This window comes from Lytechinus pictus, chromosome 17 (assembly GCF_037042905.1).
Source record: "Lytechinus pictus isolate F3 Inbred chromosome 17, Lp3.0, whole genome shotgun sequence".
NCBI lineage: Eukaryota > Metazoa > Echinodermata > Echinoidea > Temnopleuroida > Toxopneustidae > Lytechinus > Lytechinus pictus.
In genome coordinates, this window is record NC_087261.1 from 941,383 (window position 1) to 1,060,505 (window position 119,123).

At 35.9% G+C, this 119,123-nt stretch overlaps 2 protein-coding genes across 8 annotated transcripts; one reads left to right on the forward strand and one right to left on the reverse strand.

Moving 5' to 3' along the window:
• Positions 1–24,122: 24,122 nt before the first annotated feature.
• LOC129280610 (putative Polycomb group protein ASXL2) lies at positions 24,123–58,167 on the forward strand. Of its 3 annotated transcripts, XM_064111851.1 has the most exons (13): positions 24,123–24,263; positions 33,342–33,424; positions 34,935–34,937; positions 36,269–36,377; positions 36,964–37,099; positions 38,718–39,005; positions 40,244–40,282; positions 43,810–43,922; positions 45,967–46,006; positions 46,641–46,720; positions 48,779–48,888; positions 49,345–49,495; positions 51,716–57,877. In XM_064111851.1, exons 1-13 carry the CDS (start codon positions 24,207–24,209, stop codon positions 53,498–53,500), a joined length of 2,994 nt encoding a protein of 997 aa, XP_063967921.1. In that variant the 5' UTR covers positions 24,123–24,206; the 3' UTR covers positions 53,501–57,877. The 3 variants fall into 3 exon arrangements, with proteins under 3 accessions (XP_063967921.1, XP_054772589.2, XP_063967920.1); XM_054916614.2 differs by lacking the exons at positions 24,123–24,263; positions 33,342–33,424; positions 34,935–34,937 and having other exon boundaries at positions 36,272–36,377; positions 43,807–43,922; positions 51,716–58,167; XM_064111850.1 differs by lacking the exons at positions 24,123–24,263; positions 33,342–33,424; positions 34,935–34,937; positions 40,244–40,282 and having other exon boundaries at positions 36,272–36,377; positions 51,716–58,167.
• Positions 58,168–64,164: 5,997 nt separating this feature from the next.
• Positions 64,165–78,789, reverse strand: LOC129280525 (poly(U)-specific endoribonuclease-A-like). Of its 5 annotated transcripts, none has more exons than XM_064111769.1 (7): positions 78,468–78,789; positions 72,038–72,089; positions 70,885–71,084; positions 69,462–69,574; positions 67,826–67,947; positions 66,220–66,367; positions 64,165–65,315 (listed from the first exon to the last, which is right to left on the reverse strand). In XM_064111769.1, exons 1-7 carry the CDS (start codon positions 78,484–78,486, stop codon positions 65,058–65,060), a joined length of 912 nt encoding a protein of 303 aa, XP_063967839.1. In that variant the 5' UTR covers positions 78,487–78,789; the 3' UTR covers positions 64,165–65,057. The 5 variants fall into 5 exon arrangements, with proteins under 5 accessions (XP_063967839.1, XP_063967842.1, XP_063967838.1 ...); XM_064111772.1 differs by having other exon boundaries at positions 78,382–78,777; XM_064111768.1 differs by lacking the exon at positions 78,468–78,789 and adding an exon at positions 78,206–78,340.
• Between the last annotated feature and the right edge of the window lie 40,334 nt (positions 78,790–119,123).

Consider the following 119,123-nt stretch of genomic DNA (forward strand, 5'->3'; position numbering starts at 1 on the left):
GTTTGTTGTTGTGGTTGTTATTAGATTGAAAGTTGTTTTTTCCTTTCCTTTCTTCATTCACTGTATCACTTATCGTGTTCATTTTAAATGGAGGGCTCATGTTAGTGGCTCTTCAAACCTCAATTCATATCGGCTTGCAGAAGAATAGCAAATATGCTGGTATACAGGTTGAACATCTCTTTGTGATGTGGAAAAAAGGGTAGGCCTATACATTGCAAATATATATAATTAATTTGTTTGTTATTGTATTAATTATCTATTCAGTTCTGAAATTTAAAAGGAAGGAGATATTACTCATGATTGTATACGTTCTTATATAATCATTTATTGTACATCCCAAGAATGTTGTAATGATAGTAGTCACTGGAATGACTCTTTCAACAATTAAAGGAGAATGAAACCCTTGAAACCAGCTGAATCCATATCAAAGAGAAAAATAACAGAAACATATTGTTGAAAGTTTGAGGAATATTGAATGAATAATACGAAAGTTATGAGCATTTGAATATTGAGATCACTAATGCCATGTAGATCCTCCCATTGGCAATGCGACCAAGATCTGTGATGTCACACACGTACAACTCCCTCATTACTGTAGCACTTATTTCACTTGTATTCTCACTTTTATAGAGTCTATCACAAGGTGAGGTGTTCTCTTTATGAGAGGACAAGTACAGAGGTTTCACAACATTATATCATTGATGAATCGTTTGTCATATGATTAGAATGAGCAAAAAGAGATGTTTTGGGGTATATTTTCAGTGTCCAAAAGGGGAGAGTTGTTCATCTGTGACATCATAGATCTTGGTCGCATTGCCAATGGGAGGATCCCCATAGCATTAGTGATCTCGACATTCAAATGCTCATAACTCTTTTATTGCTAGTCCTATTTTACTCAAACTTTTGTTGATCTTATTCTTTGATTTTTCTGCTTTCACAAAAGCTAACTTGCTCCAAGAGTTTCATTCTCCTTTAACAAGTTCTGAATTGTCCTCTACATGTATAGCTAGTTTTACATGTTTTAGCATATGAGATAGCTTCTCCGGTCAGGTAGTTTTTCCAAATCATTTGCGGTTACAACTGCTCTGAATAAAAGAATGGGGCACGTGATTCTCTCTCTCCCCCTCCCCCCCTCTCTCTCTCTCAGTTCTCTTCCATCAAAAACTTTGAAGGAGAATGAAACTCTTGGAGCAAGTTAGCTTTGGTGAAATCAGAAAAATCAAAGAATGAGATCAACAAAAGTTTGAGTAAAATAGGACTAGCAATAGAAGAGTTATGAGCATTTGAATGTCGAGATCACTAATGCTATGGAGATCCTCTCATTGGCAATGCGACCAAGATCTATGATGTCACAGATGAACAACTCTCCCCTTTTGGACACTGAAAATATACCCCAAAACATCTCTTTTTTCTCATTCTAATCATATGACAAACGATTCATCAATGATATAATGTTGTGAAACCTCTGTACTTGTCCTCTCATAAAGAGAACACCTCACCTTGTGATAGACTCTATAAAAGTGAGAATATAAGTGAAATAAGTAGTAAAGTAATGAGGGAGTTGTACGTGTGTGACATCACAGATCTTGGTCGCATTGCCAATGGGAGGATCTACATGGCATTAGTGATCTCGACATTCAAATGCTCATAACTTTCTTATTATTCATTCAATCTTCCTCAAACTTTCAACAATATGTTTCTTTGATTTTTCTCTTTGATATGGATTCAGCTGGTTTCAAGTGTTTCATTCTCCTTTAAAGGAGAATGAAACCCTTGGAAAAAGATAGCTTGTGTGAAAACAGAAGAATCAAAGAAACAGATCAACGAAAGTGTGAGAAAAATCAGACAAATAATGAGAAAGTTATGAGCATTTGAATATTGCGATCACTAATGCTATGGAGATAGCAAATTGGCAATGCGACAAAGATGGTGATGTCACTTGTGAACAACTCTCCCCATTACTTTAGCACATATTTCACTTAAATTGCCTCTTTTGTCACATCTGTCAGTAGATCATGTGTTATTTTTATAGGAGGGCATGTAATACAGATTTTTAAAGAATATATCATGGATAGAGAGTTTGCATCACCATAAGAAAAAGCAAAAAGAGACATTCGGAGGGTATTTTATTGTCCATCAAAGGGAAAGTTGTTCACATGTGACATCACACATCCTTGTCGCATTCCCAATGGGAGGATCTCCATAGCATTAGTGATTGCAATATTCAAATGCTCATAACTTTCTCGTTATTTGTCCGATTTTTCTCAAACTTTCTTTGTTCCTATAATCTTTGATTTTTATGTTTCGACACAAGCCTAAAGGTTTCATTCCCCTTTAAATAGCTCAATCGACTCGGTTGGGTAATTGTTTGTTACATAATAATGTACAGTCGCCCGAGTGCCATTTCCCCCCCCCCTGAATTATTGTTCTTGTTCTGCTTTATATGTTTATTGGAACAGTTCTGCTTTATATGTTTATTGGAACAGTGTTATGTTATTGAAAATTGTGTGTATCCTAAAGAGTGTTTGTCATTTGCTTTTTTTATTATGATGTAGAAGTCAGAATAGAAATATTCTGAACGAGGTTGGAACATAATAATTATGGTCAATGGACTGTGCATATGTGCAGTCATGTGTATTTCATGCATGTATAATGAGTCTTTAAAGGTCAAGTCCACTCCAGAAAAATGTTGATTTGAATAAAATAGAGAAAAATCAAACAAGCATTATGCTGAAAATTTCATCAAAATCGGATGTAAAATAAAGTTATGACAATTTAAAGTTTCGCTTATTTTTCACAAAACAGTGATGACATGCAAATGAGACAGTCAATGATGTCACTCACTCACTATTTCTTTTGTTTGTTATTGTTTGAATTAAACAATATTTCATTTTTTTACAGATTTGACAATAAGGAACAACTTGATTGAACATATAGTATTAAACAATGCTAATTGCACATGTTCAGGGAGGAATTAATTGTCACACGAAGGGAGAAAATTAGAATATTTCATATAAAATACAAAAGAAATAGTGAGTGAGTGACGTCACCAGTCTCCTAATTTGCATACCGACAAGGATGTGAATATAACTGTTTTGTGAAATTAAGCAAAACTTTATTATGTCATAACTTTCTTATTTTACATCCGATTTTGATGAAATTTTCAATGTTAAGATTGTTGGATTTTTGTCTTTTTATTAAAATCAACTTTTTGTTTGGGTGGACTTGTCCTTTAAGTTCTTGCATATGTTTTACACAACGGTTGTTCTTGACATTCTAAGAGAGGCTCCCTGACATACAGGGGGGGGGGGTGAAACATTAAGAACATCGAAATAAAGCACTATTCATTTAATCAGCTCACATGCAGCTTGGATACCGAAATGCGCATGCAATGCATATTCTTTGGATCCGTGTTTTCCATTTTTGGACAATCCTCTCCCGTTAAAATAGATCTACAGTGTATAATGCTTTAAGAGGAAAAATAGCATCTCATTTATCCAGTTTAGCCATATCACCTGTAATAAACATGGAAATTAGACAACAGAAGCACTGATCGGTTTCGACGAATTTGAATGCTGGTACGAAGATAACTAAATTGAAAAATCTTAAGTGTTTATTTTGGACATTAATTATGGTTAATCGCATGCTAAAAAAAATCAAAATTATACAAAACACTGACATTAAAGAAGAACTGGAATGCCAAAATTTCAATAAACCACCAGGCCATGCTTGCTGAATATATCAAAAGCAATATCATTCATATTCCCCCATGCACAATAAAAACAAGTGACTATATCCTAACAGAAGCTAGAAGAGTGTTTGAAAGTTTAGACGTTTCCCCGCTGAATTTCCAATTTGGAGGATAAAGCGTGTGTTCTTAAAGCATATTTATATAATAAAATCATTTTAATAATACAGTACAATCAATATACAATCAAGACCTATTAAAAAAAAATCCATTTTCAATATAATATTTAAGAAAATATCATTCCTTTGAATGCAGTTTTACAATCACACTTACCTATATTTCTTGAAAAGCCCAAAATAGATCGGTGTAGCATCAATCCACCGTCTAACAAATGCAATAATACGTCCTTTCTTCGTCAAGTACAAAAATAACAATCAACGCAACAGCTGGGCAAGATTATATCAGCAAAAAAGCACTGATGACTTTGCGTTGGGTTTGCAAATAAGTAATACACGCCCAACACACCTTACCGCCTGTTACGATACGCCGATGATTAAAAGTAGGGTTATTAAAATTTTATCTTACGTCTTTTCAGCAGTAATAGTAATAGCTGTAATGAGAAAAAATATAACATAATATTTTTAAATAAGATAAGATTGATTTTATTTATACACGGTTAAAAAGCCCAAACAGTTCACAGACTGATTTCCATTGGGGCCGTGTGGAACATAATATACAATTGACATAGTAAACATTAAAAAACCAGTGTTTAACGAACAATATGTATGAAAAAAAAATGTTAGCATAAACAGAAGCATCAATGAAATATTACAAAGGAATCATAGAAAGGTGAAGAGGAGGGGAGGAGAAGAAGAAAAGGAAGAATAAAAAGGGGAAAAGATAAGGAGAAGGAGAAGAAAAAGACAACGGAAAAAAAAACAACAGAAGAAAAAGAATAATAATGATAAGAAGAAGAATACGAAGAAATAATATCATATACCGTTCTCAAAACATCAATAATATACATTCAAAATGAAATATCTATCGCGCAATTCGAACAAAGCGGTGCACACAAGGTAATAGTAAATGTGAACATGAAAAAGTAAAATTTGAAAGTAAATTCTTGTTTCTATAATGGACAATCGAGCACATGAAAATTAATACATGATTTATCAATGTTAAAAGCTAAACACATGAAAATGACTTGAAAATTTATGATAACTAAACATGCACTGAACATAATCATAATAAGCATTAAAAACTTGATTAATACTGAAGCTTGCCATATATAAAGCAAAACCTATGAAATGATTACAAACTAATAAAGAGAGAGGGCGCACTGAGCATGTAGCACGAAATTTTAGGAGCTTAGAAAATACACAACAAAATCCGTCTGCATCTTCTTCAAATAACGCTTTTTCACAACAGAATCATGAGCAAAGTATCTAATAACACCAAATCTACTAATGCTAAGGCATATTCCTTGCGGAATAAGCCTTCTTCCGACGATGAAATCAACGAACAAAGTGGCCGTCGTGAGTATGCAACAGAGGAGTCCATTGATAAGCTACGTAACGACTTTGACGGGTCAATGAATAAAATCATGAAAAAATTGAATATTATGAATGACGGAATTTCTAACTTGAGAGCAGAAATAGGAGCTGTGCGAAAAACTACCACGGATCTACAAAAATTTGCAGAGGATACGACGGCGCGAATTGCGCATTTGGAGAATGTGGTGCTACCTAAAATGGATGAGAACGCCCATGAGTCGGAGACCAAGCTAACAGATGCAATTACTAGTCTTGAAATACATGAGCGGAAACTCAACTTGTTGTTCTACGGAATCAAATCAACACCCGGAGCGCCCAAGACATCAAAGAATGCTTTACAGGATATTCGCGTCGCCATTTCTACGCTAGGATTCTCTCCAGAGAAGGTGAATTCAATGTATTTTGTGAACGCGCATCAGCTCCCACGCAGGCCCTACCCAGGAAGCAGCCAAGAACGCCAAACGCCGGACCCGATAATTGCTAGGTTTGGATCAATGTTTGACCGCGACGAAGTCCTACAAGCTTTCGAGAGCAAGGTTCGCGACAAAAATTCTCGTCCTGGATTCACTATCCGCACGGATCTCCCCCCACATCTCAAGGCCAAGCGATTTCAACTTGAGAAATTGGCTTATTCACTACGTAAAGACAAGGGTAAATCTACCAGAGTTCGCCTCATCGGTACAAAGCTTCAACTAGAAACACGGGACAAGGGTAAAGCCGGAGCTCCGTGGGACATATACACAGAGTAAACCCCGTGAAACTGGTGAGAAATCTATGCTTTCAATCACTATATTGTATTTTACTCACCACTATGCCGTGTGTGTCCATCTGCAAATGTATAAACTATAAGTTAAAGTATGGCAGTGTGTCCAAACTTCGCGCGTGTCCATACTTCGCGGACGGTCCTTATCTCAAAAACTAGCCAATATCCTTAAATTCTGACATCATCAACGTGAAAAGCGACCTAAAATTACCGTATAATGAAAATTTCTTTAGGATGCGTTCAGTATTCATGAAAATATTGGCAAAAGATCGGCAAATTTGTCACCGCTAGCGCCCGTTTTGAAGAAATCACAAGCATCACGATATCACCATTTTGCAAGCAGAAATCATCAAAAATGTGAGTTAAATGTGGTACTAACCGATTCTATAGCATTTTGCCATCAATCTGATATAAATATTTCACCTTTTGAGCTTGAGTTTTGTTTAAATCTCCACAAAAGCTTTGGTGCGCGAAGTTAGGTCACACTTTTCTGAACGGTTTTCCAGGACAGCCCGCATTCGCCGATCGGAATAGAATTTTGAGATCGCGATACCGGCGAAACCCCTTGACCTCCTTTACATTTTCGTCCATGATTTTATAGTTTATGATCTTGCCGTCAATGTGGTAACTATTTCTTGAATTGGTTTTGTATAAATTATGAATATTTTGTGAACAAAATTATGCCTGATGAATATTTTTGAAAAGTGCGCGAAGTTTGGACACCCCATCATACAAAAATATTTCATGATCATGATGGCACTTGTCTTTGCTTTATAATAACAACTGGTGAGAAGTCAACGCTTTCTCTCCGATTAACGTATCTACTTTCATATTCCGTATGACACTTTATGTATAAAACATTACTTACAGAACATAAACTATACCATGATTAGCCAGGCGGCTTCAAAGAGAGTGAAAATCATTTACTAACGTAAGGTCACTCTCAGTCATATGAAGCCAGGGCTGGCTAGGTATACTTTTGTGTGTACCACCAAAAAACCTGAAACTTTCGCCCCCGAGATTTCTACTTTCTTTCTAATAGATCTAGCCTTAAATCATGTACATGGGATAAAACTTCATTTCCGACATTTCTACGCTCTCGTTGTTATTTTTGAACAAGAATTCATCAAAAAAATGAGAGAAATATTGTGTAAAGACGGAAGAGACTTGCCCGATGTTTACGCCGCCATCTTGTTTCCTATTGTTCTTCGCCAACGTTACAGACGCGTGCGTCGGGTAACGTTGGGGAAGAACAATAGAAAACAAGATGGCGGCGTAAACATCGGGCAAGTCTCTTCCGTCTTTACACAATATTTCTCTCATTTTTTTGATGAATTCTTGTTCAAAAATAACAACGAGAGCGTAGAAATGTCGGAAATGAAGTTTTATCCCATGTACATGATTTAGGGCTAGATCTATTAGAAAGAAAGTAGAAATCTCGGGGGCAAAAGTTTCAGGTTTTTTGGTGGTACACACGAAAGTATACCTAGCCAGCCCTGGCTTCATATGAGAGTGACCTTACGTTAGTAAATGATTTTCACTCTCTTTGAAGCCGCCTGGCTAACCATGATGGCATTTTATTTGCTCTGTAATATGACTCTTTGCCAAATTAGTGAATATGAATCCCTACTTCACATATCTCTGATTCATAAGTTGGCCTAAGTCAGTGCTTTTGCGTTATTTTCAATATCAGTGCATTTGGTGCTCTTGAATACCTTTTGTCATCAATCTTAGTCTCTCATAAGCTAATCAAGTGATATTTTTCAAACACTAAGCCTATATTTTGATGAGTCTTTTCATAACATAGGATGTTATGTAAACTGAATATCTGAACTCAAAAGATGTATACTGGCCATTTAGCATAACGCATTGATTCAACAAAAATGTTTGAACCATGGTATGCATGATATGTGTGGTAATTACAAACCTCCTTAGCATTGCATTTATTCGGTGGATTCTTGACCTGTCACCTATATGGGATCGTCAAAGGTTATGGCCTTCTAATTGCAGGAGTTGAATCTGTCTTTTCCAATTAATACACTTTTGCTTTCTTTTTCAATAACCCAATGCATAATATATTTAATAGGGTAACACCATGGACCTAGGTCCATGAGAAAACTCTTCCTTCATTTTAGAGAAAACCCTTTAATAAGCAAAGATATAAATCAAACTAAGCGAAACAAGCTCCTAGTTGACATACTTAATATAGGCATCTTTAAACAATTATATTAAATATACCTTAGACTCAGGAGTAGTAATGGTCTCGTTCATGTTTACAGCTTGTTATTACATGAAATTTGCTAATAAGGTAGATTTACGCACTAATCAATGTAACGGCGTATGAAAATGTACATTTTCTACTTCTTAGCCCACCACATACCGTACGTGACAACCCCGCCAGTGACCATGCCTTTTTTGGATGTTGGTCACTAACTTATGATAATTATGTATCACTCTTGTATTTTAGAACTTTTGATACTTCAACATGTTGCTGGGTAAACCTACATCCTTTATACACTAGACCTTTGCTTTTTAAAATTATTATGCATCACCAACTAGACTTTCATTTGAGCATGTGAAATGGTATATCAAATTGAGATTCTTTCATTCAAAAAGCTAAAAGCTACACCACATCTCACTGGCTTTGCTTATATGACTATCATAATTATTCAACATTCTATGAAGCTTGCCTTAAACCAATCTATTTTATACAAATGAGTGAGAACTCAATTTTTTCCAATTGATTCACTTCAGTAGGTGTACCTTTTTAGCATAGGCCTAAAACTTGATCCCAATATTGATCCCCCCCCCCCCCCCTTTGGCCATGTTACTGACGTTGGCGTCCAAATATTCCTTTCATTGAACATGTTGAATACTTGTCCTAATGCAATTTACTATACTTTATCATCTCTATAGTATGTTGCTAGTAAATGCATTCTAGTAATTCATCACATCAATATCAGTCAGGCTGTCACTTGCCTATTTGCAATTTTGATATATTTTTATTCTAACCTTTACTCAGTAAGATCCGATAATGCACAGTATTATATTAAAAATAATAAAAAATAAGATAAGTGCACAGAGAGCGTGGGCTCTGCCCTATATTATGATACCTTTATAATAATACGCATATTTACTTAGTCTTGTATTAATGACTCTATATGATAATCAAGGAAAGATAGAACAAGTACCATATAAGGTCATTGCCTATATGCTCTCTTTACTGTCTTTCAATAAGTATTTTTTTTTTAACTAAGATCTTTGTTTATTGATTGATACGTCAGCTCCATCCTGTCCGTGGGCATTTACATTGAAAAATACCTGGTATTGAGATCAATCCTTGACATGACTCTTCTGTATCTTGATAATTACCTCTGATTTTTTTTTAAAGAGGAAAAGAGATCACCACCATTACAGTATTTATCACATCTATATGAAATAAGGATGAACAATTTTCTTTAGTGCTAAGACTGTACATCTCAGGTAGAACTCCATGTTATACACATATCTGAACAGAATCTTACTACTTGTACAGCTATGGCCGTTGCTCTATGGTGATTATTTCTCATGATTGTTGACCTGTAAGATTTATATTGTATTAAATATAGTAAAATGACCTTTTGATTAACAATTCTGAGGAATATGTATCTAAAAAAAAAAGTATAACTTAAGCCATTGTTTGATTAAGTCAATTAAGTAATCACGGTGATTAGTAATTGTACCCATGGTTCTGCCTCTTTGTACAATGTTTATTTATTTCTTGCTGATAATAATTATAACAACATCATCTAAGTAAACCTTGGACACTTGGAGTATCCTTTCCATTCTGGCGAGTGATGAACATTGGCCTCTATTTGTTATTATGTCAGGATTGAGATTGAGGGTGTCTCGAATCATGATGTTGGCTTTGATCTCAGATAGTGAGATATTGTATGTACAATGTGTGCCCTGTCTTTTAGATGTAAGAAATCTTGTTACATCACTCTGAATGAAAATGTTTACATTATTATTAAAAGGCCTATATGCATTCCCATGATCAAGATTCTATTATGGTTTAGGTTCATTTTTTGTAAATACATATCAATCCACTTTAATAATGATATTTAATTGACTGTACTGACTGATATTTAATGCCCATGTATTATAATATTGTTTTTGAGCAATATTCAGGCCTAATGAGTTTTTGAATGATTTACACAATTATGTATATATATATATATAAAGGCTTATGTAAACACACCTGACTAAACGGAGTTTGATGATTTTTTTTTTCTGCTCAGATGTGCAACTTTGATCTATGAAACAAAACTATTGTAAACAAATTGATGTACCTATAGCTTGTAAACAAAAAGAATAAGATAAAACAAGAATCTGCTGAAGGGTCATTTTACTGTTAGACGAAGTTTCTTTATCACGATTTTGAAGAATATGTAGTATTTAATTCTATACAGCAACATTGCACTGTCAAGATTTTTGGAAATTTACTTGATTACAGAATATAGATGCACATATCAGTGATGTAAAAAAGATATGGATGGAAAGGTATACTGCATGCATTTGCGTTTTATACTTGTCTCATTGTCTTTATATATAAAAAAAATCATCAAACTATGGTGTATGCAGGTAGTCTCGTCTTTTGATTCAATCTATTTTTTATAGTTTTGATTGTCTGAAGTTTATCTTGTCCAACTATTCTTAATTTCTCAAGAAGAACTCATTTCTTTATTTATGACAAGACCACGAAAAATGTATAAAAAAAAAAAAAATCAGATTTATGGTATTTATCTTTACTCACAAAATGTGTATAAGGAAAGAGATATGATAGCATTCATAGCAATTTATTTTGAATAATTCATGTCGTAATGCATATTACTTTTTGATGCAGACGCATCCACTTAATCATTCTTTTGCCTTATAATTGGCTCCTTATAGTGGTTATTAGTGGTTATACGATGAATTTTTCTACTGATTTTATATCCACGATGTTTATAATTTTGTACCAAATTAGCTTAATTATAAGGGCAAATTCTTCTTCTTCACATATTTCCTTTTCTACTAACTTTATTCTCTTCCTCCAACCTTCTTGTGGGCATGACTTTACCGTGTATACCAAACGATGTGCAATTAACGTTCAATATGTATTTATTTGGTTCGCACTCATTCAATTTGCAACAACAATTTGCATAGGTTTTGTTATCTTTCCCAAAGCCAAAGCTACAATACACATAGTATGTAACCTAATATATTTTAATGACATTTGTCAAATTAGGTATCAGTCTGGATTGAAATTCCTACATGATAAAGCGATAAATTTTTACTTTGATGACGAGTGAACCTATACAAGAATTCAGTGACCTAAATCGCATATATTGTTACATGTGTAAGCAAATGTGTCGGAACCATGACTGGAACGAATATTTTTCTTGTTGTAAACACTGTCTTGAACACTTATTTCCTTTCAACCAGTTGAATGATAACGAGCTCGATGATGTAATATCGGCTGATGAACCCTTAGAAGACAATTTTGATAGAATTTCTCATTTACATTTTGATCCTTTTTTAGCACATGAAAGCATTGTCCCAAATGACGATGTTGACCCAGACTTCCAATTCTATACTGAGAGTTCAAATGACTCTCGGTACTATTGTTATGAAGAATTTAATACAAACTTTGAAAATATTGGTGTCCCGAGCAGCGGTAAATTTTCAAGCATTCACTTTAATGCTAGAAGTCTTTTAAATTCTTTTGATGACATTTCAAGCTGTCTTAACTCTTTGAAATTTACATTTGATATAATTGCCATATCCGAAACCTGGCTAAGATTCGAAAGTCCCCTTGTTTATATGCCTAACTACTCGTTTGTTTGCAATAATAGGAAATATTCTAGAGGTGGTGGAGTTGGAATGTATATCCATGACTCTTTTAATTTCGTAGTACGCAGTGACCTTAATTTAAGCGAAGCAACATGCGATTCTTTATTCATCGAACTGGAACAGTGCTCAGGGAAAAATATCATTGTAGGAACCCTGTATAGAGCCCCATCGTTGGACATTAATTCATTTATTGAAGAGTTTGATAGCCTTTTGATCCGTCTTTCCAGGGAAAATAAAAGGGTATTTTTGACGGGCGACTTAAATATAGATATTTTAAAACACAACTCAAATTCTCAAAGTAAGAACTTTGTGAACTGTCTTTTCAGTAATTTTTTTCTCCCTTTAATTCACAGGCCCACAAGAATTACTAAGACAAGTGCCACCCTTTTAGATAATTTTTTGACAAATCAATTTGACTTAGATAGTAAAGGTGGAGTGATATACTCTGACGTGTCAGATCACTTACCAATATTTCATATAACTTACATGAATGTTAGTAAAATTAAATCGACAAATCATAACGTACTCCGTAGGTCTTTTACATCACAAAATATTGCGAAATTTAAAAGCGAAATCGAAAATTCAAATTGGGATGAAATTTTTAATATGCAGGATGCTAATGAATCATATGATATATTCATAACCAAATTTACTACATTGTATAATAACAATTTTCCATTAAAAAAAACACCTAGTAAGAAAATTAAACTGAAATGCTGGATGACCGATGGTTTGCTTCAATCTATTCGACATAAAAACAATCTATATAAAAAATATATCCATAAACCAACAGTTAGAAACGAACTTAAATACAAAGATTCTCTTAAACTAGTTAACTGTTTGAAACGGCAGGCTAAAAAAAATTATTATAAATCTAAATTTGAAGAATATAAAAATAATATAAATCGTACATGGCAAATGATCAAATCAATATTAAATAAAAGAAAAAAAATCAACCTCCAACACCATAGTTTGTGACGAAGGTCGGTCGTCAGACCCGTTCCAAATATCAAATGCTTTTAATAATTTTTTCGTTGAAATCGGTCCAAAGCTAGCTAATATCACTCCTCAAAATAATACAGATTTCAGAACTTATCTATCTGAACCAAATTCAAAATCTTTGTTTTTAAATCCGGTAAGCCAACGTGAAATATGTAACATTGTCATGCGTTTCGATAACAATAAAGCCCCAGGTCTTGATGAATGCTCACCTAAGATTGTTAAACTTGTAATCGAACTAATTAGCGAACCTTTATGTCATATATTCAATCTATCGTTAACCTCTGGGGTGTTTCCTGAAAAAATGAAAATTGCGCGAGTTTCTCCAATTTTTAAAGCTGGTGACAAAGAGCAGATCGGTAATTATAGACCCATATCAGTGCTCTCTATATTTTCTAAAATATTGGAAAAGATTATTTATAAAAGGGCCTATAATTTTCTTGAAAATAACAAGTGTCTTTTTGAATCTCAATACGGATTTCGTAGTGACCACTCAACAGAACTAGCTCTTCTCGAATTAACAAATACCATAATTGACTCCTTTGAGCACGACTCATTCGCAATAGGGATATTTATTGACTTGTCAAAGGCGTTTGACACAATTAATCATAATATACTTTTATCAAAACTAACTAACTATGGTATTCGTGGAACTGCCCTCGACCTTTTTTCTAGTTACCTCTCAAATCGGAAACAATGCACCGTTTATAACTCCGTTCAGTCTGAATTTAAGACAATTAAATGTGGAGTACCACAAGGGTCATTGCTTGGCCCACTTTTGTTTATTCTATTTATTAATGACATTTATCGTTCGTCTAATCTCCTTTCCTTTATCATGTACGCCGACGATACCAATATTGTTTATTCTGATAGAAATCTTCATCACTTGTGTGAAACTGTAAATACTGAACTAACAAATGTTTGTAAATGGTTTTGTGCAAACAAGCTTACCATTAACTATAAAAAATGCAATTACATTATATTCCGTAACTCCACAAGGCGTATTGATTTTAATCATGTAGTGGTGAAACTTAACAACCAAATTATTCCCAGAGTTGAGAATACAAGGTTTCTTGGCGTAATTATTGATAGTAATTTAACATGGATACATCACATAAATGAAATTGAGAACAAAGTTGCAAAAAATATTGGAATAATACATCGCCTAAGTTTTTACTTGCCTAAAACTGTATTGCGTACATTATATTGCTCTTTAATCTTGCCATATTTTTATTACTGTAATTTGGTCTGGGCGAACACATACCAAACACATCTTAAGAAATTATGTTCCCTTCAAAATAAAATTGTGCGTATTATTTCTCCAGATTACAATATACCACTAGCAGATACTAAAAATTTGTTTCATTCCCTAAAATTGTTGAAATTAGACGACATCAATAAACTTCGACAATGTCAGTTTCTCTACAGGTGTTTAAATTCTCAAATTCCACACAAATTTCGTGATTTGTTTACGCATGTTTCCAACATACATAATTTGGATACCCGCTCAAATAATCAAATATTCATTCCCAAACATAGAAAAATAATCTTTCAACACAACATTCGTTATACTGGCCCCAAAATATGGAACGAAATACCGGATTACATAAAACAATCTCTATCGTCAAGTAGCTTTAAGTATAAAATGAAAAAACTTCTTCTGTCATTTTATATATGAATATTTTTCAACTTACGTTTCCTTTTGACTTTAAGTTAACATGAACCATGGACAATTGTTGTTGCGGCATTTATATTTTTGCCCCCACTGATACATTTGTTGAGCATTCTATTTTATACAGTAATTCATGCCCGCCTCCCGCTCACGTCTCCCTCTCTCGTTCCATTTCCTTCTCTTCTTTTCTCTGCCCTTTCTTTTGTATTGTATTTTGTATTGTATTTCTGTCTATAGGCGTATCCCGTCACAAGCCTCGGCTTTTAGGGTATACGCCTTCTTCTTTATACCAAACATGTACATATTTATATTCCTCATAACAATTTGATTTGTGTATGAACTAATGTTTATGAAAAGTGTTTTGAAATGGAAGAAAATAAATGTTTATTTGAATTGAATTGAATTGAATTGAATGTACTGGGAATGAATAAACAGCTAGTAATAATATGATAATGACATAATAATAATAATGATGATAATGATGATGATGATGATACTAATAATAATGAGAAAAATGATATTAATACTATAAATAATAATAACAATAATAATAATAATAATTATAATAATAATAATAATACCAAATATTTATACGCACTTTTCTCAAATGGCCTAAAGCGCTTACAATTTCAAATTCATACAAAAAACAAACAAAACAAATACAGAATAGCATCCATATAAAATGAAGGCAGTTGCCTAGAACAATAAAAGTTTTTAGGGACTTATATGGTCGCACGGGCGTTTTAACATTGGGAAGGCAACAGAATCATTCGAGCCAATTCTCAATTTTTTTAATTTTGATATGGCTGATTGACAAAGTGTATGAATATGATTGTAAATCCAACTCTGATTCTATTTTTAGCAATTGATAAACTTCCTATTCCCTAATTGGGAAGAAATATCACCAACTTTGGAACTATATTTTGACTGGCGGAAGGATAAGGATTATTTTACTGTTTCAGGTGATGAACTTCGAAATTCCTTTATAAATGCCGATTTATTTCTAAATGAGCCGGTCGAGGGACCCTTTTCTGGTCAGATATGGATTGTCAGATATATATCCTATCCACTGGGAATGAACATTTGACCCCCGAATTTCATCCTTATTTTTTTAATTTTTTTAAAAGTGCCGTTTTAACACACGAGTCTATGGGAAATGTTTTAGGCCTGTGATTGAGCGGAGTGGACCTTCCTATGAAAGCAACACTGTCGTGTGTTGCTGCACTCTACTTTTCGTGCTTAAGTTGGACTACCCATTCAAAGAAACAAACACAAATCAACTTTGAGCTGCCGATCGGGAAAAATATGGGGGAAAATTTCTCAAGCCCCCCTATTGGCAAAAGCTGGATCCGCCCCTGTTGTCCTATATACCAGATATACGCATGACCGATGATCATAACGCTTTCCCCTTCAATTTTACCCCTTGATTCCCTCCCTTTCAATTTGACAAGCAAGCAAGCAACAACAATACAAAAAAAAGGGGGGGGGGGGGTTCACTCCAAAATGAAGGGAATTCAGGGTTGGCTCCAAAATGTAGGTAATTACAGCTTTTTACTTGGCAGGCCAAGGGGGGGGGGGGGGTTAAATCCACTTAAAACCCCGTAGATCGGCCACTGCAGCTATGGATTAAAATTCAAATCCACAAGGTTCAGATCGGGTATAATTGGTTGGTCACATTACATAACTCATGCTGAATATACTTTAATTCCTTCCAACTCAAATTGTTACTTCATATTATCATTTAAGTAAAAATATTCATTTATTTATGTTACCAATCATTGTTATCTTTGACTCAGATTTTGACTTTATTTTCATGTAGGCCTATATGATATGATGATTTATGTTGTTCTTTATGTTTTCATCAGGTCATTGATGAAAAACAGTTTTATGCTGATCTTTTGTACCTGAATAAATATGTTCTCATAAAATAAAATAAATAAAATGATATACTGACTAAGCGTTTTCATAAAACATTAAAAAATAGTCTTGTGCATCAGAATCTTCAATAAACAAAGTTCTGAAAACAGTGAAGGATATGTAGTAAAATTGTGTTTCACTGGATAAATTTTTCAATTTCACCATTTCCTTTGATAAGGTGACCAATATTTGCATATTTTTCCTCTTTGTGCATGAAACCACTTTTTCAAGTATCGAGTGTGCTAGAAATTCTAAGAAATAATCTTTGCCTGAAGCTTTCTAATAACAATTTTCTAATAAGAATGGTAAATTCTCGAAGGGCCACATTACCGACAGATGGGAATAGATATGAAGTAATTTCAAATTTGAATTATAATGGTTTCGAAAATGTAGGGCGTCGTGGTCTAGTGGTTACGACTCTCGTCTTTCAATCAGAGGGTTCGATTCCTAGCCATGGCGTGTTTTTCTTCAGCAAGAAATTTACCCACATTGTGCTGCATTCAATCCAGGTGAGGTGAATGTGTGCCCGGTAGGATTTATTACTTGAATGCTTTAGCGCCTATATGGCGGCTCAGCTACTGTAACAGCCGGGGTAATAATCATGATACCAAGTATCAAGCGCAGTAGAGTATATGCAATTATAGTAGCTGAGCTATATAAATTGACCATATTATTACTGTTATTATTATTGTTGTTGTCGTTGTTGTCATTATTTTCATTATCATTATTATTATTATTATTATCTTATTATTATTATTATTATAAGTGGAATATTAGATAATACTCCAGTATAATTCATTTCATTGGCGTTTACCAAAAGCTTTGGGCAGATTTTAACCTAGCACTAACCAGGTATGTTTTTACCTAATTTCATATTAACGACGTCATATTGATAATGAAAATGAAACGAATGGTAACTTATTTGTTTTTATGATATTTTTTCATAGGTAGTTCCTCTTTGGTCTCCCGTGACCTTTAACATGATTAAAGAGACTAGTTTGTACTGTATAATCAAGGAAGTTTGCAAAGAAATTTTGATTTCGCTGCATTAAACTCACAATAAACCATAATGCTTGTAGATTGGAAACCACGTCTGGGCAATTTCGTTTGCACATGAAAAGTGAAATATAAATCCGGTCTGTTCTGATTGGTTGTTGTATTTCTATGGGTGTAAACAAGTTCAATAGACGAAGGCGAACGCAATGCACGATGAAACAGAAGTACGTATTTGATATCTGTTTTATACATCAAGCTCTGCTAGGTTTAAGTGAATCTTGCCACTTCTGATTGGTTCTTGGTCCGTATTTTGAACTAAAATTAATGTCCGAGTAATATCGATCTTGAGTGGTCAGTCCCTTTAGCGATTGATCGCTAATCTTTGTGTTACCATGGTTACGGAGCCCAGTTCTCAAAACCGCGGCTTAAGCATGTTAAGAGTATATTTTTGATTGCTCTATCGCCGGTGACAGAGGCGTCGATCCTAATGGGCAGGGGGGGGGGGGCGATCGCCCCACCAATGAAATTATTGGGGGCAAACATATCGTTTTGCCCCCCCCCCAATAATTCCGGATGTGCAAGAATAAAATAAGATTGTAATGTTACACAGAAATCAGCAAGCGAGATTGAGATTCACAACTCGTTCTTTATTTAAAATCGTGCTCAAAATGCCCGCTTTTCAGATTGGTATATAATAATGTTCAGCTCGCGCTTCGCGCTCGCATCATTTCTGTAGCAAAAAACCCATACTTTTCATGATAAAATAGGTGAAAAGAATGTCCCGTTTTCAGTTCTAAACCTCAAAAGAACTCCCGCTTCGATTTGCAATAATATTTTGTTTGATATATATATTGTTCTTTATCAAAAACGTCCATTAAACTAGCTGTCAATTTTTTTTTCACATAAAAAAATCAAAATTTTAAGCTCACTCATCGCGCTCGCAGCCAATGTTCTTTTAGATATACCCATCTTAATCATTGGTACCAGAAATGCTTAGAATATCAAGCTTTCAGGTCAGAATATAAAGAAATTTCAGCTCGCTCTCGGCACTCGCATTATCTGTGTAGTGAGATCCTCCGATCGATCAGTCATGAGTTACTACAAACAGTCCTAAACAGATACCTTTTTCCTATTTTCAGGTCAGTATACTAAAAAAATTCAGCTCGCGCTTCGCGCTCGCATTAATTTGTTGGTGAGATATGTGTCTCTATCTCAAGTCATATATACATAGGCCTATATGTGTGTGTGTGGGTGAGTTTGTTTTGTGTGATCGAGCGGCTTTGGAACGTTGGTTCATGATTTTGCCCCCCCCCCCAATCTGAAAAATGGTTCGACGCCCCTGGCCGGTGATAATGATGGACGCTAATCATATCTAAAGTGATACGCCAACGATAGATTAACATGGACATGATGGAGAAATGGCTTGTACTTTTCGTTGTCGTACTGGTGCCATGTGGCATAAAATCTCAATATCAAAGTAAATCTACTATTAATTACAGGATATCTTTATTTTCCAATCATTCTATTAACTTTAGCCACTGAGTTGTGTTGGTTTATAATTGCAATTGAAACATGGCCCTGGGAAGCGGGGTTGCTGGGGATGCTGAAGCACCCCTAAAAATTGTAAACTGCCTATTCGTCCACTGCCAACTCGTCCACTCACCACATGGTCTACCTTCATTTAGTCTAATGCAATTTCGTCCATCAACATTTCGTCTAACAACCATTTGATCCAATAACCATTTGGTCCAATCATCACTTCGTCTAATCACCATTTCGTCTATAACCATGTCGTCTAATAACCAGTTGGTCTAATACCCCTTTTCTTTTCATTCCTTTTGCACAATAAACACTTTAGTTTAATTAGACCACATATGATATATGGACTAAATGGCTATTGGACCAACTGGTTATTAGACAGAATTGCATTAGACCAAGTGAAAGTAAAACATGTGGTGAGTGGACGAACTGATGGCAGACCAAATGATAGTAGACGAGTTGGCAATTGGACGAATTGGAAATGAACCCTAAAAAGTCCTTAAGGTGCTGCGTTTTCTCTATTGGCTGCACCCCAAGTATTCAATACTTTAAAATTCAATAACTTTGTTATTTCCTATCCGATTTTGATGAAATTTTCAGTATTTGCTTTATGAATTTTATTCTATTTATTTAGATATAAATATTTTCAGCCCGGACCATCCCTTTAATGGAACATAATGATTTTGTTGTAAGTGGAAATTTATTGACGATTTTAATGCGGATGATACATCCCCCGGCCCCGCACAAAATAAAGTCAATCTTTTTGAGAAAATTACACTTTTAGGAAGTCATATCACAAAGAAGCTGCTCGTCTGTGATATATCAAAATAAAGACTTCAAAAATTGACCATTTATTCCGGTTAGTTATTCTCTGTTTAGTTATTCTCTGTTATTTTCTGTCATGTAATTGCCATGCACCAATATTTTCTCTACCTGTCTACGGTTTGTGTGGTTTTATCGAAACAGCGCCATCATCAGCCAACGAGTGTACGAAAAGCTTTCAGGACAAGTCCACCCCAACAAAAAGTTGATTTGAATAAAAAGCGAAAAATCCAACAAGCATAACACTGAAAATTCCATCAAAATCGGATGTAAAATAAGAAAGTTATGACATTTTAAATTTTCTCTTAATTTCACAAAACAGTTATATGCAAATCCTGGCTGGTATGTAAACGAGGAGACTATGATGTCATCCACTCACTATTTCTTTAGTATTTCATTATATGAAATCTGAAATATTTTAATTTTCTCCTCATTGTCAAGTGATACAACGATTAATTCCTCCCTGAACACAGTGGCGTGCTACGGGGGGGGGGGGGGGGCATGGGGACACGTGCACCCCCAATCGGCTGGCCAACAAAAAAAACGTGGAAAAGGAGCAAAAGAGGGAGAAAGGAAGAAAAATGTATAGGGGAAAGAAGAAATTATTGTTCATTATGATGTTATATTATAATTATGTTATGTTATATTAAATAAAACACATTTTTCATATTTTTATGAAACATAATTTAATGAGGGCATATGTCTTCATTGCTCCTGGTGCTCGTATTTTCTGTTTAACGAGATATATAATCCTGTTGTACTAAAACCTCCCGTTTTCAAGTCAATATACACCAATTTAGATATTTCCTCGCACTTCTAGTTATTATTGTTTTATGTAGTGACATATGCTTTTTTCACGACTACTTAAAGTGATTACCCCATTGTAAGGTCTTAATATAAAACATTCATAAAACATATAAACACATCCTGTCCGCGTGCTTACGTTCGCATTAAGTGGATTGGTGAGATATGTATACTTTTGATGGATTTCTTTAAAATAGTCCTTAAAATTATCTCTGTTTAAGGTCTTATGATTATATACAAAAATTTCACCTCGCACTTCGCGCTCGCATAATTTGGTGAGTGAAATACGTAAGATATTCGTGATTTACAAACAAGCCTTAAATTTCCCCCCTTTTCAGGACTGAATTTCCTAAATTTTCAGCTCGGGCTTCGAGCTCGCAATATTTGAATAGTAAGATGCGTATGTTAATCATGATAACAATGACTATACTAGTGCTTCATGTGTTTAGATGTAATTCTAACAAAATCAGCAAGTGCTTGGCACTTGCATTAGATGACTATGGTGAGATAAGTATACTCTTAATGGATTCCTAAAATATATTAATGTAGTCCTTAAAATTCCCCTGTTTGAGGTCAAAATATACAAAAAAATTCAGCTCGCGCTTCGCGCTCGTATTGTTGTTTGGCGAAACATGTACGTACGTATCATGATTACAAAAGTTTTCTTATATAGTGTCCCTTTTTAGGTCCGAATATCAAAACTTTTCAGCTCGTGCTTCGCGCTCGCATTATTTGATCAGTGAAATACATATCCGTTTAATGGCACTGTCCTTAAAATGTCTTTATTAATTCAGTATACCTGGCAACTGAGCGCGCTTTGCGCGCTCACTAAATGACTAATTTTTTGCTGGTGCCGCCCCAATGCCATGACCCACGGTACGCCACTGCCTGAACATGTGGAATTAGCATTGTTTATTACTGTATGGTTCAGTCAAGTTTGTCTTTATTGTCAATTCCCCTATAAAAATGAAATATTGTATAATTCAAACAATAAAAAACAAAAGAAATAGTGAGTGATGGACATCATCGACTGACTCGACAAGTTGTGCATATCACTGTTTTGTGAAAAATAAGCGAAACTTTAAAATGTCATAACTTTCTTATTTTACATCCGATTTTGATGAAATTTTCAGCACTATGTTAGTTTGACTTTTCTCTATTTATTCAAGTCAGCATTTTCCTGGAATGGAGTTGACCTTTAAAGAAGGCCTACTCCAGGCTGAAGATAGCATGATTTTGAACAGAAGATAAAGAAAAAAATCAGACAAACACTGAGCCCTGAAAATTTGATCAAAATCGGACAAGGAATTGAACAAAGTTTTGACATTTTAAAAATTTGCATTATTTCTGTAAAACAGTTCTATGCATCTGCAATGAGCAATTTCCCACTCGTTCCTTGTTATAATGAAAATAATAATGATGTTTATTCAATTTGTTCACCAAGAATAAAAAAAGTATAATGGATTGACAACTGATTCACGCGTTAGATAGTCATTGCTGCAACTCATTTCATTATATTGGAGACTTATCATACACACAAATATGAAAATATGAAATAATTATGATTTCAGGTAATCACACGAGTGGGGCTCCATTATCAGCCCATCTACTGAATATTCATGAAGATGTGCATAATTATAACTGTTTTGACAATTTTTGCGAAACTTTAAAATAACTTTATTGGTATTTTTTTTGGTATTGGTGGTGATGTTTTACCTGATTGCTAAGAAAGCATGAATGCTTGTAAGTAAGCAACCAGAGAACCGACGGCTTAAGGTCCTCTCCGAAAGACCTGGTACTGAGGATTAATGCCTTACCAAACTGCCAAAGGGCACCAGCGCACGAAGTGGGAATCGAACCCGGGTCACCGGAATACGAATTCCCCGCTCTACCGAATGAGCTATCGCGCATCCTCATTTATCATTCACCATTTTGCTCGGTGAATTTTCGTCTATTTTTATAAATGTGATTATAATATTTTCAGCCAGGGGTACCCTCGGAAACACCCACAATAGGGAGCGTTTTCATCAACATTTTTGTCCGACAAATTGTCAGATCTGACTTAATTTTGATTGACTGATAGAGGGCTAGCCTATACTCAGTCCATGGAACAATGAGCTATTTATAGCTCCATGATTGAGTCGGATCGATGAACTTTTATCGTGCAAAAATGGGCGCGTATGGGGGGGTCATCGGGGAATCCCCATGTTATTGCATTACGTATGAGCTAAATCGCTTTGACCATGGACCAATGAAGGATTGATTGATTCATTTTTATTTGCCAAAAACACATAACAATCGATAACAGTAAATTCAAAATACGCCCGGCGCTAACTCATTGACTTTTTAATTCATGATCATTATTCTAATTCTTTTATCTATATAGCTATAATTTTTTTGCAAATATCTATTTAAAAAAGATATTTCTAATTTTGATCTGGACCCCGATTGATTGTATGTTTGATTTCACGATTGATAATGCTTTGTAGACAATATGCAATATAGTAGAAAAATACGATCATTGCTATATAAGCTTTGTTTTATGGGCCCCTAAGTTGGCGGCTCGATTCTATGATGGATTCTGATTTCATTTAGCAATTAATCCTCCAAAATACAAAATATACGGCCTTCTATAGCCGCTTGACGATGATCGAGTAGGCCCTATATATATGCAGACATGATTTATTTTCTATTGTGCCTCAAACTGAAACTGATCCCCGGGAGTCGCATCACCATGCATCAGAATGATGATGATGACAATATTATGATGATCGGTGGTATGGACTGGTGATGATGGTTTTACGACTGAGGACGATGGTGATGTGATGATGATGATGACATGATGATGATATGATGATGATATGATGATGATGATGATGTCTCGGACTGGATCTCCTCGAGATTGTCACACTATAATGGTTATCTGATCATCGTTATATTGATACATGTAGCTGTTATCGCGTACACCTGTCCTCATTATAGGTCAACCGTTTTTATATCGAGGAGGCAATTTTATTGTCCCGGCAATTGTCGACCATAATTATGGGCGACCGTTTATTTATTTTTGTTTCATTCATTAATTCATTCATTTTCATTTGTTTATTATTCTTTTTTTTTTTTTTTTTTTTTTTTTGGGGGGGGGGGGGGTCGACGATCGAGACTGGCAAACTGCAAATTCTCTGCACGAGTGGTGCATGTTGACCTAGATGTTTTTAAACAATAACGTGTTCCAAATCCAAGCCTAACTGAGGAAAGCAAATCCCGATCCCGTTCGGTTTGTTAATGTGGTAAAACAGAGAAATCGAAGTTATTTTTGTGAACATTACGGTAACAAGAGCTATTTCTAGCTCTGTGCTGGACAACACTGCTCCGCGCATGCTGCAAAAGCAAGTTTACATCGTATGCAAATTAGCTGTCGGCTGCAGAGGTCAACTTGCTCATCGAAAGGTCAGCGGTTGTCGCAAAATGGCGGATAAGGAATGAGAATTTTTGTACAGACAATCGAAAATGTTTTGAAGTTTATTCCACTACTCATCCATCACTGTGCGCAGTTTAAGCACTGGAAGAAATCCTGACACCATGAAGGATAGAAAAAGGAGAAGCAAAGGAAGAACTTGGGTCGAGGCAGCGCGCATGGTAAGTTTTATGTGAAATGTTTTGAGGCATCGCCTTGCATTGTTTGTGTCTGCGGGCGGCTTATGTACAATTTCTATGGCATTTTGTAATGCCTGACGATGGGCCTGGGCCTTCCGCCTGGCTGGCTGGATTCAGACTTCAGGGGCGGTATTCTGAAAATCGTGTTAACTTTGGTGTTAAATATCGTGTTATCTCTCTGATTTAACACGCCCCTAACATACCCCCAAATCGGTATTCTGAAAACCGTGTTATCTGCGTGTTATCTCATTTCGTGTTATCTTCGGCTCCTCCCACTCTGCATCTATTTAATCCAATCAAATGCGCTGTTAAAGAAATAAATCGCGCACAATTTTCAGGGAAAAGCATAGAAAAGGGGAGTGCGCGCTCGGTTACACGAAGCTTGCATATCATTTTTGAAAGCGCATACAGCTAAATAAAAGTTAGAGCAAGAAAGAGACGTCGGGAGGGGTGATTGTGACAATTAAGAATCATGGATTATTTCAGACAGCATGGACAGGAGACAGAGGCCTCGATCGATTGTGGACCAGGCAGGGGACGATCGCCCCTAAAATATGGGGGCAAGCATAATTCATACATGCCCCCAATTATTTTAAGAACTTGAAAAAATAAATATGCAATGTAAATTTTGAAAAGCATGAAAAGCACTTTAGGAAAAATTAAACCTGACATAGAAATATCAACCATACAAAATTGTATTTTTTTTTCTTTATAAAAATTTGATGCGTATAGCGATCAGCCCTCCCCCCCCAAAAAAAAAAAAAAACTTCCCCTCCCCTATCCGAAGCATATAGATTGACTGGCGGGATAGATGAAATAAGGATAATCTAGAACATTGAGAGTCAAAAAAAGTGTAATCATTGGAACTACAATTGAAAAGGGGGGGGGGGGGGTTGTGGATATTATAGAAGATTTCCCCAATCGCCAATTCGATTCCTTTTAATTTCTGTCTGCAAAAAGACGTTTTAAATGTTCTTCCTCTCCTGTCTTTTTTATAATTTGGCAAAAAGTAACTGAATAAATAACTCATGAGCATTAATGATAGTGATTTTAATTAATACAAATTAAAGATGCATTTGAATTGTATTTTCACAGGAAATTCCAAAGAAATTGTTGTTTAATCATTGTTTGTAGAGAGAAAGGTAGATAAAGCTGGAATATGAAAGAAAATTACAGTAAATTCTGCCAGACGATACTTAATAATAATATGTCCGTTTATGTTCTTTTTGACGTTTGCGTCTGCTAAAAAAGTGCAGCCATCGTCATCCCCAACTTAACCTCTCCTTAACGCAGTGTTAAATGTTCGTGTTATCTTTGAACAAAATTTTAGCTAACACCATTTTCAGAATACCAAATTTCGTGTTATCTTCCTCCCTAACACCGCGTATGGGGGTTGCGCGTTGCGCTCTGCGTATTTCATGACCATGCGCGGTGTTATCTCTTGGGCCACGTGTTTTTCATGCTAACACGATTTTCAGAATACCAATCGTGTTAGCTAACACCGTTTTTGTGCTAACACGGTTTTCAGAATACCGCCCCAGCTGTGTTGGCAACGAAGATTCTTCAAATTCAGGTAGGCCCCACCGGTACCCTGGGGGGGGGGGGGGGCGCTTGTGTAGTTTCGCACCTCCCCGTTTAATGATTTTCAAACATGTATGATGGGGGGACCTAGTAGTAGTAGTAAGCTACGCACTTTGTTTACAAACGATAAAAACTATGCCGATTTTTATATTCTAACAAAGTAACAAACCATCTTTCACAAATTTGTGTTAAATATTGTAAAGATTCATAACCAAAAAGAAAATATCACAAAACTCACTAATACGAAAATCCTGCCGTGTTTTCCGAACACCTCTTGATTTCGACGCCCAATGTACTAGAAGGGGTCCTAAGCTAAAGCTACGCACTCAATTTATAATGCAAAGAAAAAGTATTTCCTGTGCCTAAACTTCTAAATAATGTTCACATTCTTATAGGAAAATATGAAATCAAACTGAATATAACTCCAAAATTCCAAACAGTTGCTGGTTTTCTCTGTATTTAGCGATTTATTGCAGCCTCTGTAGAAAAAAATGAATAGGAATTGTTCGTCACACTGCAGTCACTAGCTCCACACAGAGTGCGCATTTTGCAATTGAAATTGCATGCGCATTGGAGTGGTGCGTAGCTTTAGGGCCCCCTACCATACAATCTCACCCTAAATAATTCACAACCTAAAATACTTGCATCTGAGCCTCCAAAGTCCAGTAGAAGTTGAATATTTGCCGTTTTGACACTTTTTTTTACAAAGTTTTACACCTATTTCGGAATCACTCGGTCGCTTGAAGCTCAGCGCTGCACATAAGGGCATTTTCACCACAGATGGACACAGAGGCAAAAAAATCAAGTTGATATTCATGTCAAATGCTTAATGTTTTTTAATAAAACAAGACCTGAAGTTTCTGAGACAAAATTTTTTTCCGACTCTGGCAGCCATTTTTTATTTCAAAATGGCTGCCAAAGTATGGATACAAATTAGTGCTGAAAATAGTATATTGATACATATTTGGTTTGACAGATTTTTAAAGAACAGGTTTGATCATGATGTTTTCGCCTGTGATTTAGCTTGCTATTATAACACTTTTTAAAATCCCACAGAAAGAAACACCAGTAATTCATTCATCTGATAAAAAAACATTGATGAAGTATGTGATATGGTATGTAATGTCAGTTACCGAAAACATGAACTTTTTTTTCTCATTTCCTGGAAAAGATGATATATTTTATGAAACTTGGTAGATTTCCTCTCTAGGTAACACCCCTCCCTTCTACACCAAAATTAAAGATTACCAATTAACAATGAAGCCATAGGGTACCATTAAATATATGTAATGTCAGTTACCAAGTGGAAAATGTAATGTCAGTTACCGAGATGTAATGTCAGTTACCATGATAAAACGTTGGTTACCAATATTGAAATGCAAATATGTGGTCAATTTTATGGTGAAGAAATATTGTATACTTGCTATTTAAGTCTTTCACTTTAAAAGTCACACCAGAAGGAGCTTGCTATTGACTTTTAAAAGGTAAAGTTCACAAGGAATACTATATGAAATTATGAAGGAAGTTGCATTCCCATCGTGCAAAAAAAAATTACTATGAAATTGTATTGTACATGCACTTACCAAGTACCTAATTGTTTGTATCAGACAATTTTTTGTTTGGTTTTCGGGGGGGGGGGGGGGGGTAGGGGGTACTTTTCCCAACCTATTGCCTAAATCTGCAACATTTTTTAAGCTTAACATTGTGATGAAGGGGATTTCCAGGGTCCATTTTTTAGTTTCTAGGATTCTTTTGAGCATTGCCTCGCTAAAAGTAAATTCCTGGTTTTTATACCTGTTAGTAGTATGGATGTATGATATAATTTTGTTTTTGGTTTACAAGTATAGATGAAAAGTGAAATTTGACAGTTCTGATCAATGTTGCATGAATCTACTAAAACCTTTTTTTTTTCTAATTTACAAATAGTTTAGTTTCAGTTTAGAAGCTGTAGTTTATTTTTGTTGACAGCTTATAAAAGAAATTAGCAAAGAAAATGATTAAACAAATTATGAAGAGAATTGAAATCCGACAGATATGAACAAGCATTGCTTGCACTGACCAGAATAGAAATCAATAAAACTACATGGCTGCGTGAGATTTGGGGGAGGGGTACATGTAGCCTAGGGGAGGAGACCCTTATTCATTTTGCCTTTTTTGAGGGTAGGGGGAGGTTGGAGAAGGAAAAGGTTTAAAAAGTCAATATAAAACTGATGAATATATTATGGGTGTATAGTCAGAAAAATCCATGTGTACAGTCAATGCAATATTAAATTACTATAGGCAAACATGTAGCTGCTATTACCCCACCCCCCCCCCCCCCCCCGAGTAAGTAAAACATACATTTCTTATCTTTGGATAATTAAAAATGTGAAGTATTATGAAACTTTTATGATTTTAAAAAGCCTTACATTTAAGTACCAAGAAAATTATGCCTTTGAAAATCATATAGCACTGGTAAATGTTAATGTGTATTGTCAGTTACCGACAAGTAATGATAAAAATGTTCAAATCAAAGAAAGGAATTAAGAAAAATAAAAAGTTTTTTCATTGCAATGTTCCTAAAAACTTGGGTATACTTCCACATCAAGCTCACTTTTATGTGAAGCCCTGCACAGAAGATACAATGCAATGATTCCACACATTTGACTTCCATGTGTTATCTCTATGGCAAATTAAGTGTAATGTCAGTTACCGTAATGTCAGTTACCAGCATGGTTGTGGAAAAATGATCATAGTCCCCAAAAGACAAAAACGAATTGTTTAATATTTTGACACATCTTAACCTAGTAACGGAGGTATATTTACATATTCAAATTATTACTCTATCTACTCAGGGACATGAGATATTTCAATTTTAATGAACACCCTGAAATTGCATGTCCTTTTGCGTAATGTCAGTTACCGACACATTTTTGCTTGCTGATGCGTAAAAGAATGTGGTTACATAAGAAAACTTAGTATCAGAGTATACAGCAAGGTTCACTTTATTAACTCTATCAAAAGCAAACTCCCATCATTTGTTGTTTTAGAGATACACACAATGGTGTGAAAACATTGTGCCGTGTAATGTCAGTTACCGTGAAAATGCCCATAAGCAGTCGGTACGCGTACAGTACGTACCACCTAGTGAAGTGCAAGAAGAGCGAGTTTTTCTATGGTATCTTCAAAAAGATTTTTTTCCCCTCTTTCAGCTTGCACCAAGTATCACGGTAGTGGTTGTGCAGAGTGGTTGATGTTTGTTGTGTGAAGGTGTGTGTGGGGTGTGCGTGTGTGTGCTTGTTTGAATGAAATAAGAAATGTGAAAAATGTGAATACACATAGATTTAGCGATGAAATAAGAAATAATAATGTAGAGCCTTCTTTTGAACTCTAGGTCAGAGAACTTTCCTTCAGTTTACAATTGTATGCTATGTTGATTGTATGCTATGTTGATTTCATGCTAGTAGATTACATTTTTCAATTTTTCACACGCCGTACCATCTCCATCCATACCACCTGGGACATGCAATGTACATTTCATCCTTTTGTTTGCATGCGCATACATTCACTACATGCAGGGAGGTGATCATATTACGTGTATGTCATTACTCTCAGTCTCACGCACACCCCACACACATACCTTCACACAACAAACATCAACCACTCTGCACAACCACTACCGTAATACTTGGTGCAAGCTGAAAGAGGGGAAAAAATCTTTTTGAAGATACCATAGAAAAACTCGCTCTTCTTGCACTTCACTAGGTGGTACGTACTGTACGCGTACCGACTGCTTATGTGCAGCGCTGAGCTTGATCAAGCGACCGAGTGATTCCGAAATAGGTGTAAAACTTTGTAGAAAAGTGTCAAAACGGCAAATATTCAACTTCTACTGGACTTTGGAGGCTCAGATGCAAGTATTTTAGGTTGTGAATTATTTAGGGTGAGATTGTACATGTTTGAAAACCATTAAACGGGGAGGTGCGAAACTACACTAGCGCCGGGTGGGGGGCTCACATATTGGTGGTTCGGGGACGTGCCGCTCTAATGACCCCCTTCTTTTTCAGACCTATTTATTTCAGTAAAGTAAGCCTGCCCTGAGGGCTGAGTGAGAGTGAGACTGAGTCATATCGATTATTTTTAAAACCGGTGTTCGACAGCTTTAATTCGATCGAACATCGATGCATCGAATGTTGAACTTGAAGGCGGGGAAAATCGAGTCAATTTTATTTTGCTCCAGCTGTCGCGTCGATGCGCTATGCACGCACTGCACTAGCAGTTTAGCACGACAGAGCTGAGCAAAGTTCGTTTGTATTTTCCAATTCCGTGATCACAAAACACAAAAAAAAGGCCGGGGACCAAAGCAGAATTCTTCCCAAAATATCTTCAACAATGATATTTGCAGATGACAACATATAAGTTTAAAATGAAACAATATTAAAGACATGAATCACGCAGATTCAATCCGAATGATTTTCGGTAAAACTAGCATTCGCAGTCCAGACTCGCACACACTTATCCGCCCCGTCCGCTCTCCCGAAACGACAGGCGTGCTTGCCAGCCAGCAAACAAGCGCATCCAGCGGAGAGCACTGTAACTTGCCTGAGATCGTGTAGTTGGATCCAAAATGAGCTCCAAATTGATGAGAATAAATATAATACGTAATTTTCTCTGGATGGTCATGTGAATTGGTATTATGGTATTCAGTGCTGATATAACGATTGTGAGGAAAGATTGTGGAATATGATTATGAGTTATGACGATGTTCGAGAATTAATCCTGATATGATAATCCATTTTTTTAAATTGTAGACACAAGAGCATGAGATCGAAATAAATACGAATGTCTCGGATCGAGCTCTGAATTCATGTTATACAAATATTCAATGTTGATGAGTGCAATCGTTCCGAATATTACATGAGTGTACAAGTTGAAAGTCTATTCAACGACGCGAAGCGGAGTTGAATAGACTGTTTCAACTTGTAACGAATGTCATACTTTGCTTGCCATACTTTGCTGACATCGTCAATATTATTAGGGTTGATCTTGTACCTCCAACTTTTGGAGTATCTGTTGGTAACATTCAACATCTCCTGTAATTCACTCGGAGAAGAGCTGATCAGTGCCACATCATCTGCTAGGACGAGGAGGCCGGAATACCTATCCAGAAGTTTGCACCCCAAGTTCTTTTCCTGGAGGACTTTCATCAGGTCATCAATGAATACTGAGTAGAGGAGTGGAGAGAGCACTCCCCGTTGTCTATCTGAAAGGGCTCACTAATGATCCCGTCCCAAAGGACCTGGCTGTGAAGATCGTTGTATAAAGACCTGATCATGTGAACATACTGTGGATGGATGTATGAGTATGATGCATCTAGTTTCTGGAACAATCCCTCATGCAAACTCTCTCAAAAGCTTTTTCTGCATCTAATAATGCCACAAAGGTAGGCTGGTTGTTTATGCTGTTATTAAGCTCGATGTTCAGTTCCAGGCAGAGTAATGTACATGTAAGGATGCAAACCAAACTGGAATTCATCCGGGATGTCACTCAAGTGAAGTGAAAGTTCAAGATGAAGCTTCAACACCAATTCCAGTAACCTGCAGAGTGAAGAGGTTATGGTTATTCCTCTTTAGTTCTTGGGGTCCTGGATGCTCTTGACTTGCCTTTGCCCTTATGGATTGGTATCACAATTCCACTCTTAAGACTATAAAGTGGAGTGTGTGCATTAGCCAAGAACACATTAAAGATTATTAAAGAGTAGCAGTCTCCTAGCAGTTTCTCTAAGGTTCTGTATATGCTCTGGGGTTATTTCATCTAGTCCACTTGCTTTCCCCTTTTTAGACTACTTATAGCCTCATCCAGCTCATCTGAAGTGATGACAAGGGCTGGCAAAGTGGACCAACACTCATTGTTTTCATGATGGCCAGTTTCATGGGAATGCAGATCTACACTGTTTTCCTGGGGTGCTTGAGCCAGATCCATGAAGTACTGTTTCCATCCAAGCATCGCTTCCCCTTGGAATGCCTTCCCATCATACTGAAGCTTGTCAGTTTGAAGTTGTTTGCTCTTCTCAGGCGCTACTTCTTTATCAGGTGAAGGAAGAGCTTCGTATTGGCTTTAGATGCATGCTCAGTACTAGTAAGAAGCCTTCTATGCTGCTGTGCTCTTGACTGGCGGAATTTACTCCTGAATTCTTTCTTGTATCTTAGGTACGCCTCATGGACCAAATAGCAGGTATAGCATGTATCTTGTGCATCCAAGTCCCCTGTCAGTGAGGGTCCCTGTAGTTGTGGGAGGGAGTTGAAGTCATTTTCGTCCGATTTTTGGAACCGTCCAATATTTGGGGGTTTACTTCGAGTCCGAATGACAAAAGTCCATTCAGAAGCTGCCCCGCTCGCAAGACCCCCATTACAAAACATCTCATTTCCCTAGCCTTGCCAAAATTACATGTATAGAGGGCGGAAGATTCTATATGCGTCTCATAGCTTAGCTACTAACAAAGAGACCAAGTTGGCCATGTAAACGTCAGCAAGTTTTTTTCCCGTCTTATAGTATTTTTCTCGTTTTTTTTTAATGAATGTGTATAAGAATTTTTATTTAAAAAATGAAATTAATATTGTATAATCTGTGACGACTTTGTACTTCCCGTTCGTTAATTCATTTATCTGGATACCGAATTCTGACTGATGCAACACAGCGGATTCGGAACAAAAAAATTCTGACATGACTCCAGCTAGGTACATGTAGGACCCCCCCCCCCCAAAAAAAAAACGAAACAGCATTTCTGCTAAAAGCATTACCTCAATTATTAGCATTATCACAGACATTGCTAAAAATTTACCTCAAAATCCTAAATAGTGAAAAATACATGTACATGTATAGGCTTAAACTCCATAAAATGTGCCTGGAAATGCATGTAGCATATTGGTCCATCCCTATAGGCTACATGTATACTGTGTGGACTAGTGGCTAAAAATAGGCATTTTAAAGTCTTTATGCTGACCTAGGACTGTTTGAGCCTCTGAGAGGAGCTGTGGAAACATATCAATAGATAATCAACTTGGCTGCCAGAAAATGTGAAGATGTCGCTATCAAGTTTATCTACATTGTTCACTCAAATTTTAGAAAGAAATTTGAGGCCAACTCACCTACAATGTATTGACCTTTTGGGCACATGTCTACAGCACAAATCTAGTGCCATTGCCTTGCCTATTCCAGCCTATGTATTATGATGATATTTGGTCCATGTTTTTCAAAATTTTAATGAAAAATAAGATTTTAGGCTTGAAAAGAGCATAAAAAGAAATATAGAAATGTACAATATAATTTTTTTTTTACAATATAGTTTGGCCGCTCTTTTTGATTGTTTACAATGGCGAACAATCAAATGGCACAAAGGGTATTCGTCCCAGGTCTATTGCTGCTGCTGATGCTGCTCATGACAGTGAATATAAATGTGATCTAATGATACAATTGTTTTTCATCAATGATCTTTTTCAGGTTCTTGAGAAGCATCCAAAGACTCCTATGAGTTACAAGGAGATTCTTCGTGATATCCAGGAGTGCGCCCTTAAAGATATCAAGTAAGTTGTACAATCTATGTCTGCATGGTCTTGCAGCTCTTGCATTGGTCTTGATATGCTCACTGTTTTCCTGCTACTGATTGTTATCAACCCTGTTGCATAAAAGTAATTACATGTACTGGGGCCCGTTGCAGAAAGAGTTGCAATCAATCGCAACTCTAAAAATATTGCGTAACTTGATTTTCAACCAATCAACAGCGCGCATTTGGGACTTGCGATTGATTTTTTTACTTTCGTTTAAACGCAACTCTTTCTGCAACGGGCCCTAGAACATGTACATTTGTCCTTGAATGGTATACATGTACGTAGCTTCCACAGAATCCTTGAATTTGATTGGATGTTGAGCATTGTTACCATGGTAGTTACCATCGGATGGTGTAGATAACAAGGACCCAGTCGGATAAGACACAATAGTTTTTTTTTGTTGGGGGGGTCGGATATTGGGCACAAGCAATGCTGGCCCCGAGTCCAACACGGCTAGATCCCCCTCTGTCTATGAACCAGGGCGTGATGCTAGAGTATGGGTATGTTCACCATGTTGATATTTGATGTTAGGGATGTGAATGAAAAGGGTATAAAACTTGAAAATATGGGTAAATAGAAATGTTTAAAGGGGATTTCAGGAAAAAGGATCATCCAAATTATCCAGCGTGTTGATCTCAATTCTGATTTGATAATGGATTGATGACTTGTCTCAATTGGGAAAGGGGTTAGGATCAGAAAGGATCAAGGAAAAACACTTATCAAAATTTTTAGCAGATAAAGATTCTAAATAACGTTTTTTTTCCTCGTATTTTTGTGGAATTAATTCGTTGAAATTGTACACCTGTATAATGAAGGAAATGTATTGTTGGTCTGTTGGCTTGTTTTTGTGTCTTACAATGTACATGTATTTTTGTTCAGGCATTGTAGATATATGTTTCCCACCTATATTGTATGTCTTTGTTTTTTTGTTTCAGGTGTTTACTGTAGTTTAGATTTTTACAAAAATAATGAATTGACAATGGGAGAAGTTACATGTACCTACATGTACATTTCACACGTACACGTATGCTCTGCTTTTGGCTTAGATGTGAATTGTTGCATTGTTTGAATTAGGCTTGTAGTGATTATAAAAGCTCAAGATGTACCATGATATATGGTGTGTTAAAATATTGATGCAGTGATGTAAAAAACAGTAAAAAAAAGAATGTGAAAGAAAATAAAGAACTGTAGTAAATTCTAAAATCCTGGGCCCTGTCTTACAAAGATTTGCAATCGATCTGATGAGTCTCAACAACATTCTTACATTAGTTTTTATGACCTATTTTTTGTTTGACAAAATGCTTTTGAATATTTCTAATAACAGTGATACACGACGTATGTTTGTTACCTTTGGCTTTTTGTTGCACTGTCAGTGTCTTAAAATGAAATTCTATGTGCAAATAATGCATCACTGAAGCAATGTTGTTTTCATTTTTTTATTCCCCATGATCCATTTCTTCTTTGTGCTACTGCTTCTGCTAAAAAGAAGGTAAGATTGTTGTTCAATTGTGCATAAATGTATTTTACCCACAGAAGTGGTTAGATTTCATGATATAATTTATATTTTTGCTCATCAAATTGGCAACAATACAATTTTGATTAATTTATTGATCAATTTTGATTATATTTTTTATACTTAAAAAAATCAAATGCATAAATAAAAGAATTTTGCATTTTGTTTGATAAGTGATTTTATTTTATTTTTTTAATCACATACTGTACATGTCCAGTTTTGTCAATTTAGAGTGTGTATTGGCAAAATGTACTTAAGCATTTATTTAGTATATTTTCTCTTTTTAATCAAGACCACAATTAATCAAATTCAACCGCAAAAGTGTCTCCTACAGCAATTGCTTTGCCTCTATGGTGATGTACATGTACTGTACCATTCCAAATGTGAATTTGTTTTACTGTAGATGTGGTCAGTAATGCTTTTGTGATTCACCAATGTTGTGGGATTCCCCAATGCACCAATTTTCGGGGATTTCCCAGTGCACCAACATTAGGGGATTTCCCAGGCACTGAATTGAGATACTAGATCCATACTTTAATAGTCAGAGCAGTCTTGTCTGTGTTATGTTGTTATTGATCATATTTAGCATTTGCTAAAGAACCAAGCATGGTTAAAAGTGCCCATACTTTATGAGTAAAAACAAAAATCAAATTAGAGTCCCAAATTTTTATGCCTTGACTGGTTGAAGATTGAGTACACGTTTGGAAATGGAACATCATCTCAACTCTTTCTGTAAAAGGGCTAATTCCATATATACATGTACATGTCTGTGTGTGTCTCCTTGAAAGATATGGGTTGATTCCTGACAATTCGATAAAAATACTTTTGATGAAAAAAAACACCAGGCCGAAAGTTTCATTTACTACCAAGAGGAAGTGATAAAAGAAATGAGTCTGGTTGTCATAAAATCTTATATGCTCTTTCAAAAAGATTAATTTTATTTAACACATGGGTTTTAAATCTCAAAATGACCCATGTGTCTTTAATTTATTTGGAAGGTGGAACAATTTTTTCTTAGCACTACAGTATCTGAGCTACTTGTATGTGTAATGTAAACAACGATGACTACCGTAATTCAATAATTTACCCAACAACAACCATGATTAGAAATCTCTTGTGGTTTCTCAACATCAATGTTATTTACATGTACCTAATACAAAATGTCTTTTTGTCCCTGTTTTTTAAATAATTTTTTTTTATTGTACATGTAAATGTTATTTACAGTGTACTTTTAAGACTCAATGCTACATGTATTTGTTGCTTTGGAAAAAAATACGTTATGAATGATTTCTATATTTGATTTCCAGTGGTACACAACCCCTTGCCTGCCTGAATGCTATGCTACACTCTGGGTCAAGGGGTAAGAACAGTGCTTTCTACAAGGTTGGTGGATTGATGGGAGTGTATGGGTTAAAGGTGAGTATAAAAAAGGAGTCTGTGGCGGACGTTTCACAAAGAGTTTAATATATGGCTTAAAATTACACTTAGATTCCCAGTTACTGTATGCGCAGTATGTATACATGAACATTTTGCCAGAATGCTTTAATAGAGCAAGAAAGTTTTATAATCAAAATATTAAATTGAGGCTTGCTTGAACCACCTGCTTTTCCTGGTGTGGCTACACACAGGAAACGACATGTTGGACCACTCTACGAACAGACAGGCATTTTCAGTAATTTCTGATCTTCATTTGCTAATAAATTAAACATTTTCCTGAAAATCGTTGGGAGATATCATTTTTTTTATTAGTAAACATGAATTTGTATAGTGCAGCGTTGATATGAATATGTATTCAGCTGTGCTTGTTCAGAGCTCTTTTTACTTAATTCTACATAAGAAAATAATCATACATTAGAAAACAATCCTACATTTATTTTTATGATTCTGTGTAAGTTTTGTTGATCTCTGTGAACATTTTATTTTCTATTCTTACCATTACCCGAGAGTTTATAATTAACACCCTACAGTTTTTTAGTAACATTATGATTTGTTTGAATCTCAGACTGACCTGCCAAAGGAAGCTACAGCCATGTTGGAGCTGCAGAGTGAAGATGGAACTGATGTGTTTCCGGTAGAGTCATCTGATGATGATAACGACGATGAGACGGATAGACCTTACGTTCCCATCAAGAAAAGACGTAAGTAACCATAGCCATGGCAATTTGACGAGGACAGATGTAGACTTAATTCTTCTGAAGGACAGGGTCCCCTTTTACAAGAGTTACGAATGATCCGATCAACCACAACTATAGAAAGCCAGCAACGTCAACAACATCTAGAACGCATATTTGTTCAAAATGTTTTCTGCATCTGTAGATATGAGGCAAAGTCATATATTTGTTTTTTTTTAAATAAATTCAGTATGCTTTTCTCTGCATACAAATGACATTGTGCAAATTTTGTGGAGGAAAAGAAAAATGACATTGTTGGATTTACATATAGTTTGGGCTGATCAGATCAATCGTAAATCTTTGTTAACGGGGCCCTGAGAATATATTCAATTTGTTCTCATTTCGGCAACTCCATAGGTATACAAGAAACATCAGAATTGGTTGCTGCAAAATGAGCAGACTTTCTTGATCATTTTGAGACAACATCCTCTATTATTCTAATTCACAACCAGAACTAAGTGTTATCTCCAATATCAATGCTCTAAAATAATTACTCTGTTGAGTGTTGAGCCATATCTAACTGGTGGCTCAACACTGAAATAAGTCATAATTTTAGTGCATTTCTTATGGTGCATATGCATTCATATATTCATATGATCCAGGGCCATGTCTTACAAAGAGTTACGATTGACCTAAACAATCTCAACTGTATGGAAATCCATCCATAACAACAAATTTTCTACAGGAAATTTGCGCAATATCCTCAGTGTTAAAACAAAGAAAATCACACTGAATTTTCAAGAGAATGATGAATGTATGTGTATGCATATGTAGCAAATATTTTGAACAAACATACATTTTAGATGTTGACATTGCTTGCCGTCCATAGTTGTGGTTGATCGGATCAATCAAAACTCTTTGAAAGACGGGGGGGGGGGGGCCCAGGAATGAATTGGAATGGTGACATGCATTTTTTTTATGGGGGTGGGAGATTTTACCAGAACTTCTAGGCTTTAAAGGGGAATCCAACCCAAATAAAAAATTGTTTTTATAAGGAAAAGAAAAATCAGACAAGTTGATAGGTGAAAGTTTGAACAATATTGGACAAACAACAAGAAAGTTATGAATTTTTAAAAGTTGTAAATATTGGTAATCACTGTACCCATGGAGACTTCAAATTGGCTGCATATGGGATGTCATAGTGATGTAAGGCAAGGACTAGGACTACTCTTCCATGTACTCCAATTCATATTATGGCGAAAATGTGATTTTTTTTCCCAAAAGTTTTATTTCAAATTAATATTTTTCTTTCATGAGGACATAAAACAATATACTACCTGGGTTATATTTAGATTACTGCCCCAGGGGAATGGGTACTTAGGAGAAAACCACTAATCCCTGATAATAAAGTACATGGCCTATGGGAAAGTTGTCCTTGCCCCTTGTCATAATTTACTTATCCAGTTGCCAATTTGAAATCTACATAGTATTAGTGATCTCAATTTTAAAGCAGCTATAACTTTCTTATTGCTTGTCCGATTTCTTTCAAACTTTCACCATTCTGTTTAATTTATTTTTCTCCTTCCCAACACAACATTTAATGGCCAAGGCTGGATTCCCCTTTAACAATTTTTTTTTCTCACAGCTGTTTGTGTTCTGCCAGAGATGGGGCACTTTGCTATTCCATCTATTGAGCGTTTCAAGCGCGACGGTGGATTGGAGTTAGCCAGTGGTAGTGGCACAACCAACGGCCAAGCAGTCTCTCGGTTAGACACTGATGAGTTAGATGACGATGAGGATGACGCTAATCAACAAATCTTTAGGGTTCAAAGCCCAACATTGTCATCGTCGTCATCGCATCGACATCGACGGAAGCAAACCATCGTCCCCCGTATCATCCTCAAACCGCTGAAACCACCTGATAGAGCCGATGGTGAGTGTTAATCAGGATAGACAGCAATTCCATTTGACTTATGCAGGGTTCCCAGCTCATCAAGGAAATCAGGGAAAACTATTTAACTCTATTCTAGTCAGGGAAAAGTCAGGAATTCGATAAAAAATACCTCAAATCATGGAAAATGCCTCAAATGAGGGGAAAATCAGGGAATTTTGATCAGCCCAAAAGTGGAAAGCATGGTAGTCAGTCAGACTCTTATATTTTGTTGCATATCAAAACAGCATTCATTGAATGACTGGTTTGTGGTGGTTCTATTGTTTTTATACTGAAAATACATGTAATTCACTGCAACTACGTAGAAAACATGCGAAACTGGGAATGGGTTTAAATAATTATCAGGGAATTTTTTTAATTTCATCAGGAAAAAATCAGGGGAAAATCGGCGAATTTTGTTTTCTTGAAATGCTGGGAACCCTGTTGTGCTATTGACCTCTTGGTTAGATTGTCTTTTACCATTGTTGCTGATCATATTGCAGTCTATGGTCAGTCTATGGAATGATTCCATCATTGTATTGCCTCAATTTGTTACTTTTACCCACATGGCACAATGTTATCTCTTAATTGTGTTACCTGCTATGATTACATAGAAGATTTAATGCAAAGGCTTGTCCATTCCTTAATGTATTGGTGTTCAAAATACATGTAGGGGAAAAACTTGATTCTCACTCAGGAAGAAGAATAAATTGCAACTTTAGACTATTAGGCAAAATACATGTATTTGTCTAATTAAAACTGTCAAAAAAGCATGTGGGGTTTGTGTAGTACGTTCCATTTTTCAATAGTGCTTTAAAAAAGTATACTCTTTCAAGAAATACTGGAAAGCCAAAATTCTGACCAAAACCACTCTTGATATCTATGTACTGAAAATTAAACAGTGAATTTTTCTGAGTTTTGCCATGCCTGTTCACATACATGGCAAGGTGAAACCATAAGTTTTGTTGGTGTACATGTACGTGTTTTTTAATTGCACTCCTTTACATGTTATTATGTATGATCCCTTGTCTTTCATATGAATATTCATGACTCCTATTCTTGCTTGCCTTCTGTGATATCATCCCTGTGTGTAGGGGATTATTTTATACCATTTCCTTCTCAAATAGACAACCATCGTGTTTGTTTTGTGATTTTGTAGGGAGTTATTTTCTACCATTTCCTCCCAATATGTATAATAGCAACAGTAATGTTTATTTCTGTGATTTTATTCTTGCTTGTAGGGAGTTATTTTCTACCAGATCCTTCCCAAAGTATCAACAGTAAGCAAATTCACCTTATAAAAAAAAAATGCCATCATTAACAATCATTTAGTTTATTTTCATTATTTAAAATAAGACGCTGAAAAAAATGAATTTCAGATCTTACATCATAAACCATTGTGATGTTGAGACTTTGAAAAAAAAATGATGGTGATCTTGAAGCTGAAGTCCACCACTACAAATGTTTATTTGAATTAATAGGAAATAATCAAGTGCACATCCTTTATGCAAATTAGGGAACTGACTACATCACACACATATTATTTATTTAGTATTATTCATAAAATATGAAATATTTAGATGTTATTTTCATTATTATAATCATGATGGGTTGAATCCTCACTGAATATGTGGTAACCCTTCCTTTGTATCATTCAGTGTGTGTGATTCAATAAAGAGCTCACCTAATACAACCTTTTGAAATTTCTGTGCAAAACTACTGCCAAAATACAGTCTTCAACTACTTAATAGTAAAATTAAATTTTGAATAAAATGTCACAAAGGAATGACTTCTCAGCAAATCTCTATACAGTGTATGTACAAAGTCCTAGTTCATGCAGTGGCACTGACGTATTGTGTTTATGATACAATATACATTATCTTTCATTACAATTTGATAACATAACATGTATGGTACATACATGTATCTTGAAAGGATTTTAGGTCCAAACCTTCAATTGTTGATGTTGTTAGTAAAGGGATAATCACACTTTGATGATCATTATCATGCTTTGAGATTCATTTATAGACATACTAATCCATTGAATTGCTTGTCACACCTTGACATATGGCAAGCCAATTGATCATTTTGCGTTTTCCTTGATTTGACACTCAACATTATTTACTGATATCAAGAGTTGACATTTGTTGACAAGAAATGGAATAAAATGTTAAAATGGCTTGCCATAGGAATGTTAACATGCTTGCTAAATTTCAATTTTAATTTCAGTTTTTTTTCTTCAATTTTTCAATTCCAATTTCATTTTTCAATTCTAATTCCAATTCCAGTTTCTATATCATTTCCAATTACAATTTTAATTATAATTTCAATTTTTGTCTCACCTGCATAGCAGAGTGAGACTATAGGCGCCGCTTTTCCGACGGCGACGGCGGCGGCGGCGGCGTCAACACCAAATCTTAACCTGAGGTTAAGTTTTTGAAATGACAGCATAACTTAGAAAGTATATGGACCTAGTTCATGAAACTTGGCCATAAGTTTAATCAAGTATTACTGAACATCCTGCCTGAGTTTCATGTCACATGACCGAGGTCAAAGGTCATTTAGGGTCAATGAACTTAGACCATGTTGGGGGAATCAACATCAAAATCTTAACCTAAGGTTAAGTTTTTGAAATGTCATCATAACTTAGAAAATATATGGACCTAGTTCATGAAACTTATACATAAGGTTAATCAAGTATCACTGAACATCCTGCATGAGTTTCACATCACATGACCAAGGTCAAAGGTCATTTAGGGTCAATGAACTTTGGCCGAATTGGGGGTATCTGTTGAATTACCATCATAACTTTGAAAGTTTATGGATCTGATTCATGAAACTTGGACATAATAGTAATCAAGTATTACTGAACATCCTGTGCAAGTTTCAGGTCACATGATCAAGGTCAAAGGTCATTTAGGGTCAATGAACTTTGGCCAAATTGGGGTATTTGTTGAATTACAGCCATAAATTTGAAAGTGTGTTGGTCTAGTTCATAAAACTTGGACATAATAGTAATCAAGTATCACTGAACATCCTGTGCGAGTTTCAGGTCACATGATCAAGGTCAAAGGTCATGTAAGGTCAAAGAACTTTGGCCACGTTGGGGGTATTTGTTGAATTGCCATCATATCTCTATAAGTGTATTGGTCTAGTTCATAAAACGTGGAAATAAGAGTAACCAAGTATCACTGAACATCTTGTGCGAGTTATAGTAGTTTTCAAAATCAGCACTGCTGCTATATTGAATCGCGTGATGCAGGTGAGACGGCCAGAGGCATTCCACTTGTTTAAAATGTCTATTTCTTTTTCAGTTTCTGATTTCAATTTTAATTTCAATTTCAATTCTAATTTCAATATCATTTTCTATTTCAGTTTTAGTTCATTTGCTCATAAAAATCATCCAGGTGTGACAACCTAAGCAAAATAATCATCCGTTGAATCACAATTCATTTGATATTTTCATTAACATTTCAATTTTTTTTACTACTTGCCACAAAACTTTACAAATATTGTTTTCTTGTACATACAGTGCAGGCTGTTTGTGTGATCAATGTTGGGATGATTGTGTCGATAAGTGACATCATCACTCAATATTGAACTGTTGACGACTAGGGGCCCGTTTCATAAAACTTTGATTATAATTACTAAGTGTGCATTTGTTTTAAGTCTTTATGAAACTGGCCTGTGATCGACAAAGTTTGATTATTGGAGCTGTGTTTAGCATCCCTATTCAAGCTCCCAGAATCCACACCAACAGAGTACTGTACTTGAAATCACCCTTTTTATTTATCATTTTAGATATAAAGGATTGTTTCATGTTTCCTTTTCTCACAGATGCATGTTGTTTCATTTCTAGCACTCTAATATAAACAACTAACAGGGTCCTTTAAGACAAATCTTGGCGATGGATCTTATGATTGCCCCCACTTTTGTCAAAAACCGTTTACAAAAATTTAAAAATTACCATATGATTGTGATTTTTTGCATGTTCAGCCCCCCCACTTTGAAAACCGTTCCGTGGCCCCTGGATTGATTTACATGATGGATTTGATTGTTCATTTTGGTCATTGAAATCAGTCATGAAAAACTTTGTTTTATGATCATTGCTTATGATTTGTGTTTATGGGATTCAAAAATAAATAATTTTGCAAATGAATAAAATACTTTTTGTTTCAGGATTCATGTCTTGATGTAATCATAATATTTTTTGTATTAACATTATCATTTTTGTTTGAAATTAAGGTACTTTCTACATGTATGTACGTTGTAAAAATTATTCAAATAAAAGTCCATAAAAATCTTCACATTCATTTTCAATGGACTTAACTCTATTTTCATTTTATGCAAATCTACTTGTGTTAATAATAGGAGACTCTGCAGTGTCCCTATTTTCAGGTTCTGTCTTTCCATTTGTCGTTCTTTCTCGGGTTTCAGGATTGGAATCTTACATGTAGAAAAGATCAAGACAAGAGTAATTTTTATTACTCAGCGAGTTAGAGATTGGAACAATCTACCTCAGGAAATTGTAGAGCCAAAGTCATTGGAAATTTTAGAAAATTGGATTGACAAATTTTGGTGGAATGAGAGATTTTAAATGCCTCAAATTCCAGATGCAGATTCAAGTTTAAATTAGCCATAGAAAGATAGTAACACTCAACCTCAACGTTAAGACAGAATATCTATAGAGATCCTATTCATCCGTATCCTGATGTTACATGTATGTGACACTTTGCATGTATTTTCCTCACTGGCACCAGTGGCTAGTTGGATAAAAATTAATTTTTTGTTTGTAATTTGAAAGCAGATGAAGTAGATAGTGCCAAACCAAGTCCTGACGTTGATCATAGAAATCATATGCTACCAAGATCACAGACTATTAGTGAGATATTAGCCTCCCTTCCAGGCTTCAGTGGAAAGGTAACTTTCAATTTCATTTTATTTTTTACACTTTCATTTTATTTATGTTATAACAAAGAAAGCTTGGTGTAAAGGTTATGCTATTGTTTTTCTAACCCTAAGTAGACTGGGCTATTTCGATGTTAGAAGACGGGGGGGGGGGGGGCTGATTCAGCCCCCCTTATGATCTCGGCCGTGAATCGCGCAATCGCGACGAAACTTGGCACGCGCAATAGCCATGGCATAAGCTACAAAACTACAAGATCAAATTCTTCGAAAAATCTCATTGCTAATTAATTATGCTAATTTATAGGTAAAATCAAAAGTTTGATTTAATTAACTAAATAATGCCCCTAAAAGGCTAATTTTTGGTACACACACACACTTTATATGAATCTGATCAAATGTACTAAAAAAAATTCAAAATTACATTTATTTTCTTATTTTATTTTATTGTTTTCTAAATTTCTTTGTTTTTCGACTTTCTGTTTTTTATTGTTTTTTCAATGGAAATTGTCGGGGAATTTATTTTGACCATAAATAAGATGGAATTAATTGATTTCAATAAGTAAAAGGAAAAATAATGATACATTTATGAATTTTGGCTAAAAACACTATTTGCATTGGATTTGTACACAAATTCACGTTATGGTGCAATTTTGGGTCTGCATGCACTTACGAAATGTTGCGTAATTTCAGAACCGCGTACCCGGGGGTCGCAAATTTGGTCTCAAAAGTTGCGCGAGACTTGAATGTAAAAAGTCAGTGAGCCACACGGTCAAAAAATTTCGCGCGGCGGAATAAGCCAGTTCGTAGTTCCTTTCTGCGCATGATCAAAAGATTCTACGCATGATCAGAGGAAGGTCATTTGTACTAAAGTGACATGGTGGTTTAAAATCTAATGAGATAAACACCAACTTTAATGTCTTGATTATTCATATATTCTTTTGAATTGTGGTTTTCATTTACATCCACAAAAAACAACAACGCGTCCACGAACGACTGGTTTTCACAGTTTGCCAAGTACATTGTGCAACATGCTATGATATGCATTCAAAGTAGGAATGCAAAAAATACCTTCATAAAGTGTTCATTGGTGTGCTATTCTAGTCACATGGTCTATTCAATTTCTTCATCCTGCTATGTAAGGCAAGCTTACGTAATATTTTTCTTTGAAATCTGCCTATCATAATGAAAGAAATGAAAGGTCATTTGACCGAAAATTGTCCATGAGTAACTACGAACTGGTCTATTATCACGAAAAATGTCGAGGGGGGGGGGCTGAATCAGCCCCCCCCCCCCCCAGTCTTCTTAGGGTTAAGGCCTAAAGCATGACATTTCATCAGAAAAGCAGTCCTGAGATATTTTGTTGATTTACTATGTAATTGGTTCGGGAGACATCAATGAAGGATGCAACATTTCCCAAGAATGGAAAGTAAAAGAAAATTTAATGTATTTTTTTGTTGCTGCAAAGTTTGTTGCAAAAGTGAAAGGCTTATCCAGTTAAAGAATAGAAAGACCATTGATTTTCATGATTATATTTTTTTTATCATTACCCAGATAATATGGTGATAATGTTAGATGTTGATGTATTTTCCACCATAATGCAACTCTCAAAATCATGTATAGATTATGGTGTGGCTGTTGATCTACTATATAAGTACATAGTTCCATGGCACCATTTCAAAGAGATGCTGAATCCTTTTCTTTTTATTTCCTGTGATGTTTTAGTCCAAACTTCAAAGTTTAAATCCAGTTTTGTCTTCATAGAATTTTGGTGGTTGGATTCATCTCATAGTCGCAGCAGTCACTGTTACCTCCTCCCACCAATTTATAGTATGCAGTGCATCTTCCATCCCCTAACCAAACCCTCCAACTCTCCTCTACTTGCCTCTTCCGAGTCTTTTTTGGCCAACCCCTCCTCCTTCAACCCCCACATCAAACTCAAAAGCCATTCTTTAAATATACTCATTATCCCTGTCTGGCAGATGCCTATCTAGGAATTTGACTTTTATTTTTAATTCATATCTAATAATGAAAACCCTATTTTTTTCTTCTTCTGTAGCCACGGCGGAGGCACAAGAAAAACAAGAAGTATGGCTCATGTAAGTTGAGAACATTGCAAGAGATGTTTCCTAGTATTGACCAGTTTACCTTAATAGGCCATAGTCTGCTTTACATGTAACTTTGTCCCCCTAAATTATGGAAACCTGGAAAGTTAAAGTTTTCTTTATATTGCATGTTTCTTTTATTTACTTTGCTATTTCCTCATGCATTAACTATTTTAGAAATTATTCCAAGACAATTATAAATGATTGGAATGTCAAATAAACTGATAAATGAACCTTTACTGTTAGCACTTTGTATTACAATTTGCGATCCACCACTTTAGACCAGAGGTTAATTCATGCATGAGATTAGTAATGGCTGTTTAAGTAAATTTGAGTAAATTGAATGCAGTGACATATAAATCTTGCACAGACTGGCAAACTTTGAGCAAAAACTCTCTTGGGTTTAATATTGTTTTGTTTTGATTCTAAATATGTTTATTATTGAAATTATATTATGATAATCTAAGTTTGATTTTAAAATCAACTTCAAATTACTGATTTATAAAAAAAACAAATTCCTTCTGGGTCATGTGTCTACATTTATCTATTATATGTTCATATAGATATATTTGGTATAGAGGAATTTGATACGTATTATACCTCTTTTATTCTTTTCTTTCTTTGGCAGCACCTTTTCCAGACTTTAGGAGAAAGTCTCAAGTTGACCTAGAAACCCCCAACTCTGTTCTTGCCAATGTAAATTTAAAGGTTAGTATATTAAAGGAGAATGAAACCCTTGAAACCAGCTGAATCCATATCAAAGAGAAAAATCAAAGAAACATATTGTTGAAAGTTTGAGGAAGATTGAATGAATAATAAGAAAGTTATGAGCATTTGAATGTCGAGATCACTAATGCCATGTAGATCCTCCCATTGGCAATGCGACCAAGATCTGTGATGTCACACACGTACAACTCCCTCATTACTTAAGTACTTATTTCACTTATATTCTCACTTTTATAGAGTCTATATCACACAGTGAGGTGTTCTCTTTATGAGAGGACAAGTACAGAGGTTTCACAACATTATATCATTGATGAATTGTTTGTCATATGATTAGAATGAGCAAAAAGAGATGTTTTGGGGTATATTTTCAGTGTCCAAAAGGGGAGAGTTGTTCATCTGTGACATCATAGATCTTGGTCGCATTGCCAATGGGAGGATCTCCATAGCATTAGTGATCTCGACATTCAAATGCTCATCTCTCTTCTATTGCTAGTCCTATTTTACTCAAACTTTTGTTGATCTTATTCTTGGATTTTTCTGCTTTCACAAAAGCTAACTTGCTCCAAGAGTTTCATTCTCCTTTAAAGGGATGAATTACCTTTGTTGAAAGTAGCCAAACTTGCAAAAATAAGAGGTTTATTCTGTATCTTTTCCTTGGAGTGTTGTGGCCCAGTTGATTAGTCTCTGGACTTTGAAACAGAGGGTTGTGGGTTCGAATCCCAGTCATGGCGTAGTTTCCTTCAGTAAGAAATTTATCAACATTGTGCTGCACTTGACCCAGGTGAAGTGAATGGGTGCCCAGTAGGATTCATTTCTTGAAAGCTTTAGCGCCTATATGGCGGCTCAGCTATAGCCGGGGTAATGATGTGATAACAAAGTACATGTATCATGCGCAGTAAAGTATATGCATAATGTAACTGCAATATATGATTGACCATATTATTATTATTATAACAAAATTTAAGTCATTAACCATCTAAGAAGGCAACAAATTTGGAGGCCATGCCTGCCAGAATTTTGTATATATATATATATTAATAATAATAATAATAGTGGTTATTTGTATAGCGCACAGGTCCACATTAAGGTGCTCATGGCGCTTAGGAAAAAAAAAAAAAAAAAAAAGGAAAGAGAAAAAGAAAGAATAATAAAATAAAATATCTCCTGGACAAGGCAAATTAAATTATTAATTTAATCATTTCAGGGGAATAGATAGGTTTTTAGTTGGGATTTGAATGATTCTGTAGAAGACAACTGTCGAATTCGTAGCGGGAGTTCGTTCCAGAGTTTTGGACCCATGACAGAGAAAGCCCTATCCCCCCATGTGTGTCTGGTTCTTGGTATCTGAAGCAACAATGTATCTGATGAAGAACGAAGACTTCGTGTCGGGCAATATCGAGAAATTGAGTTGCACAGGTATAAGGGGGAAACAGAGTAGACAGAGTGATGAACTAGTAACAAAATTTTGAATATAATTCTTTTATCAACTGGTAGCCAATGGAGAGATCGGAGAATGGGAGTTATTGAATCAGACTTCTTTGTCAGTGTCAGTAGGCGTGCTGCAGAATTTTGTAGTCTTTGAAGTTTTATTATGTCCTTCTTAGGTAAATTGATGGATATATTATAATAAAAACAATATTTTATTATATTATAAATTTACAAGAGAACACCTGAATTTCCCTATCATTACAAAGCTTCTTCTTTATTTATTTTTCTCCAGTTGCTCTCCTCTGCAGTTGCTTCATCTTGAAATGTGTAGATTTGTTTTGACAGCCTGATTAAAAATAACTGAGAGATGCCGACATTAAAACTAGAAAGAAAAAACCCATTTGTAATAGGTTTTCATTGCCGTCAGAAACCATTAAGAAAGATACATAACTTGTATATTGAAAATTGTCTACAAGTGGCTGAGAGAAAAAACATTAAAAAATATGACTCATTATTATACCCAAGGAGAGTTTAACATGATGAAGAACTCTCTCGTTTAAGGGGTAGAGTAAAGTTTAATTTTTTTCTTTCTAAAATTCTAACCCTAAACAGAATCTGATTAACAAGCACACATTTACCAGCCTTCCTGCTCATCATCAACACAAACTCCTCAAGATGCTCCCTAACAACGATAGACATAAAGGACCTGATAATTGTCTGAGGTAAGACTCATCTAGCAACACAATGAATGATGTTTCACACTATTAAGCATGTGCTGTACAATGCATCTTTGAAAGTGTAGAAATGAGTTTTGCATGGGGGGAGAGATGGGATGAGAAGGGGCAAGATCGGATGGGAGGGGGGGGCAAGGAGGGATGGGAGAGGTGAGATTGGATGAGAAGGGGCAAGATCGGATAGTGAGGGAGGGGCAAGATCAGATGGGAGGGGGGGGGGCAAGGAGGGATGGGAGAGGTGAGATTGGATGAGAAGGGGCAGCAAGGGGGCAAGATGGCATGTGGAGGGGCATGATAGGATAGGGATGAGGGAGATTGGATGGGGGCAAGATTGGATGGGGGAGGGGAGATACTGTGTGTGATATGCAGTCAGTAATCCTATTTTTTTAGGAAGATCATCAAATGCTGAATACAACCCAATTAATCTATTTTTCCTTTTGATAGATTGGGAGGTACGGCCCTGGATAATGAATTCTTTGCGAGGGCGTGTACCAAGTGGCGTGAACGTCTTGCTAGCGGAGAATTCACGCCCGAATCACAAGCCAAGCTGAAGGCTGAGCTGGACAAGGAGAGGGCCAAGTTAGATCCTTGGAAGGTCAGTATCAAAGACTGTTTGAACATGATATTGACTTATTCAAAACCTAATGTGATCATCTTTATTCCTCAAATTGGCAACATTGGTATTTTTGTGTTCTTTTTATCTGCTAAAATGCCATGTGATAAATATAGCTTTATAGAGAATATCCCTGATAATTTGCTTTCTTGCATGGAAAATAGCAAGTTTATATTACTATGTCAATGTTGCTAATTGAAGGATTTTAGTGATTTTTCTTCTTCGATCATAGTCTATGCATTAGCAAGATCTCTTGCCTGATATATAGCTGGAGGAGTGTTCATGGATGAAATTTGGCACAAAATGAAGCTGCGCAATTTGAAGATACAAATTTACTTTCTGCCTTTTTCTCATCACAAATGGTCTAATTCTAGTTTGTAACAACCAGTTGGTCTACTTAAACGTTGGTCTAGTTAGCATTTAGCTTGTTTACTTATTTCTTGTTTGACTATTCCCATTTTGCAAAATATCCTCCTGGTCTAAAACAATTTATTCCATGTTGTCTGATAGATTGTTAAGGAACCAAATTTTCATTGGATAAATTGTGAAAAAGTTGAGGAGACAAAGAGGAAATTAGACCATCTGGTCATTGGACTAAAATTGAAGTTAGTCCAAGTGATGGAGGTCCCAAGTGACAATAAGCCAGTTCGTAGTTCCACGCTGCGCATGGTCAGAAGATTCTGTGCATGATCAGAGGAAGGTCAATGGTACTAAAGTGACATGGTGGTTTAAAATTTAAAGAGATAAGCACCAACTTTGATGTCTTGATTATTCATCTATTCTTTTGAATTGTGTTTTCATTTACATCCACAAAAAACAAAAATGCGTCCACGAACAACTGGTATTTCACAGTTTACAAAGTACATTGTGCAGCATGCTATAATATGCATTAAAAGTAGCAATACAACAAAATACCTTCATAGAGTGTTCATTGGTGTGCTATTCTAGTCACCTGGTCTATTCAATTTCTTCATCCTGCCATGTAAGGCATTCTTACCTAATATCTTGCTTTGAAGTTTGCCTAGCATAATGAAAGAAATGAAAGGTCATTTGACCAACATTGTCCATGAAGTAACTACGAACTGGTCTATTGTACCAAATGAATAGTAGACTTAACCCTACGGGGGGGGGGGGGGGGGGGGGGCATATTTCCGAAACGCAAAAAGTTAGCGCCGAAAAGTTTATGACTTTTTTTTGAAGTCTCATGCAACTTTTGAGACCAAATTCGTGACATACGGGTATAGCATCGCGACGTCACATGACTTTTTACGAGACAATGTCATGCCGAAAATGGCTCATTTTTATACTTTGTGTACAAAGTCTATGGGAGATGAAATTCATAAAAGGGTGATTATTTTTCATTCTAATTGGTCTGTTTAATTAATTTAGGGGTTAATTGAGGTGTTGAATGGTCTGTAATAATTTCCATTGAAAAAAACAATTAAAAACAAAAGATGAAAAACAAAGAAATACATAAGAAATTCTAAAAACAAATTAAAAAATGAAGGAAGAAATTGGCTTTCGCATCTTTCTTTGTGGTAACCTTAAAATTAGATTACAAAGATGACATCTGGAAAAAAAAGAAGAAAATTTGAAGTGAATTTGGGTGTTAAATATGCATTTTTTGCACTAATAAATTTGCATATTTTATTCATAATAAATAAACAAAATATATTTTCAGAATTTTTTTTATACTGGTTTGTAGTTTATGTGGTAAAGAAGTGCGTGCCGAAGTCCGGCACGATCGGGCGAACGGCGGTCGAGATCAGAAGGGGGGGCCATCATGGCCCCCCAGTCTCAATACATCTCAAATAGCTCTGTCCTTTTAGGGCTAATGGCCCGTATGCTGAACTCGGGTGGTCTAAATACATGTATGTGCTAAAATTATGGGAAGCCAAAAATGTCACAATTTGTTTACATTTATACTTATGTTTATGGTGCTCTTTCCCAATTCTTAGTGGTGAAGACAGCTTTCTTATTTATCCTTACCTCTACTGTTAGGGATTTATGTCATCATTGGCTATCCATAGTTAAATCACAACTTCAGAAAATTGAATGAAACCTGAGTTCAGACTACAGGTCAGTGGGTTTAGCCATGATGATGTTTATAGATGATCAGAGAATTAGACCATCTGCTAGTAGACCAAGTCAATTCAATCTGATTGACTTATCATATTTTATTTGTTTTATTGATTGTTTTAGACGAAGCACTTTGAACCAGTGTGGGGTCAGTCATCCGTACCTGAACTTCAGTCCAAGTATTCAAGTTCTTCAAAGGCTACGAAGACACCACCAAAGATACATAAAGCTTCATCCTCCTCCACTTCAGTCTCGTCATCGGCGTCTACATCTGTGTCAAGTTCGACTAAAGCTTCTCCAACCAAGTCTCAGAAGCATGTTGTTAATCACAGAGTGCAAGAACCACCTGCAAAGATCATCCTCAAGATCTCTGTACCTAAAGATGGTGTTGCAGGAGGGGTGTCCATCCTTAAGAAATCGTCAAAGACTATAAGTAAGGAGAGGAGTTCAAGCAGTAGCAGCAGTAGTGAAATAAGTGGCAGCAGTTCATCGTCGCAGAAAGCCAAATCATCTATATTGACAAGTATCGGGACTGCAAGCCCTGCTCAGTATTCATGCAGCACATTGCTTTCAACAATGGCCGCTGCTAGTCAGAGGCATCAGGCTGCAGCGGGAGGGACCAAGGTGGGTGAAGTCAAGAGATCTGCGCAGCTGATACCACCTGACCTGTCTGTCAAACGTCCATCAGATTCAGAAGAGTCACCCGAGAAGAGACAAAGAGTCGACTCTGATGCTTCATCAAGTGGTGTTTCTAAGACCAGGACTCTGGCTCAGATCAAGAGCCAAGCTCAACTCAAACCGGTTCAGTCTCAAACGAGAACCCTGGCGCAGATCAAAGCTCAGATGGCCGCCAGGGCTCATCAAGGACAAACGCGGACACTGGCGCAGATTAAAGCACAAACTTCTGCCAAGGTACATGCAAGGTTGGTGCCTGGGAATGCGCAAGGTGCTGCAAGACCCTCAGTACACTCGCCAGCCATCTTGGGTAGACCACGTGCCACGTCGCACAACTGGATGAATCTCAAATCCATTGTGCCTAGCAATGCTACATCCGTTACTGGAGGTGGTGCTAGGATGCATTTAGAAGGACTACATGGTGATTCTAAGAGTGGTTCTTCAAATAAAGTCTTGACGGTCACAGTTTCAAAATCCACCCCTGGCCAACCTGTGATACAGACAGTCAAACCCATCATCATAAAGACTCAGCCAGGTTTGAGTGTTGTCTTAGTCTCGCAATCCAATATGAGTATACTACCTAGCAATGCTTCTAGAGTAGTCCAAGGAAATAGTCAACAATCCAGTCTAAAGACCACAAACTCTGTAGCAACACTTGTTTCAAGCAAAGTAAGCAATAATTCAAAGACAGTGGCGTATATAACACTACCATCCAGCAAAGCTGTGGCCAGTGTCACCCCGCCCAGTACGGTCACAAGTGGTTCATCGAATGCATCTCAAGGGAACCAGAGCTCTGCTCCAAGCGCTGGCAAGGTGACGCAAATATCATCTGCAAGCTCTGAAAACAGGACTGTCAATCTAGTACATGGGAAAGTGAGCATAGCGAATGGTGCCATTCACACGTCCACCGTTCAGCTTCCTGGCAAGGATGCTGGGTCGACGCACAGTCAACCCACAGTGGCCAAGGTGGTCCCACTTTCCAACAACAACTCATCTATTCAGAACGCTGTCTGTTCCTGTCAGAGTTCTGTAGTCATGTCCAGTCCAATTACGAGTAAGAGCAGTCTGCTGCCCTCTGGTGGCAAGGATAGTCCAGAAGGCACCGCTACTACTCTGGCAGGTAAATGCAACTGTCGTTTGAAAGCTATGGTTATGTGTAAAGGTTGTGGAGCATTCTGTCATAATGACTGTATAGGTCCTTCTAATCTATGTGTTTCCTGTCTAATAAGGTAATATGATAGGTACCGTATTTATATATATTAGCCCATATTCTGAACTCCAGATTAACTTAAAACCGTGATCTAAAGTTGTGGTTTGACTATGGGTAGCCAAACGTGACACCAATGTTTATGGTTAGGTGATCAATTTATCATCAATTTTTGCAATCAAATCATTAAACAAAATTTTTGAAATGATAAATACAATTGATTTCTTTATCATCAAACCATGGGAAGAATCCCAGTAAATGGAATAAGCATTTCAGTGTAAACATATGTGGGTGTTTCATAAAGCTGTTCGTAAGTTAAGAGCGACTGGTGATCCTTTCTTGTGGTAAATGGTATGCACCTAAATGTTCATTAACAATGGTTCAGCGCGTAAGAAAGGTTTACCAGTCGTTCTTAAAGTCACTCTTAACTTAATACGAACATTTTTATGAAACGACTTACTGGATACTTTTATTAGCTTCCCATAATTTTAGCCCTGACTTAAACCATGATTGAGTGAGCTGGGGTTCAAAATACAGGCCATTATGTCTAGTAATTTGAGCAATCTGTATACTTTGCATTTGTCTTTTCACACATAGACTAAGCCTTAGTTCTGAGTTTTCAGGAAAATCAGGGTTGGGTGGTAGCAACATGCCTTGGTATTAAAAACTAGATACATGTACATGTATTCTGTCTGGATCTTTGTTTGATATTTTTCCATTGAAAAATTTGACTTCTCCCCCTCTCCCCAGTATCAATCATTGTTCCCAATCCAAAAATTGTCAGTTTGAATAATCATTATCCAGATATCACATGCATTTTATTTAATTTACATAGTATGATGATTTTTAAAAGAAAGTATGTTTTTTTAGTTTGTCCAAGTTATGAGCTGTAATTATTACAGAGAATCAATTTCAGATGAATTCCATGTACTATACTTGATGATTTAAAAAAAACTCAATTTCAGTTTGTCCCAAGGTATAAGCTGTAATTATTGCAGAAAATCAATGTCAGATGAATTCTATTTTATGATTTAAAAGGAATAAGCTGTAATTATGGCAGGGAATTACTACATGTACTTCTAATTAACTCATTACTTTCGCTAGTTCAAAATCAGCGTCAGAAAATAAGAAATCTCACTTATGTCTATTGCCATTAGTGCATATGAAAATGAAACAGATGTTACAAATACTGTACATGTATGCTGACTATATCATTGTGAAAATTCCTGTATGCTGGTGTTGGTTCAATTTATCGTCTAATTTTGACACTCGAATCATTCGTAAATCTCTTTGAATGATGACCAAAATAGTTTCCTTCACCACTGAAGCATGAGGAAGTGCACACTAAACATGAGAAACATACAATTTAGACAAAATGTTGATATTTGTGGCTTGTCATAAGTATAGAGAAGAGTTGGACCATGGTCTAAACTCAAATTGGGTTTCAGGATAATGGGCCAAATTTTGCTGCAGGTGTTTATATTCAATCCTTTAATATCATCTTGACTTAAGTCCCTCCATAATTGTCTTTTTTTTTTAGAAACAGGATGTCAGGCACAGTATTTTCTTTTTATTTCCTCTTATTTTTATACAAGGAAAACAGCAATTTGTAAATGGTAATCATGTGTGGAATTTGAAATGTTTGGAAAATGAAACAAATGTTTTCATTTATTTTGTCTACGCTATGTCATACTAGTAATACATGTTTTTTAAATGTATGTCTTTTGATTATTTAAATATTGTTTTTTTTTTAAATGTAAAATCAGTATAGAGCCCCATGTGACACATTTTCATCAATTCAAATGTAATGGAAAATATCACTTCTGGTAATGTGAAAGAGCTTTTGCAAATTAAATATATCACTTTCCATATGATTTAAATGCTTATTTCATTATAAAGCTCTCAACTTATCAATTTCTATTTCATTTAAAATCTTATTTAATGAAAACCCTGCCGTGAAGAGAATATCAAATCTATGAATTTCTATGTAATATACATGTATATGAACTGTGTGTGTTCAGTTTTGCAGGCTTGAAGCACATCAAATTGATTTTCAATAGAGCAGTGGTGCAATGATCATAGAATTTTGAGGGGGCCAGATATGGCGTATCACACAAAATTTATAAGAAGTTGTTCATGAGCGAAGCAAGCGAGCAAAAATTTTGACATTTTTATTACAAAAACCCAATTTGGCGGTAGATTTTGACATAATTAATATTCAGAAAATAATATAATACATGTATATCATCCTTCTCTCTTTCCTTATCTTTTTTTTCTTGGTTGTGAAAAATTTAGGGGGCAAGAGCCCCCCCCCCCCCATCTGTATGCCACTGAATTAGAGGGACTTGTTCATGACCTCTTTGTAAAGTTACAAGATTTCATGAACAATGAAAGTATGAAGTGTAAAATAAAAAACCCAAATTTCCTCAGATATTTCAACAAAGTTTACTTCTAATCATCCAAAAATGAACAAAGACTATTACTATTATTTAGGTCATGATGAATTAGGAATTGATGAAAATAAATTAAAGTGGTAATGTGGATCTACTTTGATTTCAAAATTCGACTCGTTTAATTGAAAATGTACTGGGAGTCTGGCTTGTCATTTTGAAGTCATTTGTAACATTGCAAACAGCTTTATAAAAGATCCTCTGGTATTTTGAAAGTAGATTTACAAGAATTCAACTGTCATCAAATATAACCACATGCCATTTTAGAGAGTAAATTATTTGTAATTGAATGATAAAATCACTGTGGTATGAATATATGTAAGTCTTGGCTTGAAAATGCGCTAATCTTGATTATCAGGGGTGGGGGCGATGTTTCACAAAGATTTAAGTGTGACTAAGAGTCAGACTAAAATGCTTATGTGCACATGATATGTAACACACAATCCTATTGATTAAAAGGCAGTAGTGCACATCTTTTTAGTATGATTTGACCAATGCGGTAATGCCTTTCATATCGCACACAACTGAATAAAAAGTTTGACTCTGAGTCACACTTTAAAAAGGGGAAGTTCACCTAGACAAAATGTTTATTGTAAAAATAGCAGAAAAATTAGTAAAAATTATTGCCGAAGGCGTGAGAAAAATCCATAAAAGAATTGAAAATTATTTGATTTGTGACGTCATATGCGAGCAGCTTTCCTACATATCCTACGGTAAAAAAAATCAATGAAATGTCATCTTCTCGGAAATTGAAAATGGTTTTTACTGCTCCTTCAGTATATCAATAAACAAATCATTTCACACTCGTTCCTAAAAAGAAAACAAAAATAAGTCATCACGACCCATTGAAAAATTGAAATTTATGCATTTTATACATGTATTACACAACATAGGGCCAGCTGCTCGTTTATGTCACAAATCCAAAACTTTAAATTCTAACAAATTTCTTAATCTTTAATGGATTTCCCTCAACCTCCACCAATATTTTAAAATTATTTTTTCTTCTATTTTTACAACAAACTTTTCTTCAGGGTTTTCTTCCCCTTAAAAGTTCAACTATGTGTCTCACTTAACTCTTTCTGAAACATCTTCAAGGTAATGCCACATAGATCCTCCTTGTAATTAGCATCATAAATGTCGTGGTCTAGTGGTTTAGACTCTTGTCTTTCAATCTGAAGAACATGGGTTCGATTCCAAGCCTTCGGGTGTTTTCCTTTAGCAAGAAATTCATCCACATTGTGCTGCTCTCAACCCAGTTGAGGTAAATGGGTACTGGCAGGAAGTAATTCCTCAAAAAGCTGTGCGCACTGGAATCGGTAGCTTAGCCGGGGTAATATAGGAGCGCCTTGAGAACCTAGCAAGGTGGATACGTGCGCTATACAAATCCTATATTATTATATCCAGAATTTGAAGTCATTTGCACAGGTTCGTAATATGAATACACAAAAACATCCTTTTTTAACTTTTGCATTGATTATAAATACCTATACGTATTTGGAAAGCATTTTTTCTCGAATTCAATAGATAATACACATTTCCAAGTACACGCATGGCCCGTTTCATGAAACTTATTTTATGACAAATTTGCAATCACAGTTTAAGAGCTACTAAGATCATATGATTTGATTGGCTAGTAGTAAACTTATAACAAGTCCTCATGAAATGGTACCCTGAATAGTTAATGGAAGTATAAAGATGATATTATGTTTTACTTGGCAGTTTCTTTTGTTTTAGAAGAATTGTCAAAACCATATATGAATTAAATATCGTATTTAGGTTTTTTTTTTTTAAATTGACAAGGTTTCAGGTATGTGGGGATATGGCAGTCATTATTTGCATAGATTTTTATAGTACTAATGAATTGGAAGTTTATTGCAGTTGGAATACTGTATGGATTCTGATTGCTCATGCAATTGGATGTGTATGTGCAGAATAGCTATGATTGATCAATAACTTGTAGATTTAAAAGATGATATGAATTTTTGTCAATATTGTGATATTTTGTAAATGATAAAAAGAAGTATAACAGTAATATATTGTCATTTCTATTTCTGGTTCCTTCCTGAATGTTGTTTGTTTTTTCCTTGGTGAAAATATTTGCATTTATTGAATAATTGCATTTATTGTAGAATTTAATGCAAAGTTTGTGATATTGATTGTACATACAATGGAAGTATGCAGAACATCTCATTTCACCCGTTTCTGTGATTCAAATAAAATAAGCAACATGCTCTGCATAAGAATCACTCTTGTATATTTAATTCATTTGATGTCATTGTTGTTCAGACTTAGCTAGAAATAGTAGAAAAGCAAATTCAGATATCAAGATTAATCAAGGGTCATGCAACCTTTGTCATATGTGTGGAAAATATCAAAATCAAGTTTTAAAACAGAATTGTTAAAATTCGAAAATTATTGATGTTTTAAAAAATTAGATCAACAAGAATAATCACATTGGCAATTTGGTGAGACGATTGTGACTTGTGTTAAGGAAAACTCATATAATACCACCACTACCACTTTTATCATCACCACCATCATCACCATTACCACCATCATCAATCAATCATTACCTCCAATTACCATCATCGTCGTCATCAATCAATCATTACCTCCAATTACCATCATCGTCGTCATCAATCAATCAGTCCTCATTACCATCAATCAATCATTACCACCATCAATCAGTCATCACCATCACCAATCATTACCACCATCATCAATCAGTCATCACCAATCAATCATTACCACCATCATCAATAAGTCATCATCACCAATCAATCAATCATTACCACCATCTTCAATAAGTCATCACCAATCAATCATTACCACCATCATCAATCAGTCATCATCAATCATTACCACCACCATCAATCAGTCATCACCACCAATCAATCATTATCACCAATCAATCATTACCTCCATCATCACCAATCAAATCATTACCACCATCATCAATCAGTCATCACCAATCAATCAGTCATCATCAATCAATCATTACCTCCATCACCAATCAATCATTACCACCATCACCAATCAGTCATCATCACCATTAATCAATCATTACCACCATCATCAGTCATCACCAATCAATCATTACCACCATCATCAATCAATCAGTCATCACCGATCAATCAGTCATCATCAATCAATCATTACCACCATCACCAATCAGTCATCATCATCAACAATCAATCATTACCACCATCATCAATCAGTCATCATCACCATCAATCAATCATTACCACCATCATCAATCAATCATCAATCAGTCATCATCACCATCAATCAATCATTACCACCATCATCAATCAATCAGTAATCACCAATCAATCATTACCACCATCATCAATCAGTCATCATCAATCATTACCACCACCATCAATCAGTCATCACCACCAATCAATCATTACCACCATCATCAATCAGTCATCATCAATCATTACCACCACCATCAATCAGTCATCACCACCAATCAATCATTACCACCATCATCAATCAGTCATCACCAATCAATCAATCACTACCACCATCAATCAGTCACCATCAATCATTACCACCATCATCAATCAGTCATCACCACCAATCAATCATTACCACCATCATCAATCAGTCATCACCAATCAATCAATCACTACCACCATCATCAATCAGTCATCATCAATCATTACCACCATCATCAATCAGTCATCACCACCAATCAATCATTACCACCATCATCAATCAGTCATCACCAATCAATCAATCACTACCACCATCATCAATCAGTCATCATCAATCATTACCACCATCATCAATCAGTCATCACCAATCAATCAATCACTACCACCATCAATCAGTCACCATCAATCATTACCACCCACCAATCAATCATTACCACCATCATCAATCAGTCATCATCAATCATTACCACCACCATCAATCAGTCATCACCACCAATCAATCATTACCACCATCATCAATCAGTCATCACCAATCAATCAATCACTACCACCATCAATCAGTCACCATCAATCATTACCACCCACCAATCAATCATTACCACCATCATCAATCAGTCACCATCAATCATTACCACCACCATCAATCAGTCATCACCACCAATCAATCATTATCACCATCAATCAATCATCATCATCAATCAGTCATCACCACCAATCAATCATTATCACCATCAATCAATCATCATCATCAATCATTACCACCACCATCATCACTGCCACCACCACCACTACTATCAACATCAATCAGCATAAGTGTATTACATTTCTTTTTGTAAGATTACTCCATACTCAAGATCAAATGCAGTACTCTAACGTCAAAATAGTTCGTATTTCTCAAAAACTTAAGTGAAATTTATTAATTACATCATTTCATGATCGAATACCAGACAAGTCATTACATTTTAATAGAAAACTAAATTTCATTTCACAATTTTAAATGTTATTGCATTATATGACTAAACTATACATATAATACCCTGCACCACTATAATATAAAGAAATAAATGACTTCTCTCATTCATCTGCATGTATAACTTATTTAAATCCATTCCCCCCCTTTGACCATTATAATAATAATGATGTGTTTAGAGGTAGATTTGGGCCCTATCGTGGAGTGTCTTTGATTCAATAAGGTTCCACGGGCCTAATTACATCAGGAGGGCTAAAGATATTCGTTCGACCCAACCCATTCGAATTTTTGTCAATTTGATATTGCTGATGGTCAAAAATGTATAAATATGATTCAAAATCTCACACTGATTCTAAAAATGGTAACTACTGAACTTCCTTCGCCCAAATTGGGAAGATAAATAAGTGACTTGGAACTATTTTTTGACTGGCGGAATAATTAGGGCTATTTTACTGTTTCAGTTGATGAATTCGATCCATTCATAGTTATCTTCATAAATGGCGATTTATTTTTAAAATGAGCTGGCTACGGTACCCTATCCTGGTCAGATTTGGAATGTCAGATATATAACCTATCCATTGGTAGTAAACATTCCACCCTCTAATTTCACATTTATTTTTTATGAATTTTTCAAAAGTGCCATTTTAACACACAAGTCTATGGGGAATGTTTTACGCGCGTGACACCTGTAAGTAATATGGGAAATCCCTAGTAGTGGATGGTATACCTGGCCAAACTGTTCAGTAGCAAACAATTTCTCACTGATATCAATATGTTTAGTCATCAAGTGGTGCAAAAATGGATTTAATGGCTAGCAGGGCTACATCAGGTAAAGTTAGTAGGTCTGTGTAGCCTAGGAATGTATGTAGATTGGTCAATGTATAGAGTCAATGCCTCTTTATGTTCTGATTTATCATTGTTTTGTGTTAGTGTACATCACCTACTTAGCATTAGAAAGACCTTTAGAAATTGCTCATGTTAAAATTGTTCTTAGGAAGGGGGTAGGTAGAGAGGAGGTAGAACTTTGAGAACTTTACTGAAGAGAACTAGAGTGGTACCTTCAAGAAGGAATTCAGAAAGGGCACAGAGTAAGGTAAGGTATCTAATAGTGCTCAACTAAGGAGGAGGGGGGGGGGGTGGATGTGTGCTGCAATCTTAGTATAGCCCCCCCCCCCTCTTTATTAAGCCATGCCATCTATAAAATTATCCTTCTTTCTCTCTCTCTCTCTTTCTATCTATCTATTTATGTATCTCTTCCTTCTTACATTTGAGAGGCAACAGCCCTAGGAAGATTTTGAATAGGTCAAATGCAAGTATATACTAAAGTAGTATCTCATTCTTTTATTGTTTCCTCATCAAATCTCATGTATATTTGATATTTGGTAATTATGTTTGGGGCAGTTCTGGTATCCTGATATCTACACAAAATTTACATACAACTTTATATTAAAATTGATAGGGACCTATATTGTCATTGCATTCACCGTTGGGCTATATGCAGGTGGGATTTGTATACATCCATATATAGTGAAAATAACATGTATGAGTAACACATTAAAATGGGTCATTGCATAGAAAATAGACATTTTCAATGCATTTCTTTGTGCTAGTGTGAGTGTACAGATATATAAGAATAGCAAAGTAGCTATTCAAAAAAATAAAATTCATAGGTCCTATAATATAGGTTCCACGGGCCTAATTACATCGGGAGGGCTAAAGATATTCGTTCGACCCAACCCATTCGAATTTTTGTCAATTTGATATTGCTGATTGTCAAAAATGTATAAATATGATTCAAAATCTCACACTGATTCTAAAAATGGTAACTACTGAACTTCCTTCGCCCAAATTGGGAAGATAAATAAGTGACTTGGAACTATTTTTTGACTGGCGGAATAATTAGGGCTATTTTACTGTTTCAGTTGATGAATTCGATCCATTCATAGTTATCTTCATAAATGGCGATTTATTTTTAAAATGAGCTGGCTACGGTACCCTATCCTGGTCAGATTTGGAATGTCAGATATATAACCTATCCATTGGTAGTAAACATTCCACCCTCTAATTTCACATTTATTTTTTATGAATTTTTCAAAAGTGCCATTTTAACACACAAGTCTATCGGGAATGTTTTACGCGCGTGACACCATAAACCTTAAGAGCTAGCAGCAACATAAAACGTTGGCTTTCCATAGTAAATTGAGATTGATTGGATCAACCATACTCCTCCTCAGGACCCTGATATTCCAAATCAAAGACCAACATACTGTAGATCAAGGACTTCTGGTGAGATGAATAATTAATGCATGTGACTAAGGTATACATGTAGGTATTAAGCTTGTACTGTGTTCATGTTGCATAGATATACATGTAGAACCCTGATATAGAGAAACATTATGGCAAGTTCCCCAAGTCTGCGCAGTTCCCCTTGTCTGCGCATACGCGTATCTGCACGATTCTAGTAAAAGATATGCGACGACCAGTCGACCACAGACTATACACATGCAATACATAGAAAGATATTCATGAAAAAATCAGACTCAAAATGGTGGAAAAATAATGAATTTTGGGCATTTCATGTGAAGGCCTCAAAATGCAGCTTTTTTCATCAAATCCCGAATCGCATGCAAAGTGAATGGGTGCGCAGACATGGGGTACCATTTTTTGGTTCAATCTGAAAATGACTACCCAAGGTTTTTTTCCAAGAAAATCATGTACTGGTATTTCTTTAAATTTTTTATGAGATATTTGGTACACTTTATCAACAAAAAAATTTTGGAAAATTAAAAAACTAGACCTACGTGATTCCCAAAACTATAATCAGGTAATACAGAAATATATGTATTTGTTTGTAATGCTACAATTACATGTATCTATGTCTATGAATTATTATACATTAAGAGAATACATCAAATTATCATAAATTTTAATACAAATTTATTTTTTGAATCAGTTGAGATTTGAAAGTTAGAAATGTATGCATTAGATTTCAGTCACTTATTGAAAATTAATGTACATGATATCAAGAATACAGTCAACAGCTGATTTTTTAGAAAGCTGTTATTAAGTTCTGCATGACTTCATGAGCTGGAATATGAAGTGGAATATAAAGCCTAATGTTTTTTTTTTCAGACACTTTTGTTGACGTATACAGGTCCGACTTTACAACCATTTTTCTGACATGACTCAATGTCCAGTATATACATCTACTCATTATTCCAAAGACTAGTTATTCCAATATATGAATTGAGTCCATTATTATTGTTTTTAAACAGTCATTTGGTCCAATGATATCTTGTCATAAACGTTTATCAATTTCATGAACATAAAGTCCATTATAATCATGATTGGTAACTGCCCATGAAAGTCATTATAAACTTGTTGAAAATCCAGGGGAGGCGATCTTAAAGTAAAATTTATTTGCCAATCCCTTGGAATAAGTAAAAAAAAAATGTCAGGTCCAAATATCATCAATATATTTCAAATATTTTATCTGATTTCTCCCGGTGTCACCTTACTTAAACTAAAAGTAATCAATTCAATAACCAAGACCTTATTACACCAAGGTTTGTGATCAATTCTAACAGTGTTTCTGATTGGCTACTGGCCAATCTCTTGAACAAGTTGAGATGCAACACTGACCTTCATTGGTCAGTTTTATTTTGGGATCAATCACAAACCAGTGTGTGTTACTAGACCCACATTGCTTTGAAGTCAGAAGCACAATGAACATGGGTCTTAGCATGAAGTTGTGATATTTCAGCATAACTCAATACTAATTATACTACACATTGTTTGAAGACTGTACATTTACTTGAAATTTTGTGAAATACGGTACTCATTTTTATGAAGATATTGAGCAAAACAGTGTATAATGCCGTTACATGGCCAGGACACGGTGTCCATGTAAGCATCAGGATACATGCATTTGGTCCAACAGTCAAATTATGGCAATTACACTTGATACAATATGCATGTAAAGTACAATTAGTACCGAGTTACGTATGCTGAAATGTCAATTTGTGTCCCAACTTCATGGAAGGACCCACATACAAGATAAGATACATATAATATATTTAGTATAACTCTTAGTCATCCCATCCTAAAGGTTTTATAATTCAAAACAAACATGGCTGACCATCTTTGACAAAAGGGAGCAGGTGGCAATCAAAATTTGAGTGTCTTTTTCTTAATATGGTCATATTTCAAATTCAAGCTCTTACTCCAGGCAAAGTTTTATACAACAGGGTTCCCAGCTTTTCAAGAAAAATTCCCTGATAATTATTTACACACATTCCCAGTTTCACATGTTTTGTGAAAAATAAGCGAAACTTTATAATGTCATAACTTTCTTATTTTATATTCGATTTTGATGAAATTTTTTGCGTTATGCTACATGTATGTTGATTTTTCCCTATTTCTCCAATCAACGTTTTTCTTGGGTGGACTTGACCTTTAAAGACATCACTTTATAGGAAAACTGTACAATGAATCAAAATAAAGCAAACTATAGAATGATATCATGCCATACCATCAGGCCAGTCAGTATTCCATGCATGCATGGGACTACTCAAACTCAACGTAGTATTTATTGACAACTCGGTCGTAATTTCGTATTGCAGTCTGAAATTCATTTAAGAATTCATATGAATTTGTTTCAATGGTTGATATTTACCTGCTTTATTTTTATCAAACGAGGGCAGCATACATGTTTGCCCTTCTAAACCTGACTCAGAGCTTTGGGATACGCACTACCCAATTTATTACACATGGAGTGAACGACGATCTCAACATCGTAGTCCTCGATCTCCAATTGGTATGCTTTCTTGCCGATGTAGTAGAGTATGGTGTATAGCGCCATCTCAAACTCTGGACTCGTACCGATGAAGGAACTACCCGCTGGTTTGACTGTATCCTTCCATTTGAACTGGAGCTTGACCAGCTGAGCGCTGTTATCAGCAACAGCTTTTCCCTTTCCCTATTCACAAAAAAATAATAATAAGATTGGTATTATGGTCGCCTTGACTAATTTTTCTCAATTTGTTCAAATAAGCTTGATGTTAGAATGGTAATTGCTTTTACATGGTTCAATGTACAAAGATATACACTGTATGTATTTATGGATGGTTTAAAAAATCTATGGTCGCATTGTGTCTGTACAGTCGATTTGCCCCCCTCATATTTTTTTTGTTTTAAATTATTTTTTATTGATTTTTTCATTGACATTTAACTCTTTGTGCTCTGGGGCATAAACCCTCAGTGCGGAATCATTTTCAAGGAGGGAAACAACGGATTGTTTGAGCGTGAAATGCGAAGTTCGCGCGGTACTGTGTGTGCATTGGTGCAAAATGCGCATGGAAACGGTTAAAACAGCAGTGAAATACAAACTGACAAATGACTTTATAAATAATACATCAAGCCAGGTACCACTAAAATAAATAAATCATAAACATATACATCAATTTCTATCTCAATGAAACTGGTCCATTCACTTTGAATTCACTTAAAGAAACTCAAGAAATACAGAAAATAAAGAAGAAAACCAAATCTGCACATCACACACACAAAAAATATAAATTCTTGTCCTTGTTGATGCATGTATACATCAATATAGTTGCTAAGCAACCCCCTCCCCCCTTGGAGTAAAGCAGATTGGCAGCACTGTGATTCTCCTATCAAAATTATACTAATAATACACATCAAAAATATATTGTTAAGGATTGCAAGCAAGAAGAATGATGGGAACAGTTTCAACACATTTGGACTGCACAAATGTAATGAGTGTACAAATGTAATGACACAAGAAAAATTGCAGCGTTACAAATGAAAGAAATAGCCCAAAGTGAAAAAAAAATGTCCTACTACTGAAAGACTGTACTTACCCTCCTTCTTGGTGGAATCCAACCAGTGTAGTCAACATTGCCCCTCTTCTCCTCAAGATAGAACTGAATCCAATTATGGAATCCAATAACTTCCTTATTCTTCGTCTCTCCTACAAATACATGCTCAAAGCCTGAAGAATCGGCTTTCCTGAAAGCATCAATAAAATGAAAAAATAATATCAATAACTAAATCGACCTTGCTTTATTCTACCATCATTTATTAAGCAGCTGCTTCTTTTTTCAATTTCTATATTATTTCAAAATATAGTTCACCTGACCCCGTAGCATAAAAGTTACTATTATGGTAACTTTACCATCCAATGTTAACTACATGTACCATGGTAACGCTAATCAACAGCCAATCAAAATCAAGGATTCCATGGAAGTTACCGCTACCGAGAAGGAGAGAATAAAGAGGGAAAGAGAAAAAGGGGAAAAAGAGTAGTGTTGAGAAAGAGTTTTAGTTAGTTAAATTAAGAAATAAAAGTATTAAAAAAAAACCTTTCATCTAAAATCACATCCATGCAAATTTACAAAACACAAGTCTATGCGGTGTTTTAAAACACGTAAAAAAAAAAAAGCCAGGTGTTTTAAAACAAGTTACGTGTTTCAAAACATGTTTTAAAACACACCATTTAAAATGTGCCAAACCTGGCATGCCATGATCAGATGACCGTGGTAATAATAATTACTGCCATGTTAATCGCCTAGAAAAATAATGTATTAAATGTACAAAGGTAATTACACCATTATTTTATAATGTCAAAATCTATCATGAAATTATTTTTTGTTTTACATGTACTCAAAATGTTTGCTCGCTCATACCTTTTATACATTTTGCCGTATGCCATGTCTGCCGCTGAAGCATTGTTGGCTCATTGTTCCAAGTATCGAAAGTTTTAAATGCCTTGGCCTTGGGTATTGAAGCCTTGGCCTTCTGTATTAAAGCCTTGGCCTTGGAGGTTTGAGCCTTGACTACAAAACTGACATGTTCCAGTCATGTGTAAAGTTGTCTGAAACTTTACGAACAGCTTTATGAAACAAACACCGTAAGGCCAACATTGAAACACATGCAGAGGACTATGAGCCTGTGGTAATGCACATTAATATTGTAGGAACCTTGTAGGGTGACTGAATATTGTTGATTTACTTGATCTACTTATTAGGTTGGCATACCACCATTGTATGATTTTCATAGAGATTCTAAATCTTTACATGGGCTATGATTTTGCTTAGAGTGGAGTTGTACACATTTTTCATGATTGTACCCTTTAAACACATCAAGGGTAATTACACATACATTTTATGATTATTGCCGGGGGGGGGGGAATCGGGAATAGGGGAAGGAAGGGGGTTTAGAAAGAGGGGGATGGGAGGAATAGGAGAAGGGGAAGGAGTGAAGAGGGGGGAACAGGGGAGGAAGAAGATGAGAGGCAGAAGGGGAGGGTGAGGATGAGGAGCAGAGGGTGGAAGAGGACAAAGAGGAGAACAAAAAGGGTTAGGAGCGGGGGAGGGGAAGGGGGTGAGGAGAGGAAGAGGAGGGAAATAGGAAGGAGGAAGAGTAGGACAAGGGGGAGGAAGGATTAGAAAAGGAAAAGCTACTTACTCCCTGCCCCTTGTTCTTTTGTATAGTTTAAACCAGAGGTCATACAAGTCATGCTTGAAATCCCTTACTGTTCCAGATATCTTTCCCTTCTTTAGTAGCACTTTGTATGCAAGCTGCATTACCTAATAATCATTGAAAAAAAACCAAATAAAATACGATATTAAAGAAAAAAATCAACAAAAGGTTGACACAAAACAGTTGATATTGTTGACCCTAATACCACCAGAGGCGGATCTGGGGGGGGGGCATATCAGGCCCTGCCCCCCCCCCCTTTTGAGTGCCATAATCAAGTTTTAATGTAAATATGCCATTTTTACCCAAATGTGCCCCCCCCCTTGAAAGTGAGGACTTTTTTTCCTTGTCAAATTTTCATCGGGAAAATGTGCCCCCCCCCATTGGAAGATCCTGGATCTGCCCGTTTATATATACCACACAGATGTGGGGCTATTATTATGCGCCCCCCTCCCTCCCTCAAGATTTTGTACCCTAACCGTGAATAAAGAAATTGGCATGAAAGCCACCATGTAATTTATATGGCTGCATATCATTTCTTTTAATATAATTTATTAACAACTGTAAATTTTCATTTTGCATTTACATTAAGACATCAAATAATACATTTGCAATATGCCCAAATGATTCACAGGTAATAAAAAGTACTTTGAAATTAATTTCCCTCTTTGTTTTCTTTCACTTTGATAAATATCTCACAAAACACATGTCCTGTCTTTATTTATTTAAAAATAATTTTCCCTCAAGGAACCCCACTGTGTAATATTAGATCCATCACACTGTAGAAAATGATAAAAAACACTTGCTCAATTAATTTTACACAGTATACTGAATTACATATTTTTAATTTGGGTTTATGAAGCTGTGAAATATTTTGTAGCATTTCAGTAAATAAATTTAAAAGCCAAATTTGCATAGCTAAATTTCAGTAATCCTTCAATTTTACTTAACATCATTAAATACACTAAAAATGAGCTGTTAGTCTTTGAATAAAGCCCCAAATCTGCAAACTTTTTGTTTACAGACTCTTATCAAGTGTAAGTTGAAACAAATGGAGCGCCTCTGGCAGTCTCACCTGCATTACACGATTCAATATAGCAGCAGTGCCGACTTTGAAAACTACTATAAAATAATTATTCACAAAATACACCATTCATATATTGATATGATACTATGTTCATTGACCCTAAATGACATTTGACCTTGTTCATGTGACCTAAGACTATCAGTGACACTTGATTATCCTTATAAATGCCCACATTTCATAAAATTTATCCATAAACTTTCAAAGCAATAATAGCAATTCAGCAACAATTACTCCAAACATGGCCAAAGCTCATTGACCTTAAATGACATTTGACTTTGGTCGTGTGACCTGAAACTTGCAGGGGATGTTCAGTGATATTAATTGATTTGTATCATTAACAATAAAAATAATTATATGCCCATAAACAGAATTGACCCCCCCCCCCCCATTAGGCATCAAAATACATGTGGCTTTTTAGAGTTAAATAGCACTATATGAGAAGTGTGCACAACTTTTCATTTAAAAAACAAAGAATGGGCCTTATTATATCCTAAATTTATAATACCAAAAGGGTTAAAAAGGGAAATAAAATCTCACCTTTGTTTCCATGATTCTGTCAATAAATATCTGGTTCTCTTTAATTTCTTCACTTGTTACCCATTCTGACACTCCTGTCTCGGATGTATAGTTGTCCAAAAGGCTGATAAAAGCTACAAAAAATGTACAGATACAGTGGTGATCAAAAGTTAGTGAACCCCACCAGAAAAATAATATATTTTATGTGTTCAAGTTCTGCCGTGTTTATAGATATTTAATTGTAAAGTCAGGTGATTAAATATTACATTAAATAAAGTTTGTTTCTCTGTGCTCGCCGAACATTGTAATGTTGTTGTCTTTATTCAACACTCAGGATGAAGAAGTGCATTTTGTGAAGGAGTTCACTTACATGTACTTTTGAGTACAACTGTATGCATAACATTATACTTCATAAGAATACATGTGCTTGATTCTAATAACACATAACACATAGCTGATTGCTATTTGCTAAAAACTACTAAAAGTATAGGGAAAATAAGAAGAAAATAACGAGGAAACAACTAGAAGGTACATGTACTGTACCTACAATTCATGTTAGAAATTTAGCTCACTGGAAATAATTCAAGCGTTGAATAAGTATCTCTTAAGAGAAACTTTCTGGCCCGAATTCACAAAGGTGGTTTTTAAAACCATCTGTTGAACCCATGGTTTATGTCTAATGCTGTCACAGTGCGCCAAATTGACGCCTGTTGCCATGTATCCAAGCTATTTTATTCATGAGTTCACTGTTTTGAATTACCGTAATGAGTTCACTCTTCAAACAGTGGATTCTTGAATAAAGTAGCATGGATAACCACTGCAACAGCTGTCAATTTGGCGCACTGTGACAAAAGCGTGCATCAGTATTGGGCATTTTCAATATACATGATAAATAAGCATAATTTATACAGGAAATCTGGATAAACCATGGCTTCAACTGATGGTTTTAAAAACCACCTTTGTGAAGTTACTTTGGTATCTCAGGAAGTGCATTCCAAAAAGCAGTGGAGGGGTATCTGACAGTTACCATAGTAATGTTCACTTCTTCTCAGCCAATCAAAATCAAAGAAGATCTGACAACTTGTCAAACAAAAAATTAGATGAAATGCTCCCCAAGTGGCAATTTACCGTTTTTCAAGCTGAAAAAAAATTTAAAACAATTGAAGAGTGTAGTGGTTTCACGGTACAACACATATTCTTTCATGGGCATAAGATGGTCCTGAAAAGGACCACTCAATCTCGATGTTTCGGCAAGTGTATTCTTGTCGTCTTCAGGGAAATGAAGATGACATTCTATCATTTTCCAGAAGACGACAAGAACACATTTGCCGAAACATTGAGTTTGCCCATGAAAGAAATCAAATACCGGGTGTACCACTGCACCCTTCTTCTTCACCATGGAAACCTTCAGAAGTTACATTAAAATTAAAACAAGTTCATTTACCTTTAAAGGTTGGTTTCTGTAGTACTCCTTCATCCACTCTGGAAAACAGAGGATCCCTTGCTTGATCAACTTTGTTACCGTAGGAAGTATAGCCTTGAAGATCGATCTCGTAGTCTACTCCCGGTTCCAGTCTGTTCTCATCTAGCTCCCACAGCTTGTTACAGATCGCTGACAGCTCAGCATCTGGAGTAAATTCTTGGCTGATTTTGGAGAATAATAGTAATTATATTTCTATATAGTTAATAATAATGGCTTTTACGTAGGGCGATATCAATCTACGACTGCTCAAAGCGGTTCACAATTATTATTACCCGGTCACTAGATTCATAACTTTTTAGCAGCCTGTTAGGCCTACAACCAAACACAATGACAGTTGTTTCCTACCAGTACCCAATTAGCACCTGGGTGAGAATGGCAAAGTGTGGATTGACAACTTGCCAGAGGATGCTAGGCCATGGTGGGATTCGAACACATGACCCTCTGATTACAAGGCAAAAGTCAGAACCGCCACACCATGGTGTTTCTACAATGCTCATAGCTCCCACAGTTTGTTAAAGACTGCTGACAGCTCAGGATCAGGAGTAAATTCTTTGCTGTATTTGAAGAATAGTAATTATATCCCTCTTATGAATATTCATGAGTATTATAGATAAACGATTGGTAAATATTTTTTCTTGATCTGGTTCCAATCAGACCTCAGAAGAGGAAAAAGTTCAAACTAAAGGACTGATTTATTGTCAGTCTTAACTCTTTATCAATTTGAATTTCTGAAGTATAGGTATTTCTTTATTTCATCAGTCAACCAGCGAGGAGGAAATTGGTTTTTCTGCGTAGCTTTTGATAATGAAATTTCAAACTCTTTCTCCTTGCTCATGTATATATACATGTGTATATATATATATAAAAGCATCTTGATTTTCCACGTATTGACAAAAATTAAGACATTAGAAATGCGAAACAAATAACAATATACATGAGGAAAAAAAAGTAAATTTGATGAGAAGAAAGCTCTTCAATGCACAATTAGAGAAATTTTACTTGTTTTCAATATTTGATGTATCATAAAATCATACTGGAATAATAGGCCTATCTGGGAATCTTGGTTTCCATTTTCCAAGCAGCAATTTCTACAATATATGTAACAGAAACATACCTTCCTTTGCCGGCCATGTTATTACTAAGTCTGAGTTGGAAAGTGTTGAAATCTGAAAAAGGAAAAAAGAAAGAAAACAGAAATAAAATAATTAATAAACACTTGTTCCTGTGTATGTATAGGCCTACACAGATAGGAGGGTCACAAGGCTAAATCCAATACACTGTACACTATTCGCAAAAGAGAATTAAGGTATTGACCTGGGGTGGTATTCTGAGTTTTATAATGTATCTCAGATAAAATATTTTTAATCTCTGTTAAAATCAGTGAGAATTAGATGAAATATAGGCCTAGGCTTAAAATGTCTTCAAATTGGTATTCAAAGGACCATTTTTCTTCATATCTGTACAAGACATGTTATGAACATGATGAAGCAATATCCAATGAGAAAGGCTGGTTTATCGCACTCACATTTCATCCAACAAAGGAAAACCCTTTCCGCCACCAGGAGGTATGGCTAAAGACTACAGAGTTTGTATCTAATGCGCTCTGTTTACATGTAGTATATCTGCTACCTAGGGCCTATAGTTGGGTAGATACATGTATGATCAAAATTATGGCATGGCTGTAAAGTTGGGTATGTATGCAATTTTTTGTTGAAAGTTGTACAATGTAGTATAGGGTGTCTACTTCAAGAATCCGATGGGTGCCACCTGGGCACCCTTGACCAATTTCTTTTATTAATGTCATAGGCCACGCCCACTTTTTCACATACCTCTTGAATATGAATTTCATATTTTACGGAATTAACATGTCATGTTTGGTATCAAATTAAAGCTAATAAAAAATCAAATGCAAATCTATGGATGAATGGGCATGTAAATTATGCATAGGTCAACTAAAGGTCATTTAAGGTCATGGTAAAAGGTCAAATTGCATTATGTAAAGTAATACAAAATGCAGAACATCTTTTTAAATGTTTTAAATACAAACAAGGTAGGCATTTTTTGGTAAAAGATTAAGTTGAGCATACATGTATGTATTAAGCATATGATGGGTGCTACCTTGGTATTTGAGAAATTCTAAATGTATCATTCTGAATCATAAACCACACCAACTTTCTTATATTCCTCTTAAGACTTTACCATTGAGCGAAATAACCACATCATGTTTGGTATCAAATTAAAGCAAATGCAAAGTTAAATAAAGATAAATTCCAGTTTTGGTAACGATCTCAAAATGACTTTTTACAGAATCTAATATAATGACCACCCAGGACCAAAATCCAATTGAAACCAGTTGGATTTCCAACTGGTTTCAATTGGTTTCAATTGGTTTTAACTGGTTTCAATTGGTCTTAACTGGAATTTAATAATTTCCATTTGAAACCAGTTGGGCAACTGGAAATCCTAACTAGAACCAGTTGGGTAACTGGAAATGACTTCCAATTGGAAATGATTTCTAACTGGAACCAGTTGAGTAACTGGAAATCCCAACTGGAACCAGTTGGGCAACTGGAAATCCTAACTGGAACCAGTTGGGTAACTGGAAATTACTTCCAATTGGAAATGATTTCTAACTGGAACCAGTTGAGTAACTGGAAATCCCAACTGGAACCAGTTGGGCAACTGGAAATCCTAACTGGAACCAGTTGGGTAACTGGAAATGACTTCCAATTGGAAATGATTTCTAACTGGAACCAGTTGAGTAACTGGAAATCCTAACTGGAACCAGTTGGGCAACTGGAAATCCTAACTGGAACCAGTTGGGTAACTGGAAATGACTTCCAATTGGAAATGATTTCTAACTGGAACCAGTTGAGTAACTGGAAATCCCAACTGGAACCAGTTGGGCAACTGGAAATCCTAACTGGAACCAGTTGGGTAACTGGAAATGACTTCCACTTGGAAATGATTTCTAACTGGAACCAGTTGAGTAACTGGAAATCCCAACTGGAACCAGTTGGGCAACTGGAAATCCTAACTGGAACCAGTTGGGTAACTGGAAATGATTTCCAATTGGTTTCCAATTGGAAATTTTCCAGTTACCCAACTGGATCCAATTGAAACCAGTTAATTTGCATATTATCTGCCAGTGTGCACAGATTAATGTTTTATGAGATTCATCATCATTAACAATGTATCTATTTTTCTCTTTTCAATTACAAGTACCACACTTTTTAAAGATAAGTATTTAGAATACTTTGCAGTGAAAACCATGTTCATAAATGTTATATATTATAATTAAAACAGATTAAAGGATAATTAGTACACCACTAACTGTTACCAAATTACATCAAATGAAAATACATATATTTGAAGATCTTCCGTATAAATATATGTACATATGAAAGTCTGTATTTTATCAATGCCCTTTACGTTGGTATTAATAGACATATAACACTGCTTCTGTGTTGGCATGAGCAATAGTTAGTGCAAATGCTAATTAATTTGTAACTAATTAAGTTCATTCCAACTGGAAGTTCCAATTGGATCCAGTTGGAAACCAATTGGTTTCAACTGGTTCCAGTTGAAACCAGTTGCCTCCAATTGGTTTCAACTGGAACCAATTGAAACCAGTTGCCTCCAATTGGATTCAACTGGTTTTAATAGGGAAATTGGAACAACTGGAACCAATTGACACAAATTGCCAACTGGTTCCAGTTGCTCAATTGGTTTTAACTGGAACCAATTGGCAACTGGTTTTCAATTGGAACCAATTGGTTTTAACTGGAACCAATTGGCAACTGGTTTTCAATTGGAACCAGTTGTTCCAATTTCCCTATTGAAACCAGTTGGCCAACTGGTTTCAATTGGTTTTACCCTAATTGGTTTTAACTGGATTTTGGTCCTGGGCACCCAAGTGTCTGTTTGTATGAATAAAAAATATGTGCCAAAGGATTCTGGGAGAAATTGTGTAATTGCTGAGAAATAAGCAAAATAAGCGCGGATTCGGTCACTTCCGTCGGGTCTTTATTTCAGCAATAATAATACACTGCCCCACGTGTGCCTATCTGTGTTGGTGATCTTCAGTGTGAACATTTTTCAGCGTAGATTTCAAGATTTCACAAAGGTCAGTTTATGTAACTGTACCAGATCTAGATCCTCGATGATATACTGACAATTAAGCCTGGTTTTACGGACTTTCTCATAAAATCAGTGTTTACTGCAACTACTGGCATTTCTCTTTAAATAAGGAGATATGAATCACTTGGCATCTAAAACGGGTCCAGTTTAAATAAGGTCACTTAAGGACGTTCCACAGTTAAAGTGAAATCCATGTCATTTTCACCATACTTTGCACATAGATACTTTAGAACCTTAATATTCGAAATATGCAAAAATCAATATAGGTCCATGTGCTTGATTTTTTGCTATAGAGCTTCAAAGTTCACCCAAATTGATGTTCTTAAGAATTGCGCATTCAAAAGAATTTGGCATTTTTAGACCGCCCAATATAACTACAATGAGTTTAAACCTCTATTACTCATTCAAAATACACGAAAAAGTCATCAAATTTCGCAAAAGAGTTGATAATTGTGTCATTAGAATGGAGAATCTATTTATAGTGCTATTTGTTTGCAATTTCAAATTTAACAGCACTGTCAGTTCTTAAAAATGGCGTAAAAGATAACAAACTCCCAATCTAAAAAAATGTGAAATTTCAGTAACAAACTACACAAGTACAATAAATGCTGCACTTTATTCAAAATCCATGTCATTTTCACCAAAATTTGCAGAGTTGTAGAGGAAGGTATACCTAAGAGGTACAAACATTAAAAAATAAGGGTTCATGTGCTTGTTTTTAAACTATCAGCATTTTTATTAGAGCAAATGTGCTTTTTAAAACACCAAAAATGCGCCGAATGCTTTGCATCTATGTGAAGAAAAAACCAAAACCACTCTACCATTTATTCAAACTCGGGGTAATATTCGTGATTCTTGGCAGCACTGCAAAGTGAAGTATTTCGAAATTGTAGATAATTCTTTTTTGAATGATCCATGGAATATTTCAATTTTTTAGCTTCATGAAATAACGCATCGGATCTGCAGTTAAAGTGCAGAAGATGAGAAAAATCAGCTCATACCCGCAGCTAATTAATCACCTGTTCATCCATTGTGACATCAGCGCGCAGAGTGTAAACTATGCGCAGATCATAATGCGCACAAACATAACTGTGGAACGTCCTTAAGATAAGGTCACTTAAGCCAAGGTCATAAAAGGTCAAATTGTGTCTCCAAATATAATACATGCAGAATATGTCTTGTTTGGAATACAAAACAAGTTGGGTATTATATTATGCATTTTTTGCTGAAAGATAAAGTTGACGGTGTGTATATTAAGAATCTTACAGGTACCACATCCTCACCCTTTTTTTCTAACATCATAAACAACGCCCACTTTTCACAGACCTATATGTAATTAAGACAGAATGAGGCAGTTTATAGAATAAACCTATCGTGTGTGGTATATAGTTTAAGCTTGTGGCAAGTGAAATGCGACCTGCGCACAATTCGCGTTCACCATTTTGGATTCGGAAGTGAATAGGTGTGGGGAACTGGCTTCAAATCACAGATTTTGAGACGTTTACAAGAAAGGGCAAGGAGTGAGTCTGTGTCTGATAGTAAGTTTAGTCACTGTAGTGTAGAGTAGGGTCTACGCCATCCATGGGTGCATTACTGCCGCCGTCCCGGGGGGTCACTCTCCACATGGACTGCTACCCACCCGTGTCCGACAACCTCAGAAATGCACCCTAAACGGCGTAATGACATTATGTAAATTTGCAACCCTAAACGGCGTAACCCATGAGAAAAGCCACCGTAAGTGGCATGAACAGGGAAATCCCCTAATTTGATACCCTAAGTGGCGTTAACATCAAAATCGATTAATGTGATACCTGTGGACCATGTGGGTAACGCATGCTGCCTAGTATAGAGCCAGGTGTAAGAGACTAGCTAGAACTGTACGGGGGTAACTCTCATCATGGACCTAATACATGTAGGTCCATGCTCTCATAAGTGCTGCGCTGGCCGCGCCGGCATGTGGGAGGATTGTTTTGTAAATCGCCTTTCATAGTGTTTATATATAGCTTAGGTCTACTCCCAGGTCTCCTCAAATTTGCACCCCTAAATGGCGTAATTTTCATAACCAAATTAGCAACCCTAAACGGCGTGAAGAGAGAAGGAAAAGGCTTCCCTTATCGGCGATTTACGAGCGAATGGTGCTGAAATGCAACCCTTTTTGCCAAAGACGTCAACGCCGCCCGAGTGCCTAAAAATGGGACCCTTTTCAACACTTTTTCTGGACGCGGGTGCGTAGCAGGCCATGTGGAGAATGACCCCCCCCCCCCCGGGGCCGCCGTGTACAGCCTACAGGAAAATTGAAGGCACGGCGCATGCAAATTTGCAACAAACTCCCGCAAATATAAGAGGATTTACAGAATCAAGTCCTCCTATGAAACTTACTGAACGATGTGAAGTCTATTCCCCCTAATACTAATAGTAATATGATGAATATCCCTCAAATAGCCTGAGGGGTTCGACTCACCCATGGGTGCATTACATACCACCGTGTACAGGAAAAATTGAAGGCACGACGCATGCAAAATTGCAACACTTCCATGGCCCTTACACAAATTTCAGAAAAGCTTTTGCAGTAATTGGGCCATGCACATGCACTACTGTTTTGTTATAAAATTGTGAATATAAGCCTGATAGATATTTTTGAAAAGTCCGTGAAGTTTGGATACCCCATCATAACCTCGCAATACTGTGAATGATTATGGTGATTGGGTTCTAACTTACATGTACTTTACTAGACCCCTACTTACTCTAGTCTAGATCTACATGACTTATATTTTTTATTAACACTACAGACAGTCTTTGCAAGGTTTTCTTTGGACTTTTGTTTTTCCAAGACCAAGTTCCAGCCATGTTCTTCAGTGATATGATGTCTGATAAACATAAGTTCTGATAAAAATTGCAATCAGTGAAAATGACTTGTTACCTCATTCCCTGTCATGTTTGCGGGTATTTCAGCCTGAACTTGAGTCTCGAGTTAGTTTTCTATCAATCATGTGTCCATAGGCTTTGTACACAAACTAAACTAAAGCGTGCACGCCCACGCCATTGCCGGGTCATTCTCAGAAAAATGCTACAATTGATGCGGGGAAAAATCGTAAAAATAAAGTCTACAAAATGGGTTGAAAGATACATATTGTGAAAGTACCATGTATGAGAAAGTGGCAACAGAAAAGGGGCATGTCGCTGTTGCGTCAATTTGAAGTAATGACCGGATTAACTCAAGCACTGTATATCAACGTTACGGGGGTTAATCGTATAGCATTGCTCACTTATGTTACTCAATTAAATCACTTTTGAAATGATTGAAATAGAAATACACACCATTTAGTTTCACTGTGTTATCAACAATTTTATTTACTGAAGCCAAAGTGTTTGCAAGATAGAAAAATCCCGGGGGGGCCACTTACATTGACGAGTGGATACCATGCGCGACCAAAAAAACACGTAAAAAGGATGTCTTTTTCACGATAGGGCACGTTACGTACGTAACGTGATAAGGGTGTCAAAAACACAAAAATAATGAAAAAAGGGTATCTATTTCGCTAGGAAAGTTACGTGTTTAGGGTCGAATTCGCGGGGATGATAAAACAAAATTAAAATGTTTTATAAAGGATGTCCTTTTTGCCCCAACACTTCGTGTTTAGAGTCCGATTTGCGCGAGGTGTAGAAGGTGGGGTCGTACTAAACCAAATAAGGTAAAGCCGACGACCGCGAAGGACCCGTAACAATAAAACATTCCTGTACTTGTTTAGGGGTTCATTTCAGGGAACATTTGCCAAGAGTATCGTTTTGTTACCAATACTGGTTAAGGGTATATAGGGTTTCACACGCCAATACTTGTTAAGGGGCGCATTTTCAGAATATGGAAATTACGTGTTTAGGGTGCTTTTCGAGACCCCATGGTCGCGCATGGTATCCACTCGTGAATGGAAGTGGCCCCCCCGGGAGAAAAATATTCAATATTCTTTTTCAGAAGCAGGATTTTACCAAATAACATTTAACAAAAATTACTATAAAAAATCATTGCACATCTTTCGTTCAGTTTAATGTTCATAATTTGTATGAGGCAACCTTAAAATAACTTTCATCCATAACCCGAGATCCTTAGCAATGCATGACCAATGCTGGGAATCCAAAGATAGTTTACCATTAAATCCTCTCGATGGCATTTAACCTTGTCAACCTTCGTTACGGAAGTTAAAATCAAGTTACAAATTGCACTACTTATTCTGTTAGCTTAGGAACATCCATATTAAGGTATTGGTATGATATTTTTTTTAAGTTATTGAAGATGAATGTGGAACGCATTGCTTAATTCCCCCCCCCCCCCCAAATAAAAAATGTTAAAAACAGAACAGGAAACGGACAACTTTCATTTTTGTTCTCGTTCTTGTTCAAAGTTGGAATGAGAAAACCGAATAACCGGGCCACAGAATTGTAGTTCATCTTAAGTTCTGGCCCTAACTAATCCTAAGCAAGATCTTAAGCAATGCATGACCAATTCTGGGAATCCCAAGATAATTTACCATAAAATCCTCGAGTGGCATTTACCCTTGTCAGTCTTCGTTACGGAAGTTATATCAAGTCACAAATTGAAGTATTTATTTGTTAGCTTAGGAAAATCCATATTTAGGTATTCGTATAACTTTTTTTAATAAATAAAGATAAATGTGGAACACATAGCTTAATTTGCCAACCCCCCCCCCCCCCTTTAAAAATGTGAAAAACCTAACCGGAAATGGAAACTGTAATTTCATTCTCGTTCTTGTTCAAAGTTGGAATTAGAAAAACCGAATAACCGGGCCACCGCAGAATTACAGTTCATCTTTAAAGTTTCTGGCAATAAACAAAATATAACAATCGCAGTCCCGTAACCAGGATGAGTTCTCTGGGTTACGAGGAATCCTGCCGCTTGCCAATAGCCAAAAAAGATAGAAAAAGAGGACATGGGGAAATGAATAGTAAAAAAGTAAGGTAAATGAAACAAGAGGCTAAAAATTCACAAATACATACATTATTAATGGAATCTATATGATCTTATCGGATTTTTTTCTTCATTATTTTGTTTCATTGAGATACGCAGTTACGCATCCTGTTCGTGATTTAAAAAAATGATGAATAGCCAAAATGTTTGATTATCGAAATACGTATTTCATTTATAAATTCCAACAAACCGTGAGTATTTGAAATACCCCCCTTTCCATCTTTTCATGTCAGTAGGCCTATATCGATTATTTCAGCACTTTTCATGCGAATTACAGGGGTCATCCAGGCTGAAAAATATGATCTGAACAGATAATATGCAGACAAACAAAATACTGCAAATATGATCAAAATCGAACAAGGAATAACGAAGTTATGCAATTTTAAAGATTTGCATTATTTTAGTGAAACAATTTAGTCTAAGCATATCTTCATGAATATTAAGAGTTGATTGATGGTGTACATACATGTAATCCCCACTTGTTCTTTTGTATTCTATTGCATAAAATTATTTTTTATTCAATTTATATCCTCTTTATTTGAAAGCGTGCTTAAAATGTCTGGTTTTCATATTGGAATGACACATATTTTCAGCTCGCGCTTCGCACCCGCTGCGCATCATTTCCTTAGCAAGACACTCATCCTTTTTATGATTACAAAAAGTTAGTAGAATGTCCCGTTTGGGGGACTAAACCTCAAAAAGCGCGCGTTTTACCTTTGCAATAATTTTTTATTGGATATATATCTTGTTCTCAAATTACAACGTCCAAAAATTATTGTTTTCAGATCAAAATATAAAGAAATTACAGTCGCATCAATTAAGATACCCATCCTTGTAATTGGTACAAAGAGTGTTTAGAATGTCAAGCTTTCAGTCAGAATACGAAAAAAAAATCAGCTAGCACTTTGAATTCGCATTATTAGTTTATTCAGATAACATCCTGATCATTTTTACAAAAAAATGCTAGAATTTAAAGTTTTCAGGTTAGACTATACACAAGTTTTAGCTCGCGCTTTGCGCTCACATTTTTGATCGGTGATACATTAACCCTCCTCATGAGTCATTGCAAACAGTTTTACTGTCTTCCTTCTCCATGAAAGCTTAATTGTTTCTCCTTCTTCCCTTTCTCTACACCATTTCTGCCGACTACAGCATTAAGCCATGTCACCTGTTCTGGAACTAGAATCGTGCTATCAATCTCAGCAAAGTACAGCAAAGAGTGTATTAACTTCCGTAACAGTAATTGTTACGGAAGTTAATGCACTTTATATAGCAAAGGAAATTAGAAATTTTAAATTCTAAAGAAGATGCCAATATTCAAAATTTGTAGTATGAATTATTTAAAATTCTAAAAGCATTATATGTCATATATAATTCTCGGGAAATTGTTTTCGCTGGCAATTTACCCTCTTTTCAAAGTGATGTTGAAAATAAGGTTTGTAATAATAATTTGACATGGATGAATAGCTATCATTTTTATGGGTAAATAGGTGGACGGTACCTTATATGATTTATATCTGTATGATCCGGAGTGATTCAGTATAGCACAAATTTGTAGCATATTCAAGAAAAAATGTTACGGAAGTTAATGCGTTACGGAAGTTAATGTCTTTATGCTTTATGGTCCAACGTGGTCCTTATTTAGAAGCCATACCTTTGAAAATTGTATTTATTATGAAAGGTGTGTCTTTTCCTATATAATACTGAATCCTTAACAGAACTGCCAAAGTGCATATTTTCTTAAGGTGCGTTACGGATGTTAAAGCTGTTTAGTCATACATTTTATTTTTTAAGAATAGTCCTTTATTTCTGTGTAATACAGGAAACACATATGATAACTCCCTATCAATTATTTATTAATGAATATCACTCTACTTGCAGACATATTATCACATAATATCATTCACTTTGAATGGGAGAAAAAACTTGTGGCAGTATTCGTTACGGAGGTTAAAATGAATTTGGGACAAAGTTAAAAGTGAAATTAATCACAAAGGGATCATCAAATACTAGGAAAAGCGCAGTATGTCGGACGTTTACACCAAGCTGCCCTCACCAGACATTAATGTAGGTAAGAAATACAGACTACTTAGGAAAGAGAATGATAGAAAAATCTAAAATTGACCCGAGACAGCGTCGATTTTAACAAAAAGTAAAAATAAAAGGCTTTTGTAATAAAATTAGAGCTTTACTAGTCACTGGTCGCATATGCTTTGTGGAGCTAGTCTATTATTGTCATTTTCTTGATAATATTTTTGTAGAAAATGTTCAGGGTTGTGAAGCTAGCGGCCATAAGATAGTCGATACACGTTTTTTGTGAATTGTAACATTTTTTTGAGAATGACCCTGCCACGCAAAATTAACACGAGCAGGGAGCTGACATCCTATGACAGCTATGTCATTTTTTAAATTTAAACCTATGAATTCTTGATTCTTTGGAGTTTGGTCTATCTACCCTGCGTGAATGAAACTAATCATATTTCTTAATTACTTAACCACACTGCCGTATTTACTACATTCGGAATTCTTACCACTTCATCAATTGAAAAAGGACGCTTGAGAGTTGCTTTTCAGTGTAGTCTGTACCGTAGAGCGGGTTCGCTTGATGAGCTATGTGATCGCTACGGTGCTCCGATCAGCTATATCCCGGCCCCTAAGCTGGCGCGCGGGTACTCTCGATCTCCGGGCCTTGAACTGGCTGTGCATCGCAGACACAGCTCTGCGATGCGTAGCAGCAGCACAGCGAAGGGTGTGGCACATTGCCACGCCTACATGGCGTGGGCGTTGTTATTTTGTCTATGGCCTGGGGCGATCTCTCGTCGGCATATCGTTATTTCTTGAAACCATATTGACACAAAAACAAATACGTTGTTTATTTCCTTGAAACTGTAGAGAAATGAAATTCACTGTTGAACGATATATGATTAAAAAGAAGTAAACATTTTCCCCCTTTGTTTTGTCAATCTGACCCAAAACAAATATACAATTTAGAAAAGAGATAGAGAGAAGAAGAAGTTCCACCACCAAGAATACACTTAGATAAGGGGGAAGGGAAATGTAAAGATAGAGTAAATGTGATATTATTTTTTAAACAATCTATCGCAAAATTAGCTTTTCCTATAGAAAGAGGGGGACAAATTTTGTTCACTCGCTCGCTTCAATCGCTTTCTTCTTTTTTTTTGACATAAATTTTGCTCTATATGCCATACTTGGCCCCTCAAAGTTTCTGGCTCATCATGCCATTGACATAACCCATTTGGATATGACAAAATTGAAGACTGTGTTCAAGTTTACCAAATCTTTTCATTCTTGTTGGCCAAAGAAAATAATACAAGGAAAATCCTAATGGAATAGAAATCAACCTTGTTATCGTGCGTTAGAGTTAGCTATGTTTAAAGTATGAATATTGTTGTCAAAATTGCAGTCAGATGTCAAATTTATTCTTGTCATCAAAGCACTATTATCTTGATCTTGATCATTATTATTTACTGTCATTATCATCATTATAGTCATGATTACAACACATTACCAATACATAATGCTATTTTTCATAACTGATGTATTCTTTGTTTGAAAATTATTGATAATGGTGACAATTACAATTGATGACACTGCTAGTACACTGCTGCTGCTGATGTTACTGGTGACTGGTAGTATTGACCATTAGTGTCATTAAATATAAAAAAAAAAAACTGAAACATTTATAATTACTTATAAAACAAATGAAAGTACATAATACAAAATGCCTTGAAAATGCCTTGAAATTTCAAGGCTCAAAATCCTCAAGGCCAAGGCCAAGGCTTGAATGTTCAAGGCCAAGGCACTACAACACTGATTAGTACTAGACATTAGACAGGTCCAGATTTGAGGTAAAGTTAATGCGCTAATTATAGCCTAAGCGAGCCCTAGCCTAGTACATGTCTTGCCATTAATGGCAGCTAGTTTGAAAAGTGTTTAAGAATTGGATATATATAAGGCATATGTAACTATGTAAGAGTACCGGTAATTTGACGATGCTAATATTCATTCTGAGCAACTGAACGTGAATGCTTACGACCAGCACTGGTCGAGGCAGAGTCCACGCGCATGCGTACTCTTAATCCGAAGACGCAAGTCATGAATATTCATATGTTGGTCCAGAACTCGGTGGGAAAAATAATTTCGCCCCCCGGCCGCGCAGGCAGGCCGCCTGCGACTAGTCTGCTGGGCAAACCCTTCACTCGAGTTAAGGGTCTGAATGTGCAGCCTACTCATGCCTTGTGTACTGAAGGCTCTCTCGCTCAGGCAAGTTTTGTTTGTGCTAGTCTTTGTATGGAGGCACACTTATTGATCAAAGTTCCAATCAGGGTCTGTGCCTGCAGACTAGCCTGCGACTGTGGAGCTCAGCTCAGCCTCAGGGTACCTTGTCCTTGGGCTCAGGCGATGGTTTAGACTTTAGTTTAGGGCCCGTATTCTGATAGCAGGTTTAACTTAAACTCAGGTTTAAAGTTATAGTTTAAGTATGGGAAGCCAAAAGTATCAAATTTTTCATTAAGTTGTATGTTTCTTGTGAAGTTGTGTTTACTGTGCTCTTTCCTGATTCATCGTCATCGATGGTGAGGACAATCATCTATTTAATTATACTTCCAAGACAATTATGAATGATTTGAGAGCCAAATGAGCTGAAGTATGATATCTCTACTAGGGACAGTGATTTTCCGCGATCGCGGAAAACGGACGGAATTCACGGAAAGGGCCTTTTGAAACGGAAAGTGGCATATTTCAAACGGAAAATCACGGAAAACGTATTTTCCCTCAAAATACACAGAATAGCAACAGAAATTACTCCAAAATCACAACAAAATGAGAATATTAAATGGCCACAAAACCCCATAAAACATGATCTCACTTCGCTACTATCATGACAATTCACACATCGTGACTGCACTCGACATCAGCACACTCGATTGTAGACCAAAAGCTTCGGTCTCTGTTATGGTTGTTCAGCTGAACTCTGTTGGCTTCACTCACCAAATACAGAGACCGAAGTTCTAGCGCGATCTGTACAGGGGACTCAATGGCCATATGTTTATGTACTTAAGATCGGATAAAACGGGGAAGTGGATTTGCGCGACAGCCGAGGTAAGTCACTGCTTTTGTTCCTTTTAACTTGATTTTTCTCCGTTTTTTGGCAATTAATGCCAAGAGGGAATATTAATTTGCATTTTGGTCGCGTTAATTTTGCATTGCAAGTCCCCTAATGGTGGCTGCACGCTAGCGAGCCGTCTGTGTACGAGGAGAAAAAAAAAAAAAAGTTAAAAAAACACCAACCTGAAGCGAGCGGACAGACTCAGCGGACACTTTGATATCGCGATATCACAGATTGTCCAATTTCCGCCGATGAGAACACACGGCGATTTCCCCGTCCTAATAACGTGTAGTCTCTCTTTCGCAGACCCTTATTTCTATTTTCAATTGAAGTTGCCTCTTAACCCTTATTCAGATGTCTTTTTTCGTCGTTCAGAGTTGTTAAGTTATTTGGTAACTGTTAAAATATCAATATTGTTAGTTACTATCTTTTTTTCTTTTATTACAGATTCAAACAGAAGAAACATATTGCCGTGAAAGAAGGAGCAATGAGTGGATGCCTAACTCTTGGGAACTCTTCATGATTTAAGATTGATTTGTTTATAGAATTCACAGAAAGTAGTTTCATCTTTGCATACTTTGGTGAAAGCATCGTAGTTAGATTTTTAATTTTAGTGTAAAACTGAGGCTGTCAGCATTTTAAAAAAATATGCCGTTAATGGGGAAATGTGTTGAAATCTCAACCCTTATAATACTGATAAATATGTAAATGCGGATAAGCATGATTTTCTTTTACTGTTATTTTGTAACTAAGAGAAGTTTAAAAAATGTATTGAATAGAATGTGCTATTGAAATGTGTATGTAATACGAATTAATTGGACCTACCCAGGAAAATGATATGAATAATGGAAGGCCCAATTACCACCACTTCTAATCCATTTTTGCTACCTGATTTCAGTCCATTAATTTTACCAATGACATGATAAAATTGTGATTATGCTCGTGATTGTAATTGCAATAAAACTAATAAGTAATAATAAAGTAACCTGACCTAATAACTTTAATTGCCCCTTATACTTGCACAATTTTCATAGGCGGATCTGAGGGGCGAGGAGATCCGAGCCCCCCCCCCCTATTGGCGGTTCCAAAGAAAAAAGAAAAAAGGGGGAAAGAAAGAAAAAAACGAAAAGAAGGGGAAAGAAAGGAGAAAAAAAGAAGAAGAAAAATAAAAGGAAGGAGGCGAGTGAAGAAGATAAGGTAAGGGAAGATTTGGAAAATGATTCAAAATTTACTGTCAATAAATTTTCACTCGCGCTCGCATGGCCTGTTCGTTGAGATACATATCTTGCTAAATAGGCTGATATAATATTGCTTTAAAGGTCTGGTTTTGAAGTCAATATACGAAACATGTTTAATTTTTTACATCGAGCTTTTATTATTTTGTTTGATTTACAAATAATTGAATAGGTGATAACAATTCCGGACACGCCCCTGCATTATTATAATGGTATTATTTTCACGTTTCCATTCAAAATACCTTTTTTTAGTTTTTTTTACACGAATGTGGTATTTTGCTCCTGGTATTGTAACTTCCGTAGTAGCTCCATTGTGGAATACCGCCGTCTACGTACGCTCCTCATATTACATGTAATAGGAAGCATGCGTCTAATCGGATCCAGGAATTTTTGAAACTTTCATTAGAAATTTTTGTCTCCCCAGTATCGCTTAGTATTTATTCGAAAAAGGGATCCCTTGAGTTTCAGCTTCTTTAAAATTGACTGAACTTATTGGGGGCACTTTGAAAATAGCATAAAACGCCCATTTTTTTGGCCTGATTATGACTCGTGTTCTGTGATTAGCATGGGTCTTTAATGGACGCCTGTCAATTAACCCTTTCATTAGAAATTTTTGTCTCCCCAAAATCGCTTAGTATTTATTCGAAAAAGGGATCCCTTGAGTTTCAGCTTCTTTAAAGTTGACTGAACTTATTGGGGGCACTTTGAAAATAGCATAAAACGCCCATTTTTTTTTTGGCCGGATTATGACTCGTGTTCCGTAATTAGCATGGGTCTTTAATGGACGCCTGTCAATTAACCCTTTCATTATAAATTTTTGTCTCCCCATTATCGCTTGGTAGTTATTCGAAGAAGGGATCCCTTGAGTTTCAGCTTCTTTAAAGTTGACTGAACTTATTGGGGGCACTTTGAAAATAGCATAAAACGCCCATTTTTTGGCCTGATTATGACTCGTGTTCCGTAATTAGCATGGGTCTTTAATGGACGCCTGTCAATTAACCCTTTCATTAGAAAGTTTTGTCTCCTCAGTATCGCTTAGTATTTATTCGAAGAAGGGATCGCTTGCGTTTCAGCTTCTTTAAAGTTGACTGAACTTATTGGGGGCACTTTGAAAATAGCATAAAACGCCCATTTTTTTGGCCTGATTATGACTCGTGTTCCGTAATTAGCATGGGTCTTTAATGGACGCCTGTCAATTAACCCTTTCATTAGAAAGTTTTGTCTCCTCAGTATCGCTTAGTATTTATTTGAAGAAGGGATCCCTTGAGTTTCAGCTTCTTTAAAGTTGACTGAACTTATTGGGGGCACTTTGAAAATAGCATAAAACGCCCATTTTTTGGGCCTGATTATGACTCGTGTTCCGTAATTAGCATGGGTTTTTAATGGACGCCTGTCACTTTACCCCTCCATTAAAAATTCTTGTCCCGCCTGTTTCGCTTGGGATCCATTGGAACTTGGTATTCCTCGAGTTTCAGCTTTTTAAAATTTGACTGAACGTATTGCGGGCACTTTGAAAATGGCATAAAACGCTATTTCGGCCTGATTATGACTCGTCAGCCGTAATTAGCATGGGTCTTTAATGGACGCCTGTCAATTAACCCGTTCATTAAAAAAATTGTCTGCCCTGTATCGCTTGGGATCAATTATAACAAGGTTTTTTTTTCAATTTCAGCATCTTTAAAGTAGACTGAACTTATTGGCAGCACTTTGAAAATGGTGGAAAACACTTGTTAAGGCATTATTGTGTGCATGGTGTGCCTTAATAAGCACGGCTCTTTAATGCACGCCTGTCAATTAACCCGTTTATTAAAAATTGTTCTCTTCTATCTATCGCTTGTGATTCATTCGAACAAGGTTTTCCTTCAATTTCAGCTTCTTTAAAAGAGATAGAATTTATTGGCGGCATTTTGAAAATAGTAACAAACACTCGTTTGGCTCACCTTGCATTGTGTTCCTTCTTGTCCTTACCACGGTTCTTTAATGCACACCTGTCATTATTAACTTGTTCATTTCTGACCCCCCCCCCAAAAAAAAAAAAAAAAAAAATATATATATATATATATTATTCTCAACCATAATAGTGATCAAGACAATGGTCATTCCCGAATTTCGTAATTTGCAAATCGCCTTGAAACCAGTTCAATGGAGCCATAGCTCCATGGTTGTTCGCTAGGCATCTTAAAGCTTCAATATTATTGGCTCAATGGGATTTAAAGGTCACAGTAAAGCTATAAGGAGTTACTCTTAATGCCATGGTAATTCCAAGCACCGGTCCCTTGTGTAATTAATGACTTAATATCTGTCAACAGAATTGGGTGTTGTAATAAAACCCGTTGATTTGTGATTTTACCTTACATCATGGAGGTAGAATTTCTACCTCCAATACATTGAAAAATTGTTGTACATCTTAGGGGAGCTGTGCAAAAAACAACAAAAATAAAATAAAAAACTACAGAATAAATATGCCCGAATAATTTTGAATAAGGATTATAATTACTCCCCAACATGAATTGTTTTCTGCACTCAAATGGCAAACAATGGAGGAACGTATTAATATCAGTTTCGTGTTCTTGCTTTCAAAATACAAAACGATTTAGCCCACGCCTATCTGGGACCACTTATCTGCAAACGTAATGTCACTTATAAAACACGATATTCTGAACTATGTCCCCTTCAAATAATAATAATAATAATAATAATAGCGGCATATTTACCCAGTGTAGCCACTTCAGTTCCGAAAACTGTTCTCCCTGCCCTAGGAGAGATTATAAAAGAAAATCTTTTGAAAATGTTGCTGCCGTCGTATTTAATAATAATTATTCTCTCCCTTGTGATATCCCAAAATGCACGTCCCTCCCTGCATAAGTTAAAAAACACTGTATAAAATTCGAACTGTCATACATGTTATTCCACTAAATAACCTTTGGAAAGCAGTTTACATTACATTGATGATTCAAGAATCACATGTGAAAAGGCCCATGGTCTTTCTTAGACAGGACCTAGATTTGTACAAATTCCATTTGACCATGTGGCTGCCCTCAACTCTTGACCCGGGACTCTTGAGTAAGCATATCAAAAAGTTTAAATCAAGTTAAATCCATGCAACACTAAATCCAGGCATGATTAAAAAAAAATTAGTAGAACTTGAATTCGTGATTGTGATCACCGTTCGTGATTCTAGTTTGGTTTCGCATGTGCTGAAAAGTCATTTGCAGATTTTTCACTAGAACCATCATTTAATTTACGATTTTTTTTAACCGTTTGAAAGGGCAGTTAGACTTCTCCAATGTTTCTTTTTGAAAGGGTTTATTCGTACGTTGTTTGAAGCAAATCTGAATTAACACCCGGGGGGGGGCACTCAGTATATAATGCATAGTGGGTATGTGCCGCGGAGGGGACCCCCATTTTTACACTCAAATTTCCGTTCCAAGGCATAGCATTTTTGTCTTATTGAGAAAAAGAACAAAGAAAGCCGCTCCAAGGCATAGCATTTCCTTCTTATCGAGAAAAAAGAAGAAAGAAATCCGCTCCAAAGCTTCGCATATATTTCGTTACGCCGTTCCGGTCGCATTGATCTGCTACAATTTTGGTGAAAAGCGGCTGTAGAGCGCTTTTCGACCATCGCCTAAGCGGGAGCGCACCCGGCGGAGGCCGCGCTAGCTGCGTCATGCACGATTGCCCGTTCCATAGGGATGCATATATACGCACTCACAGAGATACGGAGATCCGTTCCGAGGACCCCCGTTTTCACAAACATTTGTAGTTCCGAAGCCCGTTCCGAGGACCCTCCTTTTTACAATAAGCCCGCTCCAAGGCCCCCGTTTTTTGCCTCGCCCGCGTCACACCCCTACCACTTTTTTGGTCGAGTGCCCCCCCCGGGATTAACACAGACTGTTTGAAATGATGAAAACTATTTTAATCACAATCTGTCTTCATCGTTATTCCTTTATTCCAGAACATAGGCCCTTGAACCGCCCCTGTTAATTATACATTTTCTTTTCTTAGCAGAAGTATCCGATTAGCATAACAATGCTTGCGTGAGGAGTGTCTAAATTCCTAAACGATTCGGAATTCACTGACCGAGTTCGACACAGCACAGTACGGACGTCTTTTTATCAACGCTTCTTCCACGTGTTAAACTCTATAGGCCTTATCGTAATAGATCTACGTTTGGATTCGATGTTAAATATAAAATAATGGCGAATCAAGAAATTAACCTCGGGTTAGGCCACAAAATTAAAGGCAGTTTCAGAAAATTCTACTCAATAATCTGGAGTCCCTTCGCCTTCTTGTAAGCAATGCTACAAAGGAAGCATTGGCTCGTTTAAAGATTGGGCTGGCTGTTTGATTATTGATACATTGCCCGGGTCAGCGGAGCTTCTACAACTAAAAAAGGGCGTCGGAGATGTCTTTCGAAAGGTAATAAGGTACAATATGAATATAATTCTAGACGCCAGGAGGAGTTGGATAAGAAATTGGCCTTATTAGAGTAAGGTAAGCAGCGGGCGCGGCTAGCCCTTGCTTTGCTGAAGTAAGGTATTGCAGATATAACAAAAAGGAAGAAACATATCAGAAAAGCAGATGAATCTGAAGCAGGTTAGTGAGATAAAGATGAATGAAAATTCCAAACTAGGCTATTGCTTTTGAAATTTATGAACGGTTGTACATAATAGATATGGCCTAATGTTGTTAATGGAAGCTGTTCGTTTTTCAGCGGAATTACTTTATATGACTTAATTATGGGAGATTAATCAAATAAATATAAAGAGATAATTTTTATATTTTAGGTTGGTCCGCAGTGGATGAATACTTGAGTGTTTTAATTAATAACATGCGACTCTGATGAGGGAGAAAAGAATGAGGCAAGCTCAGGCTTGTGTAAATAGAAAGCGTAAGGTATTTCGTTCAACAAACAAGGGTTATACCCCGGGGGGGGCACTCAGTATATAATGCATAGTGGGTATGTGCCGCGGAGGGGACCCCCATTTTTACACTCAAATTTCCGTTCCAAGGCATAGCATTTTTGTCTTTTTGAGAAAAAGAACAAAGAAAGCCGCTCCAAGGCATAGCATTTCCTTCTTATCGAGAAAAAAGAAGAAAGAAATCCGTTCCAAAGCTTCGCATATTTTTCGTTACGCCGTTCCGGTCGCATTGATCTGCTACAAGGAGCTGCAATTTTGGTGAAAAGCGGCCGTAGAGCGCTTTTCGACCATCGCCTAAGCGCGCGCACCAGGCGGAGGCCGCGCTAGCTGCGTCATGCACGATTGCCCGTTCCATAGGGATGCATACGCACTCACAGAGATACGGAGATCCGTTCCGAGGACCCCCGTTTTCACAAACATTTGTAGTTCCGAAGCCCGTTCCGAGGACCCTCCTTTTTACAATAAGCCCGCTCCAAGGCCCCCGTTTTTTGCCTCGCCCGCGGCACACCCCTACCACTTTTTTGGTCGAGTGCCCCCCCCGGGGGTTATACTGGGCAAGAATGTTGAAAATTTTCAAGGTTCTCAAGAAATCGATATTCGCTTGGCAGTGTTGCCAACTTATATGTACAAAATAGTTGGCGCGGGTATGCAAGTGGCTTCAGACCACCGACGAATGTTTTGCCTGTGGTAGACACGGGCAGTGGAGAAGTTGCCCAGGTATCAGGAAGCAAGATTCATCCTTCAGAGATAACAATGCTCAACAGAGTTAAAGGATCCATTGATCATGGTCAAACTGAGCAAGGTAAATGTCAGTTTTGTTCTGTATTTGACGAAGTGTGGTATTTGAAAACTAAAGAGTAGAATGATCAGAAGCGCGTAGCAAAGGAATCTATCTTGATCCTACCCAGTCCATAATTATATGTTAAGAAAAGATGTGTTATTTTGGTTAAATTCCACCTTTAACTAATGAACCTAGACATAGATATGACACAGATCAAACAATCTGGAATATATTGACTACTCCTGGTCCCTCAGCGGGCCCTTCTAAATTAAGAAATACAGAAACAGACCATTGTTGAATTTGTTTCGGTTGGGAAACATCGAATAACGTTAACTTATTGTTGATTCGACAAGATGTGCAGGGTAGGAGGAAGAATTTTATTTGAGAAATTATGAGTATGATCAATGAAATTCAGAACCTTTGGTTAAAGGTAGATTGAATGCTTCCTTACAATTTGGAAATCAACTGATGCATCTCAAATTGTTGTAGATGTCACTGAACACGGTTACAAGTTGCCTTACAATAAGGTGATAAGTCAGCATTGACATCGATCCCGATTTCGTTTCTGAAGCCATTAACGAATTATTATTAAAAAGGGTTTGGTTGTTGAATCCACCACTGAGCCCCATGATGTTAACCCCCTTTCAGATTCAATTCAGAGTTCAGATATAAAAAGAGACTGATTCTTGGTTTACGTTATGTCAACTAAAACACTTGTGGAAGAACACTATTATACTTGAAGACTGGAATGTAGTCATGTCTTATTTAAAAAAGGGAGATTTCATGCTTTCCTTTGAACTTAAGCAAGGTTATCATCATTATTACATTTTTCAAGTGCATGAAAATTGTAGGCTTTAGTTGGGATTTTGGTAGTGGTACAAGGTTTTTCTCTTTTTAGGTTTTGCCATTGGGTTGGCAACAGCTACCTTTGTTTTCATTACATGATTCAAGCCTATATTGTTAATCATTGGCGTAGAAATGGTATTTTCATTGCTTTGTATATAGATGATTGGGTCGTGCTGCTTCCTTTGATTCATATGATACTATGGTCAAGACGGTGAAAAATGACTTACTTGAAGCAGGTTTGATACCAAATGTTGAGAAATATCTCAATGGACTCCTGTCCAGTGTTTGGATTGGTTAGGAATACCACGGGAAAGCAGAGTAGCTTATATAAAGATTACTGAAAGAAGGATGAAGGATCTTGAGTTATGTTTAGATTCATTTCAAGCAGAATTGCCTGAGGTTTCAGCACGAAAGATCGTAGTTATAGTTGGAAAGATACATTGTATCCAGTGTTTGGCACAGTTACTCAATTTATGCATCACGAAATCATCCGGAGGGTACATTGGGATAGGACATAATGTGATCAATAGTGATGATTTAATATTCGTGTTCTTTTTTTGGAGAAGAATGTGCATATTCTTAACGTAAACATTATTTCTGCTTATTCAGTTCCACAGACTTTCATCTATTCTGATGCAAGTCCATCAGGCTGCGGGGCCTGGGTTTCTGAGTGCGCAGGCATGAAATGGGATGAGATTGGATTGAGTTTGAAATGGTTAAAAGCTCCACTTGGAGAGAACTCAAGTCAGTAAGTATGGCACTTCGAACATTTGCATCTCACTTGAGACATAAAACTGTCAAGGTCTTCTGTGATAATAAAGGAGTAGAATCGATTGTAAATAAAGGAAATATGATTGCAGAATTGCATGAGATGAGTTTACACATCTTTGATTTGTGTAAAAGAAACCACATTAGTCTTCACGTTCATTGGGTTCCCAGAGAGGAGAACCGTTTTGCAGATGCACTAAGTCGCATCATAGATTTTGATGATTGGGGTGTGTCAGATGAATTTTTCGGATTTTTGGACAAAATCTGGGGCCCTCACACTGTGGAAAGATTTGCGGACGATTTTAATTTCAAAATTAAGAAGTTCAATTCTAAATATTGGTGTCCCCTAACAGGTCATGTTGATTCCTTCTCATGTGATTGGTCGGGCGAGAATAATTGGTTGGTTCCACCTATCGAATGTATAGGACAAGTACTTAAGCATCTGAAGGTTCGTTCTGCTAGGGGGACTTTGGTTGTTCCCTTCTGGCCGTCTGCACCCTTCTGGCCGATTCTTTTCTCTGAACAAAGTGATTTTCGTTCCTTAATCTCTGAATACTTCAAAATTGATAATCCTCAAGGAATTTTCGTTCAAGGCAGAAATAAACAACAACAAAAAAAAAATCAATTTTTGGGACAAAGAAATTCCAAAGCCCGGTCTTATGTCTACGCCTTAACGGTTTGTGAGAGATGGCTGACATGAATGTTGGTATGTAATAAATCCATTTGATGGAGGTTAATTCAAAATTATACTGTTGGAATGCAACATGTAATTTTTACACGGCCGCATGGCAGATAGCTGCATAGCTAGGATCCACTTATGCTGCAGAGCAAAGAAGTGGTGATGGAAATTGGAGAATGTTGTGATTATGTAAAAGGATAACCATCGTAAAGGTTGATAAGGAATTGATATGAGATTTCATTCTCAAATTAGTTATAATTTACTGGCAGCGGAGCTCAGAATGAAGAAATTGGTGATGATTGAAAACATTCAAAGTCTCAAAATTACATAATTCTTGAGAATAAAATGTTTCAGAAAGTTTTTTGCGAGTGTCTTTCAGGCAAAAATAAATATTTTCGCAAAGGAAATGAATCCCAAAGCTATTGTTTTGCTAAGCCTTCAAGACGATTGGAACGAATTCTGATATGGAATTGTGATCTAATGAATTTCATACTGAAATTTTAGTGAAAATATAAAACCATCTGGTTTGAGGATAGCTGCATAGCTAATATTTAATTTTGCTGTCATGGCTGTAAAACGTATTAGAAGTGATTAAATTTTGAGAATTTGATAAGAATGACCGAACTTTAGAATTTATCACAAATTGAATATATTGTATTGAGATAAATATATATACAGGCTTAAGTTTTGTTTAATTTTTCTTAAATCCAGAAATTCTCTTCATGAAGGATATGATATAACTTTGAACAAGGTCTTGACAGCTTCGAGAGCTGATACACTATGAGTAAATACAACAGAGCGTTGAATATCTGGAGAGATTGGTGTAAGCAAAATAAGGTAAATTCTGACACAGCAGAACCAGAAGATATTAGTCGCTATCTTATTCATTTGTATCAAAGAGAAGCTCCTTATTCGAGGATAGAGTCGGCTTTTTTACGCCATTAAGTGGCATTTTGACTGCAAGTCAAGGATGAATGTTAATCCCTGTGATCGCAAGTTCATACATATTGTTTTACAAGGTTTAAATAAATTACTAAACAAACCGATCGTTAAGAAAGAAGTTATAACCCCAGACATTTTGAAAGCAGTTGTTGAGAAGTGTGGATCTTCAACGAGTCTATTAGATATTCGATTATGTGCTATGATTTTGATTTCCTACGCAGGCTTTCTACGATTTGATGAAATGATACATATTCATAGATGTGATTTAGACTTGTATTTGTCTCATGTGAATATTTTCATTATGAAAAGTAAAACCGATATTTACGGGCAAGGAGCATGGGTTTCTATAGGTGCTACAGATTCCCCCACCTGCCCAGTATTAGCTTTGAGGAAATATTTGATTGCAGCGGGGCTTAACGATGCCTCTGATGAAGAATTTCATTTTAGGCCTCTAAATTACTGTAAATCCAGTAATAGTTACAAGTTAAGACGTGGACAGTTGTCTTATACTAGATGTTTATAATTATTGAGAGAGGCGTTGGCGAAAGTAGGGTTGAATCCAAAGAGTTTTGGCATGCATAGCCTCCGAAGTGGCGGAGCCACAGCAGCAGCGAACTTTGGTGTTCCAGACAGGTTGTTTAAGAAACATGGTAGGTGGAGGTCGGAGACTGCTAAGGATGGATATATGAAAGACAATATGACGGATCGTCTTTCAGTTTCTATGGCTTTGGGGCTTTAGAATTATTTTTATACCGGTTAAATTAGCCTCAGTATGATTATACGTATAACTTTGTTAAAGATGGATTGTAGGTGTTCGATGAGATTGTTGAATGAGACATGTATTATTCTCATTATACTTTAAAAGTTGGTTAAATTGAAATTATTGCGTTGTGTAACTAATTTTCTTGTTTACCCGTTCTTTGATTGACTGAGAGGGGAGCTATATGTTTGGCTTGTCTTGCCGTCGAAGCTTGGTGCTCCCCTCGAAACAGGTATGTTTTTTGTAAAGTATATATAAATGTTTTCTATTTCAGGTGTTGATGTTGTTGCACTGGTTGTGCTTAAGGATAGTGAGGCGTGACTGAAAATAATTTATTCACGATTGAGAGTCGAATTAGGGAATAAAAGCCATTCCTTACAAATTCTAGTCTACCCATCACCGTTTGCGTTAAACATTGATTTTTTGGTCTAATGGCTGTTAGATTACTGGCCGGGGGGGGGGGGGCACTTCCATTGACGAGTGGATACCATGCGCGACCATGGGGTCTCGAAAAGCACACTAAACACGTATTTTCCATATTTTGAAAATGCACCCCTTAACAAGTATTGGAAACAAAACGATACTCTTGGCAAGTATTCCCTGAATTGACCCCCTAAACAAGTACAGCGATATTTTTATTGTTATATGCACGGACGCCGTTGGTTTTAACTTTACCTACAATTGGTTTATAGTTATAGTTCGGCCCCACATCCTCACACCACGCGAAAATCGTACTCTCAACACCTAGTGTTGACTCTTTTGGCAAAACGTATATCCTTTAAAAGGCTTTACAAAACATTTTATTAATTGTTTACACCCTCGCAAATTTAACCCTTAACACGTAGCTTTCCTAGCAAAAATAGATACCCTTTTTTCATTATTCCATTGTTTTGACACCCTTATTACGTTACGTACATAACGTGCCCTATCTTTGAAAAGACATCCTTTTACGTTTTTTTTTTTAGTCGCGCATGGTATCCACTCGTCAATGTAAGTGCCCCCCCCCCCGGGATTACTGGGTAAGTACAAAAGTCTCTCTGTGTGAAAAGGGCAAACAAAAGGGTAATGGAATTTGAACATAGAGTGCAATGCAATTCATCTGTCAGCCTTGCATCAAATCTTCCCCTAGTAACAAGCAATCCATTTGTTCGACATCTAAATTTACTTAAAGGGGAATCCAGCCTTGGCCATACAATGTTGTGTTGGGAAGGAGAAAAATAAATTAAAGGGGAATCCAGCCTTGGCCATAAAATGTTATGTTGGGAAGGAGAAAAATAAATTAAACAGAATGGTGAAAGTTTGAAAGAAATCGGACAAGCAATAAGAAAGTTATAACTGCTTTAAAATTGAGATCACTAATAGTATGTACATTTCAAATTGGCAACTGTGTAAGTAAATTATGACAAGGGGCAAGGACAACTTTCCCATAGGCCATGTACTTTATTATCAGGGATTTGTGGTTTTCTCCTAAGTATCCATTCCCCTGGGGCAGTAATCTAAATATAACCCAGGTAGTATATTGTTTAATGTCCTCATGAAAGAAAAATATAATTTGAAGTAAAACTTTTGGGAAAAATTACATCTTAGCCATAATATGTATTGGAGTACATGGAAGAGTAGTCCTTGCCTTACATCACTATGACATCCCATATGCGGCCAATTTGAAGTCTCCATGAGTATAGTGATTACGAATATTTACAACTTTTAAAAATTCATAACTTTCTTGTTGTTTGTCCAATATTGTTCAAACTTTCACCTATCAACTTGTCTGATTTTTCTTTTTCTTATAAAAACAAGTTTTTATTTGGGTTGGATTCCCCTTTAAAGAAAAGGGGGAAAGTTTGAAAGAAATCGGACAAGCAATAAGAAAGTTGTAGCTGCTTTAAAATTGAGATCACTAATACTATGTAGATTTCAAATTGGCAATTGGGTAAGTAAATTATGACAAGGGGCAAGGACAACTTTCCCATAGGCCATGTACTTTATTATCAGGGATTTGTGGTTTTCTCCTAAGTACCCATTCCCCTGGGGCAGTAATCTAAATATAACCCAGATAGTATATTGTTTTATGTCCTCATGAAAGAAAAATATAATTTGAAATAAAACTTCTTGAAAAAATGACATTTTAGCCATAATATGTATTGGAGTACATGGAAGAGTAGTCCTTGCCTTACATCACTATGACATCCCATATGCGGCCAATTTGAAGTCTCCATGGGTATAGTGATTACCAATATTTACAAATTTTAAAAATTCATAACTTTATTGTTGTTTGTCCAATTTTGTTCAAACTTTCACCTATCAACTTGTTTGATTTTTCTTTTCCTTATAAATACAAGATTTTATTTGGGTTGGATTCCCCTTTAAGGGACAAGTCCACCCCAACAAAAAGTTGTTTGAATAAAAAGAGAAAAATCCCACAAGCATAACACTGAAAATTTCATCAAAATCGGATGTAAAATAAGATAGTTATGACAGTTATATGCACATCCTGTTGGGTGTGCAAATGAGGAGACTGATGACGTCATCCACTCACTATTTCTTTTGTATTTTGTTATATGAAATAGGGAATATCCTATTTTTCTCCTCACTGTCAAGTGAAACAACGATTAATTCCTCACTGAACATGTGGAATGAGCATTGTTTAATACTATATGATTCAGTCAAGTTGGTCCGTATTGTCAAATCTATAAAAAATGAAATATTGTATAATTCAAACAATAAAAAACAAAATAAATAGTGAGTGAGGGACATCATCGACTGTCTCATTTGAGTTGTGCATATCAGTTTTGTGAAAAATAAGCAAAATTTAAAAATTTCATAACTTTCTTATTTTACATCCGATTTTGATGAAATTTTCAGCATTTTGCTGGTTCGATTTTTCTCTATTTATTCAAATCATAATTTTTGTGGGGTGGGCTTGACCTTTAAAGTAAACTAACCGCCCTTTCACACGGGAAAAACATGCTAATTTGAATGATGATTCTAGTAAAAAATTAAGGATGACTACTATCTATTTAAATCTAAATCTATCTAAATAGTGTCTACAACACTGATAATGTTAATAGTTCGTACAACATATTTTTAGATATTCTGAATAAAGAACTAGATGCGTGTATTCCCCTTCAAAAATGTCAAACAAATTATAAAATTACTCCTATAGACTTCCCTGGATATCGAAATCTCTTTTAAAGTGTATAAATAAAAAGAATAAATTGTACTACAAATACAAATCCGAATTTACAGATAGAACAAAACAAAAATATACTTCATATAAGAATGCTTTAACCAGAATTTTGCGTTTTGAAAAGAAGAAATATTTTACAAGTCGCTTAGAGTTGTATAAACGCGACATGCAGAATACCTGGAAAGTCCTCAAACAAGCTATGAATTTAACCAAAAACAAAAATGAAATTACTAAGATAAAAAGAGATAATGATGTAATCGATAATCCCAACCTAATTGCTAACCTGTTTAATACACATTTTTCCTTAATTGGTGAGAAGTTAGCACAAAAAATACCTACATCAAATAAATCTTTTAGAGATTTTTTAAATCCTCCAAATTCAAGCTCTATTTTCTTTGTTCCAACTCACAGGAATGAGGTAATGGATATTGTTTCTCATTTAAATAACAAAAAGAGTTCTGGTTTTGATAGTATCAACAATGTTATATTAAAGGGGATAATACCTTTTATTGTTGATCCACTCGTACATATATTTAATTTGTCTATTTTAGATGGGATAGTGCCAAATACGATGAAGATAGCAAAGGTCATTCCATTGTTTAAAAAAGGCGACAATCAAGATGTGAACAATTATCGCCCTATATCTTTATTGTCATCCCTCTCAAAAGTTTTAGAAAAATTGATATATAAAAGAACAATTGCTTTTTTAAAAGATCATGATATTTTTTGTGATAATCAATATGGGTTTAGAGCAAACATAGTACAAATCATGCGTTATTATCACTTGTTGAAAAGGTAGCCCATGCTCTCGATTCATCTTCTCATATGGTTGGAATACTCCTGGACTTCTCCAAGGCCTTCGACACTATCAACCACAATATTTTACTTCATAAACTTTCACATTATGGTATACGTGGGAAGGCTTTGGAGTGGTTCAGGAGTTATCTTTCCAATAGAAAACAATATATTTTTCTGAATGGCTGTTCCTCTGAATTGCGGGATATTACTTGTGGTGTCCCTCAAGGGAGTTTGTTAGGCCCTCTATTGTTTATTATCTATATCAACGATTTTTATAGATCATCAGATATGGCATCTTTTATATTATTTGCTGACGATACAAACTTGTTTTTCTCTCATTCAAATCCAAACACCCTTGTTGAAATTGTGAATACTGAACTAAAAAACATTACTCAGTGGATTCGAGCAAATAGATTATCTCTAAATTTAGAAAAGACCAAATATATCCTTTTTAGTAATTCAATTGATGCCTTACCAGCTGATATAGTTTTTGATGACACTCCCTTACAAAAGGTATTATATTCTAAGTTTCTTGGTGTAATAATTGACAATAAGCTTTCATGGAAGATTCATATCGATAATATTTCTAAAAAGATTTCACGCAACATAGGTATACTAAATAGACTAAAGATCCAACTTCCACCTTCTGCCTTACTAACATTATATTTTTCTCTAACATTACCGTATTTGAATTACGGCTTACTTGCTTGGGGCAACGCTCACCAAACTATCTTAGACAAACTTTTATTGTTGCAAAAAAGAGCGGTTTGAATTATTAATCAAGTAGATTTTCGTGCTCATACTGATCCATTTTTCTATGATAGTAGTATTCTGAAAGTAAAAGATTTATATCTGCTTCAATTAGGTCAATTTATATTTAAGTATACTAACGATTTGTTGCCAAATTCTTTCGATAATATGTTTTTAAGAAATCGCGCAATTCATTATTACCCAACGTGACGATCAGAAGAGTTTCATTTGCCTTTGCTTAGAACTCTCTTCGCTAAAAATACGTTTATATATGAAGATCCAAACCTCTGGAATTCTTTTTCTGATTACTTAAAAAATTTTCCTTCTTTATATGTATTTAAAAAAAGATTGAAATTATCGTTACTCTTAAAATACAAAGATTAAGTTATTGTTCCTGCTACGCGCGCACCCATACATTATCTGTCCTGATCATCTGAATGATTTTGCATTATCACTCTTGTTTTCTTTTATTATTTATTCCATACACGCAGTGTTACCTTATTTAAATATTTAAATTTTAAAATGTTTTATCTGATGCTATGACAATTTTGTTTCGACAGTAATACTTCAGGGTATGAAATATTTAATTTTCATTTAAGTTTTGTGCTATAATTTTTTAATAATATGTTTGTGTTTTGTAATTTTGTCTGTCCCATATTCTATTTTACATGTCCGTCTTCGCAGGATTATAGTTACTATAGCATAATAATTGCTATTATAAATATTGTCACCGTTATCATTATTTTTTTTTCTTTTCTTACAAAATCAAGTATTTTCCAACCAACAAATTTGTTTTTATTTTTTTTTGTTAATGTTGTATAAATAAAAAATGTTATTTCACTGGGTCCTAAGCAATACAAGCTTTGCTTTTAATTTAGGTTCCCCCACTTTTGTTATCTTTTTTGACAAATTCGATTTTGTGTAACTATTTCTTGATTGATATGTATTATTGTCATATATGATTTGTTATGGTAAACGAAAGTGGAAAAATAAATTCAAATCAAATCAAATCAAATCTAGCACGTGTTACCAAACTAGAACATTATTGCAATCATCATTACATTGATGATTCAAGAATCACCTGTGAAAAGGCCCATGGTCTTTCTTAGACAGGACCTAGATTTGTACAAATTCCATTTGAACATGTGGCTGCTCTCAACTCTTGACCCGGGACTCTTGAGTAAGCATATCAAAAAGTTTAAATCAAGTTAAATCCATGCAACACTAAATCCAGGCATGATTTAAAAAAAAATTGGGGTTAAAATGATGACCATTCTGATTTTGATGGAGAGTGTGTGTCTCCTTGTAAATGCAAAATAAATTGCAAAATTGCAAATGAGTGCTTGGATTCTTTTCCTTAATCAATCTCAACCAAAAATCCAATAATACGACACTTAAAGGGATTTTCGAGGCTGGAAATATTTATATCTCAATGAATATAGAGTAAAATTCACATAGCAAAATACTGAAAATTTGATCAAAATCGGATTACAAATAACAAAGTTATTGATTTTTAAAGATTTGCATTATTCCAGTGAAACAGTTCTAGGCATGTCTTTATGAATATTCATTAGGTTGGCTGATGATGTCATATCCCCACTTGTTCTTCTGTTCTTTTGTATTTTATTATATGAAATTAGGTTTATTCAACATTTTTCTACCAAAAACTAAAACAATTTGATTGACAATTGATTGAGTGCATTAGTTCTTTATTGCCGCAACTTATTTCGTCATAATGGAGACACATCATTTACACATGTATGAAAAAATGAAACATTCATGATTTCATGTAATAACATAACAAAAAGGAAAGTGGGGATGTGACATCATCAGCCAACCTAGTGAATATTCATCATGATGTGCATATCGCTTCAATTGCTTACCTTTTAGTGACCATTGTTAAATGTCTTGTATTGTATAATGGGTTTTTATTTTTAAGGTTGATCTTTTTCTCTTTCCAGTTTCCACCTCTTGCTTTCCCGTTTCTTTTGACTTATCCCTATTTCTTTCCCTTTTCTCATCCTTTTCCTCTCCTCTCTCCTCTTTCTTCCTAATCTTTCACTCCCCCTATTTTTCATTGGTAGTAATAATGTTATGGCTTTTGGCATTTACTTATGATACATTTCTTTTTCATCTGTATGAATCTGTATTGTATTTAAATATTTATTTATAACTTTTACTATAAATTTTGTTATGTTTCTATTTGTACATGTAAACCGCATACACCGTAATTCCGAAGCTTCGTTATTCCGAAGGTTCGGTTATTCCGAAGGTTCGTATTTCCGAAGGTTCGTATTTCCGAAGGTTCGTTAATCCGAAAACGAAACAAGGTTCGTTAGTCCGAAAACGAAATAAGGTTCGTAATTCCGAAGGTTCGCTAGTCTGAAAACGAAATGAGGTTCGTAATTCCGAAGGTTCGTTAATCCGAAAACGAAATGGGGTTCGTAATTCCGAAGGTTCGTTAGTCCGCAAACGAAATGAGGTTCGTAATTCCGAAGGTTCGTTAGTCCGTAAACGAAATAAGGTTCGTTAATCCGAAAATTAAATAAGGTTCGTATTTCCGAAAATGAAATTAATTCATTTTGGTAACAAGAACGATGTTGTCTTTACAAGATAACAAGATATTACGCAATAATTATGCAATAATAGTAATAACGAACGATGATACATGTGTGTGCTGTGGGCAAAGCATGTATTGCATTAAGAATAGGCGCCCGGATCAAGCATAGATTTAATTTCGATTTTATCTGAGCAATTGCTGCCTAAGCAAATGGTTTAAGGATGCAGGGGATGAAGTGTCTTGGTCGCGTGCGAGTAACCTCCAGATAATAGGATTTCAGTCACGTCAGTCCGCAAGCCCTGAAAAAGTAGCTTCTTTTATCCAAGTGATATTCATGACAAGAGGGTTTTTGCATAGTTAATGAGCTTGGTGCGAACCAAAACACCTCTTTTTATTCGGCCATTGCTGCTCTAAATATTGACCAAATTTCATGTTTTTGGTATCTTTGTAAAGAAAAAGAATCATTCTTTTAGGTCATGTGTTTGGATTTTTAAAAGAATGCTGTAATATAGGAAAAACTTTTGATCTAAAACATGAAACAAAATATTTTTTTTCATGCAACAAAAGTTGTTGTTTTCACACTTAATTTCTGTTTGGGCACAAATGATTTTTAGATCATGATAAAGCTGAAGATCTAAGCTTTAATATGATATAATTTTTATAAGAAGATGTATTTTAGATGGGTCAGCAGCCAGCTTTTCATAGGCCAAGTACATTTTGCAGCTCAAAAACAAGAATACTGCGCTCTGATTGGTCATACAGGCCACACACCCACGCAAATTCCAATGTTCCCCACACTGGGCCTCTGCAAGGTCACACTCACCATGTGGTAATCTCTTCAAATTACCCGCGCCTGTTTGTTTTGAAAACAGTATTCAGCCAATCAGAAATTTCAGAAATCTCGTCTTGCATCTTGATGGAAATAACTGGCTGCTGACCCATCTAAAAGATGCCACATATCAAGAGTGACATTGTAAGAAAGTATAGAGTTTGAGCTTTCTGATGATATAAACAATGTTGGTGCCTAAAACACAAAATGTTGCACAATTTGCAAGTGAAAACAGAGGAAGAAAATTCTGTTTGATGCATCTTTTCAGGTAAAAAATTCACTTATTTATCAAAATATTTCATTCAAAAGAAATGACCAATATAAAAGGGTAACATTTACTCTTGCCCATGGTACAAAAATAATAAATATTACTCAAGGAGAAAGTGGTTAAATTCTTTGAGAAAGAAAGTCTCACAATTCACGAAATTTTGCAGGGACATGAATTCAGCCACGAGAGGACTTGGATAAATCTTGCTCATTTGCTCATTAACACAGGGGCTTGCGGACTGACTGATTTGTATAGGAGGGGATGTCATTTTTAATAAGAGCTTCTGCTGGTAATAAAAATAATACTAATGATGATCATAATAATCTAAACGATGATCATGATAAAAATGGTAATAAAGAATATAAATGTTAATACAATTGTATTGATCGTTACGCCTAGTGTTAACAATGTTAATCCTTTTTTCATGATTACAAAAAATGCTCGGAATGTTTACTTTGTATGTGGGGCGTTGTGGCCCAGTGGATTAGTCTTCTGACTATGAAACAGAGGGTCGTAGGTTCGAATCCCAGACATGGCGTAATTTCTTTCAGCAATAAATTTATCCACACTGTGCTGCACCCAACCCAGGTGAACACACAACTTCTTTACACAGAATTGATAATCTCATGGTGGAAATATCCATTTGCACCAAAATGCCCGTTTTGAATATAAGTGCACCCAAAAAAAGGAAAATTCGTTCCGCCGCCCCTGGTTGAAACATGTTTCGTCTTCATGGCTTACTGCAAAAAATCCTTAACATGTCCCTTTTAGATCAGGTCAGAGCTTATATTTAAAATTTCTGCTCGCGCTTCTTGCTCGCAGTTGTTATTTAGATACATATAGGCATCTTGTTTTGAAGATCACAAACATATTTCCCATCATATTAACAAAAATATATAGCTCGCGCTCGCATTATTTAAAAAGGGCTTATGATATAATTACATATTTACTTTATTTTATAAGAATAAAGCTTATTATTTCAAAGAAACCAACAAACATTGAGCTGCCGATCGGGGAAATTATGGGTGAGAAAAAATTCGCCCCCCCCCCTATTGGCGAAAGTTGGATCCGCCGGGGGAGGGGGGCAGGGGGCACTTCACCCCCAAAAGAAATAACAGGGAAATGCCATTTTTTCAAAATAAATACTCTTTTAAAGTATACATTTTAGATTAATTTTCAGGCTGGAATATTACAATTTTTCAGCTCGCGCTTCGCACTCGCATTATTCGATTGGTGAAATATGTATCCTAAAGAGGTCCTTTCTGGTCAGTATATTTAAAATCTTGCTTTGCGCTTGTTTTAATTCTTTAGTTAGCTCATGGACCCTAGGGTCCATGGTTAGATGCACATCTTTTTAATGATAGCAGAAACCTGCTCGGAATTTTTATTTTCATTTCTTATTGAAATGCCCTAAAGTTTGAGATTGTGATGCACGCTCGCAACATCTCGCAATAATGCCATTTTAACAGTAATTGACCCCAAAAATGAGTTTTATAACTTCAGCTTTGATTTTTTTTCCAAATCGCTCGCTCCTTATGTTCTCTCGCGAAAAATAAAGCCCAAATATAATCTTTCCATAATCAGAAGTCACTTCAAAAAGGCTTTTCTCTACTCAAATACAAAAAAAAAACACAATGACCTCACGCAGATGATAATCTCATGGTGAAAATATCACCAAAGTGCCCATTTTGACGCACGAGTGTCATTTTTGGCTTTTTCCCCCAAACGAAAATTCGTTCGGCAGCCCTTGCCTTCCCATCCTCATAACAATTGAAAATCAACGGTGTTTCATCCCCCCCCCCCCCATCACCACACTTGCCCTTCCTCTGCTTTCCCGGTTTTAATTTTTCGGATTAACGAACCTTCGGAATAACGAATCTTATATCGTTTTCGGATTAACAAACCTTCGGAACAACGAACCTTATTTCGTTTCCGGATTAACGAACCTTCGGAACAAGGAACCTTATTTCGTTTTCGGATTAACGAACCTTCGGAACAACGAACCTTATTTCGTTTTCGGATTATCGAACCTTCGGAAAAACGAACCTTATTTCGTTTTCGGGTTATCGAACCTTCGGAATAACGCCACAAATGTTCGGATAAACGAACCTTATTTCGTTTTCGGAGTAACGAACATCGAGGTATATGCAATTTACGTGTTTCGGAATTACGAACCTTCGGAATAAAGAACCTTCTGAATTACGAAGTGTAACCCATAACCACAGTCGCATACATTCGTAATTCCGAAGCTTCGTTATTCCGAAGGTTCGATATTCCGAAGGTTCGTATTTCCGAAGGTTCGTTAGTCCGAAAACGAAATGAGGTTCGTAATTCCGAAGGTTCGTTAGTCCGAAAACTAAATGATTAACGAACCTTATTTCGTTTTCGGACTAACGAACCTTCGGAACAACGAACCTTATTTCGTTTTCGGATTAACGAACCTTCGGAACATCGAACCTTATTTTGTTTTCGGAATATGGAACCTTCGGAATAACGAACCTTCGGAATAACGCCACAAATGTTCGGATTAACGAACCCTTTTACGTTTTCGGATTAACGAACATCGAGGTATAGGCAATTTACGTGTTTCGGAATTACGAACCTTCGGAATAAAGAACCTTCGGAATCACGAACCTTCGGAATTACGAAGTGTAACCGTAAACAGTCACACATTTCAGTCTTTGACTGCTTGTGATTGTATTTTGATCGTTTTTATTGCAATAAAATCCAATATACAGTGCGTCCCAGAAAAAACGAAACCGAGATTAAGCGATGATTTATCATAACTTAATCACAAATGCAATAGACAAATGACCTACCATTGTAAAGCTTAGAACCTCCTCTTTCATCTGATATCACTTAGATTATTCCTCATTCACGCATGAGTGAGCAAAAACAATTTGAAGAAAGGATACCAAAAACTAATTTGGCGAGGGGTATCTGAATTTCAAAAAGAAAATCACATGCCTAAAAGTTCAATATCTGCTCTTTTATTTGATACCTTAATCACAAAAATTGGTCAAGAAGTAAAAAAGTTATGGTCCCTCGAAACAATGCTTGTATTTCCATAATTTCATTAAATAAACGTGTTTTCACCGGGTTCCCACAGAAGCTATCGCATGGTTAACAAAAGACTTAATGCATGGCTGATCGTCAACAAAACGGAGTGTCGAGTGAGTTTGAACGCTAGCCTGGAGAACCTCTCCATTTTATGAAATTATTGAAATTCAAGCCTTATTGAAAATAACCAGAACTTTGTTATTTCTTGACCATTTTCGGTAATTGAGGTATGAAATTAAAAAGCAGATATTGAATTTTTTTAAAATGTGGTTTTCTTTTTGAAACCTAGATACAGCCCGCCAAATTACTTTTTGGCATCCCCTTTTTAAATTGTTTTTGCTCACTCATGCGGGAATGAGAAATAATCTAAGTAATTTTAGATGAAAGAGGAGATTCTAAGCTTTACAATGGTAGGTCATTTGTCTATTGTATTTATGATTAAGTTATGATAAATCATCGATAAATCTTGGTTTCGTTTTTTCTGGGACGCACTGTATAACATAACTGTTTTCACAAAATATTGATAAACTTTAAAATTCAATGACTTCGTTATTTGTTATCCGATTTTGATAAAAATTTCAGCATTTTGCTTTGTAAATTTTACTCTATTTATTTAGCCTGGACCATCCCTTTAATATGGTTTATTATTACCTCTCGTCCAGTTTCACCTTATACCATACAATCTGGAGAAAATCTATTCACAAGAACATTTTTTTCTGTGTATAATTTTATAATAAATAAATGATGGTCTATGCACTCATTACCCAAAACTTCACAACCATACAGTTAAACAGATAAAATCAGATGATCAAATAAAAACACTCGAGTGTCCACAGAGAGCTGAAATTATTGTAGTCATGAAAGGATCCATGATTTCGTAGGGAGGGGGGGGGGGGCAAGTTTGACCTGATTTTGGCGCCCCTGTGTACTTTTCGAAAAACGGCACCACTCCCTCCCTGCCAGGCAAACATAAGTGCCTTCAAATGCATGTTGAATTATCTTATTTCATAATCACATGAAAAAGGGCAATTGATGTCCATTTTTCTTTTAATGTGCTCATGGAGAAAAGAAATCCATTAATATTTATAATGTTGTATCACTTTATAAAACAAAATAAATGCGAACGCGGAGCGCGAGTGATTTTCGCCTTTGGGGGGTTTCACTTTCACCAGAGTAGGCCCTACTGGAATTGTGTGAGCTTGATCTGTAACATGTTTACTAGCCGTTTTAGAATAGCCTTTTATTCGGATAGCTTCTCCAATAGTTCTCCCGTTCATAAAACCTATTTGATCTACTGAAATAATGTCTTCTAAAACATCTTTTAATCTTGTTGCCAAGACTTTAGATAGAATTTTATAATCAATATTTAATAATGATATTGGCCTGTAATTCTTAAGTAAATGAGGGTCCTTCCCATCTTTGGCAATCAGAATGACCACAGCTTGTTTTTGTGATGCAGTTAGTTCTCCCGTTTCAAAAGCCTCGTTAAAGGCCCCTAGTAATATATCTTTTATTTCTGTCCAGAATGTAGTAAAAAATTCTACGGTCAGTCCGTCATTCCCTGGTGATTTATTTTGTTTCATTCCTTGAAGGACTGCAAAACATTCTCCTTCATAAACTTTTCCTTCACAATTTGTTTTGCTTTCATTTGACAATGACGGTAAGTTTTTGAAAAAATCTATATCTGATACACTATCTTCTAAAACCTCCTTGGAATACAATTTTGAATAAAATGATTTAATCATCTTGAGAATTTCTGTTTCTTTATCTATTATATTCCCATCCGAATTGACCAAAGTCTTTATAATACACTTTTTCTTATTTGCATGTAACAGTTGACTAAAATATCTAGTATCCTTTTCTCCACTTTCGTACCAAGTTGCCCTGGATCGTATTTTTATTCCTTCATTTATATAATTAAAAGTAGCTGCTAGATCTTCTTTTTTCTTTTTCAATTTTTCAAATTTTTCTTCATTGCTTACTTCTGAAAGATTAAGTTCTAAAATCTCGATTTCTTTTTCAAGATTTTCTCTTTTCTTTCTTCTTTCTACAGCTAAGTTCTTTGAAAAGGCCTGTGTAAAATGTCTTATCTTCATTTTGATGTAGTCCCAGAGAACTCTTTTATCTTTGATGTCTGTTTTCAAATTATTTTTTAGACGAATTATTTCCTCTTTCATTTGCTTAACATACTCTACGTTTGTGCAAAGACTATTATTGAATTTCCAATAAGATCCCTTTTTACTTTTTTCTGCATCAGTTCCAGTATCATAAAGAGACAAAAGTATTGCTGAATGATCGGGAGCTAAAGAGGATATTATGTCACACTTTGTAACCAAACCTTGTATATTTTCAGACATAAGCCAATAGTCTAAACGACTTTGCATAAATGGATTTTGTTTGGTATATGTGTACTGTTTTTTCAGTCGATTTCTTTCTCTCCATATATCTATTAACTGTAGCTCTTCCATAACCAAACTGACTTCTTTACTAAATCTATTACTAGTTTTTTTTACTTTGCCATTGTAATCTAAGTCATAGTTCATAATCAAATTAAAGTCCCCTCCGATGATAACATGATTTTTGTCCTTATTTTTTTGTTTTAACCTTTTACATAAATCCTGAATCATATCTATTTGTTGTTTTTCTTTGTCCCTGGTCGGAAAATAAACATTACACAACACAATTCTTTTTCCTTCAATTTCACAGTCTATTATTATATAGCGTCCACTGTCATCCCTCTCTCTATCAGTTTAAAATCTACGGAATTTTTAATCAAAATAAGTACCCCTTTACTGTGAGCAGAGCCATGGCTATAAAAACATGTCCCATCCCACATTGAGCCCCATCTGTCCTCTATATCTTTTGTACTATATGTTTCCTGAAGAAATGTGATATCACCCTTTTCTCTGCACCAAGAGAATATTATCCCCCTTTTAGCATTTTCTCTGATTCCTCTTACGTTAAGAGAACACAGTTTCCAATTTATCTTTCTACTCATCATTGTGCAGGTGGTAAAGCCAAACAAAACATGGTGCTTCCATAGGAAGAGCCAGACGTGCAGCATCCAAGAATCTAACCATAATGTTATGAATTTGATTTTGGTCATGAGTTTTATCACAATAAGAACTGATATAAAATCCTGTGTTTTTGTTGTTTATGTATTCCACTTTTTTTCTTTCCACGATTCCCATTACCCCCACACAAGTAGAACATCCCACCCAGTCTGACATGAATCTACTACCAAGAGTAAATTCATCCTTGTCGACAAGAGATGGGAAAAGCATGACTTCGATTTAAGGGACCCTTCTCCTCCTTAAAAAAAAAAATTAGAATAAGAAAAAAGAAAATGAATGAATTTGAATTAAAAAAAAAAATTAGATATATCAAAATATACATATCTCCCATATATATATATATATATATATACATATATATATATACATATATACATATACACATACTGACATACATATACATACACATATATAAAAACACATTAACTAAAGTTAAACTCCCATTCACATTGAACCCTTGTATACTTTTTATAAACAGAATGGGAACACCAAAACATCCCTGGTTAATGGATGATTCTGATATAGAATAGGGAAGCAAAAACAAAATCCACCAAAATCAGAAGATGAACTAAGCTACCGAACTCCAAAAGCCCTGCCCCCGTCTGGCGTCCGGAGACCAGCCCAACCCGCGTCCCCATGAATAGCAAGAAAAGAATAAAACCGACGATGCCGCATCCCCACAAAACGAAACCTTAACGGGTTTTTTTCTCCTGAAGGGAGAAAAAAAGGGAAAGTGGTGACGCCACACCGTTGGCCTACCCGCCTCGCATCCATGACAACGCGCACAAAACTACCTCAACAGAAACATGCCGGAAATGCAAATCCCCCATCCATTCACCCACATTCAAGCACATTTTCTCTGATTTCTAACTATTCCCACTTGCCATTGTCTTATTTCTAACAAAACAAAACAAAATATTAAAAAAATCTAAGCATCCTGAAGGATGAACATTCATATCCATTGCTTTCTTTTATCTGAACTCCAATCTTGGTCCATTTATTTCAGTGCCTAATAGTATAGGCTCTGAGAAAATAAGGGGGAAATAGAAAGGCATGCTAGAATACCATTAATAAAAGTGGCCATTTTCAATTCTGAACTATCTTTAGTTCAGAGGAATGTCATTATTATTATGTAAAAGAAAAAGAAAACCTTTTATGTTAACATGATTAAAAAAACAGGAAATTCTTCACAAACTTAGAAATATCCATTACTTTCTTTTATGTGAATTCCAATCTTGGTCCATTTAGTTCAGTGCCTATAATAGTGGGCTCTGAAGAAGAAAGGAATCCGCAAAATAAAGGCAGACAAGAGAACTGTTAAATGGTGGCCGTTTTAAATTTTGGAATGCAGTTCCGAGGAATGTCATTAAACTATTCCTTATGTAAAAGAAAAAAAAAAAAAAAAACATTGACGTTATTGTCAGCAAATACATCACAATTTATCCCATCCCATCTTACTAAGAATCCCATGATGTTCTTTGATAGGCAGAAGCAAGCAAAAATCCGATTCTAAATAACCCATTATTAACTATTCCCAATTTCACTCAGTCGTATTCCTAACAAAAACATCAAGAATCCTGTAACTAAAATGAAAATCCATATTGTGGACGAACTAACATAAAGGACGAACTAACATACTATTTTTTGTACATCAGAAGCTTAGGAACATCAGTTGCTTTCTTTTTATGTGAACTCCAATCCAATTTTGGTCCATTTTACTTCAGAGCCTGGTAGTGAGCTCTGGAAAAAAAAGATCCACGCCAGAAAGGCATGCTAAAATGATATTAACAGTAAACTTTTTAATTCTGACCTACCAGTAGTTCAGAATGTCATTAAAACTATTCATTATGTAAGACATACCATTCTGAAAACTATCTGTAGTTCAGAGGAATGTCTTTCAGAATATTCATTATGTAACAAAACAAACCCTTATGTTAAAATGCCGGAAAATGCTTCACAAATTATCCCATCTTATAGGAATTCCAGACTGTTATTTGGTATTGATGAAGCAAGCAAACTATCCAATTCTAACATGTCTAAGTAACTCATATACCTTGCACTGATGTGTCTCATTCCTAACTAAAATACTAAAGATACTAAAGATCCAAAAGACGAAACTGAGATACTATTAAATACTTGAATAAAGGCTTAGAGATATTCAGTACCTTCTGTTCATCTGAATTCCAATCTTGGTTTATTTCCGTGCCCGATAGTGGACTCTCAAAAAAATCCACAGCAGAAAGCCTTCAATAATATTATCGATAGCCTCTTTGAAATAATGCAATCTCGAAGGCAATCGATTCATTATGACAATCTCCTCATCAGTGGTGTAACTGGAATTTTTTTTAGCAGGGGCGCACGGGGGGTTGAAATTTGCAGGGGGCACCCACAAAAATTGATGAGGGGTTCAGGGCCTTGGGAACAATTTTTGACTGGGGGGCTGAAGTGCGCCTAAATTTAGGCGCGAATCCAAGCTTTCGCCAATGGGGGGGGGGGGGGGTGGGGCAAAACAAATTCACCCATATTTTCCCCGATCGGCCGATCGGCCGCTCAAAGTTCATTTTTGTTTGTTTCTTTGAAGAGGTATTCATAACAACATTCGTTATAATAGTCGCATAAGCCCTATTTATATAGTGCGAGCGCGAAGCGCGAGCTAATTTTTTTTTTATTTCATTCATTTTGGCCTGAAAATTGAACATTCTGGGCAATGTTTGTAATCCTGAACAAGATGCGTATGTAACTGATCGAAGAGTGACCTGAACATTTTTGGCATTCTGACCTAAAAATTTGACATTCTATATATAACCATGGAGCTATCTCTATGATATAACTAAACAATGCGAGCGTTGAAACTTTTGACTTTTGAGAAGAGAATTGTATTTTTTGCAGCATCTTTCGGATACAACAAGGTTTTTTTTTTGGCGGAGTTGATGAGTTGATCTGTGTTTACAAAAAAAATCGTCCTTATTCTCTTTTCTTTATATCATTAGTATATAAAAGGTGCCACATTTTGTCTATGAGGTAGTTTTAGAAAGTTGTAATTACATGGTGGGTTTTGCTCAAAGTTGTTTTTGTTTATTTATTTATTTATTCATTCATTCATTTATTCATTTATTTATTAGAAAATATTTATACAGGATAAAAAGATCAGCTGAATTGCTGTTTTACATCAATGTCCTGATTTAACAAGATTAAAAAACATATAAAGTTACAATATCATGATGCAAAATACATATAAATATTTAAAACAGCAGTATCCACACTCTCATGACAAAGTGACAATTCCAAAATGGCAGCCGTGTACTCCACAAACACCCAAATTAAGCGCTTGAAGCGTTTTTTTTATATATACTGCTAGCACCTAAGACCAGGGGAGTGTTTCATCAATATTTTCATCCGTGATTTTGATTGGCTGAGAGGGCACTGTTCCTATGGTAACTGTCGGATAAAATGGGACTTGTCGGATAAAACGTCCGACAAGTCCTTTCATGAAACGCCCCCAGGGCTGTGTGTGATTCAAAGCCTTTGGTTGTTCCTGGTGCCCTAGCCACCCTGTCACTACTTTACTTCCAATTGTTTGTTTTTTGATGTTTTTATTTATGTATATTCAATTTGTGTTTAATCTTATGATCCAGATGCTATGTGTTATCAGAGTAGTACATATAAATGTTTTGTCTTGGGGATAAGGTGTCTTGAACTTTTATACTTGCTCCATGTTTGTCTAATATTTGGTGGGGATTTTTTTTACCTGATTGCTAGGAAAGCATGAATGCTTGTAAGCAAGCAACCAGAGGACCGACGGCTTAAGGTCCTCTCCGAAGGACCTGGTAATGAGGATTAATGCCTTACCAAAGGGCACTAGCGCACCAAGGGTGAATCGAACCCGGGTCACCAGAATACGAATCCCCCGCTCTACCGACTGAGCTATCGCGCCTCCTCATTGATAGTGCTTATCACAGGGATATTCCTCTTGAACCATGTATGTAACCTTATCTACTTTCAATTGTCGTGGAATTCAGTAATTCATTAAAAGGAAAAAAGTATTTCATTATTTACGCTCAATCGAAAGCAATGGGGAGAATATGCTTGATTTTCTAGCTTTTCTTCTAACAGTAGGGAGGTTGCAATATTGATTCGTAGACATTTTGCTCCCATAATACATAACAATGTAACGCCCATTAAGGTCATTATAATGACCCTAATAATGCTCTTAATGAAGATGATCCAGATTTCTTTTTTGATGTATTTAGTAGAATTAACTAATTCCCCCATGCTGCTCCTGTGGTTGCAAGAGACTTTAATGCAGTATTATAGGCAGTGTTGTCGTCAAGGCTCAAACCTCCAAGGCCAAGGTCAAGGCAAAGACTTTAATACCCAAGGCAGAGGCCAATGCCTGAAAACATCAAGGCCAAGGCTAAGGCATTTCAAACTTTCAAGACATGGAACAATGAGATAACAATACCTAGGCAGCAGACATGACAAACAGGACAAAATGTATAAAAGGTGTGAGCGAGCGAAAATAATTACCCTTGTACATGTAAAATAAAATTAATTTCATGATATATTTATATATAATATTAAAATAAAAATATAATAATGCATTAAAGGTACAATATTGTACATCTTAATACATTATTTTTCCATAGGCGATTTACATTGCAATAATAAGTACCAAGGGGATCTGATCTTGGAATGTCCATTCTCAATGTGTGTCTTTCTCCACTCCCTGGAAAAGGGGAGGCTGAACGTATTTTTGTTTGGGGGGGGGGGGGGGTCAAATCTTCAAAATGCAGTTATAAGTCAAAATGAGCATTTTGGTGCAAACGGATATTTTCGAAATGAGATTATCAATTGCGTGAAGAAGTTGTGTGTTTTGTAGAAATTAAGTTCAGCAAAGCCTTTTTAAGTGATTTCTAATTTATTGTACTTATATTTTGATTTATGCTTTACTTTTAAGCGAGAAAGCGTAGCGAGCAAGCAGTTTTAAAAATAGCGATACAGGGGAGACAAAAATTTCTTTTGAAAGGGTTAATTGACAGGCGTCCATTAAAGACCCATACTAATTACGACACACGAGTCATAATCAGGCCAAAAAAATAGGCGTTTTATGCTATTTTCAAAGTGCCCCCAATAAGTTCAGTCAACTTTAAAGAAGCTGAAACTCAAGGGATCCCTTCTTCGAATAAATACTAAGCGATACTGGGGAGACAAAAATTTCTAATGAAAGGGTTAATTGACAGGCGTCCATTAAAGACCCATACTAATTACGACACACGAGTCATAATCAGGCCAAAAAAATAGGCGTTTTATGCTATTTTCAAAGTGCCCCCAATAAGTTCAGTCAACTTTAAAGAAGCTGAAACTCAAGAGATCCCTTCTTCGAAAAAATACTAAGCGATACTGGGGAGACAAAAATTTCTTTTGAAAGGGTTAATTGACAGGCGTCCATTAAAGACCCATACTAATTACGACACACGAGTCATAATCAGGCCCAAAAATGGGCGTCTTATGCTATTTTCAAAGTGCCCCCAATAAGTTCAGTCAACTTTAAAGAAGCTGAAACTCAAGGGATCCCTTCTTCGAATAAATACTAAGCGATACTGGGGAGACAAAAATTTCTTTTGAAAGGGTTAATTGACAGGCGTCCATTAAAGACCCATACTAATTACGACACACGAGTCATAATCAGGCCAAAAAAATAGGCGTTTTATGCTATTTTCAAAGTGCCCCCAATAAGTTCAGTCAACTTTAAAGAAGCTGAAACTCAAGAGATCCCTTCTTCGAATAAATACTAAGCGATACTGGGGAGACAAAAATTTTTAATGAAAGGGTTAATTGACAGGCGTCCATTAAAGACCCATACTAATTACGACACACGAGTCATAATCAGGCCCAAAAATGGGCGTTTTATGCTATTTTCAAAGTGCCCCCAATAAGTTCAGTCAACTTTAAAGAAGCTGAAACTCAAGGGATCCCTTCTTCGAATAAATACTAAGCGATACTGGGGAGACAAAAATTTCTTTTGAAAGGGTTAATTGACAGGCGTCCATTAAAGACCCATGCTAATTACGGCACACGAGTCATAATCAGGCCAAAAAGGGGTGTTTTATGCTATTTTCAAAGTGCCCCCAATAAGTTCAGTCAACTTTAAAGAAGCTGAAACTGAAGGGATATCTTCTTCGAATAAATACTAAGCGATACTGGGGAGACAAAAATTTCTAATGAAAGGGTTAATTGACAGGCGTCCATTAAAGCCCCATGCTAATTACGGCACACGAGTCATAATCAGGCCCAAAAAAAAGGGGTGTTTTATGCTATTTTCAAAGTGCCCCCAATAAGTTCAGTCAACTTTATAGAAGCTGAAACTGAAGGGATACCTTCTTCAAATAAATACTAAGCGATACTGGGGAGACAAAAATTTTTAATGAAAGGGTTAATTGACAGGCGTCCATTAAAGACCCATGCTAATTACGGCACACGAGTCATTATCAGGCCAAAAAAGGGGTGTTTTATGCTATTTTCAAAGTGCCCCCAATAAGTTCTGTCAACTTTAAAGAAGCTGAAACTGAAGGGATCCCTTCTTCGAATAAATACTAAGCGATACTGGGGAGACAAAAATTTCTAATGAAAGGGTTAATTGACAGGCGTCCATTAAAGCCCCATGCTAATTACGGCACACGAGTCATAATCAGGCCAACCAAAAAATGGGCGATTTACGCTATTTTCAAAGTGCCCCCAATAAGTTCAGTCAACTTTAAAGAAGCTGAAACTGAAGGGATCCCTTTTTCGAATAAATACTAAGCGATACTGGGGAGACAAAAATTTCTAATGAAAGGGTTAATTGACAGGCGTCCATTAAAACCATTAAAGACCCATGCTAATTACGGCACACGAGTCATAATCAGGCCAAAAAAGGGGTGTTTTATGCTATTTTCAAAGTGCCCCCAATAAGTTCAGTCAACTTTATAGAAAATGAAACTGAAGGGATCCCTTCTTCGAATAAATACTAAGCGATAGTGGGGAGACAAAAGTTTTTAATGAAAGGGTTAATTGACAGGCGTCCATTAAAGACCCATGCTAATTACGGCACACAAGTCATTATCAGGCCAAAAAAGGGGTGTTTTATGCTATTTTCAAAGTGCCCCCAATAAGTTCAGTCAACTTTATAGAGGATGAAACTGAAGGGATCCCTTCTTCGAATGAATACTAAGCGATAGTGGGGAGACACAAATTTTTAATGAAAGGGTTAATTGACAGGCGTCCATTAAAGACCCATGCTAATTACGGCACACGAGTCATTATCAGGCCAAAAAAGGGGTGTTTTATGCTATTTTCAAAGTGCCCCCAATAAATTCAGTCAACTTTAAAGAAGCTGAAACTGAAGGGATCCCTTCTTCGAATAAATACTAAGCGATACTGGGGAGACAAAAATTTCTAATGAAAGGGTTAATTGACAGGCGTCCATTAAAGACCCATGCTAATTACGGCACACGAGTCATAATCAGGCCAAAAAGGGGTGTTTTATGCTATTTTCAAAGTGCCCCCAATAAGTTCAGTCAACTTTAAAGAAGCTGAAACTGAAGGGATATCTTCTTCGAATAAATACTAAGCGATACTGGGGAGACAAAAATTTCTAATGAAAGGGTTAATTGACAGGCGTCCATTAAAGCCCCATGCTAATTACGGCACACGAGTCATAATCAGGCCCAAAAAAAGGGGTGTTTTATGCTATTTTCAAAGTGCCCCCAATAAGTTCAGTCAACTTTAAAGAAGCTGAAACTGAAGGGATCCCTTCTTCAAATAAATACTAAGCGATACTGGGGAGACAAAAATTTTTAATGAAAGGGTTAATTGACAGGCGTCCATTAAAGACCCATGCTAATTACGGCACACGAGTCATTATCAGGCCAAAAAAGGGGTGTTTTATGCTATTTTCAAAGTGCCCCCAATAAGTTCAGTCAAATTTAAAGAAGCTGAAACTGAAGGGATCCCTTCTTCGAATAAATACTAAGTGATACTGGGGAGACAAAAATTTCTAATGAAAGGGTTAATTGACAGGCGTCCATTAAAGACCCATACTAATTACGACACACGAGTCATAATCAGGCCAAAAAAATAGGCGTTTTATGCTATTTTCAAAGTGCCCCCAATAAGTTCAGTCAACTTTAAAGAAGCTGAAACTGAAGGGATATCTTCTTCGAATAAATACTAAGCGATACTGGGGAGACAAAAATTTCTTTTGAAAGGGTTAATTGACAGGCGTCCATTAAAGACCCATACTAATTACGACACACGAGTCATAATCAGGCCAAAAAAATAGGCGTTTTATGCTATTTTCAAAGTGCCCCCAATAAGTTCAGTCAACTTTAAAGAAGCTGAAACTCAAGAGATCCCTTCTTCGAATAAATACTAAGCGATACTGGGGAGACAAAAATTTCTTTTGAAAGGGTTAATTGACAGGCGTCCATTAAAGACCCATACTAATTACGACA

Excerpts from the sequence above, each read along its gene's own strand:
- LOC129280610 (XM_064111851.1), top strand. The coding sequence starts at position 24,207 with ATGAAGGATAGAAAAAGGAGAAGCAAAGGAAGAACTTGGGTCGAGGCA. Across the intron at positions 40,283-43,809 it reads TCCTTCCCAAAGTATCAACA|ATGAAGTAGATAGTGCCAAA; the intron begins GTAAGCAAATTC and ends ATTTGAAAGCAG. Across the intron at positions 46,007-46,640 it reads AAACAAGAAGTATGGCTCAT|CACCTTTTCCAGACTTTAGG; the intron begins GTAAGTTGAGAA and ends TTTCTTTGGCAG.
- LOC129280525 (XM_064111768.1), bottom strand. The coding sequence starts at position 78,239 with ATGCCCCTTTTCTGTTGCCACTTTCTCATACATG. Across the intron at positions 71,085-72,037 it reads AACATGGCCGGCAAAGGAAG|CCAAGAATTTACTCCAGATG; the intron begins GTATGTTTCTGT and ends CTCCAAAATCAG. Across the intron at positions 65,316-66,219 it reads GGATTCCACCAAGAAGGAGG|GGAAAGGGAAAAGCTGTTGC; the intron begins GTAAGTACAGTC and ends TTTTGTGAATAG.